General features: G+C 40.8%; 5 protein-coding genes across 7 annotated transcripts; 2 read left to right on the top strand and 3 right to left on the bottom strand.

Moving 5' to 3' along the window:
- Positions 1-47,054: 47,054 nt before the first annotated feature.
- Positions 47,055-54,249, bottom strand: LOC125880947 (5'(3')-deoxyribonucleotidase, mitochondrial-like). Its single transcript, XM_049563797.1, has 5 exons — positions 53,503-54,249; positions 51,117-51,217; positions 49,770-49,830; positions 49,520-49,634; positions 47,055-47,972 (listed from the first exon to the last, which is right to left on the bottom strand). The coding sequence occupies exons 1-5, from the start codon at positions 53,776-53,778 to the stop codon at positions 47,833-47,835; spliced, it is 693 nt and encodes a 230-aa protein (XP_049419754.1). The 5' UTR covers positions 53,779-54,249; the 3' UTR covers positions 47,055-47,832.
- A 1,929-nt stretch (positions 54,250-56,178) lies between these two features.
- cops3 (COP9 signalosome subunit 3) lies at positions 56,179-69,536 on the top strand. Its single transcript, XM_049563689.1, has 12 exons — positions 56,179-56,342; positions 57,323-57,452; positions 58,597-58,709; positions 59,315-59,364; positions 61,182-61,274; positions 61,519-61,698; positions 61,809-61,949; positions 63,820-63,993; positions 65,023-65,109; positions 65,493-65,606; positions 65,724-65,804; positions 69,161-69,536. The coding sequence occupies exons 1-12, from the start codon at positions 56,288-56,290 to the stop codon at positions 69,212-69,214; spliced, it is 1,272 nt and encodes a 423-aa protein (XP_049419646.1). The 5' UTR covers positions 56,179-56,287; the 3' UTR covers positions 69,215-69,536.
- Positions 69,537-70,343: 807 nt separating this feature from the next.
- usp22 (ubiquitin specific peptidase 22) lies at positions 70,344-143,519 on the top strand. Of its 2 annotated transcripts, XR_007448075.1 has the most exons (14): positions 70,344-70,801; positions 79,995-80,127; positions 85,241-85,354; positions 85,505-85,606; positions 88,289-88,455; positions 88,827-88,974; positions 89,324-89,426; positions 93,964-94,122; positions 94,457-94,583; positions 94,664-94,755; positions 95,362-95,424; positions 96,052-96,201; positions 96,319-96,426; positions 143,501-143,519. XR_007448075.1 is itself a non-coding variant. In XM_049562978.1 (13 exons), exons 1-13 carry the CDS (start codon positions 70,682-70,684, stop codon positions 96,359-96,361), a joined length of 1,521 nt encoding a protein of 506 aa, XP_049418935.1. In that variant the 5' UTR covers positions 70,344-70,681; the 3' UTR covers positions 96,362-98,166. The 2 variants fall into 2 exon arrangements, 1 of the variants encoding a protein (XP_049418935.1); XM_049562978.1 differs by lacking the exon at positions 143,501-143,519 and having other exon boundaries at positions 96,319-98,166.
- Positions 102,422-108,742, bottom strand: LOC125880468 (tumor necrosis factor receptor superfamily member 13B). Of its 2 annotated transcripts, none has more exons than XM_049562980.1 (6): positions 108,636-108,742; positions 106,360-106,494; positions 105,914-106,030; positions 104,664-104,984; positions 104,385-104,495; positions 102,422-103,483 (listed from the first exon to the last, which is right to left on the bottom strand). In XM_049562980.1, exons 2-6 carry the CDS (start codon positions 106,472-106,474, stop codon positions 103,221-103,223), a joined length of 927 nt encoding a protein of 308 aa, XP_049418937.1. In that variant the 5' UTR covers positions 106,475-106,494; positions 108,636-108,742; the 3' UTR covers positions 102,422-103,220. The 2 variants fall into 2 exon arrangements, with proteins under 2 accessions (XP_049418937.1, XP_049418938.1); XM_049562981.1 differs by having other exon boundaries at positions 108,632-108,735.
- LOC125880467 (somatostatin receptor type 2-like) lies at positions 121,249-136,169 on the bottom strand. The gene is made up of 4 exons (XM_049562979.1): positions 135,033-136,169; positions 131,099-131,979; positions 130,344-130,669; positions 121,249-127,590 (listed from the first exon to the last, which is right to left on the bottom strand). The coding sequence occupies exons 2-4, from the start codon at positions 131,484-131,486 to the stop codon at positions 127,159-127,161; spliced, it is 1,146 nt and encodes a 381-aa protein (XP_049418936.1). The 5' UTR covers positions 131,487-131,979; positions 135,033-136,169; the 3' UTR covers positions 121,249-127,158.
- Positions 143,520-144,179: the final 660 nt, after the last annotated feature.

Genomic DNA, 144,179 nt, shown 5'->3' with positions numbered 1-144,179 from the left:
TGCATCTAAATAGCAATGATACGTGCGACAGGGATTATGCGCCCTCCACCGTCCGCTTTAGACCATCTAAATAGGGCCCTTTACCTTTTCCCTTTCCTTTTCCTTAATCTAAGTAAGTAACATTACGTTAAGTTTGTAATGTCATTCGTGGGGTGCTAATTTGTAAGATTTTAAGGATGATGTTATTAATATTGTTAATTATTCTCTTCAGACAGGGGTCTTTCCCACTGCCTTTAAGACAGCCTGTGTCGGACCCCTTCTGAAGAGAAACAATTTGGATACAGCGGTACCTGATAATTATAGACCTGTTTCCAACCTGCCATTTTTAAGCAAAATTTTAGAAAAGATTGTTTTTAACCAGTTAAATGATTTTATGATTTCTAATAATATTGGTGACGTATTTCAGTCAGGTTTTAGAAAAAATCACAGCACAGAGACAGCACTGGTCAAAATTGTTAGTGACCTCAGGTCCAACATGGATAAAAGATTAATCTCTGTTTTAGTCCTGTTGGACCTGAGTGCAGCTTTTGACACAGTGGATCACACAATTCTTTTAAACAGACTCCAAAACTACATTGGCATCTCTGGTACTGTTTTTAACTGGTTTAAAACATATCTGAATGGTAGGAAATTTTATGTGAGCACTGGGGAACGCTCATCAAGAACCTATGAAATGGAATGTGGCGTTCCCCAGGGCTCAATTTTAGGTCCTACACTTTTTAGTCTTTATATGTTACCGTTAGGAGATGTCATCAGGAGACACAGCATTAACTTTCACAGCTATGCTGATGACACACAGCTTTACATGGCCGTGTCTCCTGATGACACAGGGCTAATTGATGCCCTTTTTAACTGCATTTTAGACGTCCAGTCCTGGATGGCAGACAACTTCTTGCTGCTCAACCAGGACAAAACTCAGGTCTTAGTCATCGGTACAGGTCCAGAGAGAGAGAAACTGGAGAACAAACTCCAGGCACTGTCTTTTAATCCCTGCAAACAAGTTAAAAATCTGGGTGTTACATTTGATTTTAATCTCAGTTTTGAATCACACATACGAGATGTTACTAAAAAGGCTTTTTATCATCTTAAGAACATCTCTAGAGTGCGCCAGTTTCTCTCTCAAGCTAATGCAGAGACTCTTATCCATGCTTTTATTACCTGCAGAATTGATTATTGTAATGCCCTCCTCTCTGGTCTTCCTAAAAAGAATATCTCACAGCTTCAGCTGCTGCAAAATTCTGCAGCACGCATGTTGACGAAGACCAGAAGGAGAGCTCCCATTACACCAATTTTAAAATCTCTGCATTGGCTACCTGTATCTTTTAGAATAGATTTTAAGGTTCTTTTATTAGTTTATAAATCTCTTAATGGTCTTGGTCCTTCTTATTTATCTGATTTGCTTTTACCATATGAGCCCAGTAGAGCCCTCAGGTCCTCAGGTAGTGGTCTTTTAATAGTTCCCAAAGTTAGAACCAAAACATACGGTGAGGCATCATTTCATTACTATGGCCCCCATCTGTGGAACAGTCTACCTGAGGACCTGAGAGCAGCACCTACTGTTCATATTTTTAAAAGCAAACTAAAGACCTACCTTTTTAGTCTGGCTTTTAGCTGATCTTTTGCTTTATTCTTCTAGCCTCTCTTTTAGTTTACTCTGTTAATCTTATGTATTTTACTCCATTTTAGTCTCTGAGCTACTATCCTATGTTTTAACACTTTTTGTTTGTTTTCTTTTATTGTTTGGTTTTAAAACAGTTTTATTTTAATCATTTTTTTAGCATTTTATGATTTTCCTATATCTTGTCATGGTTTTATCAGTTTAGCTTTAGCTCCTGTGTTTCCCCATTTTCGTTTAAGATAGCGTTTCCTCAGTCCTCTATGGCTTCCTGCTGAGTCCTGACTGGGTGTCCCTGTGTGTGTGAGAGAGTGTGTTTTTGTGTGTGTATGTGTGTGTGTGTGTGTGTGTGTGTGTGTGTGTGTGTGTGCGTGCGCGTGCACGGGGGGGGTGTCTGTGTTAAATGTGGGCTGGGACGGTGGGTGGGTGGGGTTTTGTATTTCATTTTGTATTTTATTTTGTACCCCCTGACCCTTTCCTGCTTGTGTTCTGTAATGTACAGCACTTTGTGATACATTTTATGTATGAAAAGTGCTCTATAAATAAAGTGATTGATTGATTGATTGATTGATTTACTTTAAACAGTTGTATGACAGTCCATTGCATGGTTGCTATACCCACGTTAACATAGAGATCCATGCCAGGGCTGGCTGAGCCAGAGAGCTCGAGAAGGGGCCTGAAATGGTTTCTGATGAAGGAGAATATTCATGTTCAGTTGACAGTTAATTTCCAGAGGTTTAAATTTCCGTTGCATAATGGATGTTTAATTGTGTAGGATGCTTAATTTTGTAGTGTTGTTGTGAAACTACTTATATTGACTGACTCATCACAAAGTCAGCCTGGTCCCCAGACTGTCAATTGATTTTCCTTGTAGAGATTTGAAACAAGTCTTTAAAGTACTTTTTCATTTTTATTATTCTTGTTAGTTTTCACATCCATCTGCTGTCTGCCATTACCCATCAGCTCTGTATAGAAATAGGAAAGGCTGCTCACAGATGTTCATCACAGCACATTATTTAGTCGCTTTTATATGTTTTAGTACAATTTATTTGTGTAATAAGTGGACACATTGTATACTTGAACTGATGATCTACCAGAGATTATTTTGATTGAATATTTGTTCACCCTGCTCCTCTGGACACAAAGCCGTATTGATGGGTTCAGGACACCTAATCATGGTCTGTTTTACACCTGGGATGGAAAGAGGTCAATACAATGGACTTACAGGATTAACAGCAGATAACTGACCAACATCCGCCCCAAATGGGTTTTTTTTCCTTTAAAGCAGTTGTCGTAATATAGAAAACAGTATTTCACACCTCTTTGTTAATGTGGTGTAAACAAGGACTTCTCTGTCGGATTAGCTTTGACCTAAATAGGACTTTGGGTCACCTGTTGCATACGTCTGAGGTCATTTGTTGGTTCCTACTATCTGGCTCAAGCATGATTTCAGCCATAGGCAATGACCAAAAAAAGGATCTGCTATGTCACTGACTTCAACACAGTTATGTAACTTTAAAGATGGTTTTGATAAGATGCACATGTGCTAGCAGAGTATGGCTCTCAGCTGCTCAGCTTTTCAAAAGTTCAGTCTAAAATGCACTGAGGCATTTGCAGGATTCATAATGTAGCAAAGTGCAAGATAAGGTTGGTAAAACCAGTAACTACAATAGTATTTTCACAAAAATAAATGTGCGTCTTATAAATTTTTGGGAGTACGCAGATCTGGATCATTAGTGGTAGCAATGCTGGCCACTATGAGCAAAGACAAGAGAACCATATCTGAGCAGTAAGTGATATTGCTTTTACACAGCAGCTCTACAAGCGCCATTCATCAACAGTAAAAACTGGCGACAGGTTATGATTAGTTTGTTTATTTAATGATTTATTTGACTCTGCCAAGAGTTGGCAAAGTTAGTTCGGCAGCTGGACGGGACTGGACTGTTGCCAAGCAAACACACAAAAAGCCTCTAGCTACTTTGTATCGCATAAGCTACATCTGTGTGTTTCCATTTATTTTGTGACCACTGAAATCAGTCTGTTGACAGTTGCTTTGGTGGCATACGTGTGATGCCAGTGAGGTAGCAGCTTCATCCATACATGTTTCATTTTGGAGTGCAAAGTTTGTTATGGCAACCCTTAATGTCGGCTGATTTACGATTAACATCGTCAACAGCTCAGAACACCTGTAAAGAGGAGTGGTACATGTACAGTTAAAAGTTCCAGTGCTGTTATGCAATATATCATCAGCACCTCTTGTCCAATCACAAAAGCTTGGTTGGAACAAACTGTTGTATAAACAAAATTATTATCCACAGATTAGATTGGAATAACGGAACGGGAAGTTTCTGAGTAGGCAATGACCAGGAGGCCGTAATTCTCTTAAGGACACACATAAAAGGTCAAATTTAACATGCTTCCAAATAAAGGCATACTTTTGTCCAGTGCTGCCAGTGGTGAGAAGTAATTAACTATGCAATTACTCAGATATTGTATTTAACCGCTTGTACTCCACCCCCATTTTGTAGTGAAAACGCCTAAAATGACATACCCAAATTAAAATGACTGTAGCTTCTGAACCGCTCTGACTACATGCATGCATGAGTCTTGCCAGAAAGAAAACTCCCTGAAGTTTCTTGTGAAAGTGTCAGAAACAGTCTAGGTGATATAGAGACAGTGTAATAGGTCTGTGAAGTGAGTAAAAAATTCAAGATTTTGCCTAAAATAAAATTTAAAAAAAAATGTATTTCAGGATGAATAACTGTCTGTGGCTTCATCTGAGCAGGTAAATGACCTTATGGCGCTGTAGGCACACTATCAGTCAATTTGTTTTAAATTTGAAGAAGACTGCTCAAAGTATGACCATTCTACAGTGTTTTCCATGAAAAGATCCAGGCAGAGCTCCAAAAAACAAGTCCGTCACTCGGCTTCAAAACAGTACTGTCAGTGACCAAACAACACTCAGCCAGCTTCAAACAATGTACCTTATTGAAATCAGGTGTGATTATGATAGCTGATGTTGCCAAAAATAGTGGTAGGAGTGATACTCTCACCTTTTATAAACCAGCTACATGCCTGCTATTATGTTCACCGAGTTTCATGCAGATCGGTCAAACTTCCTAGGAAGAGATCGATTTTAATTGTTTTTCAAAAAATTCAAAATGGCGGAAAATCTATGTATCCAGAAGTTATGGGTTCTGAGGCAAAGTTGTTCCTCATGAGTAGAGGCATCTCTGTGCAAACTGCATGTCTCTACGACATACGGGGCATGAGATATGCCCATTCAAAGTTTGCAATTTCAGTCGGTTACTATAGCGCCCCCCTTTGGCCAATTGATGTAATATTGCTTCATTCGCATCCTCCCATGACCCTCTACCAGTGTGCCAAATTTCACATGGATTGACTGAGTCAGTGAGGAGAAAAACATGGAACAGACACACACACAGACAGAGTTTTCGTCGTTATATAGTAATAAGATATTAATGCAATATTACAGTCTGAAAGGGACCATACTGCATATTTAGTTTGCTCTTCACTACATTTTGCGCATATACTTCTGTTCTTTTATTAATCTGAATTTTTAAATGCAGTACTTTTACTTATAATCGTGATGATACATAGCACTGTGGTGTTCCTACTTGAACTTAAGTACATAATTTGATTTCGTCTTCCACTTCTTTGCGTTGCACATTCAAGTGTTGTTCTTAAAACATGCCTTTCGATTAAAAATATATTTTAAAGTCAAGATGGTTTAAATAAAACTGAGATCTGCAGTGTAGTGTAATCGTTTGGCACATGGCTGGGATATTACAACACATGCAGCTTAATATAAACACAATGTAATAAAGCTCATTCTCTTACACTGAAATAAGATAAACACAACCACATGACTGTCCTGCTCTGTTTGACTAAGTGTGTGTGTTATGCAGTTAATCTTTAATGTTCCAGTGAAGTTGTCAATAACTAAATGATGGTTTGTGATTAATCAGTAACTCTTAGTTTGATAGTCCTCCCTCAGTAAATATCTGCAGGTGGATGGATTGACAGGATGTCCTACAAGCCATGTGCTAATGTTTACATCTGTACAGAAAGGCAGGTATCGACTATGAATTGTTGTTGTTTCACATTCTTGGTTAAAGAAAGGTATTTGTGTGGTATGTGCCATGAGTATGACTCAGATTGATAAGCTGTTAGCTACTATTGAATGCAGAAATTCAGCAACATGGAAAGTGTGAAAAATCTATAAATATTGTAGGTAGCTCTAACAGTTTACTGCAGGTGAAGTCTACACCTACACAGCATCAATGTGTGTTATGGTTCTCTTCCTCACCTCTCCCTCCATCTGTCACATCTTTGTTGTCCTTCAACCTCTCAGCTTTCAGGCACTTACCGCCTCTTCAGCATCCGCTTCTTGACTGTTGACAATGAGGAAGCGACACTTTGTGATGCCATTTAGTATGAAGGCAAACACTCCTTGAATTTGAGGACAAAAGACAAAATGGTATGAAACTCCTCTACTTGTACTCTACAGTCTACACCAGCCTGTTCTTATTCCCAGGGCTTTAAATATGGCAGCTTGGCCAGCGGCCTTCAGCATCTGATTCTGACTCACAAGGCACCATTTAGCCTGTGTATTACAGGTCCGGGACTTTCAGCTTACTCAAGTGTAAACCCATCCACAGCAATGACTTGGTATAGACCCTTGTACTGTTAGTGAACAGTATGACATTAGCTGGATGCAAAGCAGTGCTCAACAGACATTAGCTAGCCAGCGCTAGCTAGCAAGTTCTATTGGCTTGTTTTTGACAATGGAGGAAGATGATACGAGTGGTGCATTCAGAAATATTTATCCCAGTGCTGGAGTGCACTCAGAATAATCTAACAAACTGGTCTATTCAGAAATTTGTAACACTGTTGGAATGTACCATTGGGTTTTCCAGAGCACCGCGCTCTCAGAGTAGGTGAGCGCACTCTCAGCCTTCTGTCTCGCGAAACTTAGCAGCAAAGTGCTGAGCAATATGAATGTGTGATTAACTTAACTGTTCATTAATTCATATAGAAATATAACGCTCCGTTTCTTCGACCAACAGGGCTCTCATTAAATTAACGAACGCAACATGTCAGGTCACTCTCTCTCCAGCATCACAAGCGTTGATCGAATAAGTAAACACTGACCAGTGGGACCAGACTGGCCGACCCGTATGCTCTCACTCAGTGGATGGATGATTTGACAGAATTGCTGAGGAGGACGATAAACAAGGTGCAGACTTCCCTCTGTGTCACCGGTAATGAGGAAATACAGTGAGTGCCGGACAGAGCAGTGAGTGACAACAACCCCGCCTACATCAACGAGTACTGTTTGCAGTGGAAACGCTAAGCGGACCTAGGGTCTAGTTACCACGTCTGAAGGGTTACTTTTGGTTCCATAGGTACCAGGTACCAAAAGTGTTTGGTGGAAATGGGGCTTATGTGTCAGCCCTGTGATAGTCTGGCAACTTGTCCAGGGTGTACCCCACCTCTCACCCAATGTCAGCTGGGATAGGCTCCAGTTCATCCAGTTGGATGAATGACTGAATGTGTAAGGTAAAGGTCCAGAGCCCTCCCTCCTCCATGTCTCCATATGCGGCCCTGTACTATTCTGCAGGGGGGAGGGTGTCCTTTTTTTGTCCATTTATTATCATAGTCTATCCATTCATTTCTGACTGCTCACTGTATATTTGTTCTCCCAAATATGTCCAATATCTAGGTGTTAGCATATTGGCACCTTAAAAGTTGTTTTTGGAAAGCTAAAAGCTGCTGGCTTAAAGTTTCAGTTAACTAAGCTAAGTCCTGTTTTGAGCTGAAGAAGCAGTTTTTTGACATGGATTTTATGCTTTATATTTGTTTTATTGCATTAAGAGTTCATGTTCCATAGGCTGATGAATATACTGCTAACACGCTAATGCAAAAGCCACAGCTTACAAGTGCACCAAGTGTTCTTGCCAATGAACTCTTCACTTTTCCCAGAAATGCTTCACCAGCTGGGCCTTTGATTTGACCCATAATGCAGTCAGATCACAAGTCTGTTTATGTAATCTCTGAGCAACTACTGCTTATCATATGATCTTTTCACTGGTTCAAGGCACCAGATACCAGTAAAAAAAAAAAAAAAAAAAAATCCTGCCTGCTCGATATTAGAAGGTGGGTGCTGAAATACTGGAGTTGTGAGGGAAGCTTGTCGAAAAACATCTGAAATTCTTGCAAAGTAGGTTTTGTCATTTCAGAAAAGATAAAGAAGAAAGGGAAAAGGGTCTTAAGAAGATCGGCCTTGTGAAAAACACAGCTGTTACTATAATATTTTCACTACTAATGCTGAACATAAGAACACTGAATAAAGAAGAAGCAGCTTGCCGTCAGGGTTCTACCTATTATTATTCTACACCGTTGAGTGTGTGAGAGAAAAGGAGGAGAGTATGACGTGATAATAAGAACATATGCCAGTGTCTCACGCAATTCATGCAGTCACAGCACTATTTAATTAAACAACCCAGTTGCTCTGTGTCCCTGTGTGCCCCACAGTCTAGTCAACCCTGTCTCTTTTCTCGAGTGCAGAACTAACAAATATCACCAGCGAGGGCCTAATGGCTCTGCACGGAGGAGGAGATTCTGCGTCACTACAGATGAGGAGCTCTCCTTTGTGGTGACCTTTTGAAAGAGACGGAGCGCAGAGAAACGTAAGCACACCAGATTCTTGTCAGGTAAAGGACGTAATGCTGCTGTTCTGGGGAAATCAATACTTCAAGCCAGCATGGTGTTTTATTAGTTTCGTAAAAAAAAGTTTAAAATAGTTGGGCTTCTTATGCAACTCGCTACAGTGTTTTCTTTATGTTTCATTCAAGTGCTTATGAAATGTCTTGTTCGTCATGGCTGTGGTGTTGCTGATGCGGACGTGTTGTGAATATTCCTCTGAGTGTTCAAGCCTGAGTGGCGCAGCACCACCTCCACCTCTGATAGAAAACTGGCAAACAAAATCCCTCTCCTGTATTTGGAAAGCCTTTGAACAGGATGCACAGGCTAGGAAATGACACCAAAACAAAAATCATTATCTTTAAGGCTGTTGAATTAAGTTTCGTACAATAACTTTATAGTGAGTAAAATCGAATTAAACTCTGGACATTGGAAGTAGAAAAACTTTGAACATAGACAGGTGTTTGGGATCTTGGGTACTTCTGGCAAATTGTGCCATCCACAGGAAAATCATCCTGTATATTTAGGTTGGCAATGTTAGATAATATTCTTATCAGTCATATCAAGAAGACTAGACTATTAATATTAGAAATAGCAGATGTTCTGCCATAACTCTGTAGTGTTTGAACATGACCAATAAAATGAATGCTGAATCCAACATAAACTTCAATTTCTTGTGTGTTGATTATTGTTCGTCTTAAACAAGGTTGTCAAAAGTACTGATACTGTGATACCCAACGTTTTTTCCTAAACAACAGAATAGTTTCATTTTCAACTAACTTCCAAAATTACATAACGGTTCTAATACTCACAGTTTTAAACACTACGTGGTTCGATTTGGGGGAAAAAGATTTGGCATTCAATAAGTACTTTTGTCACTAACTTCATGTGACATACATCACATACGTCAATAGGATAGCATGCTACACATATTAGTATACTAGGCTACACTGTTATTAAAAGATGTCAACCTTGATTATAGGACAGCAATACTGGTCTCCTGGGTGAAAGTCCTGTGTCTTTGTGACATGCCCACCCTATAGGGGCTTCTTAGACATTTGTATAACGTTTTGCGGTTGCTAGAGGGCATGCCTTGCAATGTAAGTATGGGTCAAATGGGGAGGAAGGGGGTAAAGAGTACCTCAGGGATGACGTTTTTCTGTACACTGACACAAGAGTTAGCATCACGCCAGTTCCCTCATCAAAAATCCTATGGAATGTTTCAATTGGATTTTGGATTATTGCTGAAAATAAGTTCTGTGGAAAACATTTATAATACTTACATGTTTTGTTCAGCAAGATAATCTCCACAACTGAACACCACTTTCCTAATTATTAAAGCCTAAATGCAATCACCAGAAGTAAAAAGCTAACATTAGGCTATAAACAAGCTACACTACAGTGGCATACTTAACGTCACCACCATAACAAGACTGTTTAGCCGTATTTGGTGACGCTCAGTTACATTTAGCCACTTGTTAGCAATCGGCTTTTGAAAAGACACAAAGAAGCTTAAAATTTCACAAGTGGGGTGTTTACTGACTCATTTTATGTGGCAGAACAAAACATGAAAGTCTCTTGAGCTTGTGTTAACCACTGACCGTATTTCAGGCATCTAACCAAAAACCAGTTCAAAAAACCATTGGAAGCGTGAGTGCTAAAATGCTAAGTCATTTCTGCGTTTTAGGACTCATTCCTGGGGCACTCTGTGTTGTGCAGTAATGTTTCAGGGTCCCAGGTAAAAAAAAAAAAAAAAAGTTTGGTGACTATTGGTCTGTAGATCAAGAATAACCAGAATATGTCCTGTAATTTGGGTGAATTTGGATGACGTTTTACTTTGGAATGACACTCCTTAGACCTTAGGCTATTGTAGCTGTATATCATGTGTATTTGAGGAGCTGTCTGGGCATGAGATGATGCCGGCAAGAGCCCAGTGGAGTGTTTGGGTGTGTTAGTGTTTGGTCTTAGATAGCTTAAGTTCACAGAAGTTCTCATCGTCTATTGGCTCGTGATTAACATGACGAACAGCTGCCATGTGGTGGATGATTTTAATAACCACATCCTAGACTATGACGTCAGGATTCCTTGTTATCAAAGCTGTGCAAGTTAGCTCCCATTCATCATCTCTTCAAAAGCGTTTCCATGGAAGTATTCAGTGAGAAAAATGTATGCAAAGATGAGACGAGATTGGAACAAATCCATTATAAAAGCCGTGTACTTTCAAAGAATTTCTTTCACATTGGAAAGTAAGTGGAAAATGTGTGCGTCAGCTTTAAGACTGATCGATTAAGGATTGCAGTCCTACAGAGAGTTCTTACTGTGTTTTTTCTGTGCTGTTTAATAAGCCCTGTGCTGGATCTTTCTGGCTTGGTCTGGGTTATTTGTCCTTTGTATCTTTCATAAATCTGCATCAAAGCCACTGAGTGGGTGTCCTACAGAATGTAGGCACCAGCGTCCAATTACTGGCTGTGTCGTCCACACATTTGGACTGATGTGACAGTTAAAGGACTGGCTCTGTAGTGAGGGGACACAGCTTTGTCTTCAGACACATTCTACTGTAAATTTTCCTATTCATATTTCATATACTGTCTTTATGCTTTAGCACTGTATTTACTGTTGCGCCCCAAATAACCAACTCAAACTCCTTGCATGTGCAGACCTATTTGGTAATAACCCATCTCCGGTTCTAAGTCTGATCACTGAGCCACGGAAATTACCTTTAATATTTACACTCACACATTTAGTTTCAGTTTTAGTGAGAATCTGGATTTGTTTTGGATACAGTCTCTTACCAGAATCAAGAAAACCAGATTTTGTGTTTACATGACATCAGGTTATTACAGGAAGTTAACAATTACAAGATTACCAAGGTGCATGTTTTCATTCAGCTTTACTCATTGATTGGCAAGGCAGACCTGCGTGCCAGGGCTTCCACCATGTTGTGTTGTTATCAAAACAGACTGATGTCACCAGACTGAAAGACAAGAATGAATACAAACAATTCTTCCTTACTACTCTGGGTATACTTTACACAACATGCACATTTATTAGGAACAAATATTTATAGGTTGTCACACACAAAGGAAAAACAGCCTTGTATTATTACAGTAATATGAAGCTGTAATACCTGATGTAATTTACTTCAACACTGACCTTGCTATGTTACAGTAATTGCTGACATATCTGTAGATGAGTCATAAACTGCATTATTTGTGTGGATTACAATCCAAAGTGATGTCATCTGTGTACAATGGAAACACAGAGGTATACCATAGGTGCAATATTACAGCATCCCCAGCTGGGGTGGCTGGGCTCAGCCTTAGAGATCGGGTAAGGAGCTCGGACATCCGGAGTTAGCTCAGAGTAGAGCGCTGCTCCTTTGCATCGAAAGGGGTCAGTTAAGGTGGTTTGGGCATCTGATTAGGATGCCCCCTTGGTGCCTCCCATTGGAGGTGTTCCAGGCACGTCCAACTGGTAGGAGGCCCTGGGGTGGACCGAGAACACGTGTTGCTGGGGAGAGGGATGTCCCGGATTAACAGATGAAAATGGATGGATGGAGTATTACAACAGTGTATTCTATGTGATTACATGTAATTACATTACATTGTATTACAATTAATTATTTAAAGTCCTGTGCTTAGTTAAATATATCCATTTCCGTTATGTTGTTCAATAATTTTGGCTAGAACGCAGCATGTGAGGCTGGCTCTATAAAAAATAAAGTCCGTCCATAAATAAATGAGTGAGTGATGAGTGACGAAGTTACGGCATTGGTCAGAGTAAGTCATGGGGCTCTAGCTTCCCAGTGCAGAGCAGGGTGGCACAGGGTGGCGAAACCCGCGCAGAGCTAGTTTCGAGCAGCGCAACCCGAGGCGCGCTCAGTTTGGTAGTTTGGCAGATGGAGGTGCGCTGAGATGGGTGTGGCAGCGCAGCAGGGGGGAGGTGTTGACAGATGCAGCTTGGTGCAGTGACAGCTTCGTGCCAAAAGGCTTCGCCGAAGGTGCGCTAAAAGCTCACCAGCTGAAACCAGGTCTACTGTCAGCGCAGGCGGAGCACAGCCAGTGTAAGCCGAAGTTTGGCTGACCAGCGGACAGTGCGCACACATCACCAAAACCTCATAGGCAGGTTTCCAGAATATCAGGCACATTAACGATGCAATAAATACCCAAAAAAACACTATTCAATGCAACTATCTGCAATCAGCACATAAATGTATCTCTATATTGACTGTCCCGTCACATCTGATGTCAGATCAAAGGGGATTGGCACCATTTGGCACATTTGGCACGCGTAATGGAAACCCAACCTGATTTGATTAACACAGTTGCAAACTAATGAGTTCACATCCCTCTCAGCCAACCACAAACAACCACAGCATCAGATAGGGAGTATATATTCAGCATCTGTCATCTTAGAAAAGTCAAAAGAAAAGAAACAGAGTGAGACTGCGAGAGAGAAAGAGAGAGCGCGCACGCACGAGAGAAACGCAACATTGATTTACAGTTGTGGTGACCTCCTCCTAGGCTACCTTTGCATCATCAGCCCGTGGAGGTCTGCTCGCAGTTCCGTATATTCGGACACTGCGAGCTTGGACCTCCCGGACCAAAACATCAGTTTCCTTCTGCCATGGTGAATTGAGTAAATTATCATTACGCCTTCGCGCGGCGCATTTAAGGGCAAGGAGAGGGGCTCATTTGATTGGTGTGATATGTGTAAAACCCACTCTACGCCTTCTCTCCTCCCTCTTTCCGACTTGCGCAGGTAGGAGGGACGGAGGTGCCCGGTCTGTGAAACTAGAGCCCATTATGTTAATATTGGTGATTACCCATGGACGCTAACAGTCCTGTAGGCCGATAGTGTGTTCCTCATTTTCAATAACCAGGGTGGCATGATAGCATGGTGGAATTAGCAAGCTAGATTGCTAACTAGATGGCCGCTACATGAGTAAAATCTGACATCTTAATGCATCATTCACGCACTCTTGTAACAGCAAAGGGAAGCACATTGCTATCACCAGATGCATGACAACTTTGTTTGGCTCATTTTCTGTAACGTTAGTATAAAGGCAACACATTCCCACTTCAACCTCGTCACATATCGTTACAAAATTCAGCTCCATTACAACTCCCAGTTTTCACTGACAAAACAACTGTCTTATGCAAAACACATTTTCAAAAAAAAATACAACAAGCTAACGTCATTAGCACAAGCCTATATCATTTTACATTGTGTAAATTAGCCTAGCGACTAGCAGAGATTTCCTCCACCCATATGAAGCCAGGATAAGTCACACACAACACTTAAAATGCTAAATTGTGGGGGCTTCATCTTCACAATATATCTTTTCTTATATGTGAAATAAAGTAAATAAAAGTTTTGTTTCTACTGAGGGAAATGGTTTTCAGCTTACAAAAATGTCCAGGAGGTCTGCATCGTCACGATGTGTAGTTACATTTCTGGGGAGGGTGCACGTCAGGGTACACTGTCGGGTACGCCGCCAATTTGACGCAGAAGTATAAATCCTGCTTGTGACTAAGTACTGCCACTCCCCATTTCAAATTAGAACTTCAACAGCATATGAGGTTTTGATGTCATCTTCTTTTTGAATGAACAGAATTTTTATAAATATTCCATAAATTTAGTTACGAAAGAGGTTAGAATGAGATATGTATAGTTTATAAAATAAAGTTGATATTAACAGCAAATACAGTCACCTAAGTTAGAACAATACACTTTACTGTAAATTAAAAGAAACGCAACAAAAATTACACAGAAGTTAAGTTCAGAGGAATAGAAGTTGGCTACATAAAAAAGCAACCAATAACACATCAAATCTGAACTATAAACTACACTGAAAAAAATTACACACAAAGTGAATTGGAAGTGTGTGCAATTCTCTATTATGAACATTAAATGTGTATGATGGTTAATATTGTTTTCAGGCACATAAAGACTTGTTATGTTTGCAAAGCAGCGCATGTGAAATGACTATGGTGGTAGAGTGACAGCTGACTGACAGCAGATCGGCTCCTATAGTCACACCTGTCCTGTTCACAGTACCAGTTACATCTTTCAAATACAGAGCCATCACACATGGATCAACATGTTTCACACCATGCTGACAGTTTTAACACATGGAAATCAGCAGTATAAGCCAAGAGGTTTCACAGTTTGCTCGCTGGAGGCTCTGACAAGTTCTGCTGTAACTGGTTCTAATTAACAAGCTATTTGCTGTTACTGCTGTTAAAGTAGAATTTTAATCACCTCACACTGCTGCAGAGTGAGAATGTGCAGAAAGTTGTGGATCTCTTCTTTTGCTTTAATATGTGTTGCATTTCCAGTTCTCGGTATTATGTGTTCAGAGGGAAAATCATTTTCTCTGTAGTGCAGTACTAATAAATATGGTGCCGCTTATTACATCTTCTGTGATAAAAGCCATTTGTTAGGCCCCATTTTTCTTTTAATGCTTACCACTAAAATAAAATTGTGAATTTCAGAGTTAATGTTTTGTTTGAACCTTACTTAGTTTCATTGCCTCGGGGTTTGCTCTGACAGTCATTTGACTAGGAAAAAAGAGATCAGTATTACTGTGAGATTCACCTCAAATCCCCTTTTCTCTGACTTTGTCACATCTCCTCAAGACTGATGTCATTTCCACTGCTCCGGTTAACACACTCACACATAGGGACGGTATACTTTTCACAGTATATCCCTGTCACCTACTTGTCCATTCAGGACTGGATACTGACTACAGTAGCTCTGAAGACGTGCAGCGAAGTGTGTGCATTGCCTACAGCGTAGTAGTTATTGCATAAGAGTAAACAAAGGGGACGAGACACCGTAAGTGTGTCAAAGTGTTCCTGAGAAGTGTCTCCACTGTCAGAGTCTCCCTGACAGTGACAATGGAGGGTTGGGGAAGACACTGTATTTGTGTGTATGTGTATGTGTATGTTTATGTGCATCGTATTACTGGGGTCATTAATGACATCATACCAGCCCGGAGAAAAGAGAGTGAGCTGTATGTTGGACCACTTCACAGTATGATTCTGTGCCTGATATTTTTCTCTCAGTTTCAGTCATTTGAGTATTTGCACACTGCACATTTACTGGCACTTAGGCCCAATCCCAAAACGCCGCCTTGTCCACTACCCCTTAGCCCTTGGCCCTACCCCTAGCCCTTGCCCACTACCCCTTGGCCCTCAAAATGAAGCAACGAGGAGTAGGGGTAGAAATCTTTCCCTAGGAATTGGGACACCACTCACTACATCACCGCATCGGTTACGTTCACGCATACGTAACTATTTTAAACAGGAAGCTGCGAGCCATCTACATTTCCAAACAGGATCTACAATGGAGTCTCATTCATCCTATCGATCGCCGCATTCATCATGCTTCGTTTGATGAATGACAGACGACAAGGGACTTCTGCTAGCTAGCTAACCAGCTAACATTACGAGGCAGCATAGTTAAACTAGCTGGTGTGTTATTGTAATGTGAAAAGTCTGACAATTTTGCAGAACAGGACAGATGACTTACGCCAGATAGTGTGAGCTAGCTAGCTAGCTAACAAGCAACCTGACGACGGTAACATTAGCTATGTATGAACTTTTTTCCCCGTCTCTTGCTTGGTGGTAGACATGGCGATGTCTACCCCTCGCTAGCAAGTCAGCATCTGAAATCCCTTGCTCCGAAGGGCTAGTTTCATACCCACTACCCCTTGTTATGCCCCCTACCCCTACACGCAAAAAGGAATAGGGACACCACTACCCCTCGAGGGAACGTGCAAATGTAGGGGTAGGGCCAAGGGGTAGGGCTAAGGGGGGGTATTGGGACGGGCCCTTAATGACTTCTGTGGTACTTGTTCCTAGTCATGGCCCAGTGATGGGGTTGTCGGCAGCAGGAATCGGGGCCAGCTGATGTGACCCTATTCTGGGGCGTCATTCATACCAAGTCTTAGCTTAGTCAGGCAACTGGATGCGGCCCAGCTTATTTCATCTGGCATGCCAAGTTTGGGCCAATGCTGGGCCAGCTCATTTTTGATAACAGCCCAGTGATGGCAGTGTCAGCAGCCGGAATTGGGCCAGCTGATTTGGTCCGATTCCAGGGTGTCATTCATACCGACCCTTACCAAAAATAAGTATACTTGAAGTTCATTTTCTCAAGTATACTTAAGTAAACTTTAAGTGTACTTCCCAAGTATACTTTAAGTAGCAAGTGTTCTTATATCGATGTACTAGTAGTATACTCACACGTACTAGTAAGTATGCTGTTAGTATACTTACAAAGTATACTTGTATACTAAAAGTGTCCTAATTTGGCCCACTTTTAAGTATAGTCTACTTAAGTAAACTCTGAGTATACTTGAACTATATGTAAGTAAACGCTGAGTATACTTAAAAGTATGCTATGAGTAAACTTGTAGTGTACTACTCATACTTATAGTATACTAGTGTTGTACTTGAATTGTACTATTCGTATACTTAAAGTATACCATTTATAGACTGAAATTATTCTTTGCGTATACTTAAAGTACAGCACTCCTATACTTACATTATACTTGAAGTGCACTATTCATATACTCAAATTATACTTTGCATATACTTAAAAGTACATTGCACCTATGCTTACATTATACTACACTTATACTTCAAGGTATAGCACAGCTTCTCAAAGTATACTATTCTTATACTTAAATTATACTATTCCTATATAAACAGTACACTAACCTTATACTCACATTTTACTTTTCTTATAACCAAAGTATACTCCTCTTACTCAGCATACTACTCTTATGTTTACCACACACAAAGATACAGTAATTAATGAAAGTATACTTTGTAGAATACTGTAAATAAACATATTGTAACACTAGTCCACAAGTCTCATTATTTACCTTAAAGACACTCGAGTAAATGTAGAAAGACATTTCAGACCTTTTCATTATTCAAAACAATAAACTTTATTTTTCTGAACTAAACAACTGAACTTGGGACTTTTTTTCATCTGAACATATATGTACTTTCCCATATATCAAACACACTTTTGGACAAAAACAACAACTCTTGAGGAATAGTTAATGTTACATAGCTATACAAGTATATACCCACAAGCCAGCTGTAGTACACTACAAGAATACTTCATTTTAAGTGAAGGCAGGGCTTCTATACTTTCTATACAAGTATAGGCTAAATATACTTGCATGTAAGTAAAGGTATAGGCAACTTTTTCTGTGTACTTATCAGTATAAATTAAGTATACTTTTGTTTAGTATATCCCTGATAGTACATTCAAAGTAAACTGAAAGTATACTAACTTAAGTTTTAGTTTTTAGTTTACAGCCCAGTTAATTTCATCCGGCATGCAGAGTTAAGGCAGACTGTCAATGGTAATATCCTTCACTAACATTTTAGGCCTGAAATCTGTGATGATTTGAGATAATAGTGCGGAGGATGTCCCAGTCTTTTTCTAAGGCAAGGGAACAGTTCAGAGCATGTAGGAATCCCACTGGAGAGGATGGTGCTTTTTAGAAAGTTTTACATATGTTTCAGCCTCCAACCTCACCCCCATCCTCCAGTAATTTTTGTGTATTCCCTAACTGTTTTCATCTGTTCATGTTCATGATTTTAAAGCATTAGTGAAAAGTACATTGGTGATTAAAGGTCACAATCTCTATCTGCAAATCTCATCAAAGCACAAAATGCTCCCTCCCAGCATCCTCTCTCCTCTGTGACCTTCCCACAGTGTTCAGCTCCCTACAGCTGCACGACTCTCACACACACATACACACACACACGCACGCACACACACACACACACAAGCATTTTTTATTGTGCTGTATAACATATGGCAATAATGACTAACATTACCACTCACATCACATTAAAAACACACACACAGTATTTGTATTCGCAGCCACTATGTAAACTCATGTACAGAGATGAGAGTTAATGAGTCTCCTTTAACCCTCCCGGCTTATAAACCTCCCATTGCTGGAGACAGCGGTGTCTGTGGTATCATTTATTTCTGTTTTTTATTGAAAAAGTCAATCTGGGTGCAGACCAGACCTGGGAGCAAACCAATTACACAATCAGCTTTGGATGTTCTTTCACATTCTGCAGCAAGAACGCCTGGCATTTTTCTCTGTATGCTCTGCAGTAGGTGAGTGGGTGCAGACAGAGGTGACAACAAAAGCGAACATGACAGGTGTTATTGTAAAGACCGACGTCTTTTGTGAGAGTCAGGCTGGAACTGAAAGGATTGGTTTGCAGGTCCATAATCCAAAGAGAGACAGAGACTAAACAAATACAGTACTAAAGTAAAAGTGCTGTGAATTTATAATTACATTGACTGAAGTAGAAGTAAGAGTACTCATATAAATAACATCTTGAGTAAGAATAAAAAAATATGTTGCAAAAAAAACCCAAGTATTGAGTACTTTGATTAGATGCAGTTTATTAGCTTAATATTAGCTTCTAATAAAGTTTTGCGTTTGTTTGTTTGTTTCTGCAACTCAGCGACCAATGATCTTGATTTTTTGAAGCTTCAATCAAGTGCTGTAGTAGGCTACAAACAGCAAGAAAATCCACAGACTTTCACGCAGGAGACTGCTGTTTGTGTCCAGTGTGAAATCAAATGTTAGCCAAAGTATAATCAAAACAACGTAATTCTATAGCACAGTATGCTAGTATAGCATGCTACACTAAAAATGTATGTTACATGACATTACGTCCCATAGGTATCTTATTTAAAGCCAAACTATGATGTCTTTTTTTTTCTAAACCTAACCTTGACCTTTTGTTGCCTAAACCTGAGGAAGAAACCCTAAAGGTGCACTTAAACTTGTGCATCTGCTCTATGCAGAGCCTACACCGTAGCCTACGCACATGGCCTACACTGTTGTGTGCATTTATACTTGTGCTGTGGTCTGTGTCACTCTGCAGTTCAGTACACTTCCAAAACACTAGTTGGCAACGAAGGTTTCTGTGAAGTGCTGTAAAGTTTAGTTGATTCAAAACGCACCCAAAACACACATCAAACATGACTTAAAGGGGCAATAAGCGAAATTCATCATTTCTAGATTGAAGGAATTAAAAAATACAGATACAGTGTCAGAAAAGAGAAAAGAACAAAGAAACAGAGAGAAGTAGAAGGTGAGCAATGAGAAGTGAAAACATGCTGAGAAATGAGCGGAGTAATGTACAGTATACAGCAGTTGATAGTTAAGCGAGATTCCTTAAATGTCAGCAAGTTTAAAGGAAGAGGCTGCAGCAGAACTGGAACAAGAACATGCAAGAAGCGACAGAAGAGTGTAACTCAGGCTGATCTACGATGCCTCTTAAAATTTTCATCCCCTTTGGACATTCTCATGTTTTCCCTTTTTTTCTAACTCAAGATCAAACAGAAGATACTGAACAACACAAGGGACTCTTTCAAGTCAAAGAGACGTTCTGCTTCAAATTTCTGCTTCTAAAGTGAGTACAAATTAAAAAATATTGCATAAGTGTCCACTTTTCTTAAGACAATATTTAGTCGAGGTAACTTAGCAGCAGTTAAAGCTGTGAATTTCTGAGTAACAAGAACTTCAAAACTATCCATCCATCCATTTTCTAACCGCTTATCCTCTTGGGGGGGCTGGAGCCTATCTCAGCTGACATTGGGTGAGAGGCGGGGTCCACCCTGGACAGGTCACCAGACTATTGCAGCGCTGACACATAGAGACAGACAACCATTCACACTCACATTCACACCAATTTAGAGTCACCAATTAACCTATCCCCAATTTGCATGTCTTTGGACTGTGGGAGGAAGCCGGAGTACCAGGAGAAAACCCACACTGACACGGGGAGAACATGCAAACTCTGCACAGAAGGTCGTCAGTTCAAAGTTGTCTTAAATGTATCAGAATCATAAAATCAAATAAATAATTAGTAATTAGTAGTAAGTAGTAAGACAATAGAACAATGTTAAGTATGTTTGTGAGGCGGTTAAAGCAGACCCAGGGCATACAGTTGAATAGTATACTGGATAAAAAATGGGCCTGTGCCATTCAGAGCGTGATAAGTACCAGTGTCTTGAACCAAATTCGAGCAGCCACCTGGAGCCAGTGCAGGGTGAGGAGGAGCGGGGTAGTGTGGGAGAACTTTGGTAGGTTGAAGACCTGCTGGAGGGTGCGTATCTGATGATTCACCAGGTAGATACAGAGTGCTTGTGTTGCTCTGTTGCTCATCTGTATGTGTAAATAAGCAGCTCACAAGTTCACTTTATCAGCTTTTGATAATGTGTGTATGTTAACAGTGTATTGTGTTGCCCTAAAGGCCAGTGCCGACCCTGGACATAGGCAGTATAGGCGAATGCTAAGGGCATCGTCATATTACTACTATTATTTTGAAATATACATAAGGCCACAGCAACATAACTCCATAGCAAAGCCTACTAGATAATAAAGAGGCCTTTTTGTCTGGGTTCCTGCTGCCCTCCTCCCCAGCTTGTTACACTTTACCTGCTTTCTAGGGGAAATGGGCGAGCCGATGACCCGACATCACGTGTATCGCTATCATGTCAAAATGACAAAAGCTCTCTGGTGCCCGCTCAACTACCACTACACTACAGAGAGGAGTGTATGTGAAGAGAAAGAACATGAAAAAATCAAACAAAAACAAATGAATGTTGCAATCAGCATCTATCATTACCTCTAAGTAGCCAGTGGCTGCAACAAGGAGGATGCATTGATTTACATTGATAGGGGGGTGAATATTCCTTTGAGCTGCTACACCTACATTTTTATGGAACAGCCTCTGCAGTCAACTGTGCATCTATCTTAATTAGTTTCAGAGCAGGTGTGCCTTTGCAGTCATGCTAGGATTAATGAACATGCTTACTAGGCACAGGCACAGGCCCAGGGCTCAAAGTATCAGGGGTCCCTATAGCATTCACTTACAAAATGCCACTCAAATTCATATGTGCCGACCAGGCAGAGACTAAAAATGACCAAAAAGAGACACAAAATGATTACAAAGCGACATAAAACGACCAAGAGAAGACAAAAATTACCTAAGTAAGATGAAAAATGACCTTGAAGAGACCCAAATGACTACATAAAAAAGTAAGCATAATTTAGGATTAATAGTTATATTTACTCACCCTTTTCAAGGCAGTTGTTCCCTAGATTTGTTTTAGTAAGATCAGCTGTTACATTTTACAGTGTGTGGCCTGGTTTGGTCTGCTGATGGAGAAGCCATTAAAACACTGCTTATTAAATTACATAATCCTCCACAAGAGATGGAAAATACCCTCAGAAACAACACTTGAGAGAACTGCTGTCAGCAGAGCTGTGAGGTGATGTCAGACTGACTGACACTAGTTCTCTCAGCTCAGACATCCACTTGACTTGAGCTCCTGTTGACTTTGTTTTCTCAAGACAAGGTTTTTTCAGCAGCACGTACAGCAACACGACATGACACAACCGCATCACAGTGACATCAGAGCAATACGCATGCTTCCTCCAGTAGCTGGAGAGTTGTTTTTTATTGCGTCTGCTTGTGAAGCAGTGGACAATAGAGGACCTGTTCATAAGCCTGCTGGGCTGCCATCAAAAAACCACAAAATGATTCACTCTGATTTTATCAGATGGAAATTTACATGCATCTTTTTTTTTTTTCCTTTATTATGCTTCAGAATGAATTAAAGAGTACATTTGATTTAGTTCTGCTATGATGATGATGTTTCTCAAGATGTTTGATCACAGTTAATAGAGTTTATTAGAGACACTTTTTAAGTGCAATTACAGAAATATGGTATTTATATAATGTTGTCTATTGATCTGTTTTTTTGGTTGGTTGGTTGGTTGTTTGTTGGTGACTGTGATTTTCTTTCATGTTTTGCAGCTCACTCTTTCTCTAATTGTTCAATGCTACTTTTTAAAAAGCACTTTGTAATGCTTCATGCTCAAGTGCTGTTTATAAAGTTATACAAGAGCCAGTTACTGTATGTCATCCATATTCTGTCCTTCCTGTTTCTTCCTCAGTCTAGCAGGACCAAGGCCCCCATCACACAGAAAGCTTCTTGTAATATTTTAAAATGACAATGAAGGTTTTTGTGATGCTACACGCCTCTGCATTCTAGGCACCTGGCATTTTGGCCAGAGCACAGAACTTCAACCCATTGTGCAATCGGATGTGGTGGTCAGGCAATAAGTTAACAATGGAGGAGAAACTGATGGTAAAGGATGCTGGATACTCAGAGCTATACGGCCCAACAACAGACAGGCCTGAAAATGGCCATCACAGAGGAGAAGCTCCTGGACCAACTGGTGGTACTCCCCGTGATCCAACCTCTTTTTTAGGGTCTCATGTACCCACATAGATCTCTGTTTCCCTGTGCCCAACAAACTGTTGACAGCCTCTCAACCTCAACCAGAACTACAGCAAGTACCCTAGCTACTAATTGTGTAAGGACGAGATGGGATAGTTGCCTGGCAACAATAATAAGGCACAGCAAGCATTTTTTTTTTTTTTTCAATTTTTAAAAACAGGCAGTGCTGTGTGCATTCTGTGTGATCAGGGCCTGAGGCAGCAACAACTGGATTTTTTTGGTCACTTGTTGGCAGCTAACAGCCTGTAAATTCTAATAATATTAAGATATTATCAACTTTGTAAGGTTGCCACTGTGAAAATGTAAGCAAACAGTTGCATATTTACACACTAGGAAGATATGGAGCAACGTTAGCATTCATTATGAGTCATTTCTCAGGTCACCTGATACAGATACAGATACTGATACAGATACAGATACTAATACAGATACAGATACAGAAAGCTTTATTTATCCCCGAAGGGCAATTCAGTTTCTACAGTCCACCATCAAGACATACAACCATTCACACAACAATAATACATGGCAGGAGTAGCATGATATGGCATGGGTTCAAGTACTATTGATATAAGGCAGACAGCAGAATAAATAGTAATGATAAGAGAATAAAAAAATAAATAAAAATGGAGAATAAAATAATAACAGCCCAGAATAAAAAGTAATATGTGCTTATTAGAAACACATATTAATAAATTTAAAAAATGTAAAGAAAGTGCCAAGTTAAAAAATGACTAATAAATAACTGAATAAATAAATGGATAAATGAATTGCACACAACCTGAGGAATGTAAGTCCAATAATAGCTTTCCTAGTTCTGTTCCTGAGGGAGACACGTGGCTATTTAGCTGCTGAACGCTCCACAGGCTAGTTGCTGACTTTGTCTGGTTACCCTTTGGTGCTGGGCAGGTAGTGTACAATGGGTCTCATTCATTAAATTTGAGTAAATCTGTGAGTAAATTTGCACATAAAATACCTTGGTGCTAAAAACCTACTCCGATTCATGAACGCCGCGGAAAACTTGGATTCGATTGTAGGCACGTGCATATGTTCACGAATGACAATCAATTTTAAATTCACAGCGTGCTCCCGCTAGTCAGTAATTAGCATATGTTGAGTCCATTAATAGCCAGTGACCACCATATATGGAGGTGTTAATTACTTTGGACAGGTGCATCCTGTTGACCTGTGAACAAGGCGCAAACAAAGAAGGACAGAGAGAGAGAAAGAGAAACTTAGAATCTGAGATTGAAATTATTTTAGGTGAAGTGATGCATTTGTTTTGCTGACACGAGCAGGTGCCAGACATATGCTAGCACGTCGTTACTTTTTTGATACTCTACAACAGTGGTCCTCAAATGGTGTATGCCAATCCAGGTGTGCCATGGGATTTAAAGTCATGAATGAATTTTCGTTGACAGTATATTGTGTGCACCCATTTCCTAATAAAGAGGCAAACTCTAGCTAAAAAAATGTAATTTACTTTAATCTAATTTAAAAAAAAAAAAAAAAAAAAACCTTCATGGGGAACCTATTTGTCACCTTGCGTGTGTGGGAATTATAAGTGTGTGACACATCAAGCCCTGATTGGCAGCCAGTGTGAGGGATGATAACATTTAAAAGGAGAAAGCTGTGAGTGGGACAATGGATTGCTTTATTGTATGGAGCAACAAAGCACCAGTAAAGATGACCTACCACAGAAAGAAAAGAGAAAAAACTGTCAGTAGACAGTATCATGAAAGCTACATGTCTTATTTTTTTCTTATTTTCATTGTCTTATGTCATGTTAGAGTCAAGGGTAGAAAGAACACACATTATAAAAGAGAAAGAGAGACAATGTAACACAAAAATTATACTATACAACTATACCGTGGATGCATGGAAGACCATTATGGTGGCCAACTAATATTGCGCTCAATGATTATAGCTTCATGAGATATTGCTGGTGGAGGCACAAATCTCAAAGATAGCAAAACCCAAAACCATTTGCATGGCTATTTACTGCTCGTGATAAGATAAAAAAAATATGTATATGTAATTTGGGAAAATCCTTTAATAGTTGCTGTAACCCTAAAAAATCCAGTTATTGATAATAATTTTACTGCAGTGCTCCTCTGTAATAGCAAATATATATGAGACAATATGTCTAGGCTATGAAGTGCATACTGCGAGAGCTGTACCAACATAAGCAATAACAGGAATGCAAGTGGAATGTTTTGGTCAGGTATTTGATTGCATGCGTATGCGCACATGTCTCAACATTCACTGTGTAGGAGTAAATGGCCTGACGCGCCCAACCTCGGCGCATGAGCGTGGGTCGAGAGTGTGTGATTGACTGTAGCCCACAAGCCTCGTGGATTACCTAATGGCCTCTCATCCAGACAAACCTAAACACCCAGGATGACTGAAGAGGTCTGTGGATGGAGGGGCAGGCATGTGATAGAGTGAACATGTAGTGTTGCACAGTACAGTAGCAGTCAGCTCAGCACATGTATATTTATATATATATATATATATATATATATATATATATATAAACATTTATATAGACAGTGGAATGACATAAAGGAATATGACAAAAGCAGGATGATACACAGTATGATGATAACCTGCATTAGTCCTCTTCCTTCTGTATGTTTCTTATCCTCTGCAGACAGCAGTCAGGTGGGAGGGTTGGCAGCACTGAGGTGACTGAATTTACTGTTGCTCCCCCGGAAGTGTACTTAATTCAAACAAATATTAATTACCTCAGTGACCCACCTGATCACACCACAGTTTACATATATATATGTATTGTGTACCACTATTTTGTACCACTATTTAGATTTATTTTATTCTACATTTTATTGGGGTTTTTTTTGTTGTTGTTTTTTGCATTTTGCAGCACAATTGTTGCAGAGAGCCTCAAAGCTCAAAGCAAGAATTTTGCCAAGGACTTCACTATAACTGTTGTACATATAACAAATTAAGACTTGAAACTTGAAAACAGGTTATTTGCTAGTTCATTTCAAAATGTCCTTCATGGGAAAAATATTGCAAAACAGAAACATTTATATTAGCATTTCAGGCCTTCAGGGCCATGGTAAGAGGAAATAGGGTAAGCAGTGGCCTCTTGTGCCAAAGTCCCATGCTTTGTGATGCTAATAAGTCTATGCTACTTCCACCTTTTGGCATATAAGACAACTAATTCATAATTTTATCAGAGGTCCTTGTCAAGTAAACATAAATATCTAGGTTGTTTTAGGCATTTGAACAAACGACCAAGGCGGGTCTTTTCCCAGGCAGAGAATGACTGTTTAAATTGGTTTTGTAAAGAACATGCTAATGCTAACACTTCATGTCCACTTGATGCACTTACATTGTGCTCTGATCACAGACTGTATGATGGATGATGCATCTCCACTCCACTCCATGGCTGCTGCTAGTAACATTATCTAGACCAGTGCTGTGTCTCAAATCGCGTACTTCTGTACTTACACTTAATATTTGGAGTGCATAAGTACATTCACACTGGGAAGCATGGAAAAATGCGGTGCACTGTGAGTACCCGGATGGTGCACTCAAAACAGTCAAAAAGTTGAGTGTGTAACTTTGGACACCTCTCGCCATCAATGGTCGCCATCTTGGCTACGTAGCAGAAGGGGAGGGACCACTTTTCAAACTGGAAATAGCGGCCAAGGACTGTGTGACCGTGAACGTCGCTGCATTGTACAAATTCACATGTTTTTTGCACTAAGCACCACTATACTGTTGTCGGGTATTAATTTAGCAGTCTGTAATGATTTGGTACCGCGAATGATAATGCAAATGCTAATGCTTGTTTGCTAACTAGCTAATTTGCGGTCGTCATTTCCAGTGAGTGCACAACAGCCGTGTTTGGTTTGAGACAACACTACCCTGTCGAAATTTGCGCACTATGCCAATGAGTACATAGTGCACATAGTATACTACATAGAAGTGTACTAACGGAAGTATGTGATTTGAGACACACCACCAGAGTCTATGCAGTAGCGATATCCGCGGCAGGGGCATAAATGTAGACACAGGGACCTGTGAGGTGCAGGGGGCCTATAGAGAGAGTGGGCCCTCTGGCAAAGTGTTGGGCAGAGAATGGGCCGTTATGAGAGACTGTAACCTTTGAAAATGTGCGTGTTAAAGGGTTCTCATTAAATTAAAAATGGTGCCATTTGCTATATATACCCCTGAAAAAGGCAAACCCATCATCCGTCTCTCCATTATGTGCTTATTCTACATAAACTATTAATAAACTATTAAAATCATTACATTAAAATGATATGAAATTAAGAGTTAATAATAATATCATCAGGTTTATCTTGGAGTGGGGGTTAGGAATGCAGAGTTTCAAAGATGGGTATTTGCCAGTGATGGAGGGCCTAATAAAAGATGATAATTTTGGAACGTTTTTGTCTCTGTGTCACCTAAATATTATGTGCTGTGTTGTGTGTTTTGTGTGTCGATTCTGTTCTCTCTGGCGTGTCCCTCCAGGTGCTGCCCTCTCGCCCACCTGCAGCCGCAGGTAGTGATTGCATGCAGCTGAGTTCAATCACCCATCGTGATGCAGTGGATACAGGCCCAGCAGAGACATACACACGGGGCCAGTTTGTCAACTTTTACTCTGCTGTTTCACAAAAAAAAGTCCTTGTTTTAGAAACTTGAAGCAAAAAAAAACAACTAAAAATGTATCTACATTATTGTATATTTATTCCAGGCACTGTATCACACGTGACGTATTTCACACTGTTATTTTTAGATTACTCACATTGCATGATTGAGGCACAAATTAGGTCTCATCAGCAAACAAGACACGAGGGGTAAATAAAATAAACAACAGCCAGTGCCTCATGAGACATGATTTCACTGTCGTAACCGGCTCAACCAGGGCTGCAGCTTCAAAACAAACAAAACATCAGTCTGGGAGTTGATCAGGGTGGTTCAGACTGGATAACATTACAGTAGGGAACAGGTATTTTAAAATAGTATTTCTTCATAACCTACCCCAAAATTTAGCTTGTGATCCTTGCAAACACACGGTGTGTGTCGTGGCTTAAGGGCTCTCCTGAGGTTTCCTACAGCCTGCTGACGACACACAGCGTCAGTGTGCTTCTAAAAACAACAAAACACCAGGGGAATGGAGGGAATGCTATGTAAGAATTGACACACTGAATCTGAGGAGTGGCGCGCGCACACAACACACACACACACGCAAGCGCCTGTAACTGACAACTTGGCATCAATGTGCGGCATCACACTGTGAGCCTCCCTATGTGTAGCAGCCTCAATCTGTTGGGCAAAGACGTCAATGTGTGAAGTTTCCTGGCACTGAAAATAGAATCGAGGACGCTCATCTCTCACGCACACACACATAAACACATAAAATGTACATACGAAATATAGACAAATCCACAGGAGAGTGGGTGGGTGGGATAAAACGGGGCAGCACTAATAGCCATCAAAGCTTAAAAAAAGTGTGCCACCTACCACTACCAAAACTAAAATAAAAAGTGTGATATTCCCCAGTTTTAACGATCCCAGCGGATATTGGACCACTAGAGCAGCAGGCAGCACAACTCCGAAGACCCAACATTTAGACCAAGCTGTTATTTTGGACTCACACCAACCCTCCTGAGGTTTAAAATCCACAGGACATCACTGAAACCCACCCCTCTAAGCATTAACTTGGAAGAGACACTTTCACACCAATCATCCTAGATAGGTAATATTTTGAAGATATTTTTGGAATCCACTCCCTGTTTTTTTTTTTTAAATTAGTTCCTTTCCTAATTTTAGCACTTTTTTCCTCACTTCAGAGCGGGATGATTCAGGATTCGTGGTGGCAGCCCTTCCTCCCTCGCAGGCTTTCACTCACACATGAGAGGGAGTTTGTGAGTCAATCTGTGCAGTTCACTGGAAGCCCTTTCTCTTTCCCCCTCTCTTCCCAGGAAACACACATGCACGCCAAGCTACAAGTGTGTGCTTTGTTGTTTGCGTCATCCTCTATTTCCACGGCCCCTGCACTGATGGAGCCTGAGCGGCCTTTTTCTCAGAGCTTGCTGCATTATTTATTCCCTTGTTTGCGGCTGAAAACTTCACTGCTCATGTGAAATGAGTACATAATGGAAACAAACGAGTACAACTGATATTAAAAATTCAGCCTGTTGAGTCGCATAGTGTGAAACATATGAGATGAGTACCACAACTCCACAGCTCATTTATCAAATTATCCAGAAATGTGAAATATTTATAGCAACACACTGACTCACTCTTAGGAGTTTTAACTTGAATTAGATGTGAGGATCAAAAGGTAGTTCAAACAACTCCAAAAAATATTATTAACATGAGTCAAAAATGTCATATGCTAAACTTAATCACATTTAGCAAAAAGCTAAAGACAACATGACCACTTTTATAAGTCATGACAGACATGGTTTAATTTATATGTTTGAACTGGATGAATCAATGTTTTTTATAAACTATTTTAATATCAAGAAATCATATCAGAGTCATTCTGAAAGTGAAATTAGCCTGCCGTTATAATAGCTTTCAATAGTTCAGCACTCATTAACAGCAAACTAATTTTATTGTTTGTTTTTTTGTTCTGGTGCTCGATTGACTCAGTGTGAGCTAGCACCACATTTCAATGTGTTTGGTGGTGAAATTTTTATGTTATTAGATGAAAATGTCTTGCCTTTTATTTTCTGTTGCTAACAATTAGCTAACTAACCATGTTAACATGTGGAAACACAGTGCCCACTGCCCATCCAACTCCACTGGTTAGCTAAGGTTAGCCTTGGCTGCTCTGCACTGACCACCAGCTAGATCATGTGGGAAAACATGGTGGCTACTTTTCAGTCTCCCCCTATACAGCCCCTGTGGGTAAGCAGCTTTATTTGTGGTGAATATGCTTGTAAAACCCCTTTAACATTGTTAGCTATGTTAGCACATTTAACCCAGCTGATAATGCTAACGATGCTAACAGAGCTAACACTGAGTGTTAACAATGCAAAGGAGGTTTGTGGCTCAAAATTTTGCAGCTTAATTGCCAGGGTGACCTGGAGGGACACCACAGTGTGGGCACAATATTTCCATAGTCACACTGTTAGATTCAGACAGTACTACTAGTGGTAATCGTCAAATGATTGGTTCTGCTAGCTTAATCCCACCAGATACAGCTGGTACTTGGCCTCACTCTGAAGTCATCAAATTCCCCCACTTTGTCAGTGATTTCAGCGTCAGACACCTGACGCCAAAAGCCACCTTTCGGGGGCTGGGTGGCGTCAGTCAGAGGTGGGACCAAGTCATTGTTTTGCAAGTCACAAGTAAGTCTCAAGTCTTTGCCCTCAAGTCCCGAGTCAAGTCCCAAGTCAAGACACGCAAGTCCTGAGTCAAGTCCAAAGTCAAGACTGATCATGTAGGCTTTTAAAATCTGTATTTATTTATTAAAACAAGTGCAACTGAAATTGCAGAAAAAAATAGTGCTGACATTGCACTTCCTAATTGCACTATTAACCAGTCATTTTTAACATTTAACTCATATTCTGCAAGAATATTCTTCATTTAAACCACTCCTTTACAGAATAAACACATTTGAAAAAAAACAAGTGCAACTGCAATTATTTGTACAAAAGTGCTAACATTGTATTTCCATGGCATATTGCATTTTAACTAGTTCCACAGCAGTTTCTGTCCTGTCCTGTACTTATCTCATCTCATATTGTGTGTGTGTGTGTGTGTGTGTGTGTGTATGAGGGGTCAAACGTTTCACCCAATCACACTACAACGCGTCACTTGTGCCTACTTAGGACACATCAGATATAATCAAACCGCGTGAGCGCACACCTACATTTTACATAGGGTTACTATGGAGACACGGGTGTTACACACACGCCCGCTACATGACACGCAGGCGTTGTGTGCTCCACTCACACGACGCGCTCACGTCTTATCAGTACGCACGCACAGTGCACTACAAACGCTACACATACACTACACACGCATGCACGTCCGATTAGCAGAGTTAGCATAGCGATGCTACGTGTCACACGTCCGTAACATGACGCGTTGTTGCTTCAACAGTTGACACTTTCGACCCCTGTGATACATGACATGTCTACGCACGCACGTCAGATTAGCAGAGTTAGCATAGCGATGCTACGTGTCACACGTCCGTAACACGACGCGTTGTGATGTGATTACATGACATGCCTACGCACGCACGTCTAATAACCACATGTCTAGGCGTGTGCAGGCATTGCACGCGCATTGCATGTGTAACAAGTACACGGTGAATGCACGCACAGTGCACGCGAAGCAAGTACACCGTGATGGTTGCACACGCAATTTACACGTATCAAGTACGCAGTGAATGCAGTGTGTGTGTGTTCGCTGATACATTTGACCCCTCATGTGTGTGTGTGTGTGTGTGTGTGTGTGTGTGTGTGTGTGTGTATACATGTGAGAAACATAAATACATGAACCTAACAATGAACAGGGTTGTGCTTTTTATATGTCAGGGCCCTATGCTGGAGAGTGAGAACAACGAGTAGTATAACTTTGTTTTCCTGTCGGAAAAGTCCATCTGACAGCAAGCTAAAACGGTACACATATTCTTAATATAGTGTACATTTAAACTGACCTTGATTTTATTAGGTTTGTCTTTTTGTAGGAGGCTAAAATACGCGTTGCTGCTGACTGCCGTCTACTGTGCATGATACATTGACTAACGTTTTGTATAAGTACCTCATACAACCCTGCTTACTGTGTTTGCAATGTAACGTTAACAGTGAGTTTACAGCCTCATTGATTTAGCTAACTATACAGCAAAGAAAAGTTACTTAGCCAATAAACGTTAGCTTTCATTCAGAACCTACCGTTCTTTGTGCAACTTCAAATGTCGAACGAAGTTGGAAGTTGTTGTGTCTCCGTCTGTAATCTTCAACCCGTATGTTTTGCATACTGCAATTCGTTTTTTGTTGACCACCTCGTAGTTTTTATACCCAAACAAAACTATCTTTGGTATCGTTTTTTCTAACTGGCGCATTGTTTGAGACAGTTCCTCTTCATTGGTTGTCCTGCAATTTGATTGGATGGATGCTGTCCGATCAAAACAACGTGGATCTAATTTGATTGGATGTTGTGCCGACAGCACATACATGCACATATACACAATAAAAGATACAGTGTTCCTTAATAACATACTTTTTTGGGTTTTGGGGAAAGTAGCAAGTCTTGTCAAAAGGCTCAAGTCCAAGTGAAGTCACGAGTCATTGATGTTAAAGTCCATGTTGAGTTGCAAGTCTCTTTACATTTTGTCAAGTCCAGTCTAAAGTAATCAAATTCATGATTCGAGTCTGACTTGACTCCAAGTCATGTGACTTGAGTCCACACCTGTGGCGTCAGTATATAACATGTTTGGACGTAACCTTTGCATTGTAATATGCCAGACAGACAGTAGGGGTTTAATACACTGCTGAATGGCGACAGGTTGAAATGCCACTGGTAACAATGTAATATAAGAAGCTGGAAAGTCCCTAAAGAGCGAGTGAGAGGGTTGGTGGATGTGTCCCACAAACCCCAGACTTTCACCCAGGTAGCCCGCTGTTGCCCTGCCGAATGCCAAACCAAGATGTTTTTTTTCTAAATCTAACCACATGCTTTTGTTGCTTAAACCCAACCATGTGCCTTTGTTGACATCCCGGCATTGGTTGCATGTCCTCAAACATTAACAGCAGACTCAGAAGGATACCTAGCGCGTAGACGCGAAAGGCCACTGACAAAGTGGCAAAACATGACAACTTGAGATGAGAACATGTTAATACACACACTTATTTCCATTCCACCACCAAAACTGCAGTTTCAACAAATTCAAACACACTATTAAAAACCTAACTGTCATGTATGCACAGCGCTATAGTTTTTAATAGTTAACTGTTGCTGTCAAATGATTCAAAAGCTGCACTTATCAATATTTTTACAGTACAAATGAGTCTAATGAGTATGTGTACCATGAAAGGGGTCATCTGTAGTGATGAACTCAAAGGATTATCACCTGATTTTGCAGTTTCCACCTAGCTATACGAATGTTTTTTAGTGACATTGAGCCCATTTTTGTAGTTCTCAGGCCCGCACAGTTACGGCTTTCATCAATGTCTTGTCAATCAGCAGCAGGTAGGTGTTTTCTTTTTTTTTTTTAAAAAAAAAAAAAAAGCTCTGATAAACCCACTGTACTCTACCTGCCCAGCTGACAATAAACTCAGCCAAGTAAGCAATTCATGTCATAAATCACCTGTGACTGTACCAGTATTAGTCCATGAAATTCAGTTATGGCTTATGGTTATGGTACGCCACCCCAAGATTTTCAGTGGCCCCATCTGGCCACCGCTATGAAAAATTTCTGGGGGCACCACTGTGAGCATAGTGAATCGTATACCTGCTTAAGAGAGAAATATTTTAGCAGGAGTTGGTGCAGACCAACACAAAGGTCAAATAAGAGGGAATACTGGAATTAAATCAGGAAGACAAAAACACACACTTAAATTAATGATCATCTTGCTGGATGTGTAAATAAGTAACTGTTGCAAGCACGTTGACCGTAGTAACTTTAGCTGCAGCTGTATAAAGTAATCACAAAGACGTTGCAGCTTGTTCTCACCTTTTACAGTAACAGCTAACATTCTCCCATTTCCTGCTCATCATCACCACCAGGACTCTGAGCAGTTTGTTTTCCAGTCTTTAGCCTGTATGCTATTTTTAAACCTTAAAAGAGACCACTTGAGGTGGCCGATTTGTGACAGGATGTGTTTCATTTTATTTTAGGCAACACACAAAGGACACACTCAAACTGCAGCCCCTTTAATATTATTGGTACATTGCACTGGTTGCTGGTGAGCATGTGTTTGGTGATTATGTGTCAAATTTAATAATGCTAACAACATGTTGCCACACAGAGGACCCTCAGATACAAAATCTAATTAACAATAGGATGGGATGAAATGAAAACAGTGTGTGTGTGACGTGAGCGGCCTAATGTGAAAATTTTCCAGCTCAGTCCTGTGCCTGGAAATGAAGCAGCTCTATAAAGAGATGATGCCTCAACAGCTATATCAGTTCTCCGGTGAAGATGGATGGGAAAAATGATGTGGTGGTCTGGTCCGCCGCTGTGGAAATTTACCTGCTTTTACTTTCCATTTCCCCTCCACATACACACACGCCGCATGGAGGCAGGTATAAACAAACACACACGAGCTGTGTTGTTCTTCCCATACTGACCAAACATAGGAAATTAATCATGATCAGCCCCAGCTGATAGGCAGACAGCATGTTTTTCTTTGGTAATTGTCCATGTAAAACACAGTAGTCAGCTCAATCTCTTGCTCATATAATCTTTTTTCTCTGCACTCATTCATTCTTTTCCACGCTGCAGAAATCATGAAGTCCTGCTTGGAAGTGAATAACATTTCCAGGGACCTCCAGTAGAACACGACTTCTCTGCAAAAAATGATTATGTGATTTAAGTGCGTGACAGTGATTAGCGCTCCTTCCTTCAAAGAGAAAAACACTGGAATTAAGTGCTTAAGATGCCGTCCCGTGCGAAATTACCAGCTTGTTCCACTCTGAGATGAATGCAAATTTCATTGTCTTCCTCTGAAAAGAAAATGAAGTCCCATTCATTGTAAGCCTGACACGTGTTTATGGTTTCTCAACGGCAGCTTTGCATATTACGAACTCATTGCATCCCTTAAGAAACAGCACACAGTGAAAGGGACTGGCGGGAGAAATATATTGTTATGGACTTCAATTGATGGACGGCTCTCTCTTGCCTGACCCACTTTCCTTATGTGCCTCATTTATTTCTACTTCACTTAATGTACGCAAACATTTCCTAGAATACCTCAATATTTTATTGAAGCACCACTAACCAATGTTTATTTTTGTTGTTTTAATGAATAATGATGAATAGTTTGGCTCAAAATAAAATGTAATTATCATTGCTTATATCTAAGATAAATATAAGCAATGTGTGTATTTTTGCGGTGTGTCCCACATACTTCAATTTCTGTGGCTTTTCGGCCAATTGAGCATGTTGAATCGGCGGCGGAGCTTGTCGGTGAGAGAGATCACTCTGATTGGCTTTTCAGGTTTTATTTCCTCGCCCCTGTAGCAACTAAATCTGCCTGTAGTGAAACCGGGGCTAACTGGTGCTTCCTCCTCAGGCTCCACTTCACTCAGCTTCCCAACAGACCCGCTGTTTCTTCCCACTTTAACCTGAATAACAAACCGGGGCTAGCTGTGAGGCTAGCGGAGTGTTAGCCGCAGCATGACCGGAGGGAAGCACAGCCAGTTGCAACTGACACAGGGCGACGTGAGGTGACGTAAACGGCGCAACAGTTGGCTTTCGTCGTCGCTAGTTCTCTGATGTCGGTTTGGTGTGTCAGCACCTTAAGGGTGATAGTATGCCTGTATCATGTTTAAAGCTTGTTTCTGCTGTCCCCAAGTGGCCAAAAAATTAATTAAACAATTAAAGACAACCAATAATATTTCAGCTGTAGTGACTCGAACTAAAAGGGCTAAAACAACAACAAAAAAACAACAACAAAAAAAGGCAATGTTGGTTGGTTGGTCAGTGTAAAGAATACCACTGCCTCTGGGGGGCGCTAACCAAGGTTTTTAGAGTCTCAAGACTGAAATGTTCTAAAAAAATACATGGAAATCTCTTTCTAGATGCTTGCACAGGAGCCAACATACATCACTATCATGCTTGTTACAACAATTCATTATACTGCATGCTCAAGTGTTTCATTTGAGAACTGTAACAAAACATGTAGGCTGCAAAGAATAGGATTTTGGGGCATTCCAATACTCATGCAAAGCCTCTTAATGCTGCCCCAGCAAAATTCCATGACCCCTCTAGACTCTTAGAGAAAAGAAAAACTGAGTTGCCCTGTATATTTCTGCAGGCTAAACAAAAGTGGCATGGCTATAACCCACATTATGGAGACTGTAGACAATCAGCTGTCTTCCTGATGATAGTTTAAACATTCATCCCTCAGATCTTACCCTCTTCCTGTTTGGCAGTCACCCTGCAGCGCTGGCTTAACCTCAGTAAGTGCTTTTCAAACACTTGGCAGGTCCAGTTTTTAGCTGTTTTTTAGTTTTAGTTGTGCACATTTAAAATAGCACATTGAAAATAGTCAGTTGAAAATACAGTAAATTGAGAGACAGATATAACACTAACAACACCCGATCCGATAAAATAAGCTTAACAGGGTTACTGTTCCGTACTCCAGTGTAGGTGTGTGGGTGTTTTTTTCTGTAATTACTAACAGTGTTTGACTTCCAGCCATAACACCAGCTCAGCAAAACACAGCGTCCTGTTCCCTCAGACACACAGATGGATGGATAGATGGCTGATGGACGTACAGAGACAGACAGACAAATGACAATAAACCAAACCAACAGACTGACTCACTTTGCCACTGGCAAAAACATGCTAACTACTTACTCAGATATTATATACCAGCAGATACTTGAGAACATGAGAGGACCCATATGCACATGCACGCAGAGTAATGGGCTCTGTTCGAAATCACATACTGACATACTATTAATACTAAATGTGATGTACAATTGAGTGTGTGCATTCCAACTGCATAGTATGTGTATTTTATTTTTTGTATGCGAGATGGTTAGGGTTAGGGGAGCAGATGTTTACAAGATTAGCAAGAATTTCTGAGCAGGGGCTTAGCACCAATTTCTGTGCTTTATGCATAAGAAATCTCTGTGCCCCCACTTCCCAGCATAAATAATCAACCATTGAATATAATAATTCCAAATTATTACAAGTGACGTTAAAGACACACAGAGTCTGCGCTTGGAATGCCTGCCCACGTCACAAGCAAACATGGAGGTTAATGAGCTGAAATGGCTGCAGCTAGCAGCGCTAAAGGTTGCCACCTTAAATGTGGAATAATAAGGGACATCTTGCCAGTGGCCCTATGCCCAGGGGATACCAGTGAAGCAGAGGGTCTGGGGGTCCTCCCCGATGAGATTTTGAGTGTCAGACCCTTTATTTCCTGAATTGTGGTGAATTTCTGCCCACAAATTAGTTCTCTTCATACACCAGTTTCAAAGTCTCGGCTACCCTCACCATGAATTTCAAGGAAATAAAGAGTCATTGAGAGTAAAGCAAAGTTGCATTAATTATACTAAGGACTAAAATGTCAACTCTTACACATGGGTAAAATGTTTGGTCTGTCAAAATAAACTTTGTTATATTTGGAAGAACCAAGAACCCACTGATGAATGTAACATACTCAAGTACTGTACTTAAAGGGACAGTTCACCCCCAAATCAAAAATACATATTTTTGCCCTTCCCTGTAGTGCTACTTATACATCTAGATTGTTTTGGTGTGAGCTGCCAAGTGCTGGAGATATTGACCATAGAGATGTCTGCCTTCTCTCCAGTATAATGGAACTAGATGGCACTCAGCTTGTGGTGCTCAAATCGTGAAAAAAATACATTTGAAAAACTCAACAGCAATGTCTCTTTCCGTAACTTATGACTCGGTTACTCAAGATACGGTCGAGGGCCTCTAACGTAAGGAACAAAAACAACTCAGCAAACAGGAAACGCTCCACCTGACCCGTTCTCTCTATTTTATGTGCTTGACTGTACTTCCGTTTTTTTCCGGTCATGCATTTGTGCTGTTCTACTTCGTGGAATGTACTTTCTTTAGAAATAAGTCATTGGAACATGCACAAACAGACACATTGGTATATGTTCCACTGCACACAGCCATGGGAGCGTCCACGGAATATATTTGTCCCTAATTATTAACCTTCAGCATCAGCAGCATGTGGTTAACCGTCTAATCTAAACATTATGCTGACTTCAACCCCCTTCTGTCCTTGTGAGCACATCTTGTACAATATATCTCCACTGCACAAACAAAATGTACTGTAATAACTACTTTCTTGGTTCAATATGAGTACACCCCCATAAGACTCTGTTTTCATCTTAAAGAGAAATTCTTGCTAAGTCCCAGTTTTATTGCTCCAATGGGATTTCCTCCCAACTCTGACGCATTTGCTCAATAAAGACAAACCTCTGCACAATACAGTGCAGTCCACACAAGGCTGCACTCTTTATACCAAGGCGGTCAGATGTGGGATTAGAGCTACTCCTGATAAGCAGCTAGATTAGTTTGTTATTATTGTGCTCTTGATTAAATGGAACTTTGTATTTAGGTTTCAAGGATTAAGCTTGACACTCTGATCCAAAGTGACGTTAACAGAGTGGAGTATATAGCAGCTAAGGGGCTAGATATTTTTCTTCTTTAGGAGTTAGTGGAGAACAAAACAGAGCTAAAAGAGGTGTGAATATCTGATACTAAACCATCTACAAATGAGTGCTAATGTTGCTTCATGTCAGCTGGATGTGGAAAGCAGGGTTTAAACTTCTGCACCAAATCGACACTGTACCCTATGCTGTAGCCTGATGTGCACCTCCCTAGAGATGTAACAACACGATGCAGCAACGTAGACCTCCTGCCTATTTTTGTAAGCTGAAACGGTTTCCCTCAGTGGAAACAAAGCTTTTATTTACTTTTATTTCACAGATAAGAAACAATAAAGTGTGAGGACAATAAAGCCTCCGCAGAATAGCATTTTAAGTCTTGTGTGTGATTTATTCTGGCTTCATATGAGCAGAGGAAATCTCTGCTCGTGGCTAGGCTAATTTATACAATGTAAAATGTCAAAGCCTTGTGCTAATGATGTTAGCATGTTATATTTGTTCGGAAAATGTTTTTAATATAAGACAGTTGATTTGTCAGTGTTGTGAGCTGTAATGGAGCCAAATTGTTAAATGTTGCTGTTGTCCCCGGCTTCATATGGCTAGAGGAAAAGTCCGCTAGCCACTAGGCTAATTTGTACAATGTACAATGCCACAGACTTGTGCATGTTGTATTTGTGGGGAAAATGTGTCCAGCAAAAGACAAGTGCTTTGTCTGTGAATCCTGGGAGTTATAATGAAGCCAATTTGTCACTGTTAAGCCATGTTTAATGTGTGTTTTGAATCAACTAAAATTAACAGCATGTCACAGAAACGCTGACTAGTGTTTTGGAGGTGTAACTGCAGAGCGACACAGACACACCACCGCACAACTATAAATGCTCACAACGGCGTTGGACACTGCATAGCCTGCATAGAGCTGACACTCAAGTATAAATCCCGCTTAAATAGGCAACTGTTTGCTAAGGGACTGTTCTTTGCTTATGAGGGGGGAGATAGTGGCGTAAAAAGGCGTGCAAAAACAAAAAAAAAGTAATCAAATCAGATCTTAAAACAGTGATTCATTCATTCATTCATCTTCCAACCGCTTCAACCTCTTGAGGGTCGCGGGGGGGCTGGAGCCTATCCCAGCTGACATCGGGCGAGAGGCAGGGTACACCCTGGACAGGTCGCCAGACTATCGCAGGGCTGACACATAGAGGCAAACAACCATTCACGCTCACATTCACACCTATGGACAATTTAGAGTTATCAATTAACCTAGTCCCCAATCTGCATGTCTTTGGACTGTGGGAGGAAGCCGGAGTGCCCGGAGAGAACCCACGCTGACACGGGGAGAACATGCAAACTCCGCACAGAAGGGCTCCCACGCCCGGGATCGAACCGGCAACCCTCTTGCTGTGAGGCGAGAGTGCTAACCACCACACCACCGTGCCGCCCTAAAACAGTGATATTTCATAAAAATAACTTTTTTCTATGTCTCGTTTAAACTGTTAGGCTTTTTTCAAACTCTTGGATTTTGTCTTCAACAACTTTTAACCCTCAAACATTAAAGGGTACGTTTTCAAATCTAGCCTCAAGGAAAAATATTTGTAGCTTCAGGGAGGGTCAAAAGAAAAAAGGAAAAAAAATAAAAATTAAAACTTTTTAAAAGGTCACACCTCAGCCACCCCCTCCTGTAATGAGTAAAGAACAGTCCCTTACATGTTTCTTATATCAACTTCATAAGGTAATATGTCAAAGGTTTTTCTTTTTGATTTAACTTGTCTTTATTGAGTAAATGTTGATTGCACAATGTAATGAAGATAGGATAATGACATTAGCATTTATTTGTATTTCACAGCGCTTTAGAAATGCATGTTTTTAGTCATAGACATCCCAAAATCACAGATACCCAAAAGAATCTTCTTTTCAGTATCTGGTGGACCACTATTTGTCTCATGCAATGAGACACATCTCCCTCACATAGAGTTGCAATCAAACTGCCACCAATAAAATTCACCTGCGTGTAGCTCATGCCAGCCCATACCATAACCCCACTGTCACCATGGGGCATTCTGTTCACAGCACTGACATTAGCAAACCGCTCATACACAGGACGCCATACATGCCGTCTGCCATCTGGCCACTACGGTGTAAACCGGAATTCATCTGTGAAGATAACACTTCTCCAAAGTGCCAGACGCTGAACACACATATGAGCTTCCCTGATGGTTTGTTCATTTTTTGGTTGTGCAAATCAGTTTTTGCATCAGCTGTCGGGGTGGCTGGTCTTAGATGATCTTGCAGGTGAAGACGCTGGATGTGGAGATCCTGAGCTCAGGCCTGTACTGCGAAGCAAGATTTGGAGTTAGCAAGGTAACTTCAGGGTTAACTCCAAGTTTTCAGCAACTTGAAGCTGGTTCTTTTTTAATTGGGATCAATCACAGTGGTAACTTATGCTGAACAGCTAAACTGCTCCGGAGCAGGTGAAAAATCCTTTAAGAGCTGCCGTTATGATAAAGATCTTTAAGATTAGTCTGGTATCAGCAGTGTGATATGATGCTCTTAGACTCAGAGGCATCTCAAGAATAAAATGAAATCCTTGGAATTTAACAGTGTTGAATATCTGCACAAAATATGAGCCAAAAAAAAAAGAAAAGACGAAAAACTGTCAGTCAAGCAAAGACAACACAGGGCTACACTGCCAGGCAATGTTCTTGCAACCTGCAAGTAAGTGTCAAGGGGAGTCACTGAGGGGAATTTTTTTTTTTCCGACCACCGTTTTGCATCCAACAACACGACACATTGTTTTGCCTCCAGGTAAAATGACACATACAGGAGAAATATGGCCGTAGGTGGGTCTCACTGTCGAGCCAGAGAACAAACACAAATCATTGTTTTATACTCAGCTGGTGTTATGTGTGGAAGTGAGTTACCGGGTGTGTGGGTGATGACTGACAACGTTTTAATTTAAATACAAACACAAAGAGACACGTGAGCATACACACGCATTAGTATTTGATTTTAGCATTATGCTCATTGAGGCCACAGTTTGCATGAGGTCATGTATGAACATTTCTGTTACTTAAGTGTCACTTAAATCTACTGTCACACTTGGGAAATGTTCAAGGAGGAAGACAACAGGGAAATCTGACCCTGGCTGCTTCCCCCTGATGTTCATCCTATTTCAGTGATGTTTTGTTGCTTTGAAGGCCTATTGTATTGTTACTGACGGTGAAGTTACATATCAGGCAAGGTACATTTTTAGTGTGATGACGGCAGGGGAAACACACAATCATTTCGTAACAGCACAGATTTGTCACACTTTTCAGAGTATGAATGCTTTTACCTGTATTGTGCTAAAAAAAAAAAAACAGTCCAAGCAGGGGTTAACCCATTGTTTGTCTTTTGTGCTTTTAGGCTGTACCTTGTCAAAACGAAATGGGTCAGCAACACTCCCTGAAGACTCAGCTCAATTCCGCCCCCTTACACAAACACCTCCTCTGTGCTGACACTGTTCCTACGCTCACAGTGCACCTCATCTGAACCAGTTTCCTACCTCAGTATCAATATTTGCAGAGAGCAAATAGTGTCAATCTGATTGAAATCACAACCATGACAATGCAAGCAGATGTAAAGTTCTGGCATTTGAACACAATTCCCTGGCTCCCCTGATACAAAAATAATTGGAGGCCGATTTCACTGTTTTTAAAAGGCTGTGGTGCGCTTTTTTAAAAAAGCTTGCTAGTGGTATTTTGAGAAACAAGACAACCTCAGGCATCCATTGGTACTGACCATGTTGGCATAGCTTGTCTGAAAGGGGGCTAAATAACACTCCAAAGTTAGGCCACATTTTAGTAAGGGAACAACTGGCATGGCAATTTTCAAAGGTGGCCCGTGAACTCTCAACTCAAGATGAAAACGGATTCTACCGGTACCGATGAGTCTCCCCTAAACTTGAGAAGGCTTGTTCCCAGTAAATGTTTCATTCCTTACAATCAAAGTGCTCCTTCAAATTAAAGTTGTATATTTCTACTGTTTCATTTTTAAGGAAAACGACAACCAGTCTGTTTTAAGAACAATGAATGGCCTAACATAATGTTACGTGCCTGTGTTTTTTTTTCAACGTGTAGCTGGTCCTTATGATTCCTCATCAGCGAAGGTATAAATGAATGAAGGAGTAGTGCTGGTGCCAGTGGGTCAGAAGGCTGTGACAACTGCGTGTTTCTAAGGTGTAGGTAAATAAGTGAGAGTTTGGCTAAGTGCTGTGATATTTGTTGGCTGTATTTCATCTTTTCTTTATTTTGTGTGTTCCTGCTACAGGCGATCCGGTTGCCTTTTGGAGCTCGTTTTTCGTTGATGGTCCTTTTTCCCGTTTTCATTGTAAATAAACTTCCTTTAAACTTACCGAACACTCATATTGGTTGAGAGACATAGCACTAAGCGTTACAGAACATTCTTTGTTCCCACTGCTATCACTATTAATAACCAGCAGTGACCACTATTTGTCCATGATTTATCCCTGACAGTGTGTGATGCTGGATTGTGTGTGTTAAGTATTTGTTCTGTCTGTTTTAATTATGACTACTCTCTGTATCCCAAATTGCCCCCTGGGGACATTAAAGTTTTACCTTACTTTACCTTGCTTTACCTTATCTTACATAGAGGGAACAAACAATAATATTACCCTGTGAATACAACATTGAGGGCAGAACATGCTGCCCAGTGACTAACACTGACATTTTACAGCACTAGGTTTGAATGGAGCTTGCATGTTGACGTCCACAGACAGACTGGAAACTCTGTCAGACTGAGCTGTCATCAGAAGTTTGTTCTTCTGCTCAATAACTCAGCCAAACAGAAAGTAAAGTTTGGAAGCTGAGAACACTTGGCCAACAACTAAATTCTGGTCGACTGCCAAATAGATTTCACTACTATCTTGATCCAATTACGTTTCAAAAACATTAGCTTTGGCAAGCACAAACTAATGATAAAAAAAAATCAAAATGTTCAAGTTGTGACAGAAAAAAACCCTCTACAAAAACAAAGCTCTCAGAGCAGCTTTTTAATTTAAGAAAAGGGACCAATATGTAATTGAACTTCACTTTTAATATAGTGGTTACTATTGTCGCCTCCCCATCGTATGCCTCTACAAACCAGTCAAGTTACACTTAGAGTTCACATCCACATCTGTGAAAACATGGATGCTTCACAAACATTGTCCTCCCTGCAGCACAGAAGATCTATACAATCAGCACAGTTTCAATGTGGGCACCCAAGATTAGAGTCACCAATTCGGTATCTGACAAATGTTTTCCCTTCTGTTCCTGAGATATGACATTGAGTAATGTCCAGAAATTTTTTTTGAAGAACATTATGATGTCACAGTGAAGGTGACCTTTGACCCTCTAGGTATATACAGTAAAGTCATCACTTCATTGTTTCATCCTATTAGACATTTATGTGAAATTTTGTTACAGTTAGCACATAAATTGAGTTAAGGCCAAATACATGTTTTGTGAGGTCACAGCAACCTTGACCTTTGAGCACCAAAATCAGTTTAGGACGTTTGTGCCAAATTTGAAGAAATTTCCTCAAGGCGTTTGTGAGATATCGCATTCAGGAGAATAAGGCTGATGCGAGGTCACAGTGACCTTGACCTTTGATCACCAAAATCTAACCCGTCATCATGGTCACAGTGATTTTGGGCTTCAAAAAAGCAAAATCAAATCACTTCATTCTTGAGTCCAAGTGGATGTTTGTGATAAATTTAAAGAAATTCCCTCTAGGCTTTCTGTAGATGTTGCATTCATGAACTGTTGTTCGTCGTTGAAAACATAATTCCTGCGGCAACCCCCCCCCCGAAAGCATTACCCATTAGAATCCCTAGTTAAAGATCCTCACACAGATTTGAAAGTGTGTATTTATTTTTGTGTTGTAGTGGACTGTCAACCGGTTCCAGAAACCATTCAGAGCATCTCTTTGCTCTTTACTAATGCATGCTGGGATTACACTCTTGTTCATAGAACCATACAGTGGCTAATGTAAGAAATGTATGAATAATACTCTGGCAAGATTTTGCTCCAATTAACAAAACAACTCCAAAATTAAACCAGACAGATAGAGCTCAACTGAGCTGCACAACAGACTTCAGGTAAAGGTGTAGGTAAAGACGAAAGGAGACCTCAAAGGACCCAAGATTCGATGCTGTGTGATTATCTAACTTCTCCTGTTGACACACCTCTCTGGAGGGTGATTTCACACAATTGGCTACACCATCTGCTGCACACCTCTGACAAGTAGAGTCAAGGAGGTTATGTTGTGGTTTCAGGACAGTATTTTGGCGCTTTTACTACTACTGCAAAAATCATGAAAGCAAGACAAGCAGAGATGTCACATTAACTTATATTTTTAGAATTCTTTATTAAATCTATCATTTCTGCATTGTGTTTTAACATCTTTTCTCCCATAAATGCTGCAGCAAAAATGATTATCAGCACCACAAACATGAGACATTCATTGACAAAAAATGGCCAGCATACAACTGACACACATACAGTGTTTGTGTAACGGTTGACTGGTTGTTTTTTTGCTGTCAGGTAGCTTAGCAATCAGGTGAGTGATCACATGGAACCGATGAGTTCCTCCACAGGAGCTTCCAGCACTTTTAAGACACAGCTGACCTAGTTGACCAGTAAGTGGTGGTCGGAAGTATGGTAAGAAAGAAAGACTTTGAAAGTGCATCAAGTCACAAACAGGGTATAGGACGAGGGTTTTATTCCAAAGATACTGGATGGATGTAAAATACTGGGTTCCCTCCATGAACTTTGATTTCCTCCCACAGTCCAATGTGAAGTGAAAATTCTAAACTGCCCACAAACGTGACTATGTTTACTCTCTCATGATAACTTGCAGTGGGAGTTTCCTTGCCTTTTATCCGAGGCAAGCTTGGCAGGCTCCAATTCCCCAGCTGACCCTAACTTGGAATAAACATTCCTAAGTATCATAGTTTTCATGTCCAGCGAGGATTTCTTTTACAACTAAATTGGCCCATTACAGCGTTCTCTGGTTTAATTCTTAAGAATTTAATAGATACAGGCCAGGGTTGTCATTCTCGAGTATGTAGTGAAATTTATTGGGAATATAATTAGAGTTTGCCACAGATTATCAATACCAAAACACAAGGATTCATGGGTACATAGAGGCAGATGTTGACATTTGATAGTGTGCAGTTTCTCATGTGTCTATCTGGGTATGACAAAATGGACCGAGGGCAAACTGCAGTCTAGACTGATGCTCATATTCAGCTGCTTCTTCATGTGTTCGTAACTGATACGATCAGCAGACAGGAAATCACAAAGAGCACAAAGAGGCATCATGTTAAGTAAGACTTTGCCAGACCACCAGAATGTCAACCAAGGAGCGATAATAACTTTGACCAAAAGCTATTTGCGAATTCACGTGACATTTGACAATTTCAGCCTCAGTATTAAAACTAAGCATGATAATCAAACGCACCCATGACTGCCCCCCAAAAATGTGGACCATCGAAAGCACTTTGGTCATACTGTTATTCCTTTTGCTGTATGTGTTCTAAGCAAGGTGGACTAAAGCACAGCATTTAATGGACACAGACAGACAAATAAGCGTTTGAATTTCTACATCAGACGAGGCACAATAACACAGCACAAAGTACATACGTCATAACACATGTTCAGCATCCACCACTTTGTCCCCATAGAGCACATTAGCAGTAACAGGCAAACTTGTAACTCACCTGCTAGAAAGACAGTGGAAAGTGGATTCAAACAAACTTAAAGTTTGTCTTAAAGGGTAACTTCGGTATGTTTTAACCTGGACTCAATTTTCCCATGCTGTTGTGTCTTAGCGACTACAGGGAAGAACAATATTTGAAACTGGTCCAGGATTGAGCCACGAAACAGGCTGCAATGTAATCACTTAGGGCAATATGCACCCTAAAAGTATGCCCACTATAACTGCTTGTTTTGCCACTGACAGGCTCAGGTTGTTATTCTAAGTGTCTGACAACATTATGGAAAGGATCCCTACAGAGATAGACATTCTTTTTAAAGAGTAAGGCCCTTTTTGTTTAACCAGAAACAGCCCTGCGTTTGCTGTTGCCAAACCCACCAGACTCCATTTAAATAAACAGTAATTTTAGCGTGTATGATGCCAGGATATTTACACATCTAACTGGGTGGATTGAGTTTTTTTTTTTTAAGTAAACCAGAGTTGGTGATTGTTGGAACAATGAAAAGATGAGCTGAGACGTATTTTGTGAGTTTTATTATGTTTCCATTGACTTTGAATGAAGTGTCTTTTACTATGACAAAATCATTGTTTATTTAAATGGAGTCTGGTGATTTTGGAGAAAGCAATTTTAGGGCTCTTTCTGGTCAAAAAAAAAAAAAGATCTATGTCTGTAGGGATCCTTTCCATAACCCTATTAGATACTTTGTAATAGCAATCTGAGCCTGTCAGTGGAAAAACACTTTTATTCAACATATATTTACGTGTGAGTGCTGTGGCCTTGTTGCTCAATACAAAAATTGTTCTTCCCATTAGGACACAAAAACATGGGAAAATAGGGTCCAGGTTGAAAAATACCAGAGTTATCCTTTAACTGACCTTAAAACAGAACAATGCAGCTGACTGAGAGAAAGTTTTTTCCCCCAAAAATGTTCACTTGCTAAACACACCTCAGACAGAATAAGTTCTCAAAATGTGAAAATAGTGTATATATTCTTTTCAGTCCACTTGTATTTTAAAATCACAAATGACATGCTAAAATAAAAAATAAATAATTCTTAACACTACTTTCTCATTTTAGTGTATTTACAATGAGCAAACTGCAAGAGTTTTGCTTATTGTGCTCAAAATAGCTTTACTGGCTGTGTGAAAGTAGAGCATGTAAAACAAACAAACAACAACATATAATATAAATCATTTCTCTTTTTTGTGTGTTGGTTCATTCTAACATATAAAAATTAAACGTTAAATTCTAAAATAAACTCTTACACAAACCCCAATATGTCTTTTCTTCCTTTAATATTTCTAACATATCCAACACTAGTGATGGTTTTGGCAACATGCATATTTACAGTATGTGCGCAATTCAGTTTTTTTCTTATATCCGTGTATTAGTTAAGATGCATAGATCTTTGTGAAACAGAGGAACTGTGTATAAAAAAGCACCAATGTAACTACATCTGTTCTTTAAAACCATAAGAGACATCTCTGTACATGTATTTATATTTACATGACAGTGGTACTCCCAAAAAGTACATGTAAAATGATGACCAGATGTAACAATGTGTGTTCTTACAGTATGTTTATGTATTGCACATACTCGACAGTGCCTACGACTCACATAAACTATTTTTTGTACATCTAAGTGAGTGGTGGAGTGCCCTGCTGTATATAATAAGTTCAATCTGCCCTTTTACCTCAAGTTTTGTTGTCACAGTTTTTTCAGTGAAAGTTGGTGGAAAGGTAGTTCACTTCACACTCAGTCTCAGAGTGCCCCCTTGTGGTCAAACAAGTGAATGTCCTCTCCTGACAGAGTGCAACAAGTGTCTGCTTTGTGTAAGACAGCCAGCCTGTTTATATTATTCATTCCTCTGATTGTTCCCCTCTTAAAATTTTTCTGTACATCTTTTCAGAAATAAGTTCTGGTATTGCGAGACAGAGTTCCCTCTGAGTCTCGACCCCCACCGGTGCTGTGATGATGTTACCACAGAGACCCCCAAGTCCTCAACTAACCAGGAAGCCAGGTGGCTGTGGCTGGGGCTCATGTGCGAAGGGGTTCCTCACTGCCTTTTACTGTCCAGAATTGCCCTCCAGTTGTCCGACCAAGACAGGAGTCGTCTATGGGAGGGGCTGATGGAAAGATGCTTGTTGTGGCAGGCGGTGAACAGGACGTGCTCCCACGTCGGTTTGGGCTCCACGCCTGGTCAGGAGACATGTTAGATAGATACATTATATAAATGAAAACCACACATATTTCCTTGCAGAGCGTACAAACCACTGCTTTAACCAACCCCAGCAGATCCTGGCTAACAGTCCTTTCACTGTGGCAGCTGTCTTACAAGGTGTAAATGAAGCAGTGAAGAAGATGTATGCAAATCATTTTAACACCCACATGACAAACAGGATTATGCAATCCTCTTCCTTTCAGATTTTTCTCCTTCCTTCTACCGTCTTATTAATCTTGCTCTTCAACTCTTTGCTGAATGCTGTTCAGTTTAATGCTATTTTTAGAAACATATTTACATTTGGTTATGTCACCGCCTTTTGCCAGTCAGTGATCGTTATAAACAGCATAGCCTTCAGTTCTCAAAACTCAGTCAACAAATTCACCTCAGCTGCACTTCTTCACATCAGAGAACTTACAATAATGTATTTCCCCCTACGCTGGAACAGCAATTAAGCAATAGTAGTTTAGCAACCGTCATTAGGCAAGACAGGTACGTCAAGCTTTGGTGTTATCCACATGCTGAAGCAATGTTCATGGGTCTGTAGTAAGACTGCTACTCTACATTTAAAGCATTTAGAGGTTCATGTCATTTTGTTTTTTTGCCCCTACAAAAGCAAAAACACATGGAAAAAAGTGTAAGGAGTGGATTTGTCTAGTGTAAGGTAAGGTGCAATTGCCTGTCCTGTTAACTAGCTAGCCACAGTAGTAACCAAGTTTAACTCCCATGGGCCAATGAACACATGGGATTACACACTGCATTTACAAAGCGCCCTGTTCGTGACAGCAAGGTTCAAGTTCAAGGTTCCTTTATTGTCATTGTACAGTAAGGCATACAATACAACGAAATTTCTAGTGCACTCAGTTAAAGCACATCCACTGTGTAGCCTACAGGTATAAGACAATTAAATTTAATGCTTTTTAAGACCCGTTCAAGACACCTTTTAACCAAATTTAGGACAGATTTTTGGACAAATCACATTTTAGCATTGCAGGTTAGCATTGCAGACAGTATGTGGTCTTGTTCAAAGGTAAGTGTAATGTAGGAATATGATTATTAGAGTGAATTAAGTCATTTTGGCATGCATTTCAACACCTTTTACAGGATTCTAGTTTTAAAACAAGTCAGCTGGAAACTGTCTTAAAAGACATTTTCAGCCAATTTGTGGAGCTAACGTTAGCTTAGTTAGCCAGCCAGCTACATCTGATCAACTCCTCCAGCGACCGTTCTCATTTCAGCCGACAAAAGTCATCCACTAGAAATAAGAAACCTGCTTTTGTCTGCCTGTGCCACACATTATCATTAGAGACTGCGTATGTCACGTACCAGAGGGGTGGAGCTTAGCAGGCAGCGATGGATCTGGGAGCTGCATTGTCATCAATTTCAAATGCAATATAAACAGGAGTGACAATACATAATGATCTCTTCTTATATAATTCTTTGACTAAATTAAATTATCTTTGTTGTTATGATGAGATAAACACTGCGTGTGCACACACGCAAACACACGTACAATCCTCACCTAGAATGTCAGGCTTGTCATCGATGAGGATGTCCCCGGTGATTACTGTCTTGTCTCTAGTCAGGATGACTCGCTCCAGAAAGTCACTGCCTAAATGTTTCTCTGCCCAGGCATACTGGACAAACACACATGCACACACACACCCACACACACACACACACAGGGGAAATGAGATCTAATTAGAAAAAGAAAACAAATAAGTGTTTCCAAAGAGAACAGAATAGATGTTGTTGATGAGCAGAGGGCTTACCTTCTCATACGGGCAGTGTTTATAATGTTTTATTGGACTGGTGCAAATAAAGACATCTGTGCTGCGGAAAGAAAAAGGACACAACAAGACAAGAGTGGAAAAATTAAAAACATCAACAATACTGATTTTCCAGCTGCTTACATAACAGACACGCCGACTCTGTGTAACCAAAAGCAATAGCTATTTTTGGATGAGGCGGTGGACATTCTCTGGAAGGAAAACAAAGAGGTCAGAAATACAGTACGAGATCGCACCATGTGACACATACCGCTGATAAGAAAACAGGTTTATTCAGACACTGCTGGTTATAGAAACCCATTTATTTCCACCATTAGAGCAAATGTAAACAAACAGTTTCATAAATATGACGGCTATTTTTAGATGTTATTCCACTGTATCATGTGGCTCTGAGAATGCTACCGGAAATGGCAAACGCAGCCTGTTATCAATACAGATGCTTTCATTAGAGCACACAGAGTGCACCAACAGCACAGCAGCCAGTGCCTCAATATGACTCCATAGCAGTATTTGACATAGCAACACAATAATCAGTGATAATTATCAATCCATAAATGCTTCTGCTTGGGGCCTGCATGCTCTCCCTGTGTCAGTGTGGGTTTCCTCTGGGTATGGATTCAGGAAGAAAAATACTACATATATGGCAGTACTGGATCTAACTGATAAAATCAATGATGCAATTGATAAAGGTGACTACGGTATTGGCATTTTTTTGGACTTATCTAAAGCATTTGATACCATCAAGATTGACTTCCTAATCAACAAATTGCAACACTATGGTATTAGAGGCCTAGCGCTAGACTGGTTTCATAGTTATCTGTCTAAAGACACCAATATGTTTATGTAAATGACCATAAATCATCATACCAATCCATCAATCATGGGGTTCCCCAGGGTTCCATTTTAGGGCCGCTTCTCTTCATCTTGTATATGACTTTGTTAATTCCTCATGTGTACTACATAAAGTATTATTTGAAACTAAAACACTGTTACTGTCTATTGTGTGTCTATTATATGTCTGTTTCTTTGTTGTTGTATCCTAAGGATATCTGGCCAATATCCTGTCTGTTATTTGTGGGCCCCCAGGCCCCCTATTATAAGCTTTAAATAGCTTCCTTGGGGTGACCCTTTCACACATCAAAATACTGTTGCCATGACATCATGGCAACACTGGTGAGCTGTCTTACTTTAAAGCAGTGTTTCTCCCTCACTCATTTTCTGAGATGATCTACTGCTCAGAAACTTGCCTGTATGACATTTTACTCTTACATCAGCAGCAGCCCAATCAGATTATATATCAGATGAGTGAACTGAATGTTCAAGACCTACTTATCCATCTTGGCCATCTCCTTGACCGCCTCCACTCCTCCTGGCAGTGGCTCCAGTTCTATGAAGAAGTCCTTGGACTCCCAGATACTGATGGCTTTTTCCTGGAGCAAAATAAACACACACCCAGCATCATATCAGTGACTGATAAGGTGTATGTATGTATGTATCCATGTAACATGTGCTCTAAAGACTGAATGTTCATAAGTTGACTTTTTCAGTGTCAGATAGACACCCGGTTGCCAAAAGGAATAGAGAAGCTGATATCTGAATGAGACTGTACTGTGCAGCTTTTTTGAATGTGTCAATAATGACAAAGCAGGAAGTGAGAAAAACATCTTTGTGGTATATTTCCTCTTTTGTGCTCATGTTCAACACAGACCTCATAACCTTGGCCTAGTGTACAATTTTGTGGCATAATTTATTTGTGTGATATAACACAGATTAGACATATTCTACAAAGCTTTTCAGATCAGGGTGAGTGGGCAGTTTGGTTCACTGAACTTAAACCAATACAGAAAAACATTTGTGGGGAAAAACATGTAATGGTTCAGTATGGAGGTAGTTTTTTTTACAGTGTGGGATAAGAGGCTCTGCATTTTGTCATTTCAGATACTGGCTACGTTTCAGGCTAGCTGAGATTGAACAGGTCAGCACAATGCAAATGCATACATGCACCACTCTGAGGGTGCATACAGGCACTGCCAGTGATGTAGTACAGTCAAGGCTGTTGCTGGGGGTCTGCCCCCATTTCCTGTTAAAATATTTATTATATGCAAGTACAGCTGTGCAGTATAATTTACAAATATGCAATAAATGAATGCCACTGCTGTCGACATACATTACACATGCAGTGCAACATAAAAGACTGACAATTTAAACATTAATATTACATTCTAGTTTTCCACTTTTTAAAACATTTGAATGCAACAGAATTGAAAGACACTTCAGTGTTTGACACTGATTGTACACACAGCAGTTGAGCAACGGCTGGGTGCAGCAACACTATGTGGCCAAACCACACAAAGAGCTGCAGTACACTTCAATAGTAATAATACTGCTAATATGTTAAGTTTATTTGTGACTATGATTACATTTGCTAATGCTTATTTGAAGGCAGTGCATGGTTGCCTGTAACAGCATAGCTTTTTTTTTTTTTTTTTTTTTTTTTAATTAGAATTTTTCATCAATATGTTTGAGTGCACTGGTTCCCAGCCTAGGGGTCCTGACCCAGCCTAGGGGTCACAAGACTTTTCTCTGCATTTATTTCTGTGAAGAAGATGAAATGAAATCATTGTTATGCACTCAATCACACATTTGATTATCATTACATCCTTGTGACTAGAGAAACATGTTAAAATCATTTTTTGCTGATGCGTTTAAAGAAGTCTTTTAAACTGTATGCCCTGTTTTCTTTTCATTTTTTGTGTCATTTTTTTGTTTGTTTGATTTTTGTGCTTTCTTGTATTTTAGGTAGAGACTACAGTTGAAAAATAGCCTTTTGGCTAATTTTGGCATTTTTATACCATGTTTATTTATTAATTTGCACTGTCCCTTCTTAAATAAACGAAACTGAAACTACATTATACAAGTTTTGATTATTATTCAAATAAAATAATTAAATATTAATTATAAAGATACCTGACAGAGGAAACTCATCTCTCGTGCAATATTCACAGGAAATAATCTGCTCAAAATTCATATAAATTGCTCCTTTTACACAAACTTCCTGCAGGTTTTGTGTTCAATATTTGGGCTACCTGTACAGTTGTTCTGCACTGTGATCATTATGCATTAAATAATATATGAAATATCCATTAAATGTCACTTTGTCAGATGTCATCAGTTAACTTAATGATTAAAAAGGGGCCCTTAAGGAAAAAGGGTGGAAACCAGTGGGGTATACACAGGTATAGAGGGAATTCCATCATGTTTTCCTGTCTGTTTACAGTGTACCCACCCATCAGCCAATTGGAATATATAGGAGAGTACACCCACTTCCTGCTTGGTATCCTACCCATCTACCTAGTAGTACACCCACCTCATTACCTACCACTACACCACTCTGATCATTGCTTTGCTTTAATGAACCACTAGCAAAAGAAGACTAACGAGCACTGTTCTATATAGCCCATTAAAGAATGTTTCTGTGTGAGTGACCAGCAATATATCATGTTGGTTAATGTCAAGCTACAACTGCAGACTCCACAGAGGGAGAGCTGCATCTACAACACAGTCTGTCAATGGCAAATATTGTTAATTAAATTATGTTCAAATATAACTATTTTACCAGGGACCCTTGGGACCCAGCTCCAGGGCATCTGGCTCTGTGTAGGACTCCAAATGTGACTACAAGTAACTATATTCCGCATGAATGCATGCCACTTACACAGAGGTCACTCCTCAGCTGCCCGTACTGCGCTGACACCCAAAACCCTCTCCTGTCTTCTAGGGTGATGTGGGGTTCCTCCGGGTACCGGGCTCGATACTTCTTCAAGAACCCCCCTTCGAAGTCCGCCAGAACTCCGTCCATGTCGACCAGAACCCGCAGTCTCTTACCCGAGGCAGAGGAGGAAGACATGTTTCCGCAAATCCTCTTAACCGGTTCACGGAGCATAGTTTTCCCTCTTCCTAGTAGGCGTGCGGTGCCGTACAGTAACAACATTGTTGACCCTTGACTGAGCGGCTGCAGCTGCGGTACTGTAACTAGAGTTAACCCTCTCCAAACGGCGGCTGGAGACACTGCACAAAGTCCGCATGGAAGTCGGAAAGTTTTCTTAATACTGCGGCGGTTAAACCGTGCACTTTGTATTGTGGTGTTATTTATCTTTGAGTGAAGTTTTGTGTCACAGCCAGACAGCTGCTAGCGGTCGGTGGCTAACTTTAGCTGACAGGCTAGCCGCACAGCAGCAGGCAGGTCAAATGTGACATGCCTTTGGTCACAGTGTAATGGGAGCTGTTTGCATCGTTTGTCAGTGTGTATTAACTTCCCGGCAGCGACCCAGAGCCTTTCTCAAACCCACAGCATCTGTAACATCTGGCTGTTGGTGCCTCCTGAGCAACACCGACTAGTACACACCTGGTACTGCGGCACCAAGGAGAGAAAAGCTGAGCAGGGAGAACACACTGTACTACGAGCCTGCTCACTGCAAAGATATGTGACAACAACACGATGGCTCACTCCGCCACTGATTTGTGTGTGAGCCTTGTTATAGGCACAAACTGCAGTTATACAGTTATACAGTTTTGCAAATCAATTTTTTCTCATCTTCAATAATTTGTAAACCAGTTTGGAAAAAACGTGTATGTTAATGTGTTACCACCATTATTTTTATTATGATTATGATTATTTATTTATCTATTTTTTTTCATGGGTGGAGTTTATTTTTGCCTAAATGTGACAAGTCATAACCAATCCTTTATTTTGTATTTGTATTATTTGAGTTGTGGTATTCTTTTTTCTTTTGCTCATTTTCAGTGATTGTAAATCGGTTTTATACATTTTGCATTTGCCACCAATCACAATTACAGTGCACTTCAGTAAGCTTCATTACACCAACACTATTGGAAGCTAGACATATGGTGGTATGGCAATGAAACAAAAAAAATATTACTATAGGCCCTATATTAAAGGTCCAGTGTGTAGGATTTAGGAAGATATATTGGCTAGGGGTGGGAGGAAAATTGATACAGCATAGTATCACACTATTTTTTGTGGCAATATCGTATTGTTACATGGACACCAAGTACCAATTTTTTTTATTATAGAAATTATTAATATTACAAATACAAATTAAACAATTGGTAGTCTACTAAAATACTATGATCAGTTGCTTTTCAGTTTACTAGATACATTTTGCTGTAAAAAATGGTTTAAGTGAGATAAACAGACTAACTAACTGTATTTTATTTGATAAAACAAGACTTGACAAAGTCTTCCTTTGGGGACATAATTCCTAGCATCTTTGTATTTTTATTCTACGTGTTTATTGTATGTGTTGTGTTCACATGTTGTTGTGCTGGGCTGCTCAAACCAATTGCCCCTAATGGGATTAATAAAGTTGTCTGAGTCTGAGTCTGATCATTTACAGTTGAAAAAAGGTAATAAATATATTTTATTGCCAGACTCAACATATTGCAACATGTTAAAAATTGTGTTAATATTGTATCATGACTTATGTATCATGATAATATTGTATTGTGGGGCCTCTGGTGATTCCTATCCCTAATATTGGCAGAAATTGAATATAACATGTTTTCTTTAATGTGTAATCACTTGAAAATAAGAATTTTCTTACCTTTGAATGAGCTGTTTGTATCTAGACAGGGAGCGGGTCCTTCTCTACAGAGATCACCATGTTGCACCACCATGTTTATACAGTAGCCCACAATGGACAAACCAAACACTGGCTCTCAAACGTGGCTCTCATTCACGTTTTCGTGTCAGCCACTACCGTTAACAGCACCTCTGCAACAACTGCTTTATTCAATGTTTTTTAAGTGTTGAAATTGCCGAGTCAATTTGTTTTTGCGAGGAGGAGACCTCTGTGGATAATGTTGGTAAAAACCTCCTGAACATTTGGATCCAAAATATGATGAGCACACATTAAGATACCAGTGTGACGTTCCAAGCAGCGTAGAAGAAACACTGATATGTAGTATGAAACTGCTTTATTCAGTGTTTTTACCCATTTTAATACTGTACTGAACACTTAATGTGTTTGGTGTCCAGTCTGTAGTCAGTGGATTCTGTAAAGTCAGTTACACAGGAGCTCTTACATTTTATACCATCTTCGTTGAAAACCCGGCAAATTCTACGTCATTTCCTGTATTTATTTTTACTTAAAGGAAAAACTAGCACTGCAGTCGGAAATATACAACTGTAGTCCCTTTAAGATATATGACAAGGACAATAAGTTGTCAGTTCTAAATAATAAATATATTTATCAAAAATAGAGAATACAATAATACTTTGAGCAAATCGTGTGTCTGGCCCTTTAAGAATCCAGTGGTCGGTTTGCAAATCTCGTTGCAGTCTGTTCTGTTTTTATGATATCGCGATAGCTTCACCTCAGTGGCGGCTGTGTGGCCCCCTGTCTTAGTCCGGACGGAGTTGTTTCTGACGTTTGAATGAAAAACAGTGCAAATTACCTCCACTTTGGACCCAGGAAATAATGGCTTCAGCCTTGGAGCAGTTTGTGAACAATGTGCGGCAGCTCTCCGCTCAAGGTAGGCTTGCTAAACTCATTCGAGTGGGAAGTATTAGCTAGTTAGCTAGCATATGCTATCCAATGCCTTGCCGATAGCTAGGCAGCCAAACTGGTCAGAGCCCTCTTTTTGCTTTATCATGTAAACACACCGCAAAAATGACTTTATGGGGCTGCGAGAGTTCTGTAAAGTATCACCAGAAGATGCGTTAGCACACGGGGACGTCTAGGATAATCGCGAACTAGGTGGTATATCAAAGAAAATGTCAAAATCCTACTTTTTGTTTTTGATCTAGAAAATAATTTCTGAGGGCTGCCCACCGGTAGTCCCGCCCTGGCCCCACATGATTGGCTGAAGAACGGAATTAACGAATGTTATTGGTTTAAAGTCAACTGTCAATCGCACTTGCATTACCTCTGTTGCAAGGCCTTGACAGGACACTTGACCGGCCGATTTATATTGAGACACTCAGCCACAGCTCGATGATCGTGTATCATTTTGTAAGTCAGTTTGTTTTCTGCATTTGTAAAGAATAGCCTCTGGGCATCCGTAGACAAGAAAATTGCAATTTTATCACTAATTCGACCACTGAAACGATGGAGAAAATGCCTCAGCATACTTGGAGGAAAGTATTGCTCTCCTGTCCTTTGTATTTTTATATTAGTTTAACCTCGTCATTTACATTTCCTGTGATAAGAGGGATGTTATAATACCATGTCTAGTTTTCAGTTCAGTTAAGTCTTTGGGCATGTGTCCACAGCATGTAATAAAAATGTGTAAGTTGAAAATCACTGACATTTAATTCCAGTAGAACAACCTAATTCATTTATAAAACAGCAGGCCAGCCTAAAAGCAGCCTCATTTAAAACTAATCTACATCTAGCATTGCAATGTAATTCGTTTAAGATATGAGATCTGTGTCCTTCCGAAGATCTAAAGGGTATGCAATAAGGTCTAAAGTGGTTTGATTTCCCTCTATTTTCCTGCCCCTTCAACTCCAGGCCAGATGACTCAGCTGTGCGAGTTGATCAACAAGAGTGGGGAGCTGCTGGCCAAAAATCTGTCCCACCTGGACACGGTGCTGGGGGCTCTGGACATCCAGGAGCACTCCCTAGGCGTGCTGGCTGTGCTGTAAGTATCCTGCTCTGTTCCTGTTCTTTCAAGGGTTGCCACCGGCAGTGTAGATGGCACCAGTCAGGACCCCTTCCTTCGTGTCTAGTGACGCCTGCTGCTGTTTTTTTTTAATCTAATTAATTAATTAACTCATTTATTTATTGGTCTTGTTTGCCTTTGAGGTCAGTTCTGTCCAGTCTTGTGCTCTTCTACACTACCGTCTTCATGATGCTCCTTGTTTTCGCTTAATGTATCTCTAATTTGGGTCTGGAGTTTCTGTTATCGTTGTGTCTGTTGAAGGTCACATTGAACTTTTAGTGATTATTAGGGTAGAGGTGGTGAAACCTTGGAAAAAGATAGAGAATGGTGAACACAATTTTGTTGCCAGTCTTTAGCTTAAAATGTGACTTGCCAAGTTGGTTGAAACAAAATAAATAATCCAGGATTGGCACCTTGAATAAAAGGTGCCATTCCCTTTCTTCTCAGTGGTATTGTGTTTGTAAAGGCTGCCTGTTGCATGTAGCATTGCAAATCTAATGCAGCCACAAAGCAGGTCAAATCTACCTGTTGCAACTAATAATGTAGGCCTGAACTAACATCGTAACAAAGAAAATGATTCTTTATTTTTAGTAAATCATGCATCATGAGTTCACTTCTGTATCACAAACCTCAAAAACTCAAGTAAACACGTTTCTATAGATACCATTTGAGCCTTAGCATATAGAGATGACCTAACAATTTAAGCCATCCAATGTATGAACTCATTAAAAAGTAAGTCATCGTAAATAATCATTTATGACCCACTAGAAGTGTGTGGCCGTGCATTTCTTTATAGAGACCCTCCCTTCTGCCTGTATTTCCTTCCTTTATTCTTATTTTGCTGTGTTTGGGATGTTCATTGCCACAGCATGCAGGTGAGGGTGGAGCTGTGTAAAGAAATACAGACAGATGCCAGACTGTACGCAGCACACATCTAAGAAGAAGCTACAAAAATTAATGGACATGGTGCCCAAAAAAATGAAACAAAACAAAAAACGTTGCAAATGAAAATAAATCTAAGGTTGGCGTTTGATTTTGCTGGCAATACTGTTTACCATCAGTAACAATTAACTTAAATTAAAACTTAAAGGTCTTTTGCTCACATCTATCTCTTTCCTTCCAGATTTGTGAAGTTCTCCATGCCAAACATCCCTGACTTTGAGACGCTCTTTTCCCAAGTCCAGCTCTTCATCAGTACCTGCAATGGGGAGCACATTAGATATGCAACAGACACTTGTAAGTCCAGACTAACTAAACCTGTCGCTCGTAGATGTTTGGGAAGCATGTTTGTGCCCTGCTGGTGTTTTTTTATGTTGGACAGGTTTTCAGTAGAACACAAACAGATTTCTAAACTGATAAGTGTTTCTTTGCGTATTGTGTTGAGAGCCTGTAGTCTGCTAAAATGTGTTACACGTTATCTGAATTATGCCCACTCTTTCTCATGCAGGTACGTTACTATATAAAGATTTACCAAGCTGTATATCAGATACTGGCTTTTTCCTGTGTCTGCTGATGAGCTCTCAAGTGTTTTTTTTTAGTAGCAATCAAAAATAATACATGCTGCATTGTTGCTATGGTGTGGCATCTATTATGTAGATTGCAACGGGCAGGTATGTTGCTGTAGCTGTGGTAGTGCTCAGCATTTGGCACAATTAAACCTTTGAGTTTGAGGGGAAACATTGTATGAATGTATGTGTTTGCCCAGGTCTATGTTTGCGATGCATAAACTGCAGTGAAGTGTGTCCTGTGTACCCACGTGAGCAGCACTTTACACTTAACTAACCACTAAAAGAGTAAATCAATAATTTAACACCTTCCTTCCCGTCTGCTTCCTCTCACAGTTGCTGGTCTCTGCCACCAGTTGACAAACGCCCTTGTAGAGCGGAAACAGGTAAGACTGTGGATTCTGACTTCAGGGGAAGTGAAATGCTGAGCTAGTTATCATAACAGAGCTTTTATTCAGAAGCAAAAAATGTTTTCACTCCCAATAAATCAACAGTCATTGCTGATGTTGGTTAATGAAGGGGAATAGATTTTTTAAATGACTAATTTAGTGCATAAAATGTAAAAAGCTAAAGCTGGATTAAATATGACAGAAAGAAAAGCTGCATTTTTTTTTTTACAGTTCTTTTGTAAGAGTCATCAGTAAAATGTCTCCATATCCTCGCTGGGAAACAGTATTTTCCTCAGTGATTACATTACAGATTATGCAATTTAAAATGCTGTTCTGGTTACACAAAACTATTTCCATTTATGACTCACACAGCACTAGTGTGCAGTGATGTGGTTGCTAATGAAGACGACAAAGTTTAAATATCATTTCAGAATACAAATGGGATTTATGTATTTATTTTAGAGTGGTGTCTTATTTCTCAGGGTGCCTTTATACCTATTTGGTTCAGTTAAATCAAACTTGGATCCATTTGCCAGATTTCTATGGCTCATTTTGGCCCGTGTAAAAGCTGTCAATAGAGCCCTGGTGCGGACCAAACAACTGAACCGAGATTGTTCATTTGTGGTCTGAAAGCAAACGAACCAACCACATGAAATCTTATGATAACAGATACGTGTTTTTAACTTGATTTTAAAAGACAAACTACCTAAAAAAAATCCGTCTGCTGATCGAGAAATCTGTTCACAAAGCTTTCTTACACTTTACTTGCATAAGGCCATGTATACAACCTATTTATGCAAACCATTTGGTTACCATGGTAACACATATGCACGTCAGCACAGGTTATTTCCCTGATTATCAGGTCAAAAGCTGCTAATACTGCTGTGCTTGTGTCTGACTCAGTATGCTTTGTCTGTTAATTAAATTCAATCAATACGGTCTCTACCTGTAAGTCATAATGCACAACATGCAGTCAGATAATACCAATATCGTTCGTATTCAGTTATTTTCTTCAAGAGCTCTTTGTGACACTTAAAAAACATAAATATACACACCATTAAAGTGCAGCATAAACGCCTGTCAGTCACAGGAATTTGATTTCCTCGTGTGGGTCCTGATCATGCAGGATGACAGTCATCGAACCAACGAGTCACCTGCTTCCATTAAAGACTTCCTGCGCAGTCAAACATAGGGTGCATAGTGTGTGTATTCACTGATGTAAACAGACTACCAGCTCCAAAAGTTGTAGGGCCTCGGACTTAAATCCCAATTCTGAACAGCACTAGACAAAGCCTTGCATATCACTCTTGTCTGTGTAGTCCAGTAGAGACAACGGAAAAACACCAACATCATCCCACCTGAACAAGAGTGTTAATGTTGTTTGTTTTGTAATGTTTTTGAGCTTTGTATGATGTCCTTGTTACTGTGATGCGTCCTTGTCAACATGCCTGTTATGTGTGTGATGTTTTAAAGGACACCATGCAGTGTAGCTTGTGAGTGTCTGAAGCTATCTGTAATGCCACATACACAAAGCTGCAAAAGCAGTGTCCCCTGGGCCATAGTGGAATTAGTACATTTTAACGTTATTTTCCCCCACTGTCCGAAAAGACATGGCCCACATGAGTCATCCCACTGCTCCTACGCCGCTGATTCTCCACATCCAGGAGTAGCATGTTTTCCTTTTCTGTCTCAATCTAAATATTTTAATGCATTTTAAAGCGTGGTACAGGCCTGGACCGTTTTCAGTGTGTTTGGAAGTCTCAGAGAAGCTGCAGCTGAATAACTAACTGCATGTTTTTTTCTCCCTCTGACAGCCATTGAGGGGTGTTGTCGTCCTAAAACAGGCAATAGACAAAATGCAGATGAACACAAACCAACTTACCTCAGTTCATGCAGACCTGTGTCAGGTGAGTCACTGTATGGCTTCATGATATAACTTGCATGTGTAATTTTGCCACAAAATGTGATCTATTCAGCAGTTATCTTGGTTGTTTTCCATCTCCTCCTTCTATAAGTGCATACTTGTTGAACATGCCATTTAAAGGGTTGTGTTAAATAATTCAAACACAAGCTTAGTCCCAGCACAGTTCCTTCCCTTGTGACTGTCCAGTGTAATGGTCTAAGTTATCCTTGCTACCTGTCTCCTCGCAGCTGTGCTTGTTAGCAAAGTGCTTCAAGCCCGCCCTGCCCTTCTTGGAGTTGGACATGATGGACATCTGTAAGGAGAACGGAGCTTACGACGCAAAGCACTTTTTATGTTACTACTACTATGGTGGCATGATCTACACGGGCCTCAAAAACTTTGAAAGAGCACTGTATTTTTATGAACAGGTACTCTCACACTTCTTAAATACTCTGACATGCATGCGTTGAATAACATAGCAAAATGGTTTCTGCGTTATATTTGTGGTGATCATATGTGCGTCATTTTCTCTTGTCAGGCAATAACCACTCCAGCCATGGCAGTGAGCCACATCATGTTGGAAGCCTATAAGAAATACATCCTGGTGTCACTCATTCTCCACGGCAAAGTGCAGCCGCTGCCCAAATACACCTCACAAATAGTAGGGAGGTTCATCAAGGTAAGGACAAATAGCAAAAATAGTGCAAACACTGCTGCTGGAGTGTATTTGCAACTTATGAATATTTGCCCTTAAAAGCTGAACTAAGGGTTGTGCAAACTCACTCAGGAAGGCAGCTAACACTAACTTAAGTGTTACCTTGGTTCATAGCTGGAATCAAATAATGTAGACACGGAGGCTCTGTGTTCTGAACCAGCGTGAAGCAAGGCAGCAAGACTCTATATGATTTTGCTGCACATTACCGCTTCACTCTTTTCGTTATTTACCTTCCACAAATTCCACACCATTTAGTCCCATGGCTTCGCTTACTTTTCTCCGAGCCCTCACTGCTTTTGTGTTGTCTCTGTCGAGTTGTAAAGCTCCAGGTGCCCACAGGGGGTGACAATAAGTTTGTCCTCCATTTGTGGTTCTTAGTTTCTTCAGGAGAATATCAACCTGATCTGAGCACTGAAAGGTTTTTGTGACACGGTGTCAGGCCTTGACTATGCATGTAATCATGCTGTGCAAAACATTTGAACACACCTTTAGGGTTTTGCTGTCTTGGTTAATGATTACATTGGCAAGCATTTAGGTAACCGGATTTTAAGCTGATGCAAGCCAGCTCATTATAATTTTGTTAGAATAGCCAGATAAAACTAGTCAAGAAATGTACACTAGCTAAAACTATTGCAGTCTAATATAACAAGTTTTTACTGTTTTTGTCAAAACTATTTTAGACAGTTGTTTTATGGTCATTGTGGAGAATGTAGTTTGTGCTGCTGTTGAATTGTTTTGCATCATTCAAGAGTTAAACAATAAATCTCACTCAAACCAATATCGTGATGTAAGAGAAAGCATTTTTCAAATCCCAAAAGTTGTGGTTAAAAATTACAACAGCAACAACTGAGTTGGAAACAAGTGACACCGTGAATCTTAATGTGCACACACACATGCTGCCCACACACCACGAGACATATGCAGTGAGAGTAGATGAAGAAAACAACTTGTAAATGCCACACCACGTGTAAGTTTTGATGCTTGCAGTACTAGTACCATGTGACAATGGCCAAGGCCGGTTAAAATGCAATCCACATGGTTACATATTACATTGTTACTGTAGCAAGTGTGTGGTCAAGTGAGACAGAAAGTTGGCATTGGCGATTAAAGCAGAGAGTCCATGTTCTTACTGCCACAGTCTGTAAGCTAAAGCAGGAACAGTTAACAACATGTTAACAATGTGGAGAACGGTAGAGCCATAGCCAGTTTGCAAGTCAGTTTGTGTGATTTGTTTCTGTTACTGAGTGGATATCAGTAATATTAATATGTATCTTTCATATATTAATGTTCAGATCAGGCCTGTTGTTTTGTAGTGCTTTATGTTTCTTTTCTCAGATTTTATTTAAGTCATATATTAGATGTTGACAAGGCTTGAAGTTAAACATTTGTAATATTCTGTTGCTGTGATTGAAGGTTTTTGTCATTCAAAAGCTGATGAGGTATTAATTCATGCATCACTTTATCTCATTTTCTACATGAAAGACCAGTTTATATGTTGGCTGTATACAATGTTGTGTTTGTCTTACTAGAGCTGCATGTGCCTTTGAAATTATAGACCCTCAAGCACCCAAAAGGTTTTGCCATCATGCAAAGCCCTTTGCTGTTTATCTAGGTTTCATGTGAGGAGTCAAATAGGTTACCGTTACCTTCATTTGTATTATCAAGTAACCTGTTGATTATGATATAATCAATCTTTATTATTATTACAAAGTCCAAAGTGCTTAGTGAACTGGCAGTAAATACCTAGACTGAGTGAATGGTGAATGAATGTGCCATTGACTAACTGGTGTTCTCTTTATCCCTCCTCTTCCTTTTCTCTTACTGCTGCCTCTAGCCCCTGAGCAACGCATACCACGAGTTAGCTCAGGTTTACACCACCAACAACCCGGCCGAGTTGCGCGGCCTGGTCAACAAACACAGCGAGACTTTCACACGAGACAACAACACAGGCCTGGTCAAACAGTGCCTCTCCTCCCTCTACAAGAAGAACATCCAGAGGCTAACAAAGGTGGGTGTGCCCGCATGTTTGTGTGTCTTTGTATTTCTGTATTAATTCAAGACAGATGTTTTCACAAGAAAATATGTGTGAAATCCGTCCAGCCCTCGTCGCTTAATGTGGTGGTTAAAGCTGTAGTGTACATGTAGCATGTAGCTGTTAAGTTCAGCTTATTTGACCAGGTGAGATCAATACCTTTTTTTTTTTTTTTTTTTTTTAAGGACGCAGTTAAATGAGAAATTAATTTTCCCAGTTTTAATCAAGTATCACTGTGTGTTTATTGCAAATGCAAAACCTTTCTTTCCTTTTCTTAAACAATGAGTCGGAGGTCTAATTTGTTCATCTCTCCCTCATCCTCCTCCTGATCCAACAGTGAAGGAGGTGTGTGTGGAGCCAGCAGTCTGCTCCACTGTCGCTCTGTGTTGCACTAAACTCTAAGCCCACACACTTTTTAGTGATTGCCAAATGCCAAGGATTTGATTTAAGTCCCTGCTGTAACTGTACTAAAATATCCCGTTTCACTGGGAAATGCGTCACAGTACAGAAGCTGCAGACGCTCTCAACTTTGATCTGAGACATCTTGGAATGTCTCTCAGTCCTGCTCTGCTACAACTGTGCTGCTGCACCTCATTAGCATTGACAGTGATCCAAATGACAGGAAACATCCAAAAAAACATGGGTGATTGAAGGCAGACACACACATCTGACAGCCAGCTGCTTGTTTGGAGAGAGAAAAACTGATATGAATCAAGAGCTTGTTGTCTTCAGCTACAGCTGGGTAACATCACTTACCCAGCTGTAAGTGGGTAAAATGTGAAATATCTTAATGTTTTGGTAAATTTGTTTTTTTTCCTGCGGCTTTAACGCTTTGCTGCAGTTAGCTGATGCAATATTTTGCTTTTAATTGAGCAGTTTAAACTTCATTGAACCAAATTCAACGATCCAACACTCAGCTAAAGAAAAGTAACTGTGCATGAGTTCATTAGATCCTTCAGTCTGTTATTTTTTAAAACCACCTTCTGTTTCATGTGCCCCCTGCAGACCTTTCTGACGCTGTCCTTGCAAGACATGGCGAGTCGAGTGCAGCTGTCAGGCCCCCAGGAAGCAGAGAAATACGTCTTACACATGGTAAGTTGGTCCAGAGAGTATAAAAGATGGCAAAGTCAGTCCAACATGTCATCTGTACACCTACTTAAAATCAAAATGAATGTTTTAATCACTGCATATTAGGTCTGCTATTTAATGGGAGGGGGGTGGGTATTATGAAATATTATGATGATGAATATATATTTTGTACAATATGCTGTCAGTATTTTATCAGCTTTACAAAGCACTTCTTACCTTGGTCATTTAACACTTGTAAACTTGGCTAATTAAGCAGGTTTTTCTTTTATAGACTTAGAAGTACAAGTTTTGCATCTGACCTTCTATGAAGCAGCAGTTTACCACTGATCTGTAATAGACGTTTTCTGTTTAATTTTCATCATGCTCCTCTTTATGCTTCTGTGCAGATTGAAGATGGTGAGATCTACGCTAGCATTAACCAAAAGGATGGCATGGTCTGCTTCCACGACAACCCCGAAAAATACAACAACCCAGCAATGCTCCACAAAATTGACCAAGAGGTGAAGACGTCCAATTCTGTTTACGGCGTCGTCCTGTCATGATGTTATGTATGAACCCTGACAGTATGTTTGGTGGTAACTACTTTTAAAGTGAAGTTGTCGTTTCTCTCCTTTCAGATGTTGAAATGTATAGAGCTGGATGAGAAACTAAAGTCTATGGATCAAGAAATCACAGTAAACCCACAATTTGTGCAGAAGGTAACAGCATCAAATATATAAATATATATTTTTTGTTATTTGGACATTGTTTTTTGCATGTGTGGATGCATTTTGCTTTGTGGAATCTTAACAAATATGTCCTTGTGAGTGTCATAGTGTGTACCTTGTGCCTTAAGGCTGGATTTATATATTTTTACGAGTGCATTGCCTGTTTAAAGTTGCCTGGAACAGGCCGACTGCTTGTCCTCTGGTATTGCTGCTTTCAGTTTTCTCGAGAGCCGCTCATCCAAACAGCTTCACACTCCTCACTGAATTTTCTTGGTTCCTGAGGAAATACACCTGCCGTGACATCACTGCATCCCCTCGCAATAGTAGAGTAGTAGGATTAGATACCAAACTGGGTAGTTGTAAGGGTACAGATTGAGGCCTAGTCCACATGGACCCATGTACTTCTGAAATCGTGTATTATTCTATGCAGTCTGGCTGTTAGGCCACACGCAACTGAACTTTTGGGCCCCCAAAAAATGGAGTCAGGGGTTAAGTTTTTGGAAGACTCAGTATTTTATTACCTGTCTCCATTGTTTGACGTCAGAGCAACGGTAAATAGCTAGTGAAATGGCAGACCAAACAAACATGCTGGTGCTAACTTTATTTGTGAGCGTGCTATCTGATCTCTTTGGATGGTATATCCAGCTGCTCGACCTAACGACCAACGAAGGAGGCTGCTCCTGTTGCTAGCTACCCCAACTACTAGGGGTGTAATGATACATAGATCCACATCGATACATCGATTCATTGATTAACGATCCGATTATATTGATGCAAAATGAAAACATCGATCCATATCGTCATCTTAAAGATACACATTTATTTTGAAATTCACATAGAACATCTGTGTCACCATTTCTGGGCAAGCGCGCCTCCGCTCAACAACAAACAGAGCTCAGAAATAAAATTGTCAAATCATATTCTAGTTGTTTTTGTGAGTTGATGTAAATGATTGTGTTAGGTGGGCATATGATATCGCGTCATATCAATCACAGGCTCCTGAATCGAATCGAAACAAAATTGTATCGTGACAGACTTTGTGATATCGGCAAACATCGTATCGTCATCCAAACAAATCGATATAATATTGCATAGCGATGAAGCTGGTGATTTACACCCCTACCAACGACACTACCACGAAAGCAGCGACGGGCCCGCCAACGGAGGTCCGACCAGGCCGGATCCAGAACCTCCGTTGGCAGGCCCGTCGCTGCTTTCGTGGTAGTGTAGTTGGTCGTTCAGGCGCCTCTGCTGTTGAATTAAGTCGTGCTATTTTTGTGGATCGGGTTGTTTTTATTTACCGCACTTCCCTATTCCAGTGAAGGCTATTCAAGAGAAGGCTGAGACATGGGGGGATTGCACATGCGCAGTGTAACTTGAGCTGCGATGCTGGAGGGTGACAGCAGGGGCGCTAGATAAAAAGCGCAGGATCCGCTCCTGCAATCAAGGAGTGCGCTTGGTGCAGTCTGCTTGGACTTTTGGATGGCGGCTGCCTGAAGTTGTCCGAATTGCATCTCTGTCATTCTCACCCACAACACAGGCCACCAGTGACAGTCCAGTAATAAGCTGTGAAAATGACATGCATGCACATCCCCTTTATTCCGCGGTCTCACGCCATCTACTGAGCCTTTGAGGAAGTGCAGACCAGATTTTACTGCGCATGTGCAATCCCCCCATGTTTGACCCTGTGTCTCAGCCTTCTCTTGAATAGCCTTGATTCCGGTATTGACTCTGACTTCTGATTGGTTAAAAATGGCCTTTCTGTTAGAAGTTACATCACATGCCACCTACTGTTTTGGCATGTGTATTACATCACTTGGTAGCGGGTTTTGCGGTTTCGTGTGGACATCTTATATATTACACCATATCTTATTTATCACACCACTCGTGTGGACGAATTTTTTTGGAAACCGGAGCCCGAAAAACTTCAGTTTCAGAAGTACACGGGTCCGTGTGGACTAGGCCTGAATTACTGCGGGACTACGAGTATGTATTAACGTTGAATCCATTGGTGGCAAGTGGCAGTACCTAAGAGCGCATCAGTGTGAGAATGCTGGGTTTAGACAGGAAGTGGAAGTGCAGGCTACAGTGCTCAGCTGAGCCCCCGGGTTAAACTTCAGACAAGAGGTGGAAGCACCCACGGCTGGGAAATGCTTCCCAGCAAGCCTAACACTACAGCGCTTTAGCTATTTCATTTAAATCATAGCCTCATATCACTGCTAGACTAGCTGGCACACACACACACACACACACACAAGCAAGCAGACAGATATAAAAGATACGCTCTTTATGTCATTAGAAAGGAGCAGAGGAGCAGAATTTTAGTTTCCTAAGCCACCCCTGCAGCTTGTTCAGAAATTCAATTTTTGTTGTTAAAGAAAAGGCACTGTTGGGTACCTGTACCTAATTGCAGTTAGCAGTATCGCTTCAAATGTAAACAGTACCCAACTCTGTACATTATACGCATCATTTGGGTGTGAAAGCTCACACCAACATTTTATGGCCTCAATGAAGTCAAAACATTTAACCCGAAAGTTACATTGCTGCAGCTGTAAATGTTTGAGTTTGCTACAGTCTAACATCTCCGACCTTTCTTCTATTCTTGAATTTACTGTAGTGAGTGACTTGGAGCGAGCTGTACCCAGCATGTCCTGCGGCGGTGTAACAGTTAATAGGGGTCTCTTAATACACTGCACGGTGTGTACTTCTGGTGGTAGATACACACTTCTAATAAACGTGTCCCCTAGATCTTAAGAGCTCGCATTCAACACTGCACTCCCTCGGGTCCTCAGCAGTGCACCGACAAGTGTGAAGTCGAATGGATGAACGGTTGTCGAAAGTGGAAGGACTCAGATACAGAGACAATTTCATTTTAGTTGGATTCATGGTGCAAAGATGCTTTATATGTGAGGGAGTTGAATTAAAGATTGTAGTACAACAGTAGCTAGAGTTGTTGGAAGTACAGGAAAAAGAGATAGTTGTACAAGACATGCCCTTTTTTGTATTTAGGTGTTAGAGACGCATTGGCACTACATATATATCATCAAAAACAGAAAGAAGTTGATGGATATGTCTTCAGGGCTTTGTTCCAAGAAGCAGGTTTATTGAGAGGATCAATTCTCTGAGCGCCATATAACATTCCCTCAAATCTGGAACATGGACAAGTGTAAAAAGATCAGTTATGGGTTTTCTCAGCCAAGAATTCAGTCGTAACCCTCCTGCTTCCTTAAAGAGGCCCAAGATGTAACAGAACTGATAGCCGTATTATGGAAACGCAGCAGGAACCGGTTTCTCCAGTTGTCAGGTCAGGTAACATTCTCAACATGTGACATGTGTTTACTTTCCAGAGTATGGGATCGCAGGAGGACGATGTTGGTAGCAAAACATCAAGTTATTCCTGAGGGGCCTTGGACAGGGAGAGAACGCTGCCACCACCCAACACGTTCTTCCCCAGGATGAGTTGGATTTTTTTAAAAGAGGAAAACAAACAAACATTCTATTGCATAAGGACATTGGTCAAGGAAAATCTAATTGTGTGGAATGATGATAAATTTGGTTATTCTTTCTTCACAGTGTCTTAAGGATAACAAATGATCCTTACAGAAAAGGAAAAAAGATTACAATTTTGTCAGTGTTTTATTTATCAATGTTCAGGTTGGAGCGCCACTGCTACATTAACAGAAACCACAATAATAAAAACTGGACTTATTTGTTCCAAACATATGTGTGAATAATCTCACTGTTTGTATTGGTTCTGCTGCATGATGGCCGTAACAAGAGGGCATTACATGAGGTAAAAACATCTATGGCTGACGAGGAATAAATCCGATATATTCTACATTTGTAAAGACTGCAATGATCATTTCCCTCTCACTCCTTTTCGGTTAGAATGTAGCTGTCATCAATAGCAAATCTGTACACATGGACATGCCCTTGACCAAACTCGGCACAATGGAGGAGTCGTTCACAATCTGGTGCACTGTTTTGTTTTGTTTTTGTTTTTTCCTTTTTCTTTTTTTCTTTTTTTAGGTTGGATCCACTAGAGGTCGCTAGAGCACTGTATAGAAAACCGTTTGGACAGCTTGTTATTATTACAAGAGGTGAAGTCAACAGATGAAACCAAACTGTCATGTCATTTGGGAGCTTGAGCTTTGCGATTGTGGATCTGTTAATAATAAATTGTTTAAGAATATAGTGCTGGGTTTCATGGCTTTGTGAAAAGATTATTATCCCTTTGCTTCTACGTGTGCTGTGAGGGTGAATTTACAATTTCCATCCACTATTGATTGTCACATTGTAACGTTCTTGATTGATACGGTGAAGCTGATTTATGTTTCAGCCAATGAGCGCCCTTATTCAGGCGGATGTGGTGTACCGGAAAAAAGCGCCAATCACGACGCAGCATCCACTCCATAGGGGCGGGACTTAACCGCTAAAAGAAAGTTGGCACACGCCAATCACACGCATCACTCGGCTCTGATTGGTCAGCGGGTATGAATGAGGTGGGTCTTAACGACACACCGTGTAAGCCACTGTTGAAATTCCAGTGCTAACCAACTTTAGCCAGCTTGCTAACATGTAATTCAGCGAATTTGAAGAACTACACTTACAATGCAATACTAGACTTATAGGCATAAATAATATCTCATTTCCAACAGAGTAATACCGGAAAAATCGTCTTAATGTTTGCTACTGCGCGTGTCTCCGCTACTGCAACCAGAACATGTCCAGTTAGCCCGAGCGCAGCAATCGCTGGATAACGAACCTGGCAAGCTAACCAGCCAGCCCGTCTCTACTGGGTCTGCGTTGAGGGATTTGAACAGGTTTCGTCGCCCAGAGGACAGTGAAAGCCGGATGCTGTGACTACCATGAGTCCCGCAGGCTGCCCCCATGTCAACGGCTTCAAAGTGGACAACTGGAAGCAGAACCTGAGGGTTATTTATCAGTGTTTCGTGTGGAGCGGTTCAGCTGAGACCAGAAAACGAAAGGTAACAAGTGACAGAGGAAGACGAGTGCTTGGAAGGGACCCTAACGTACGCCAGACTGTGTGTGTGCGCGTGTGTGTGTTTGTGTGTGTGTGAGCTGGCGTCGCATGCGTGGACAGTTCCCCGCCCTTCCAAAACAACACAAACATCCGACACACAGACACCCTGAATGCCAAAGTGCTGTTGACGCTCACTCAAATACTACCCACGCTTTAATTCTAGTTCCCCCTTTGTGTGGGGCTTGAACTCGCCTAAATGCCAGCCTCAACACCTGGCAGACTCCGAAGCAAACTGTCACCCAGTTATCCCCCGCCAACGTTAGCTTACTTCAAAGCTAGGGACCGCATAATAGATTAGAAAGCTGATGTGCTTGTGTTTGCATTGGCACTGCGCCTGCAGTGGCTCCACTTCCTTCCACCAGCAGACCGCAGGCCAGCATTACACGGTGGTATTTCCTCGCTTAGGAGGAATGAATTGATTAAAAATCAACTAACCGTCCTCTCTACTTGTCATCCAGGAAACTCAAAATGACACAGATGCATTATTACTATCTTTGCACTGCACGACAGCATCAATAAGGGACTGTACTGTACTTATCAGAGGGAAAGGGGTGGCAGGGTTGTGACTTTTTTTTTTTTTTTTTCAAATCTACACCCTCCCCAAAGCTGCAGATATTTTCCCTCAATTCTCCTTGAGTGACTGGGGAAAATTGCATGACCTTCCCTCCACCATATGTAACCATATTTTTTAATATTCACATCAAATGTAGGTAGTACTGGGGACAATGCAATGAGCAAACAGCCCAGGAGTGAGCTATCCACAGAAAACAAACAGCTAATTTCTTAAGCACAACGCAAATGATGTGTTGTAGAATGTTTGAAATTTGAAACTTTGATGATAATTTATGTTTTTACAGTTTCTAGCTAGGATAAATAGTGTGATTTTGGCAATTTTTGATGAAAACATGCCTTTCAAAGCCACCAATGTAAAATAAATACAAAATACAACCATTTAAAAAGGTAATTTGCTGATTTTCAACCAGCTTTCTATCAAAACAATGTGGGTAACCATCTAACCAGTGTGTAGATAACACATTTCTCTTGCAAACGAAGAGGCCATTAACCGTCAGATGACGGGGATTGGTAAAGAACGGGCCGACTTACATCGCGGAAGGACTGACTAGCCGCGGCTTCCCTCCCACGTCATTGGTTACGTCACACGCTGAGCTACATGTTTTGATATTTGCTCACACCCCCCATTGCCCCAAAAAAGGCGCATTCTGTATAAACAAAATTAGGCAGGCGGCATTTTACCGCACTCCCCGATTTTGTTTCTATACTGCCAATGCTGAAAAAAGACTGATTGGGCTTTCCTGCAAATTTGCACAATTCCTGTCTAAAAAGGGCTATAGAGTATAGAAGTGGAATACGAGAAAGACCGGCCTCTCTACGTCTCTCTCAAACTCACACTGAAATCTGAAAACGAAAATAGCCGGTGATCAAACATATGTCAAGATTATGGTACTGCATTCACTATTCCTCGCCTACAGTGTTTTTAGAAATATATTTTAGTGTCGTGTCTAGCTGTAATAGCAAGAGTTTGTCAACAGGAAGTGGGCACAACACAAGATCGTTGCTTGTTAGCCAGCCATCATTGTTTCAAACGGACATGTTCGCATTACGTCACCCACCAGCGGGCACGTTTATTGCACTGGTGCATTCTGGTAGTTGTAGGTTTTCTGCCTTTCAAGCAAAAGCATACTTTTTCGCTTGTGGTGTATCACCATTTTCTTTAAAGTATTTGCATCTTTCTACAGCATAGACATCCTCATCTTTCCAGCAGCAAAGTGCTTCTTTAAAGTTGTCTGTTCCTCCCCTAAGGAAAAAATGATTTAACATGCCTCCCTCGTTTTGCATCACCCCCCTGCCCTCTTATAAATAATGAACTGTCCCTAAGGTTGACTGTTAAAGCCATCGCCAGTCAGCCTCTCTTTCACTTTCTCTTTCTCTTTCAGATATGCGCAATATTAGCATGTTGTGCTCGTATCTGCAGTGTGTGCCTACATACATTGTGCACTCCGATGTGCTCTGGGACAACCCCGTGTCCCCTGTCATCTGTAACGGGATCAGTGGGAGCTGGTAGTCCAGGAGGCATGTTTACTGAAATAAATGGTGAAATATTTGCAGGGTCTCCTCCTGCCATAATTGCCTGGATCTCTGTCCCTGCTCCCACCCTAACCTGAAGAGCAGACAAGGCTGGCAGAAAGGCTCACATCCCTCCTGCGCATTGCCTCCCTGTGGCACAACATTTTTATTGGTCGCGGCTCAGTTTTCCACTCAGATGCGCTCATGCCTCTCTCAGGAAACCAATACGCCAGGCAGTTAAATTCTGAATCCCATTTACTATTTTTTCAATGGGAGACTTACTCTGAATCAGAATGGCTCTAAAGATCGTGATTAGAGATCTTTACAGGGTTTGGGGAAGACAATGATGGATTTATTAGTCATGTTCTGTTTCCAGTCAAACCTTAGCTCCAACATATGCTTCAGTTTGTTTTTGTTTGTATGGAAGAAAATCTCAGGAGCCATAAGCTTATCACACGTCATTAGCCTCTGAGGAAATGCAGCAGGTTTACCCAGATATTCCAGTCTAGCTGCTGCTTCCACTATCCATTCCCTCTGGTTAGCTGTATCAGGGCAACAGAGGATGAAGACAAACATTGCGTATCCCCCACAATCCTAAGAAGAAACAATTGTTTTTATGTAAGTTTCAACAGCCCCCACCCATACCATCATTCACTCTCCACTCCATGCTGACCATTGATGCTGATCAACACTCAGTCTGCATCACACTGACCTTCAGACGCAGATTGAATTCTAAGCATTCGTTCACCTTGCCAATTCAAAGGCTCCGCTCTTTGGTTGGCTGCCGTGTGAATCACAGAGGTGTCTAATCACATCTGCATGACGGCTGCATTGGATTTTTTTTTCCTCAAGACATTGCGATGGAGAACGACTGGAGCCTTGCGTTCTAATTTCTCCATGCTGTAACGATAAATTAGGCCACGTATAAATTCGTGATCTTCATGTTTCATTTACAAATAATCACACTTCATCAGACAGGAAGAGCTGTGTGTGTGTGCACCAAGCCACCATATGAGTCAGCCCCACTCAAACTCTGAGCTTAGTGCCAGAATCAGTGCTACTTTTCTACTGAGTCCTGTTAAGGCTGTCGTCTGTTAGCCTGCACCATTGCTGCTGCCTCTGGTCAGTTCAGCGACACAAAATGGAATCATTGTGAAAGAGGTCCAGGGGGTCGTAAACTCGAAGCTGGCAGCAAAAAGACAGAAAGTCAATGAGATATTTTATATTAGCTCAGGGTCAGTGTACTCCTGGCACTACCAGCTGACTTCAGTTACATTATTAAAGGAGCAGTGTGTAAGATTTAGCGGGATTTAGTGGCATCTATTTGTGAGGTTTGTGTATTGCAACCAGCTGAAATTACACCTGGTTAGAATTTCTTCAGTATTCATTGTTCAGGAGGTTTTTACCAGGAGCTGAATTATCGTCAGAGGTCTCTTCCTCTCCTCAACAAATGGACCCAGTGATTTGACCCGGTAAAAACACTGAATGAAATAGTTTCATGTTAAAATAATCAGTGTTTTCCTGACACTGCTCATCGCAGAGGGGCTGCTAACTATGGTGGCTGAGGCGAAAATGCGAATGGCCCTATCTAGAGCCAGTTTTTGGTTTGTTTGTTCTGTGCTACTGTAGAAACACGGCAGTGCAGTAAGGTAGACTCTGGACAATTATCCGCTCCTCACGTAGATATAAACGGCTCATTCTAAGGTAACGAAAACACGCGGATTCTTATTTTCAGATTATTATACATTTTAAAACCATACTTATTATATTACATTCAAATTCTGCCGGTATACCCCCCTAAATCCTACATTCTGGACCATTTAAGATAAGGACCTATATTCATAAATTTTCTTTTATGATGACTCTGTTTTTTACGTCTGGAATCTCCCATCTACAACGGACTTGAGACGCGCCCCCGTTTGAGGACTTGGCTCAGGTTCCGGAGTTACTCCTTTAGGAGTATGATCCCATTTGATGCGGCGGTGGGAACCTCTTGGAACCGCATGCCTTTGCTGACGTTGACCCCAGCAGGATTCGAATCCTGGACTGTCGGCATGGAAGACGAGCGCTCAAACCACTACACTACTTCAAATATAACTTCTATTTCGAATTGTGACTTTTTTCCTTAACTTATGACTTGTATTTTTTTTGTCAGAACTACAGTATTTGATGTATTGCGTTTGTTTTGGAGGGAATAGTCCTGTAATTCACCTTTCTGGACACCTCCTCTTGATGCAGGCCTCTCCCTTCAGTGAATGAGACAGATGTTGCATTTGGCTGACAGTGCGATAATGTCCGCACTTACACTTCTAACCAGGATCTTTCCAGCCCATTACCCTCTACTGCTCTTCTCGCATAACATCCTGTCGGCAGATGGCTCGTCACTGACATGGCAGCGCTCGCAGAAATATGACATGGACAGAGCTCCGGGTGTTCTCTGGGCGTTAGGACAACCACAAGGCCTCACTGTGCATGTGGCCTCTTAGTACACGGACGGTGTGCTGAAGCAGAGTTACTGTATGTCCATAAGGACTCCACATGTGTACTCAGACTCCTGCTGGAATGACAGCAGAGGATGTGGAGACGTGTTGACAGACGGGTAGACACAAATTCCTACATGAATACAATGTTCTCAGGGACCAGAAAAATACACATGCGCGCGGTAACACTGACAGTTGGAAGAATGAGTGAGGAGAGATTGTTGCATATTGATGCCTTTTCATAATTCATGTGCTGTCTAAGCACTTATGCATGGATGGGGTGTGTGAGTGTGTGACTGGAATGAGAATCAGTGTTTTTTTTTTTTTTTTTGGTTTTCTTCTTTTTCCATTTTGCATGTATGTCCATGTTAAGGCTGGCATGCCAAGCGTACGCTAAAATCATCAGCCACAGAGGTTGGTCTTCTGTTCGTTAACATGTAGGCTAAAGATCTGACCTGAATATTATTTGAATCTGGTTAAACGAATTGTTGGATGCTTTGTAAGATACGCATGTCTGCTTTTTTGCTGAGTAATATAAGAAGATTGATATAATTTATGTCTGTCAATAAAATATAACGCTAGAGCTAGGGGACGATTACCTTAGGGAGCGATCACACCGAGATGAAACGCTAGAAACGCGATGCCAGTAAAACCATTGTTTTCCTATGAAACAGCGCGTCTGACCGTCGTTCAAGCATCTTTGTAGACAGCCGTTTTTCTGGCGTCTTTTTAGACGCACATAGACGCTGAAAAGTTAAAATATTTTCAACTTTTTTGAGCGTCAGACGCCAGTAGCTAGCACGCATTGAATAAGCACTTCCAGCGTTTCAAGTGTCTTTGAAGCGTCCACGTCTCTAGCATCTCATTTCTGTGTGATCACCCCCTTAGCTTAGCACAAAGTCAAGACTGGAAACAAAGGGAACAGCTAGCCTGACTTGTAGTTTTTATTTTTTAGTTGGGTATTGATTAAACAAACAAGATGTAACTTGCTAATTCGTGAGCTCGAGAGGTACTGGTAGGCAGATTTTGTTGCTCATTATTTTTTTCAAACTAGTTTCACTTAGTTCTGCCCTACTGTGCTATGATTAGCTGGTACTTGTCACATCGACGTGTCAAGGTCATCTAGTTCCATTATATTGGAGAGAAGGCAGACAGATATCTCTACGGCCGATATCTCCAACTCTCAGCAACTCACAACAAAACAATCTACGCTGATAAATAGCACTAATGGTAAAAGGAAAAATATGTGTTTTTTGATTTTGTGGGTGAACTGTACCTTAAAATGCCAAATAATTACTTATTCCAACTTCTCAGTTCTGGAGATATGCTGCTTGTCTGTCACGTATCATTTAATGTCTTTGGGTTTTGGATTGTTGGTCACACGTAAGTCATTTTAAAGTGTCACCTTGAGCTCTTGGAAATTATGAAGTGCATTTTTCACTATTATCTGACATTTTTAGACAAAAGATTGTAGCAATGATGAATCAGATGCTACTGTAGCACTGTCATTCCACAATGAAACCAGGGTATTAAATGCATAATCTCATGCAACATTAGCTTACAATACACAAAATGTGTTGGCACAGGCGCTAGGCAATGTAGCACAACAGCAGCCACTGAAATGCTTCGCTCAGTTCCTTTTTTAATATGTTTTCGATGCTTGTTGTGCTTTGTGGCGTGTATTCCACTGAGATTTTGATGTCAGCCATTCTCCAAAGTTTTTTTTATTACTGTTGGCACCAGCCAGTAACTAACTAACTTAACTATTCCACTCTGCACGTTAATGTTCTTTGAAGGTGACTGTGAAGTGAAATATTTTAGCTTGCAGAACACATAATGCATAGAATTTGACATTGAAATCAACCTTTGCAATCATTACTCAATTTCAAATATCTTCCCTGAGATTTTCTCTCCTGGTCTTTGTCTCTCGTCTTTGCCCCCATGCCTTCCTCCATCTCCTTTCTTCTCCCTCCTGTCTTTTCTTATTTTCCCTCTCGTCTTTCCAGGCACTTCTCATTTCTTCTCACCTCCTCATATTCATGCCGGCTCATTGGCATGCCAGCTTCTCATCTGCATGCTTTTGAACACCTCGCTATCTACCCTCCATCCACAGCCATGCCACCCCCCTCATCTTTCCGACGTGACTATCAAACAGAATATATAGGAATGTATAAATTATTAAGCATTAATATCATATATTGCAATTTAGGTTTACACGTTAATTACACAAATCTTACATGATCGTGGTTACAGCAGCATAAAGAATCAAGACAAAACACATTGTGTGGTGTTTATTTGGCTTATGTTTTTTGCTCAATGTTTTTGTACAGCCACGCATACTCCTCTCTCTCACACATACAACACATAGAAAAAAAATGTCCTTGTTAGACTAGTTTGCAGTCACCAATTGTAATTCTGCACAAGGCAGCAGAGGTTGAAGGAAAGCTGTGTAGGATGTTGATCTGCTTGATAGAAAAATTATTATTTCAATAACTGTTGAAGCCAAAAACGAGGTTCCCACGTTAGGGTAGGCCCTATAGATTACATTTCATTACTTTGTAATTTAGGGGACATCTGCCATTTTGAAATGTCAAAAACAAAATGTTTCCACTGTGAAGGATTTTTGATCATAAAGAAATGTCTGATTCTGTGTCTCATAAATGTTTAATTTGAGCATTGACAGGTCGTTGATCTGAGAAGCATCAGCACCCTTCGCACTTAGCATGTTTTATATTGAGAGGCTCCCGCCTGTCTGGATGATAAGATGTCGACCTTGTTGTTGCTCCCGGCTAACACACACACTTTGTCTAGCTGTTGTCTGGTGATATGATGATGATACAAGGATCTAAGTGATGTGGAACAGACACTTTAAAAGGCTGAAATGATTGTTCTGTACTTTAGGTTTTTGGTGTGTCTCTGTCCCTGCTTGGGCTGGGTATCATTTAAAGAATTTGATACCGGTACTCTTGAAGCAATACCCAGGGTTCCCCACATTTTCATTTATTTGTGGCATCAAAACATCTGCTGCAACAAATATATTTTCTAAGTTTGGAGCTGGACTATTCATAGGATGGAGTAGCAGAACATCAGACGCATTGAAAGTAAAACCTAACCATCCATTCTACTGGGTTTACACTGGGTCTAAAGCCCAGTTTAGACCAAAGATTCAAGACGAGACAAAACCGTTTCAGAACGTTGTAGAGAAAAGTTCCAGCGGTGTAAACTGGCCATCTGAGCTCAACTCAAGCCGGCTGATGGTGTCACCTGCAACTCCACTGGTCAGATCGTAGGTGGATGGTTTTAGAACGTGAGGTTGGCCACCTCTTACTACAGCCAGTCAACTTGCAGTGAAGTCCTCTGGTCAAGTCAAAATGGCCGCAGATGGCATGTTCACTTGCTGTGGCAGGTGCTCCGTCCCTGCCAAGCCCTCTGTTTCCATCCTTACGGTGTGCCGGTGTCAGACAGTGGGTCACTGCTGCTGCTTGCTGTGTTCCCTTATGCACCCCCACCCAGACACATTCTCATTGAGCGCGTTTACATGCACACTAATAAACCGATCATTATCTGATTTATGGAGTTACCTGATTATTCAAGTGGTCATGTAAACAGCATAATCCGATAGGCTTTATCAGATAAAAGCCATTATCTGATTATGAGAAATCAGATAAACACACCTAGCTTTTTCCCCAACAGTCAGATTATTCGGTGCATGTATACCTTTTAATCTGGTTTCTTTTGGGTTTTGCTATTTTATACTCCCACTCCACTACATTTTAGAGGGAAATATTGTACTTTCTACTCCACTACGTTAATCTGACAGCTTTTGTTTCCTTTCAGATAAAGATTTTACATAAAATAATGTTTTTATATTCTCAGTGTTTAAATTGTCACTTTTATTTTATCTTACTTATATGTTATGCACTTTGTGTGACAAGTTTATATACAATACACTTGTATATTGCACTTTGCAGTACTTTTACTCTGAATCTACCCAAAGTATGTAAAATTGGCTCCAGCCAATTGGCTCCCCCCCACCCCCATGCCTAAAGAATCAAATGCAGGTACTGCTTTACTGGAGAGGTTTTGATGCTACTTGGTACTGGGTTATTTCAGTCTTCACCTTGAAGGTATTGAGTACTGATACCCAGCTCTATTCTGTGGATGCGGCAGGCTTCTTTGATATCAGATTTGTCTTATAATTAAACTTATGTATTCAAGTAAAACCAACAACAAACAACAGAGGCTTTTATCCATCAGAATGAAGATTTCTGCATCATCCAACACAACTTCGTCGTCGTCATGTTATATCTTTGATATATTTAACTTTCAATAAGAATTTTAAATTGTATGCCTTGAATGTCTATTTTTGTGCTGTGGTATTGTAAATGGTATCCAATATTGATATTTTTCAAGGTATTGTCATAGAAATACTAGTATCTTGACATTAATATAATGCATTAGAATACCATCTCTATTGATGCAAGAACTGTGATAATAATTTCCTCTGTCTCTGTGTTTATGCTTTCTTCCCTCTGTTTCCTTTCCTTTAATCTCTTCCTCCCTCTCTTCCAGGCCAAGTCATGTATCTGCCACATGTGCGGCGCCCACCTCAACAGACTCCACTCCTGCCTCTACTGCGTCTTCTTCGCCTGCTTTGCCAAAAAACACATCCATGAGCATGCCAAGAGCAAAAGGCATAACCTAGGTATGGCACACACACACACACACACACACACACACTCTCACACACTTCACTCTCACTCTCATACACAAAGGCATTCACAGTGTCCACAGGTGCAGTCGGAGCAGGTGTGTTTTGAGTGCTCTGTTATGCACATGGCGTAACACCAGGCATCCAGACCTGCAATTAGCCCCCTTTGCTTAAATGAGTTGGTCCCTGCCTCCTAAACAAACACACACCCACACACAATGCCGTCAGTAATGCTTCTTCTCTCAAAACAAAGGCTGCTAAAAGGGCTAATTATACAGCTGAGTGGCTAATGAAGAAGCAGCCTGGTGGGATTGCATAAAGCACAGATGGTTCATAGCATGTGTATATTTCTGTGTCTGTATTTAAGCTTTAAGTTAGTCATATATTGGACTACTTCAGCGGCCTGGCTGTGACACAGTTGTGGTTTTTGTGATGTTTTTAATCGAGCAAAATAATCGAGAGCAACAGAAAGAGCTATTACGCAACGTGGTGCAACATAATTGCAACCCAGTCGAAAAGGCTCGGCCTCATGGGGGATTTGAACGTCACCTGTGTATTTGGCCTCATGTAGCCCATTAGAGTGAATACATGCATTAGTGAACTTACTAATGAATAAGGGCTGAGGTCTGTCTTGGCAGCTTATTAAAATTAAGCACATTCACGCAGAATAAGAACTCGTTCACTGGGTACACCTCCCTGTTTTTGCTTCCTCCAGATCCCTTCAAAACATTCAGTGGTGTGTGTGATTATGGGGTAGAGCTCTGAAAGAGATTTGCCTCCGCCTTGTTTTGACAGGATTATTATTCCAGGTCAGAGAAGGTAACATAAAACATTGCACATCAGTGATTTTGGTGATAATCCGCGCTGGGTTTGTTGAAATATTCTTCCTTTAAAAAAGGACAGAGGACGGCTTTTATTTTAGATGCTACAGCCACACTGTTTCTCACCACAGCCCGCATGGAGGTCGCTTTGTTGGCGAGCGTTCCGCCATGAGAAAGTTGTATTTCAATTCACTGAATAAAATATTTGCATCAAACAGACCCAATCTGGACGGCTCCCGATTTGTACAAAGTGGTGGGTGTTTGCGGAACACCAAGAACAGTTGGCTGTTTTCCCCCATCCACGCTACTCCCACAGGGACACACGGCCTGTAATAATCAAAACATTGCACACAAATCACTGAATTACTGCGAGAGAAGATTGCCACGTTTTACCTGATCCCACCCAGTTAAACGCGGCTGAACGTGTGCAGTTTTAGGCAGAATGTGAAGCCGTCTGGATGAGGCATTCACCTGTAAACTGCTGTCTGTTGTACTTTGTGCACAGAATGGGTAATCCTGATATACAGATGGGTGACAAGTGAAGTGATAACACAAGCGTCTCAGTCAGGTTTTTGTCTGCCTCTAGCCTCCAGAGCAGCTTTGATGCTCCTTGACATAGATTCTCCAAGTCTCTGCAACTCTACAGGAGCAAAGAGATTCACTCATTCTGTGTTTTGATGACAGAGTGTGCCATTTTTAAAATGTAGCTCCACAGTCTCCCACATGTGTCGAGAGGGCCATTGCACAGTATTCATATTCTACTCCTCATCAAACCATTCAGTGTGGAATCATCTGCATTTGTTATTTTGCTTCTTTTGAATTTAATTTGTCATCCCTCTGTATGTCATGATTTTGTTAATGTTAAAGCAATCACACTGATGTCATGATCAGATTAGCTTTGAGAAACTGAGAAGAGCTTGTTTTATTTGTTTTTAATTTGCTTAGAATCACTAATTTGAACATGGTAATTTCATGTCATCATAATATGATTCCACCCTAAGTCAGTGTTGATTTATCACTGAGCTCTATTCTGTCAGTCAGTGTTACTGGTGAAGTGCACTGCTTCCATTTGTGATTTGTTCCAAAATCTTTTATCACATTATATGTATTTTTATATCATGGTAATGGTTTGTATCCCGGTACAATAATTGTTCTGTAAATGCAATTAAGAAAAAGTTTAAAATAAAAATGCCATACTTAAGAGTCCTACATAGGTCTGATTTTCCAAGACCCGCTTCTAAACTGGAACCGTGATGCACTATACCGTACCCTCCCTGCCACCTGGACATAAACCACTTAGTTTTCTAACCCAACCCGATCCATTGACACAAAGATCCATGGCCCGAACCGAAACAGCAAATCTTATAATAACCATGCTTTGTTCAAATAATGCAGTTAGGCAGCATGATTGAAGTGATCATTTTGGGTTATTTCATACATGTAAAACTGAGATATTTTAAAACGAAGGTAATTCAGGAAATAAAGTTTAACCTCCTGAGACCCTGTGTCCTCATATGACCTCATATTTGTTTGAAGACATTAGGACTTTTCGTCTCATTTGGGGACATTGGGTCTTTATTGTCATCTCGTAGGAGGACAGTGGGACTTAATTATTGCTGACAATGTTGAGGTTTTTATACTTATCGGGTCCTACTGATTGCAAATAGCTAGGAGAAATTAAAAATGCATGCCAAACAAAAGGTCGGCTCTCAGGAGGTTAAAGGGTTTTCTTTTATTATTATTGTTTGTTTGTTTATTCTGATAGTGCTGAACAGCACTGCTTGTTGAAGGCAGTAATATAATGCTGTAATGCTGTCCCACTGTTCTGTATAGAAGGTATGATCTTAGAATGGGGGGACAGAGTTGTCTTGCCTATGAGCCGCTGCTGGAGGTAGTAAAAGCACCGAAATGGGACCATGGGCAGGTAAGGTGTGACGTTTTGTCGACGCGTTATATGTTCAAACCACCGTGGGAGATTTAAAAAACAGCTGATAGCAGTTAGCAGCTAACTCAGAGGAGAAGAACAGTGGCCGAAAATGTCGGCAGATTGGGAAAACAGTTAGATTCAGGAGACGTGAATGCCATTGTTGTTGTTTATAAAACACTGCCGATGCATATGTTATATGCCATCACGAAAATGAGTCATACACTGGAGCGGAATTGGTTCAGTGTAAAGATGCAAAGGAAGCATAAAGAAGGGGCTAAGTAGTTGACCTATAGCCCGATTCCTGTGTAGGAAGGGATTGAGTCGGTTGTCAGAGAATTAAAATGTTAAATACTGAAATAAATTATTATTATTTTCATTTTATTTTAATATTATTATCATCCACTCACCCATGAGTTGACCTGCATTTTTTTTTTCCCACCCATAACTGGACCCAGAAGTAGAATTAAAACAAAATGTCACCCACCGGGTACCTGCCGGGTTCCCCAACTGGATGAAGGAGTGCACTTCATCATAATTGATTTCATAAAAAAACATTCCAATCCTGTGTTTGACAGTTAGCCAGGTCAGGGTTTCTAGTACCGGTGTAATGCCGTCTGTTTTCCTGGTACCAGTTAAAAGTCTTGCTGCAGCATTCTGCTCCAGCTGCAGGACTTAAAGACTTACATTGACAAATTCCCAGAGATACTCATTCCAAAGGTTAACACAGTGTTTTCATGCTGTAGGTGGCAGCCATGTGCACTGCCATAAAGCAACTTGCTAAGAATTGTAGCACTGGGCAAGGTGAAAATGCACGTTTACAGTTCACAGCCTTGGAATATAGACATTCTTCTTGAGGTCTGAGCTGCAGAGAGATGTAGTGTGCCAACACTTGTGCAGACATTTTTACAACCTTTTATTGTTTACAAGAACACTGAATGGCTCAGCGTTCAGAAGATACTGCAAACAGCATATAATCTTCAACACAAGACATCATCCTGTTAAGATAAATGCTGCGATACCAGCTCTACACCCAGTAGCACTCTTTTTTCATCCTCCACATAATAGAATTAGGCTGTTTGAGCTGCAAGTGAAGTACGTTACACTGCGGTAATTGGAGGAGAACGCTGCCGCAGCAAAGACACTCGGGGTGTCCATGACAAAAGGCTGGGTTTGGCAGATGTTGAGAATCTGCCGATTTTTGTTTTCACGAAGCCTCCTTTGCTCGGCGTTATCGCTCGGCTCAGGAAGACCCCCTCTGGTGCGTATGTGTCCCACGGTGTGTAATTGTGAGTTTAATTAGGTTAGCTGCTGAATCGAAAGCTGCAAAAATAGAGTGAGAAACAGTCTCATACGGAGGGAGAGAAAAGATTTATATAAAAACAGAAAAAAGGGACAGATCTCAGCAGACTGGTGAGGAGGTAATTAAGTCGTCTTTAACAAACCCTGTGGAATTAGCCTCCATTAAACCCCGGCCCCTCCTCCTCCTCCTCCTCCTTCCTGCTTCTCCTCCTCCTTTCTTTCTTGCCGTTCCATCTCTTTCATCTAACCGTTTTATGCGTTTTCCACTCACAGCTATTTGGTGAATGCTGTCTGCAGCCTTGTATTGGGCTCATCTGTCTCTATCCTATTCTCTTTGCCTTCCTCTTGTTCCCATGGTTACCTGATGACCCTTTTGATATTTAGAATTGTGAAATGATTTCATCTAATTGCACTTAAACTGTCTGTCTTACTGTTTTTCCATCCTCTCCCATCAGTTCAGTGAAGTTCTGTACTTTGGTATACTTCCTTCCCTCCCTTCCTCCATCCTGCTTCTTTTTTTTTTTTTTTTTTTTTTTAACCTCCATACCTGCAGAGCATGACAGCCAGGAGAAGCCTAAAGGCGTGTTGTCATGGCAACAGCAAACAGGTAGCTGCAGGGTATGGAGCAGGTGAGGAGAGAAGGGAGTTTTGGTCTGCCATTGAGCATTTAAGCGTTTAAGCGAGTGTGAAGCGGGGAAAGATCGCACAATTAGATAGGCGCCTCCCTCCTTCCTCCTCCTCACCTTTTGACTCCTCATCGCTCTCTCCGTCTCGCGGGGTGTCTCTCCACCATTCCTGGATGGTGTTAACAGATAGCTGATATGTCAGCAGATAAGCCCCGGCTACCTGGCATCGCAGCGCCATGGCAACGTGGCCCGAATAGACAAAAAGCCTGAGAGAGGAGGCAGTTAGCAGTTCACACAGCTTGGAGCGACGCAAAGACCTTTTTCACCCTCTGACAAACATAAACTGAGTGTCTCTCTGCGTTTGACTAAAACAGCTTCCTCATACATTATTTGTTCTCCTTCTCTCTCTCTCTTACTCCCGCCTGGCCTTTCAGCTATTGACCTGCTGTATGGAGGAATTTACTGTTTTATGTGCCAAGACTACATTTATGACAAAGACATGGAACAGATTGCCAAAGAGGAACAGAGGAAAGCCTGGAAAATGCAAGGTATGAAAGCACATAGCCGCACCACACAATGTTGCATACACACCATGCCAAAGTTGCGTGATGTCTCCCTTGAGCGTTACAGCTCTCGGTCCAAGGGTTGCAGCGAAGGATGCAATGCTTTGAATGTGTGTATGTGTGTGTTTGTTCCAGGCATAGGGGAGAAATACTCAACGTGGGAGCCCACGAAGAGGGAGCTGGAGCTGCTTCGCCACAACCCCAAGAGGAGGAGAATCACCTCCAACTGTACTATTGGTTAGTACCTCTAAGTCTCTAATGCACACAGACACACACACACACACACACACACACACACACACACACACACACACCAGTGTTGAGGAGGATGGCTGTGTAGCTACAAAGAGCCTGATGTCAATCTGGGCCAATCGGGACACAGTGCGGATCTCTAGAGGGAGGAAAAAATGTAAATGCAGAAAGAGGAAGCAGTGTTACCACCAGCATCAGTGATAAATATGCAAAGTTTACATCTTCACACTTACAGTAAAAGGGGACTTTTAAAATGTGTCATCCAAAACCCATATGCTAAAAACAGACTGTTTACCATTCGAGAGGCGAATAGCCTTAGGAAATGTATTCTTTTAAACTGTTCTGATTAAAAACAAAGCTGGCTCCTCTCAGTGGATATTTGCTTTAGGATTCCAAACAAATTGTCATCTCTTAATAGCTATCTTTAAGATTTTCCCATTTAAGGTTTGCAGAGATTATAGTGGGAAGAAATTTCAACTCTTACTCGATTCTCAGTAGGGCCGTCGCAGGGGAATGCGAAGCCCTGCACATTGAGATGTGTGCATATGATTCGTGGCCGCACACACAGAGCTATTCTAGTTCTACTGCACGCCTGATCTGGGTTCATTACATTTTTAACAAGTAAAATAATACAGCATCACCATGCACATAATGTCAGCTATGACTTTTTGCAGGCTTGGTTCTATGAGGGTGCAAAAGCATGCCTGATCCCAGCCCCAGTTTAATATTTTATTTTGAGGGTGGTAAGCACAACTTACTTCCTTTCTGTTTAGACTCAGCCGACATATGTGAAAGCATGGGGTGCATATTCTATCATCTATCGCTTATATCATATTTAATGTACACTTTATATTGTTTACAATACATTTTCAGTGTGTTTTCTTGCCAGATTCACTTGTGGCTCACTAAAAAATAGACCAGACGCTGAAACTATTGCTGCAGATCTCGAGACGGCCAGGGCGCTCGGTGCCGTGCGGCGTCCAGTGTAAAAAGCCCAATCCATCAACATAAGCACCAAAAGCAAGCGGGCAGCGCTCTTCGGAAAGTTGGCACACTTCACGGCACTTCTGCGTCCAGTGTGAACGCAGCGTTAGGAGCGTCTCCATGCTTTCAAACAGCCGTGCCAGTCACAGTTAAAGCTCTGCAAACAGAAAGCTCAGAGCGTCACAGCGTGAACACACACAAATCTGCACCCAAAGACTGCACCCAAAGACACACAGATGAAATAATTGCACTATGTGTGTATAAAACATGAAACACTACTTTTTCTAAACAGAAAGTTGGGTAAGATGCTATGATCAGCCCTATGATCCAGGTGTCTCCTTCATAGAAAAGCACAATATGGAGTTCTAATCGACCAGGCTGATGTGTGCAGAGGTCCATATGGTTACACTGCAGCAACCTGGTCTTGTTTTCAGGCAATTTAATGAAGGTAAACAGCGAACGACCGTGCGTAACGGTACTGCGCTCTGCCTGCAGATTTATAACGTATCAGTCCTGCTGCCTTCAGATGCTGCAGGGATTTCAGGAAGTGCAGGAGAAGCTTTTCATACAGTATGAAGCAGCTCTGACACCCAGGGAATTTATTTTTGAAGCATGTTTGGTCAAGAACGGTCATAAAAACTCTCTCTCTAGCCAGGTGTGAGGCTCTAGAGCACTCAACGTAGGGGCCATGGGCCAAATCTGGCCCCTTGATGGGGTGCAGGGTGGCCCGCCGACCATTTGAAAATAGTCAGTATAATGAAAAATGGACAGGTGACTTGGGCTTTATTTTGCAGGGTGTACCCCGCCTCTCGCCCAGTGTCAGCTGGGATAGGCTCCAGCCCCCACGAGCCTGCACCAGGATAAGCGGTTATGGAATATAAATGAATAAATGAATGGAAAGAATGTTGAAATTTAATTCAGATTAATTCATAAAGAAAATAGGCATTAGTCACAGCCCTACTTCAAACTAAAGGTAAGGTAATATTCAACTCTGACATCCTATACGATGACCTACATGTGTCCCTGACGGCTATCAATCAGGCAGATATTAGAAAGCAAAGCAGCAGCGTGTATCTGAAGCAGCAGGGAATATCAGAATGAAGCAGTGTTGGGGTTTGGCTGCATGTGGGAGTGAGGAGAGCTGGCATACGTTTAACACCTTGTAGCAGCCTGCAGCGACGTGCTCTAGCACCATTAACATCCCTGGCACTGTCTTAGGTGAGGGAAATTACAGGCCTGGCTGCTCATCTGTGAGAGCACTACCTCCATCCTTCCCCTCCTCTGCTCCTCTGCTGTCTGTCCTCTTTCCTTTTTCCTCCTCTCCTTCCATCATCTCTCCTGTTTATCTCCCCCTCCCTCTCCTCTCGTCTGTGTCTGTGTGTGGTTTGGTCTGCTGTAATCTGACAAGGGTTTCCCTGCGTGCAGTCCAACGTTGCCTCAGGGACATCACAGTATTACTGTGAAGTGTGTGTGTGTGTGTGTTTCTTAGTTGTCTGCCGTTAACAGCACTGCAGCTCAGATGCCCCACTGCAGCAGCCAGGAAAAATTATCTCTCTCTCTCTTCAGCTCTTTCTCTCTGTCCTCCCTTTTTATTTATTCCTCCCTCACCTCTCCACCCATCCTTTCTCTTTGTCTCTTCTTTGTTGCCTGATTATTTTTTTCTTCTCTCCTCTTAACCCTCAGGCCTGCGAGGTTTGATAAACCTGGGCAACACGTGCTTCATGAACTGCATCGTTCAAGCGCTGACACACACGCCGCTGTTGCGTGACTTCTTCCTGTCTGACAGACACAAATGCGAGATGCAGAGCAACTCCTGTTTGGTGTGTGAGATGTCGCAACTCTTCCAGGAGGTAACTGTCACCTCTTTTTTTTTTTTGTTGAATTTGTTCAAATGTGTAAAAGAAGAGGGATAAGGGGCCCTGACACACCCAAGCGAAGGTTTGCCATCGGTTGGTGACATGGTGTTGACACATGGCTGCTTTTCGATTGATTCAACACGTTGAATCTGCGTTGGAGGTGGTGGGACCCGTCACTGAGTGAATTCCCTCTGACTGGCAGTTCAGCTCAGCACATGATGAGATATGAAGTGATGAAAGCACATGAACGACCTAGATTATCTTCATCTTTGCCATTAGGTCTCTAATGTTGGTTTGGTGTGTCTGTGCTTAAGAGGCTGAGAAGGCCGTGTTTTCTCTCTCACGTACACACCTTCCTCCACCAGTTCTACTCAGGCCATCGGTCGCCACACATCCCCTTCCGTCTCCTTCACCTGGTGTGGACCCACGCTCGTCACCTGGCCGGCTACGAGCAGCAGGACGCCCACGAGTTCCTCATTGCGGCGCTAGATGTCCTGCACAGACACTGCAAAGGTCAGACACACTTAATCACTCGAGGAGACCAACAGAACACCAAAAAATGAGAGAGACAGATGTGAAGTAGGCGGGGGAGAAAGCAGGAAGAATGACAGAGAGCTGAGTGTCGGTGCGACAGGAGGAGAGCTGGGTGGATGAGGGGAGTTGAGAGGATGAAGAGGAAAGAGATATGCACTGACTGACAGAGAGATGGAGAGCCACAGTGCTGATCTCTCTTGGATCTCTGCATCTCTCTGTGCAGTTTAGAAGCAGAGCGGGTGGCTGTGAAGTTACACAGCATTGCTTTTAGTGACTGTGTGTGTGTGTGTGTGTGTGTGTGTGTGTGTGTGTGTTTTCATCCACACAGACGACAACGGGAAGAAAGCCAACAACCCCAACCACTGTAACTGCATCATCGACCAAATCTTCACAGGGGGCCTGCAGTCTGACGTCACCTGTCAAGTCTGCCAGTAAGTGCGCTCGTGTATGAGGTTCTTCCAAAGAAAAACACAACACCAGAAATCTTTCAGACCTCACTAGAGACTGAATAAAGAGATAAAGCTCAATAGAACAAACCCACGGCCTTGAACAGTACAATACGGCATTGTCTTACAGCACAGGTGCATTATGTCTCACTGTGCCTGGCTTGTTCTGTCTTGATCAAACAGTCTCTCATAAACGTCACACTGCACTTGTCTCTCACCATCCTGGATTAGAACTCTCTAATTCCCTGCCCTGAGGTGACCCTCCTGCCTCCCCTCTCCTCCATCATTCACACAGCGCATCATCAATCACACACACTGAGCTGCCACACTGCAGCAACAGTAAAACCCTTGTTATAGCATACAGTGTGTAAAGTTGATCTCTACTTCCACCTGGTGGTCAAAGACAGTGCTTGATCTTTACTTTACAGTAGCTGACACTGCAGTGGAAGTGTAGTGTGTGTTTACAGTGTCATTATATAATTACTAGCATGATATTATCATAACAACAACAAGCTGCCGGTGTGTTTCTTTTTCTAGATTCAGACAAACGTATTAAGCAGACACCTTTTAGGAGACCCCTCCTACGTGTTGGGTTTGCTTGGACACATGAAAACACAGTGTGCCCTGAAACCAGCTAAAAGAAGCTAGTGTTTGGTGTGAGTTTGGTAAAGCAGGTTAAAAAAAAAATGAGTAGGCTTATTGTGCGAACCTCAGCACATGCTGCAGAAAGTGTACAGGTTAAAGTCTCTGGGCAGAATTTGTCCTTGTAAACTGAGGCTCCACATTATGTGCATTGATGTTCTGCGTGCATCTGTGTGCACCAGACTGTGACTGCAGTATGAATACACAAACTGTTACAGCCCTAGAAGCACAGTGCTTTGGCTTAGGGTCTAAAATGGATTAAAAAAAAGTAGGAACCAATTGAATAATTATTAAAAGAATTTTTAAGCATACTGTGAAATAATTGTGTGTTATTACAGCTGAGGACCACAACAGGCACATGGGAAGCTTAAAGCAAAGGCAGTGATCCACAAATTTGGATTCTGATGCTTTGTGTTTGGTTATATCAGAGGAAAGTTCTGTCCTAGACCAGGTTTCTAAAGGAAATCCTGCTGCCATAAGGCCTTTGCTGCTTTATGAGTTATACACTTTGTATTCTCTTTCAAACTGAAATTGAAAGCTCATCGTTTGCTTTGACCAAGGAGAAACAGGACATATTGTACAATTCACAGATCAGTTTATAACACACTTGATCTAGGTCATATGGTCAGTATTTACAGGCTGAATCCAACTGAAGTTCCCCATTTTTACCCATGAAACTAAATAACTTTCTATCCTTTGTGGCAACACTGGAGCGAGTTGAGAATCTCTCGTGCTTCTCTTCATTACTGTCCCTGCCCACACAGCTCACATTTCTGTCATCGTGTTACAGCAAAGGTGCTAATGATGAAGGTCCTAAGTGTCAACTGTCCTCTCACTTTGCATTCAGGAAGCCTGCTGTTTTCTAAATGTGAAAGTACTAAATTGCAGACACTTTTGACAACTTTAATATTTTATTTTCGTTCATGTTGGGGCCAGTGCCATCCTTGTGAGGAGTTGGAGCTATTAAATAGAGCATTTGTCTCTCACTTTATATTCTGAAACAAACTAATAGGCGTAGGATTGGGATCCAGTTCCCACAGTAAATAAAGACACAGAGAAATTCTCCAGATCGTGAGTCTAAACACCTGTTTATTGTCTACATGTAAAAGTAATAACACAAATTGACATTTAATGTATAAAGAGTTTTTCAAAACTAGCTACAAAATCTATCACAGCTACATAATCATCAATGAAAAGCATTTCAAGAAAATAAAAACTGAAAGTAAACACCAGCAGGCGAGAAAGCATCAGTAAAATGCCCCTGAAAATACAGTAAAATGATCTTTAGATGAGAATTAAAACACTTAACAGAGTTTGCTGATCTGACCCCTAGGGGGCGACTGTTCCAACAAAAGCTCAGTTAACATGAGCTCAGTGTCAGAACCCACTGGCCATCAGTTTGACGACGATTTAGCCCCTGCGGGCAACAGCCAATATTTCAGCGTCCTCTTCTGTGTGCAGGTCATTGTTTATAGTCCCGGCTGAGATGTGAGAGTGGATTTGGAGTTGAGTGATGACTAATCTCTATAAATCTAATAAAAAGCTAAATCATCAGTCATCATTTCATATTGCATGTCAGCCAATGTGTTCCGACTCTTTTGCTCTCTACATGAACCATTTACAGGCAGGCAACCAGTGCTTGCTCAGACCAGTCCCTTGAGGATTTCATGGGCTGTTTTTGTGATTGTTGAAATGAAATACCTGATTTCACAGCAGCTTTTCTAAAAATAAAAAAGTGATGTATGCTGCAATGTTTAAAGGAGCTCTGATCCAGGACGGTGAGAGACAAATTGGAAGAAAATTTGTTGTGATCCTGCCTTGGATTTGGAGTGTAGTATTGTGAGCATTCCGCGTTTACCATAAAATTAGAATCTATTTGTGATGGTACAGTAGGAGGTTTCGGGGGTGGGGGGCAGCAAGAGCTGATCGCCACCAATCAGCCGTCAATGCCTTTTGACGTATAGGCACTTAAGGACTGTCCTCGTAAGAGGCTCTCCTCCTACTCTCTGTGTGTGAATAGCACGAGCTAACATAGCACAGTGTGATCTCATCACTACTCATCTTAATTTGGCACTTGGGAAGAAGCCTCGCAGCAGAAGTCAACATCTGACTCTGAGCCATTTTCACATCAACAGCAATACGGCTCAACTGTTGTTAATCCTGTTAATAGCCATAGGGTAACGTTAGCTGTGTGATGCTAACGGTTAACCCTGTCACTGTGTGTCTGTGTCTCCAGTCACAAACACACGGCAAATGAGCAAATCAATAAGCTGCACGCAGCTCTACAATTAAAGATTTTACCCTTTTTTAAATAGTAATTTGAGGTAAAGTTTTAGTGGTTGGACAAAATTGCAAAGTCATGCAGAATTCACAGGGGCTCAATTTGCGTAAATTGTTAAGAGTACAACATCCTCAAAGTAGTGTCAAACGTGATTGATCAATACTTTCTGACTACAAATGGAAACCTGAACATTTCCATTGCAACTTCTTGTCCCCTTGCCTACAGATTCTGCATTCACACACACATATCTGTTTATAGAGATTAGCATGAGATTTGAGCAGGGCAGAACCAGAACCCTTTGTTCTAATGACTTTTAGGTTTAGTAGACTGGTAAATTATGTTCCCCTTTAAAAGTAATTGAAAGGATTTTGAATTTAATCCTTTATTGTACAGCAAGCCAGCGTAGTAAAGCTGGCACGGTGGTAATATGGGAACGCTGCAGAGTTTTTGTCAGAAACCAGGCAGCAGAATTCTGAATTAATTGTAACTGTGCCACAGCTTCTTGGCTTAACAAGCATACAGTGGATTACATTTTGTGAGTAGACAAACCAATGGATGATTTGTTAAGCTGTTAGAAAGACAAGAATGGGGGTGGCCTGTTATTGTTTCTTGATTAAACTTTTTTTGTGTGCAGTAAAGTACATTTGCAAGACTTAGTAGTTAAATTGGGCTTTGGGTGGCTTGGGGAAAACATCCCAGGTTGACTTTCTCAACATTCACAAATATGGAGGTAGCAGAGTCACAAAATAATCAGACATTAACAAAATATAAGAGAAATATTTACCAGTAAACAAACAACCAGAGAGAGGAAAAAAAGGAGTTTCAAATGGTCTTTAAGGCTGATTATAGATTTTAAATCAGGATCAGGGTGGTGGCTCAGTGAATCACCCTGTCACAAGCAATAAGGCTGTTGGTTTGAATCCACCGGCAGGATGAGGCCTTGCTGTTAGGACTCTGCATGTTCTCCTTGCACCTGTGTGGCTTTCATCTGGATGCTGCGGTTTCCTCCCACAGTCGAGGACATGCAGGATGTTTCTGTATTAGCCCCCATGACAGACTGGCAGCCTGCCCGGCGTGCACCCCGCCTCTTGCCCAGTGTGAGCTGGAACAGGCTCCAACCTCCCGCAACCCTGCACAACATAAGCGGTTTAGAGAAATGATTGATGTTAACAAAGGGAGTTCTTTATAAAACATGGTCACCACCCAAATTTTCTCAGGTCACGAATGCTATCAGCAGGTATCATTAGTTTTATATCCTTAACTGCCAGTGCTAAGCTGCGGCGCGCATCTCTGAATGGTGTTCAGTGTAATTATCTTCATAGCCCAGATGAACGAGCTTAGCTGCCAACATTAGGAGTGCAAGGGTCTGAGCCGCGGTGCCAAGCAGTTGATGCCTCCCGGATGTCTCCCTCTTTTGTCTCCTCTCACTTCTATGTCTGTCTGAATAAAGGAAAGGTGCAATGTCTTAATGTGCCACCTGTGAAGTGGGTAACAGGCTGGATGAATCAACGCACAAGCAGCCACCTTGAATCTACATGCAGCATTTTTATTTTCTCAAACAGACGTGCCATCTTGTGTGTGTCTCGTTTTTCCTCCTAGTGGTGTCTCGACGACCATAGATCCATTCTGGGACATCAGCCTGGACCTGCCGGGCTCCTCCACCCCGTTCTGGCCCCTCAGCCCCGGAGGAGACGGATCAGCACTTAACGGAGAGAGTCACACCACTGGAGCCACGACACTCACAGACTGTCTGCGCAGGTAGCTCACATTATACCAAGATTTGTCACATAATCTTTAAAACAGTGTTTTTCCCCTCTGAAATAGTCCCAAAATAAAAGTGCAGCACACTGACAAACTCAGAGACAAACAATCTAAAACCAATCCCCAGAATAATCACGCCAGAGCCCTTTAGAGAGCAACACACACACTCAGCTCCCTGAAAACTAATTCCTGTTCTTCCCAAATTCACTGGAGCAGAGACTGCAGGGAGCAGCAGCAGCAGCAGCATCAATAACACCACACACACACACACACACACACACACACACACACACAACCGCACAGGCGCTAAATCCCATCCCCTCCCGTCTAGGTTCACCAGGCCGGAGCACCTCGGCAGCAGCGCTAAGATCAAGTGCAGCGGTTGCCATAGTTACCAGGAGTCCACCAAGCAGCTGACCATGAAGAAGCTGCCCATCGTGGCCTGTTTTCACCTCAAAGTAAGAGTTTGGTTTGACTGCTAATTTCTGGGATATTGGTTATCAGAGGAGTGTCCTAATACTCCTGTCTTTGTGTGCAGAGGTTTGAGCATTCGGCCAAACTGCGGCGGAAGATCACAACTTACGTCTCCTTCCCGTTGGAGCTTGACATGACGCCCTTCATGGCCTCCAGGTGAGCACAAACTCTAAATGAAGACAGGAATCAATCAGGTTAAGACAGTAAAGAAAGGAGGACCAAGTAAGTTGTAAGTAAGTCTCAGCAAACACATTTCAGCTAAAGACTGCATGTGAAGAGGGACGAGGTGTTTCTGTGTCCTCCCACTGTACGAAAATGAAGCCAAGATATTTGAATCTGAAGTTCTAAGAAGTGACTTCTATGATAGCTAAACAAATTTGTGGACATTTTTGTTTGAGTAATATCAAGATTTTGGTACCACAGTAAAGAATGATGATTGTAGCAATGTGTCTGTGTCTGTATTTTATGATTTGACTGACTTATGCTTCCGGCCTATGACCTAATTTCCACAAACGCATTTAAATCTCTTCAGAGTGCTTTGTCTGCTCATATCCAAATAATCTATTTGTTGACATCCACACTGAACACATGTATGTACACAGTGGTACACCAATACCAGTACAGGAATTAAAAGGAAAATGGAGGAGCACATAACAGAACATCCCACCGCAGTAAATGCTTGCTGTGTTTTGTTTGATTTGCAGAGCAAACAGACTCTTACAAGAGCAGCTGAGACTAAGTTTGTTGTTCTGTGTTTTTCAGTAAAGAAAGCAGGATGAATGGGCAGTACCAGCAGACCGTGGACCCCTTCAACAATGACAACAAGTAAGGCAAACATCTGTTATCAACTAGTCTGAACCCAAGTTCCAAATACTTTAATGGGAATATCACCTGACTCACTATGTGTGTTTACATGGAGCCTGATATTCTAGATCAGAAGAGACTGGCCTGCTCTGGACCAGTCGATGGAATCAGGTTGAGAGAGGTGGTTTAAACCTTTGATAATCCAGTGATTAAGTGGAAAATATTAGCGCCTAATAACCATGTCAGCACTTTATCTGATTGTTTCTTTCCGATGAGTTAATGTATCCTCTCTGCATTTTTGCCCCATGTTGAGGTAACATTAGGTGATAAAGTGCTGCAACAGCTGCTTCAGTTGACAGTTGTGTTGAAAGCTATTGAGGTTATCTGAGTGACCCTCCTGACACCAGACCTGACAGAATGCATAGTGGGTCTTGTGCAGCACGTTTTCATTAACCTGTCTCCTTCGGTCGTCCTTTCTGCCTCCTCCTCTCCTCCATAGATCCCACTTACGCATTCAGCGCACTGCTCCCTGTCCAGTTTTCACTGTTTCACCACCTCCATGATGTTAATCTTTACTGTCTGTATTTTAAAATGGAGTTTTGAGCTTTATTTTTTCAAGATTTCCTCCTGTTTCCCTGTCTGCACCAGGTATAGTCTATTTGCAGTGGTGAACCACCAGGGGACGCTAGAGAGCGGGCATTACACCACCTTCATCCGCCAGCACAAGGACCAGTGGTTCAAATGTGACGACGCTATCATCACTAAGGCCAGCATCAAGGATGTCCTGGACAGTGAAGGGTGAGCACGTCATGCTGCCTCATGCTGTCACTGTTTTACTTCTAGCTGTTTGACTGTGACTGCTCCTTTTATTAGTGATGCTGCAGTGTGACCTCATGGTACTTTTATCCTCCCCAGGTACCTTTTGTTTTATCATAAACAGTTCCTGGAGTACGAGTAGCTCCATTTAGCGCAGCCTGCAGGAGGAGACGAGGGATGACGCAAGGATTAGTTGCATGGGAAAAGGTAACAGAGTGACAAACGAGGCATGGAAGCAGAAACACAAGCCTACCTGAATCACTCTAAATCGCAACTTACTACTTACTCTAACATGGATCCACCCTGACTACATACTAATCTAGCTCCACTGTGCAACATTCAAGAAAGAACTGATAGTGCAAATGTGCAAGAACCAAACAAAATGCAAGAGGTTTGGAAGGGAGGAGGTTTGTACGGGCCCTGAAGGAATAATGCATAAACAGTTTTTCACTTGAATTCATGGGGATGAAGAAGAAAGCAGCTGCTGTAAGAAAGAAATGACTGCAGAACTAGTCTGTAATTGATTTCAGACAACAGAGGTTTAGTGTCGCATCCTTACTTTCCTCTCCTTTTCAGACACAGACAGAAAGGCAGAAGGTTACTTTAAACCTTACTTTAGGTTTACTTGATCACAAATGCTGTTCCTCACCATGTTTCATGCTCCCACAGCTGCAGTTAGTGACACCTGAAGGTGCAAACGAGCAGAGTCGTGGCCTTCCTCAGGCATCGGAGGCTCCACTTTAGCGAAAACCGGCAACTTCCTGGACACAAGCACACTTGTCTGACACACCCACACTCCTCCAAATGACCAAATATTTCAAGGATGGAAGTTGTCTTATTATGCATTTTTGTTCATAATGCAAAAAGTAAAAAAAAAAAAAATCACCGGACTAATGGTATTATGTACATTGTATAGAGAGACAGTTAATTAATTACTCATGTAGTCGTCAGTCAGATACTTTTAGGATACACTGTCTTTAACGAGGAGTTAAAGTTTTCTGCCTCTCTTGCTGCTTCCAACAGTCACGGGGGAAATAAATTACACAGTGAATATTATATTTTTATACATACTGTAATTAAATCGTTTGTTTACGGTTTTTGCATTCTCCTTAAACTCTCACATTGTTTGTCTGTGTTGCATTGTGCCGTCAATCATGTTTTTTTTTTTGTACACACAAAAGCAAAAATAGTGCTGATAACGTTTATGAACCTGCTGCTACGGCAGCTTCATTTACTTTCTTTTATTCTTTCTGTTTAATTTGACCGCAATTTGTCAAATTTTTTGCCGTTTCAGAGGCCTATCCTCCATGTTCAAGATACGTTGTCGTGATGCTGTTTCAGGTAAATGGCAAAAAAAAAAAAGAAAAGAAAAGAAACAAAGGAGTATGTATAATGGGTCAGAAGCTCGATCCTGCAGTGTTAACCGTCGGCCGCATGTTGCTCTAATTCGGTGTGTTTGTGTGTGTGTGTGCGTGTGTGTGTGTGCACGTGTATGTGCCCAAGAAAGGGGATGAAAAAAAAAAGCTCAGCGTAGGTGTGTTTGTATAAACTGTGTTATTTGCGCGTTAAGAGAAAAAAAAAAAGTGTGTGTGTGTGTGTGTGTTCCCGTTTGTATGCACGTGTGTTGTGCGCGTGCGTATGTACCGTATGTTCGTGTACTGAATCAGTACTTGCATTCAGCATGCCGTTTGAGCTGGGTATCGCAGTTTGATAGGAGTTTTTTTCCACATGTTGATGATGTATGTAAAAGTATATATGTACAGTTTGTATGTAAGAGACAAAAATGGTGAAACCTCAAAGTCAATTTGTTCTTCTATATCGCTGGATCCGGCCACGGGGTCGTAATCAGAAGAAACTTTTGTCTTGACCCGGTCAGTCATTCCTCGCACACACATGTAACTGCTGCAAGAACTGGACACAGTGATGGAACGACACTCAAATAAAGAAAATCTATATCTGTAAACACTTTTGTGCCTCTTATTTATTGAATTGAATTTAATGAAGTGTTTAAGTGAATGTACGTAATATGATACTGCTGATTGAAGGATGATAACAGACTAGAGACACACTTTAAAAATGTATGATAATTTGAACAGGTTCTCTCCCGAGGTTTCCAATATCAAGCTTTTATTGTTACTTATTGTGGCAAAGCCATACAAGGAGATTGTGAATCATGACACTAAACTATCACACCACAAATATACACAACTCTGTATACACAATTTACATACATATTGAGCCAGCAGTTGCACATACAAATACATTTCTAAATTTGAAGCCCCATTAGTCTGTAAATTCAGCCGCAAGCCCATATCTCCGACAGACCATTATCCCAAAAAAGAATGTCCACTGCTTTGAAGTCAAGTTTCTCTGAAAATACACCCTCCCAGCAGTTAGTTTCCCAGCAGAGCCTGAGCCACTGATGCCAATTGTTTTTCACTGACTTGACCCTGCTTTTCCAGCGACTTCTGTGTCACCAAACGTAGGTGTTTTAAGCCAAAACATTATCTTATCTTCAACATGACTAAGCGGTGTTTGTCCCAAAACCTAATCACACTTTTAGTGCAGCATTATAGACAAATGCTAATGTATCTGTGGTTTGCAGACATTTAAGGTGAACTTAAAAATTCTGGTGATTGGGTTGTGTAATTGCAGGGAGTATGTATTTTCTGAAAAGCGTGATTTCAGAGCAATGGGTGTTTCAGGGTTTCCACGGTCATGGAAAACCTGGAAAAGTCATGGAATTTTACAATCTTGTTTTGCATGCCTGGAAAAGTCATGGAGTTAGTAAAAGTCATCGAAAGTATAGGAAAAGTCCTGGAATATTGTTGTGTATAATGAAATTAATTGTCACTGTAATATTAACATAAAAGCAAATGTATATTCTGTAAAACTAGCTGTTGACATAAGGTAGTACTAAGGTGTCGATTAGGGCTGCAGGATATATTGTTTCAGCATCAACACTGCGATGTGCAAGAGTCATGTCGCAGGATGTGCAATGTCTAGTAAGGCAAATTAACTTAAACAACCTAAAGGGAAAACTTGCACCGCTCTCATTTTGCATGACTAATACCGGCCAAGCCTTCCCCTTTAAGAGTGTGCGTATATGTGATGTAGTGTGGCAGCATTTCTTAAGAAAAGTGAGACTCTGCAGCATGAATGTGTGTTAAAAAGTACCATAACTTAGTGAAGCACGGGCTTTTCATAAATGGAAATTTTATTGTTGGCCCTTTAAAGTCATGAAATTTGAAATTTGTTTTGAAATTTGTCCATGAAAATATGTGAACCCTGTTCATTTTTATCATAATGAGCTGTCGCAGAAATGGGCTCTTGTCCAACGGGATAGATTTTGGACTAACGGGGCTTCATCTGAACAGTGGGCAGTATCCAACAGGAGAGGCCACAGCACTTATGAGCTCAGAGCTCATCACTGTTGTCACTTTACCCTTATATACTGTTGAGACTGTCCTCCCCCAAAGATAGTTTGCTTGTACAAGCAGCTTAGTACGACCCATGCTAAAGTTTACTGTTAGGTGGCAACCTAAGGTGGCCGTAGCACTTATAACAAGAGTAAATGAAGAAAAAAGGTAAAATACTATAAAGAGCGACAAAGTATTTGTAGGGAGGTAATCAGGGTACAGTGCTCTTTGTGTTTCATGTGAAACAAAAAGTCAACAGTGAGTTATTTTAACTTGCATATTATGTACAAAACTTACGTATGTAAGCCTATGACCCAACTTAAAATATGTAAGAAACATACATATTTTATCCCAAACCATGATCTTTTCCTAAAACTATCAAAGTAGTTTTGGTGTCTCAACCTAACCAAACTGCGACACTTTCACAACATCAACCACATGTTTAAAATTGCAACAGGTCATATACACTCACCAGCCACTTTATTAGGATCACCTTGTTGGAACCCCTTTTGCCTTTGGATCTGCCTTAATTCTTCGTCGCATAGATTCAACAACGTGTTGGAAACATTCCTCAGAGACACAACACAGTTGCTGCAGATATTTAGGCTGCACATCCATGATGTGAATCACCCATTTCACCACATCCCAAAGGTGCTCTATTGGATTGAGATCTGGTGACTGTGGAGGCCATTGGAGTACAGTGAACTCATTGTCATGTTCAAGAAACCAGTTTGAGATTATTAGAGCTTTGTGACATGGTGCGTTATCCTGCTGGAAGTAGCCATCAGAAGATGGGTACACTGTGGTCATAAAGGGATGGACACGGTCAGCAACAATACTCTGGTAGGCTGTGGTGTTTAAACCATGGTCAGTTGGTACTAAGGGGCCCAAAGCGTGCCAAGAAAATATGCCCCACACCATTACACCACCAGCAGCAGCCTGAACCGTTGATACAAGGCAGGATGGATCCATGCTTTCATGTTGTTTACTCCAAATTCGGACCCTACCATCTGAATGTCGCAGCAGAAATCAAGACTCATCAGACCAGGGAACGTTTTTCCGATCCACTAATGTCTGATTTTGGTGAGCCTGTGTGCATTGTAGCCTCAGTTTCCTTATCTGACAGGAGTGGCACCTGGTGTGGTCCTGTGCTGTTGTAGCCCATCTTATTCAAGGTTCGACATGTTGTCTGTTCAGAGATGGTCTTCTGCAGACCTTGGTTGTAACAAGTGGTTATTTGAGTTACTGTTGCCTTTCTATCGTCTTGAACCAGTCTGGCCATTCTCCTCTGACCTCTAGTATCAACAAGGCATTTTCACCCAGAGAACTGCTGCTCACTGGATATTTGCTCTTTTTCGACCATCCTCTGTAAACCCTAGAGATGGTTGTGCGTGAAAATCCCAGTAGATCAGCAGTTCTGAAACACTCAGACCAGCCCATCTGGCACCAACAACCATGCCACATCCAAAGTCACTTAAATCACCCTTCTTCTCCATTCTGATGCTCAGGTTAAACTTTAGCAGGTTGTCTTGACCATGTCTACATGCCTAAATGCATTGAGTTGCTACACATGATTAACTGATAAGCAATTTGGGTTGATGAGCAGTTAAACAGGTGTACCTAATAAAGTGGCTGGTGAGTGAATGTTGTTTTGGGAGTTATTGGTAAACGACTTGTTGTTTAGGTACGATGTGTTGATGTCCCACCACTGGAAGGGGCAGTAATTTAGGGAAAGCTCTGGTTTGGTTGTATCGGTTGGAGGACTTGTTTTACAGCTGTTTACACCTCTGTATACATGCAGTATACTGTGGGCTATATGACTTCTCATTATTCACTATTTTCCTGTTTACATTCAGTTTTTACATTTGCAATACTGTTTATACAAATTGGTGTTCCTTTATTTTTTGTTAATATTTCAGCCATGTATATATACTTACACTGTTTTATGTCTTAGATTCAGATTTTGCTTTTACTTGTGTGATTTTCTTTTTATAGGTATTTAATGAGCACTGTTGGGGGGGTGCCTGAGGCCTAATATTTTCATTGCCAACAGCTGCTTCTCTGTTATTGCTGCAAACCTAATGAGGATGAAGAACATAAGGGTATCAGTAGAACTTGAATGCTTTTCACATCGACAACTACAAACTAACTGTGCATCACTGTAGTTAGCAGATTGAAAGTTCTTTACCACTGATACTTACGCTGGACTCTCACTACTAATAATTTTACATGTGGTGTGTTTCACTGGTTTTGGTGAAAAAAGCAATAAACATGTCTGGACCGCAGGAGTCATGTACTTAGACACACAAGTAGTGTCTCCCTGTGACTGTAGGTTTCTGAAAAGATGTCGGTAACACTTCACTTAAAGGTATCTACATAAGAGTGACATGACACTGTCATAACTATGACATGACACTGTCATGAACTTGTCATAAACATTATATACATGTCATCAACATTTATGACTGCTGTCATTAAGTGTCATTCAGTTTTTGTAATGACAAGTTAACATTGTTTGGGTTGTCTTGATTATGACAACTTGACATTAATCAAAGTGACATTACCAGAAGTTGTCTTTGTCATGACAAGTTGACATTGAATATGTTTGGGATGTCCTTATAATGAACACTTGACATTGACCTAAAGACATCTTCTGGTAATGTCATCCTGGTTAATGTCAAGTTGTCATAATCAAGACAACCCAAACAATGTCAACTTGTCATTACAAAAACAGAATGACACTTAATGACAGCAGTCATAAACGTTTATGACATGTACATAATGTTCATGACAAGTTCATGTCATAGTTATGACAGTGTCATGCCACTCCTATGTAGATACCTTCAAGTAAAGTGTGACCAAGATGTCTTCTGGAAATGTGATGTGACATGCCAAGATAACAGTTAGCAATCAGATGCTGTTGGGTCATCATTGATCTTGTGCGGGTGACTGTAACTGGTAGGTTTCCTCCATTGGCACTAGTCAGTCCTTGTCATGGCCGTTTGACTTGTGGAATCAGAGGCAGTCAGTTAGAGAGAACTGTCCAGCCCAGCGGAGCAGGGATTTCACCCATTTCTCTGTATTGTTCACCTCCGTCTTGTCTTTGTTCTTCCACAATGACAGGATTATTAGCTGAAAAGCAAAACCTAACAGTGCCAGCAGAAACTTTCCACAATTTGCATATGACAAGATCATTTCAGAGATTCAGTGTCATGTAAATAGTTAGCTACTTTGTTTTGTCCCTTGATGTTTCTATTTGTTTCAGAAGTCATGAGGCAACATGAAGCAAAGCATTAGTCAGTCTTTTCTTTGCTGTCAAATTGGTGTGTTAGGGCCTTAACATTGGTGCTCGCTAAGCCCAAAAATACCTGGTAAGAAGCTCCTGGTCACACTTGGTCCCTCCAATTAGGGAAAGGACATGATCTCAATAGGTTAACTTGATTAATTTTCAGTGATACTCTTTACATATGCTTTTTACTGCCTTGTGACAGTATCCATGTATGACTGAAAATTCAATACACTGACAATCTTCTCCTATGGTCTGGGGACATTCCACTTGTCCTATGAGACAACTGATGAACCTCATCCCAATGCAGGCTCCTCCTGCATCTCCATTCCTGAGGTGTATATGTTCTCCTCAGTCCAGACAGGTCCTCCATTCTGGAACTGGGCTTTATGAATTGCAGGTTGCTGGTAGAATATGTAAGGTGCTCTTGGTGGCCTGTCGTTGCCCTGGCCTAGTGCTTTCAGATCGGGGAAACAGTGGACACAGATGCAGGTTTCTGTAGGGCTGGAGTCATATGATGGCTCGCGGTCAGTGGTGCGGTATGAATTTGTTATAAAATCTGTGGAAGGACAGAGAAAGATATATGGAACAGATGCCATGATATATGATATGAGTTTTTGAAATACAAGATAACAATAATGAAAAAAGATATGATGGGTGATATAGGGTTAGCTGCAGAGAATATTTTTGAGTGTTTTATGGATGCTAGTCTATAGGTTAATCTTGCTACTCTATCCACCCTGAGGGATAGACCTGGCTTCTGACCTATAGTTAGCGGTGCTGCTCATTCAGCAGTTACCACTAGTAACGTTGTCTAGACCCAACAGCATTGCTGTAGGAACATTTTGCCCACCCTCTTGTCACCCTCTGGTTGCCTTGGTGAGTAAGCACTTCAGTTTTGAACCGCAGCCCCCCTTTTGCATTGTTAACTATGTTATCAATGTTTGCTCTGTTGGCACTGTTAGCAGTGTAAGCATGGCTGGTGTTGCTAACATAGTTAATAATGCTAAAGGGATTTTGCAGCGTGAAAATGAAGCCACTTACTCACCAGAGACACCTGAGGGGAGACTGTAGGGAAACCACCATGTTTCTGCAGCAACGCCGTCCTGCCACCTAGACAGCATTACCAGCGGTAATCTCCAAATGAGTGGCACCACCAGCTAGCTGCCACCAGAGCCAGATGGTGCACAGCGCAGAGCAGCCAAGGCTAACATTAGCTAACCAGTGGAAACCGAAGGGTGGGTAGATTGGCTGTGGCTCAGGAAGCAGAGTAGGTTGTCCCTTTATCAGAAGATCTGAGGTTTGATCCCTAGCTCCTCCACTGAGTAACTGAGTAGCAAGTGGCACCTTGTATGGTAGCCTCAGCCACCAGTGTGTGAATGTGTGTGTGAATGGATAAATGTGACTTGTAGTGTGGTCAGAAGACTAGAAAGGCGCTACACAAGTGTAGGTCCATTTACCATTTCCAGTGAGCACACTGTCAACCCTGTGATAGTCTGGTGAGCTGTCCAGGGTGTACCTCGCCTCTCGCCCAATGTCAGCTGGGATAGGCTCCAGCCCCTTCCCGACTCCTAACAGGATAAGCGGTTACGGGAAATGATGAGTGAACCCTATGCATGTTAACGCCTCTAACCAGCATTCTATAAGCAAAGCCAACACAAAACAAAATAAAAATCCACACATTCACATCATGAAATATTAAAATTTCACCACCCTAAATGGATAGCACTTTCACTAACCTGTAGAGCTCTGCCCAGGTCGGCCAACTTCCTGACCCATCTGGACCACACTCTCCTGGTTGTGGTTAGCCTCTCTGGGTCCTGGGTTGGAGGTTTTGGCCTTGGTTTTTCTCACTAAGACTACCAAGGCTAAAGACAAGCTAGAGAACAGCAGCACCATGCACAGGCCCAGCAGAGAATAGAGCAGAATAGTCGAGTCTTCCAAGGTTGTTGGCACTAAGGTCCCTCTGGAATTCGGCATGTATGACATAACCTCGACCGAGAGCTTTTTGGTGGTCACTGGAACTTGTGGTGCTTGGGGGATAGATGGTAAGAATATCTCTGAAAAACAAAACAGCACATATTTTCGGGACATTGTATGTGTTTATTGGGCGGCCAATAGTACAGAGATGACAGCAAGAGGGGAGAAGGAAATGAGTACCATGCAACAAAGGTCCCTGGCCAAATGAAATCTGGTAATGCCATGGCTATTGGTTTGTAGGCCTCCAGGGCGCTAGGGCTGGGTATCATTTAAAAAATTATGATACCAGTACCACTACCCTTTAAGTCATACAAATTTTCCTGCAGTTTATGCATTTATTTTAAATAGAGAGTACAGGTGTGTACTTTTGCCATACTTTTGAACATTCTGGTGGCACCTCAGCACGCTCAACTGCCATCAGCCTCATCAAATACACTGTGCTTGACTTCACCAACACCACAGACTGTACGGGTTGTAGCTGTTGCTGTAATGGGTCAATCGCACATTGCATTTTATTAAAGAATGCTTGGTGTGGTGATTGGCTACAAGCAGAACCACATATATTTTCTTGATCTGGGTACAAAGGGGATGAATGCAGGTATGGTTTGACTGGAAACATTTTAATACTACTTGATACTGGGTTATTTCAGTTGATATCTTAAAGGTACCAAACAGTGATACCAAGCCCTATGGGCAAAACCCCAAACTACCCATGTTCTCCACCAAAGTACAACAGAAGCCTTAGTATCTGCACAGAAGTAAGCATCCTTTACCCACGCAGACCAAATACCATTCAGTCCAATTATACAAAAGTGGTGGACTTCTAACTGTAGCTATTGTATTTAGGTACGCTTGCAACTGGTGTACCTTTTAAACATTTCTAGTTCATCATCTAGTGCCTTGAAAACTTTGTCTGTTGAGGTATAACTCAACATGTATGCTTCCAGAAAACAGAGTTAGTCACTAAATTATTAAAGCCCTTATCCAGGCCAGTGGGGTCAGTACTCACTCTGGCAGTGCTGGGAACATTCTGCTGGAGGTCCACCGCAAACCTCATCACACTTTACACATTTCTTTAGCAGCCCATCATAGTAGTGGCCAGGCCGTGCTTTACAATGTGCAGATTCTAACATCAGAAAAGGAAAAGGACATACAGTAAACTGAATTCAATTCTGTCCTGTCCATGTACCATTACATTTACTGTCCCTCAAAAACTGGTTGCATCCATATCTTGTTTATTTAATACATTGATAGGAAGGGCAATAAGTATTCCATGCTAGATTTGACACTGAATTCTTTTTGTCGCCCTTAAATGTTGCCAACTATTAAAACTATTGTGCCCACATTTAAGACAAATAAAGGTAATACGTTCAGTGCATAATGTTCAGTGAACTTTGATTTTCACAGACTGCAACAACTATGGATTTATACGTATTTGTGCGAGTGTGTACTCACCACAGTAACTGGTGCATTTGGGATCGACACGTTCATCTTTGCATATCGTTTGACAGCCTATACATCTTCTGAGCAAGTTATCCCAGAACTGACCTTCACGGCAGCTTCCACCCATCAGCTCTGATGACACTCACACTGACAAACACAAGTCACAACAGAGAGATACATATAAACAGAGAGAACATAACAATGGCATGCGAATAACTATAAATATGTAAAAGATAATCTAGTCAATGCATGTGTAGCATGTAGCTATGTCGTTGATACACTGACCTACACCAGTTAAGAAAACAGGCAGGAAGATACAGTTTACCCAAATTTATGTCCACTACATAGACCAGTTTACAAGCCAGGAATTACAGTGCTGTATAGTTAGTAGGCAGTGATATCTGACTTGGTGTTTCAGGGTCTTACTTTGTGGTTGTTGTAGTAGAATAAATATAGCTTATGAAGCTTGCTTGCAGTTGGTTAGCCTAGCCTGAATAGAGGCTGAGGGCACATGGGGGCTGAAGGAGGGCTGAAAGGTGAAGAGGAAGGCTTCACCTTTGTGAAGCCTTGGTGACAACTATTAAATAGGTGACATTACAATGTGTAGATGTAGTTCAAGTGTCTATAAGTACTGTGTGTCACTATTCTCTTTATAGGCCCTGCTGTAATGTACTTCACCATAATGTAATGTATTACACTAGTATATTGTTATGTACTGTACTATACTAGTATACTGTACTATTCTACACTATACTGTACTGTACTATATTTAATGATTTGTTCATGTAACAGGGATCATAGAGATAAACAGTTCCACAGAGATAAGCAATGCTATACCATACTGGCTACACTAAATCATACTATACAGCACTGACTAATACTGTACTAGTACAGTATATTGCACCACATTACACCATACTGTACCTCAGTATACAGCATTATACTGTTCTGTATGATACTATACCTTACTATACAAGTACAAGTATACTGCACCATATTATACTATGAAACACTGTACTGTACTATACTATAATATACCATATTATACTATACAAGTATATTGCACTATACTATACTATAAAATACTATACTGTACTGTACTATACCATATTATACTATGCAAGTATACTGCACTATTCTTCACATTAAAACACTATACTGCACTATACTATAATATACCATATTATACTATACAAGTATAGTGCACTATACTGTAAAACACTATACTGCACTAGACTATACCATATTATACTATGCAAGTATACTGCACTATTCTTCACATTAAAACACTATACTGCACTATACTATAATATACCATATTATACTATACAAGTATAGTGCACTATACTGTAAAACACTATACTGCACTAGACTATACCATATTATACTATGCAAGTATACTGCATTATACTGTAAAACACTATACTATACTATACCATATTATACTATGCAAGTATACTGCACTATACTCTACTATAAAACACTATACTGCACTATGCTTTACCATATTATACTATGCCAGTATACTGCACTATACTCTACTATAAAACACTACTGCACTATGCTTTACCACTATGCAAATATACTATACTATACTATAAAACACTATACTGTACTATTCTATACCGTCTTATACTACACACTTATACTGCACTATACTATACTGTATTATACTATACAAGTATACTGCACTAAACTTTACTTTACCTTACTATACTAAACTGCACTATACGGTATTACACTATACTATACTATACTACACCATACTAGTATATAATACTGTGTGAAACTAAATATATTTTACTATTGTATACTATTCATGCAAGCCACATGTCTGTATAGCATGTTTGCTAAATACTGGACTTTTGTTTAATCCCACAGGAGGAACTTCTTAGAAAATATATTATGCCAATATGATCTGGAAATCATTTGATTAAGTTCAGTAGTTTTTGATACAAAAATATTAGCTTATCTATATTAGATGTAAGAAGCAAGTGTGAGGTGTACTAATGCAGGATAGTTGTAGGAAAAATACATTTAAGTCTGCACTTGCACACATGAAACACGATTATTTTGATGTATACTGAAAGAGTTAAAGAAAGGCTTCTGTACTACGAAAGATATTTTCTGCCTTTGCTTCAAAGGCAAAGCAGACCTGCTTCCTTTTGGTGGTTCTGTTTTTTAGAGCGAACCCTGCAAAACATGTACAAAGTCCAGTCAATCAAAGATAAATGGCCATCAGCAACATGCCAGCCCTGCTGTTAAAATTACCTGCAACACTTACTTACATCTGTTGAGAAATTAGGTCTTTGTTCGCAAACACAGCCCTCTTCGCTCCACTGAGCACTGAGTCAGCGGACTGCGACAGACACCCATGTTTAAACCTCCTCCACCCTCAACTGCAGTGTTCTACAGTATATTTGGCACATCCTGATAACCAGCACTTACTCACACCCCCTTTTAAATTTCACGTAGTTAGAAGTGTACTTATCATAAACATATAATATATGTTTGCCAATATCAAAACAAAAAAGCTTATTTCCATACAAATCAATGTCATTATTTAGAGTTATCTGTCCTCTTTGTCATGTACTTATCTGTTTTTGTGCTTCCTTATTGAGTTTTGTTGCCGCTTTTTCACTATTTATCTTTGTTTCCATTTTATAAGCTTCTCATATTTGGTCTCACAAGTTGTGCATGTGTGTTAATGTAAGTGAAGACTGCAGCAAAGTTAAGAAGTTTCTAGTAACCAGTGAGTTCACTGTGAGCCGCAGAGTTGCCAACTCCAAACTTCAACTCATGTTTTCATCATGCTATTAAGAAAGTGTGATGACACTGGCTGAAGTTGAGGATTCGATTCCCACCTGGACCCCAAATTGTGACCACAAATACTGAAAACACAGCATTCACTTTGGTAATGTGACCTATTGTAGGTTGAAAAATAGAGCGGGTTAGGGTTAGGGTTAGGGCACTCACCTGGCGAGATGAAGAAGCGGTGGGAGAATCCTTGGTTTGAAGATGAGAGTGAGATAGGCCTGTATTTCAGTATGGAAGCTCATTTGGGTAAGAACTCACTGCCCGATCAGGGACTTCCCCCTGTGTGTGAGGAGAATCCCCCCCGCCCGAACACACACACACACACACACACACACACACACACACACACACACACACACACATAACCTTAAGGTTAGACCAGTATACATTGCCTATAAAAAGCAACCACTCCCCGTTGGCTTGTGTGTTTCTCTAACATTGAATCACAGCAGATGTACAGAAATTAGGACATTTTAACAGTGATTAACAGAAACTATACTATACTAAAAATGGACCTAAATAACTACATACATAAAAAATGCAAAATCATTGATTCAGTTGTACAGTTCAGACAAGTTTCATGGGCACTGTAAGCTAAAAAGCAATTTAAGTCCTGCCACAAATTTGGACTTAAACTTGGTGTTGCCAGAGCATTGACGTACGTAGTTGAGTGTCGTGTAAAATACTGCTAAATAAATAAATAAATCACATCAGTTTAACATTGTTGTATTGAAGCCATTACTGTGTAGCCATAGCTTTATCTTTGGGATTGTTGTATTGGTGGAATGTATGACAAATCTTTTCCCAATGTCCTGTAAATATCAATAGAATAAGAATACAAAGACCGGCAATAGGGGCAATTTTCTTACAGAGTGCTCAGAGTTTCCGAACACTACCAGGCTTCATGTTATGACTAATGGATTTCTGGTGATGTGCAGTGTTTGTCACGGATCAAACGGTCCAAAAAGCTCAATAACTTTCGGATAAGGCCATAGAACCTTCCATGCCTGGTAGCCCACAGGTCATTTAAATATATCTTGCCAAAACTGTGACTGGTGAAGTATCCATCTAAATACTTAAATCTAAATACCCCCCAGGAAACCTTTATCATAGAATTTTAGCAGGTATTTGCAGGAAAACCACAGGTGTAATTCATATCTCCAACAATGACTGCATGCCTGTTAGTTTTGCCAGTTCCAAGGTCTTGCTATTGTACATGCTGGGACCTTTAATGGAGCTCAGACATTGATAATTGCTCACACGTTCCTGCTATGACAAGTGAAAATGTCCACTGTGAAAAAGTCCTATTGACTGAGAAGCTTTTCCCATAGAGGTGTTTTTGGATTAAAACCATGGTCACCACTTGTTTACACACAGTTGGTCTCATTCATCTCATCGTGCCCATTCTAAATGTGTGTTGTATTAAGGGCTGTTCCAATCAGTTCAAAGCTTTACAATGGTGACATTTGAATTCTATATCAACAACATTTGAATGCAATACAGCATTTTTTTTTATAGCATGTCTATTTGTTCTCTTTAAACCTGGTATTTTGGCACAGTTGCAGATAAAGATTGGGCCTACACTAATGTTATTAGTATTTTACTATTCATAGAATTAGATTCCACCGGTGGCTGCGTAGGATTGTTTGTGATCTGTGTGGGCCAAACACTTCTAATAACTCCAGAGAGCTGTTAAGTCCAAAAGTCAAAATTTATTGAAAAAATGATAGATGTAATAATTTCAAAAATTCATTCATTCTTGGCTTCTGAAATCTTCTGCTTCAGTCCATATGTGTTGGCGTTCAGCAGAGATGGGACCAAGTAATTGTTTTGCAAGTCAGAAGCAAGTCCCAAGTCAAGACAAGCCAGTCCCAAGTCAGGTAGCAAGTGAAGACCCACAAGTCCCAAGTCAAGTCCCAAGTTCTAAATTTTGAGTTTCAGTCATAATGCATTCCTCATCAAATGTAATGCCATTTTAACAACAGTGTGTCGATTTTTATGGTGATGACATCATAAAATATGACTGATTAGTCTTTAAAAAGGCATGTTGGCAGAGCCCTAACTGACAGCTAACATACACAGATTGACCACAGTGACTCAGGGTTGACAAGTAATAATGTGCTGCAGAGTGTGTCAAACAGTTTTATTGGGAAGATGTGACTAAACTCTCTGTCTCGGCATCAGTGTGAAACTGTTGGGCAATTCCACGCCATGTGTTTTACTCTCCACTGATCACAGGACCAGATTTCAGTGTTTCATCTCTGCTTCATTTCTCACATAAATCAGGATCTTTCTGGCCATATGCAGCTTAATTTTAAACTGAGAGTAAATACGCTGAATTATTTTTAAATGGTGCGCTAACACCTGTGGATATAAAAGATGTGAACCAAGGTTTCATTTTGGTCCAATTATAGGTCCAGAAAAGTTTATTGATTTTAGCTTTTTAAGCCCTGCATGGCTTTATATTATTTCCAGATTAATGCAGACTGCTCTTTATGGCTTTCAAACAAGGTGGTAGATGCATATAACTATTCAAGAAGTCTTAAAAGGTGTCTAATACCTACTGCAAATATTAAAGATGTATTTCTATAACTAAATCAAAGTGTGTAAAGTAAAGAGATAGGGGAATTTAAAGTTCAGTTAAAAAGAAGATTATGGTAGGTCACAGCACAGGATGAGGTCAAGAACAAATAGTACCTGAACTGAAAGGAAAAAAAAAAAAAACAGTTTCAAACAATGCACTGACTGTCACTCTGAGATTTTCAGGGAGGCTTTGATGTGCAGCTGTTCGACGACACCGGAAACTCTGGGGTGAGAAGTTTTAAAAGGTGTTAGTTTTGTTTTTGAAGATTCGAGTTTGGTTCTGCTTTGTGACATTTAAAACATTTAGCAGCACGATGGGAATCTACTGCACACTGAAAACAACAGGTGCAGTTTATTTTTAAAGAGATAAATGGTCACAGAGTTATGGATACTAATGATAGACCATACCCTAAACTAAATTGTTAACTGCATACATAGAGTTGGTTAAAGCTAACAAAATGTAGCTGTAGGTATGCTGCAAGTGTGGTGCATATGAGTTATCAACAATACCCCCATTACACATACCCCTACAAAGTATATTAAAAGTACTCCCCCCTCTTTGACTGTTACAGTCAACCAGTACAAGTAATGCACTGACAAGGGCATGATCCATCACTGGTTTCTCGCCTAAAACTACACAGAGATACAGCTCTCGAGAACTGATTCTGGGTCTCTGCAGTTGACCAGTCCAATAACGGGGTTTCTGATTGGCCAAGGAAGTTGTAAAGTCTCAGAACAGGCTTTGACTGGAGGGAGAGCTAACCACGCCCACTTAGGAGACAGGAAGAGTAACCGTTTTCTTAACACTGGATAAGCCTACGGTGGGGTATCTCGCTTCATCCAATATCTCTGCCCTGACCTCGTCACCTACCGACATTTGGTCATGGACTTTCCACATCCAGATACGATGTGCAAGGTACCCCGGGTTGGGTTGGTTGTTGACATTCTGGGACACATTGTCAAGTTCTCTCTTTCAAAATACACTTCCGTTTTCACAGGAAATTTACCGTTTACATACAGTCTTTTTCAAAATAAACATGCTATGTCGGTACAACACCGCAAATTGATGTTTTTCTTCTTTCAACAGCTAATGCACGTGGTTAGGTTAAGGCAACAAAAACACATGGTTGGGTTTAGGAAAAAAGACCAAGCAGCAAGCTACAAGAACGGAAGTTCTCGTCTCGCTGCATTTGTCCCTGACGCCTGCAGCTGCCGTTAAACTATAATGGTGACTGGCAGTGGTGTAGTGGAGGGTATACTCAGGTGTACGGGGTATATCCACTTCTTTTTCTATCCAGTTACAGTATACCGACCTATCAGCTAAAATGCCATTGTAATACTATATAGGAGAGTATGCCTACTTCCTCATCAATAACCTACCTATATACCTAGCAGTACACCCACCTCACCAACTACCACTACACCACTGGCGACCGGCCATGTATCATTCCGACATTAAAGGATGGCTTTTTTTTGTCGGTGTCTGACGCCACTAGTCATTGCCCAAGCGCCAGATTTCGACAACTTCGGAGTGAGACCGGGTTGCCTCCAACAAACTTAAAGTAAAACAGGCCCTCCAGGATGTTAAAACAAATTCAACAAATCCCCATGAATTCTACATGACCTTGCAATTTTGTCCAATCAATATGACAAGTACGTTAGCTTGTGCTAACCAGACAGAGAGCGCAGTAGGAGAGAGGCTCAGTCCTCGGTGATTAGCTGCTATGTGGGAAATACTTAATGCTTATACTAGTATGCTCCAAAATTATGACAGCATCACAACTTTTTTTCTTTTTCCAATTTTCACTTGCCCCCAGCAATTTCATTGGGAAAAAAAACCTTCTAACATTACAGCATGCAGATTTCACGCTGCAACAATCCCAAAAACAGTCCACAGAATCCTGTAGAGACTGGTAAAACATGAAACCTACCCTGAACATGAACCTAGCCCTTGAAATTGAATGACATTAACAAAGAAATTTGCAGGACATACCTGAGGAAGTATACTGTAAATAAGTGAGACTTCCAGTACGGGCACATCTGTATGTAAATCATCTGAATGCAACTTTGCGTCAGATAACAAATCAAGAAGAAAAAAAGAAGTTGAATTTGAGGAAGCACAGATAAAATTATGACTTGACTCATGTTGAGTCACAGTGAAACCAAAAGCTTCTTCTCATTTAACATTTACCCTAACCTGTGCTGATATACTGTAGGTTAGCTTATCTGAACCTTTAAAGATTAAATAAATAATGGACTATTGGAGAAACAAATGTAGAAAGGCAAAGACAGATAGAAATACATAAGCATATAAGTAACATTTATTCACATTGTGAATCAAGTAATGTTTTGTTAATAGATTTACAATAAAATTAAGCTTAGGTTACACAACTAATTTGTGAGGTATTATCAGTTATGATTATTGTTTCTTTTTGCTAAAGTAAAAAGAACAATACAGTGTATTTTCATCCTTTAAATACACTCATGACTATAATTGTCATCATTACAGCATGTTAGTTAAATGCGAATGAGTGGGCAACATGGCAGTAGTAAAAGTTTCCAAAAAATTATACTAAACATACTATGAACATCTAAATATACGTACATATATAGGTCACACTGGAAAAATACCTGGTGGACAGTCTATTTATTTCCTGGAAAGTTAAAAAATGTGACTTCATCACCAGGCCCACGGCGTACCATGGATAGCAACCAACACGCATGTGGAAAAAGTTGGTGGCGTACAATAACAGACACATATATACAACATGTCACACCATACATATTTGAATATGTGCATTACTGCTCACGTTTTCAGAAATCTAGACCGAGGAACTCAATGATCAGAAAGCAAATCGCTGAGAGGAAGGATCGTTCTGATTACTGGATCACACCTCTAACCAAATAACCATCTTCAGAAACCTGAACACCCAGAATAGACTCAGTGCAGATGGGTAGTCAAATTCAGAAAGGGAAAAAAGGAAGCCAGAGCACATGAGTGAAAAACAGAACAACAAAGAATGGGCAAATCATGACTAAATCAGTCATTTGGCAACATATGCAAAATATTAAGTGAGTTAGAAACGTTCATTTTCAAAGGTTTTGTTTTACTGAAACATTGGTGAGCAATATTCATACTTTCTTTTTCGTCAGATGGTTAATTTATGAGGAATACTGATTCATTTTTGTTGGTTTGGAAAGGATTTTGGAAACTCAAAAGGTCAGAGAGCTCTCAAGCAGAGATGTAGACTTGAGTCACATGAGTTGGACTCGAGTCAGACTCAACTCGCAAGTTTGATGACTTTAGACTTGACCTGGTAAAATTAAAATCACTTTTAACTCGACTCAGATTTTAACAACAGTGACTCGTGTCTTCATTTGGACTTGAGCGTATTGCCTTAAAAATACTTCATACCTTAGCCCAAGCCCAAAGATAAAAAGTAGGCTTTATTATTCAAAGGTGTTCCACAAATCAATTCATTTACTGAATCAAACTAACGGTAACTCTATAAATTCCCTGTATGACTGACATTGTTAGCCAGGTAATGCTTAGCTAATGTTAACTTTTAGTAACTTTTTAACAAACTAGTTGTTAACACATAAATAAAACTTTTAAAAAAGCAGCCATGATTGTTGTTAACTCAATATATTATCAATCTGTTGTTGAAATTGCATTACATTTGGTGAAGAGTGTATTATGACTTATTTGGGACTTGGAACTCAAAGTTCAGGACTTGTGACTTGACCTTGGACTTGTTTGTCTCGAATTGGGACTTGACTCAGGACTTGAGATTTACTTGTGACTTGCAAAACAATGACTTGGTCCCACCTCTGCTCTCAACCCATAAAGGAGCGTGTGACCCTTGTTAGAAACATAGGCTTATTTTATGCCAGCTACAAAAATATTTTGGGTTCAATTTTCTTTTCTGGCATCACTTTATAACCTGAACATAATTAGGCTATAAGTATTGCTGCCATGTACTTCATATGCAAAAGCACATTCATTCCACAATGCCAGAATCAGACCAGTAGATGGAGACAGCCTGCAACATTTGAAAAAACTGCAGGCTCAACAGCAATTTCCAACCCAATCTCAAGATTGACAGAAGCTTACATGCACCATTTTCACTCCTGAATACTCTTTTTATCTCATGAAAATCACTAATAATCCTACAATTTATGCAGGGAGGTAGAGCTGAGCCAGGAATAAAAATGTTCTAACTTCGGTGAGAGGACAAAGTATGAAAGATAAAGGTGCTGGGACAAGTAAAGGATTCGGAGGGGATGAAAGAGCCTTACTGTGCGATATATAGAGTATTGACAAGTGTATGAACATGTTTGATCTAGGAAAGAGAGCCCACACGTTGTGCGCTGCTCCCCTGAAATTTCTACAAAACCACAAGGGTATCTTTGTTAGATCAAACAGACCATGTTCCACTCCCACATTAGCTCTCTACGGTACTGACAGAATTTTTGTTTTCACTTCACCCGTGTTGAGAAAAACTTGGTTCATTATGAGCTGAAAACCCAAACAGACATCGTACTTTGTTTCATCTGTGCAGGTTGTGTGGAATGGAAAGACGTGATGTAGTGGGTCTGGTTTTGGTGCTCTCGTGTAGATTCAGCTGCTGTCGTGTGAACCAGCTGGTCATGAGGCATGTATTTGTTCCTTTCCATGCATTCATCCGTCATTCTATCGGGGTGTGTAGAAATTCTGTTCTATGGTTGAAGCAAATCAGCAGCAAACCTTTTTGGTTCAATCTCATAGCTGTCATATCATGGTTTTTGTCTGCAAAAGGCTGTTTTCAGAAACAAAAGCAACTGTGCACTACTTGCCAAGCACCGAACAGCAGGCAGACAAAGCGGGTGAACATAGTGAAGCATTTATCAACTAAAGAGTCAGGGATTGGGCGGCACAGTGGTGCAGTGGTTGGTATTGTTGCTTCAGAGCAAGGAGGTTCCTGGATCAAACCCAGGTTGAACTCCTCTGTATGGAGCTTGCATGTTCTTCCCATGTCAGCATGGGTTTTCTCTGGGTGCTCTGGCTTTCTACCACAGTCCAAAGACATCCACAGTCCAAAAGACATGCAGGCTAGGTGAATTGGTGACTCTAAATTGCCGGTAGGCGTGAATGTAAGCGTGAATGGTAGTCTGTCTCTATGTGTCAGTCCTGTTATAGTCTGGTGACCTGTCCAGGGTGTACCACCCAATGTCAGCTAGGATAGGCTCCAGTCCCCTGGGACCCCCAACAGGATAAGCAGTTACACAAATTGAATGAATGAATGAGAGTCAGATATTTCCCTCAGGAGCTGGTGGAGACCAAAATCAGAGCCTAAAGAGGTGTGAACACTGGACTTATTAAACCAGGTAGCCAGGACATGACTCTAAATGAAGGCTGATGTTTCTTTGTATCTGCTGAATGTGTAGAGAGGCAACTGTTGGCTAACATGTCAGCCATATCAAACTTAAAGGAGATAATGAGTCAGTGATGTGTTTACAGCTCGTTTCCACAACTGCAGGTTTAATGGTGAGAATGGCATCTATTATGTAAAAAATGGACGCCTACATGGCTAAAATTATTAATAGTGGGAGTAGAACGTGAGCTTGAACAGATTGAATTCTCTGCGAGGATCAAGTGCAGCATGACGAATATCCATTGTAGTCATGATGAGCTTTGTAACACCGGCCTTGCTGGTGTTATGGTTTTTTTAGCTTGTGCCTTGCGTGTGGGAAGACCTTTCAGAGCAAACTGGAAAAATGTAATGGTCAAGCTGAAACCTTGACTCAGAAACCTAATCTTTGCTTGAACAGGTTTCTGTCTGACCTTTGAAATTAGCCTAAGTAACTTCAGAGTTTGATTTCCCTCATGTTTAGTACACTTCATATGAGCTGTGGTACATGAAGTTTTTCATACACTGATTCTAGTTTGGTCTACTTGGCTTAAGTTTGTCTTCCCGAGTGTCTGTATTATGTAACAGAACTTTTCAAAAGATTTTCCGAAAGTAGTTTGACAAGTCATTTTTCTGTCTGGTTATTGAAAAGGTCAAACACAGAGGCTTGATCACAGTACCAAGGCTTTGGCACAGTGCTGACCCGCTATAATAAATCTGTAGTTGTCCACATGGCCGTGTTTGCTGCCTTTTTTCCATTTAGACTTGATTCTCCCAAAACTTGTATTTAGCTGGCTCAAGGTGGATGTGGATTCACTTCTACTTTTTGCATTTAATCCTCATTTCCATCCTCTCACCTGACACCACCACCGTCACCACCACATTAAAACACCCCCAAGCACGACATTCATTATTGAATGCATTACTTGTTTTTACAGTGGAACTGAATCCTCAGCAGTGCAGATTGGCACAGTGTTCATAGTCGTGAGTCATATGGAGGCGACTCAGGCGGGAGGGAGAACGAGAGGTGATATGAGGTATTCACAAGTAGCCTTGCTTGTGTGGAAGGTACTGAATTGAGCCTGTCTCAATAAATCCACATTAGACCAAGTGAAACATGCATTTCATACGATTTTGTCACCTCATAAGATGATTTAGGTTTTTAGCTACAACTTCACACAATTTTCTTTACCGCTGCTTTGTAAGCGTTAAGGACATTTTGCTATTTTTCAACTATTTGGTATTTTTCCCATATTCATTTTGACCATTCTGATTACTGGGTTATAATAACTTAACAAGCTTAACTTAACATAAAAAGAAGCCACACAAGCCTCTGAAAGACTTCCAAATTAAATCAAATTTTATGTAAATCGTTTCAAATGTCTCTGAGTGTGACAGAAAATAAACATAGAAAGTAGCCTCCTGGATTAGCTATTAAAGCTTTAGCTGCTGTCTCCATGTGAGGCTGTGGGTTTATGGCAAGCCCTTTTAACATTTAATCAGTTGCAGGACTAGCAGTTGTAGATATCAGTTGTTTTTTGACTTGTTAGGATTCCAAGCCAACATATCTGTATGCAATTGTGACCAGAAGTAATTCTATTTAAAGAACTGATTTCTCATTGGGCCAAATATTGATTCTTGATTTCTTAAAAGTGGAAATGTTCTTTGTAAAGATCTGTAACTTAATTACAACTAATCAACTTTTTTCCATTGACTTTTATTCAAACTGAATTACAGATCTCTGTAATTTCAGTTCTGAAATCAGATTTGACCTGTTACATTTTCAGGTTGATATATCCATAATGTAATTTTGACTTTGCATTTCTGCTGAATGATATCTATAATTCAGTTCTCACTAATGAAAATGTTCATTGTTGATTTACTAGTGGCAATGTTCACTGTAGATATCTATTGTTCTTACATTGTGGCTATCATAAACTGAATTGTAGATTTCTACAATTCGATTCTGACTAGCCAAAATTACATTATTGGTGTGTCAACGTGGAGTTGTAACTAATAAGAATGTAATTTCAGATATCTAAAATACAGTTGTAACCAGTGGAAATAATATTCATACTACTAACAGTTATATTCAAAATATCTGAAATTCCTTTTATAACTACTTAGAATTGAATTCTAGTTATGAAAGTGAAATTTCTAAAAGTCAAAAATGTCATTGTACCTTTAGTGACTTACATACATATTGTGCTAATTTTGGTTACATATCCAAAGTTGCCCAATGGCATTTTGGTACATTAATGATTTGACACCTACATATTCAATAGAGTTTGATGATATGTCGGACATATCAGAGATGCAGTTGCTGGCTGATATCATTACATTTCCACGAGTCACAGTGTAGGCCGAATCATTATTCTTACTTGTTAAATGGGAATTACTGGTAACTAAGGATATCTATGTATCAGTTTTGACTGGCTAAAACAGAATTTTTACAGGTAAAAAACATATTTGTTACATGTCAAAATTGTTTTACAGATCTCTTAAATTAACACTTCCACTAGTGAAAGCAGTGAAAGCAGTTCTGTGAGAAGTAGTGGTTTGAGTAAAATGCTAATGTTAGAATGCTAACACGCCCACATGTTGATATGATAATGTTAAGCAGTTTATGTCTAACATGGACGCTATTTTAGCTTAGCATATTAGCATGCTAACATATGCTTAGTAGCACTAAACACAAAGTTCAGCTAAGGCTGATGTAAGGCATGAAAATTATGGGATTATTGCATTTTATCCTGTGGGAACCATGGCACTATCTTGAAAAATTTCAAGGCAAATCATCTATCGACAGTCACTCTGGACCAAAGTGGTTGACCAACTGAACAACATTGCCATTTCTAGAGCTACACTGCTAGCACCGCTGACAAAACATTTGTTTGGTAAGCTCAAGTTTTTTAGACTATGTTATATAATGTTTAAACAGCAGTCATGTTACTATGTTTCAGTGTGAAGCAGTTCTTAACTACAGTAGGCTTAATATTGGAATGCAGTCATTAAAATGCTGCCAAAACAATGTTACTTAGATGTCTAAAACATTTAAACTTAAATTTAGCCTGCTTTAACCTTGACATCCAGTTTTTTATTTTCAGGTCACTAACTGGATGCTTACAACAGGGGTGTCCAAAATTATTGGAATGGGGGCCAGATTATATAATGTGAAAATACCTCAGGGCCAGCTGCTTTTCACATCAAATTGGTTACTAAAACTAACAAACAAACACTCAAACAAATGAGACAGATCATCTTTCAGTGAAAATGTATTCAACTTTCCACCGCTCCCCCACCGCTGTCAACTTTACACATCGTTTCTGTGGCCGTATCTCCTAACAGGAAATGACTGCTGTTGTGTAATCGCTCTGTTTGCTTGTTTACCATCTGTTTGAGAATACACATTAGGTCCACTTCTGTAGCTCCTATTTGATGAATGTCTAGAAACTGGGTGATAGTCCAACCATTTTGAGGAGAAGGAAAACTGCAAAGCAATCTTGCTTGATAAATCAATATCATGTATATAGTATATTTTTAAAGTCAAGCGGAGAGCTGTTTAAAGTTGGTCAGCAGGCCACGATTGGCCTCAGGCCAGACTTTGGACATATGTGTCTTATAAGGTGACTTAACAACAGTTCTTGAGTGCAGTGAAAGTGGTTATGAAACATTTCCTAATGGCTATACCTTTTATGGTATAGAATGGGACAATCATGACTGAATAGGACTCCTTGAGCTAAGACCTAATTTCTCTTTTGCAAACTCTTGTTGAGCTTTGTTGTGACTGAATGAGTGTTGATATTTAAGTGTTAAGAGAGTTCACATCCCCTTGAGAAACGCTGGTATTCACTGAATCCCACACTAGGCACTATGTGTATACAACAGTGTATTCTGTATGATGTGTTCAGAGATCTAGGGAAAACTTGGAGTTCCTCCATGGATTGCATTCCTGGGAGAAATACACAGTGAAGAGCCCTTCCAAGTTGCATTTCCTGGAAATTTCTAAGATATACAACAGTCATCATACATAGTGTATTTAGCTAAGTGAGTCCACGCCAACACTAACCACATCCACTGACACACAAATACACAGGTTTGACCATGGGAGCAGAAACTGGTCTGCATTTTAATTGCAGAGACGAGGACACTGTGGCCTGTCCATTACAATCAATGATCACATTATATTCTATGCAACAATAAAGAGTCACAAATAAATATCTGCTTCCCACATTATATCACACAAACATAAGCTATGTAAGCTGGGGAGAGAGTACTAAAATGATATACAATAGGTCTGTGTTATGTTTTGGTTACCAACATGTTTGTACAGTACAAAGGCCTTTGGTTGCTTGGCTTTTGGGAGAAACAGGTTACAATGTTGTTTTGCTGTACATTGATGTCATCACATGAGTTTATATTTAGTTCCAAGGCACATAGATAAAAGTAACTGCACATAAAAGTATCCATGGCTGTACACTGTCAGAAACAAGCATGTAAGTTATGACCAGCCTGGCTAAAACGTGGCTCAATCAAGATTCTCATCTGTAGTGTTGAAACCTACATACAATTTTATTTCTTTGACCAAAAGATCAACTCGTATTTGCTGCTGATCATAACTTAAAAAGCTACAAAGTGGCACCTGCTGTTGCTAAAGCTGAACCCAAACTCAAGCACATCTCTGTACCTTTTTTTCTGATCGTGTTCCTAGCAAAAAAAGGTGGCCACCCAGTAAGTGAGTAACACTGGTTTTGGTTAATGAGGAGACACATAAAATGGGATACGCAATCTTCCCCATGCAAGAACAAGCAGAGGATACCACAAATACATAGAGTTAATATTGAACGGTGCATCCTCAGGAGTACACGTTCTAGCCCTTCGCAAATGAACTTGTGTTTCCAAAAAAAGAAACTTGAGCGCAGAAGGCAGAGGTTTCCCATTCCCCTGCTTCTTCCTCTCATCTGTACACTATACAGTGGCAGGAACCAGACAGAAATACGGACAAATGCCCTTTTTACATTAGGCGCTTAATTGTGCCTGGTGAACAAAGAGCCATGTCGACTCAAATTACTTTTCCAGAATATGACCTAATTTTCAGAGAGATAATTAGGTCTGGATTTCACAAAATGACAACCGCCACCATCTCATTTCCTCAGCTGTCCTTTTAGCGCTACATTTACACTGGTTTTGGCACAAACCTTGTTATCAACATCTAATAAACATCAGAATGGTCCATTAAGTACATTAAGTCCATTAAGTATGTCCAAATAGCCAGCAGCAACAACAGGCATAGTGTGTTTCCTTCAGTATGGTTCAGTTCATTTCAGCTCAGTTGAGTTTGGGTTGGTGTTGGCTCATATTATTCTGCACCAGCTGTGCATGCAAAAGAAAGAGAGAGAGAGAAGGATAGAAGGACAGAGCAAAAGTAATTAACTGTGGATGATGAGATAATAGTTTTTGCACTTCAGGCTTGAAGGCGCTAAATACCTTAACAGCAATGGGTGAGATTGTCAAATGAGTTTCTTGCTGTGATACACATTTGGCAGAATATTGGCAGATATACAAAAAGATACAACATGTTTCATTCACAGGTTTCTTTACATGTAATAATCGAGTTGCAATCCAAACATGTTTCTGGTACTGGGTATCATTCACATTCAGCCTTTGGTCTTGGCATGTTATGTTTCACACAGTTACACAAACACAGTCTAGGTCAGTATGCAGAATTGGTCACCCTCATCACCTTCTGCATTACTCAGACAACTTACGTCTGTGTGACACACTGAGAGCAACATGGCTAGAGAGTGTAATTTCTTGTATTCTTATACATCATATGAAACTGTACCTACATGCATGCCTTCAAATGTCTATGACTGTGAGTATTTTGACCTGTGAGTGAAGATGGGACTGACCCTGCTGCAAATACTACAACTAGCAGTGACAGCAGCGAGAAAGAATACCATGCCAAATTATTTTCTGCCGTAACCTCCCAGGACAAGCCTTGTCTGGCCCTTCATCTCTTTGATTGCACTGATTGATGGCTTATGACTTGACTGATACACTGGGATGAAGTGAATCTGACACCGCAGCATGTGGTGGATGACCTTATTGCTATAGAGGCTTGCCGTTATTTGACAAATCTCCTGGCAACCAGGTGTGGCTCAATCATGGAGGCACGTTGGAAAAGCCACTGTGCACAAACAGGTTGATAGCTGAAACGGAAATAGATATCTGCTATGGATGTGGGCTCATTCAGTCAGTATTAATGGAGTGATAAGGTTTAGGTCACTGTGACAAGGTCTTTTGTTGTAGCGTTGTACTTAGGAAACGGTAGCTTAGTGGAGTTAATCTCTATAAACAGATATATGCATATATGCAGAATCTGTAGGCAATGGGACAAGATTTTCTTATCAAAAGCGTTCGTGGTTTGTGATTGTACTCAGAGTAGTACTGATCTATCACGTTTAATCCGCAGGTAAAGAGTTGGCTGAAATGTAATCATGTATATGCAGATTTCTGTGTTTAGAGACTAGCTGAAATGAGTGGCGCATGGAAGAGTTTTGTCCCGGATATTTCCTTGCTACACTGGATCCTCCAAAATATCACCTGTTGCCCCCCAGAAGATTTATCATCATCAGTTGATAGCCAGTGCCTTCCAAGATTAAGTGGTGTCAGCCCAGCTTAGCAAACAGCTATTGGTTTAGCCAGCTAATTTACTAGCAAGCCAATTTATAAAAGCTAATGATCCTGACAAATGGTGTAAGTTTAATTTCAAGGTTGCTAAACATATATATTCATTGGAGCTATTTCAATGTAAATAAATGAACAGACGTTCCAATTTACTAACTAACTAACTTGTCTAAAGCCATGCTAGTGGATGTGTGGCTGTACTTGAGCTCAATGCTAACATCGGCATGCTAACATGCTGGTATTTAACAGGTATGATGTTTGGTTCCATGCCATTTTACGACGATTCATAATTCTGCTGACCCAGTAGTCTGAAAAACTGTCCCAATAGACTGAAAGGCCCAAAAAGAAGTACATGGCTAACTGTTATGCAAAATGATGTCATCGGACCTTCCTACTTATGCGAAGGCATGACCTGCCTTACTCTGCCTGTGATTGGCTTACCCTGATATTCTACTACTAACCTTAACCAAATCTCATTCGTCATGCCTAGTCATGCCATGCCTAACCTAACCAACCCAACCAATGAATGCAACATACTAGCCAGTCAGAGAATAGAATAGTCAGAAAAGGGTGGGTAATGTCTTCACAATTGTTAGAAGGTCCTTTTCATTCTGCATAATGAGTGTGTAAACTACTTTCAGAGAAACAACCCTTTAGAGCAATGCGCATTTGTTTTTGGGATAACAGACTATTGGACAAATGGCCTTATGGTCCGATGGGACATTTTTGGACTACTGGGGCTTCTGAGTCATGAGCTGTCAGAATTATGGGCATTCCCCTACTGGCTTGTTTAGCTGTTAGCATGCTAACAGTTCCTAAAAAACTACACAAAGTACAGCTGAGGCTAATCGGAATGTAATTAGTTTTGCAGGTATTTGGTCTTAAATTAAAAATTGGACCTTATGATAATGCAAGATGTAATGTTAAGAGATCACCAAATTTATTACAATTGAATGACCATGAATATCTGTACCAAATTTCATGACAATCCATCCAATGGTTGTTGAGATATTTCAATATGAACCACAATGGTGAACTGACAGACTGGTATTGTCACTCACTGAACTACACCATTAACATGGCTTAAAAAAAACAAAAGAAGAAAAAAAAACAAGAAACAGGGTAAACTCTATGACATTCTACTGATTGACTGATTGATTATTCCATTAATCAATCTGGCATCCTGTCAGTCTTCTGTCTCTCAGGATTCTGCTAATTATAAATAGCGCAGGAATGTACTGCAGATGTATGCACATTTATCTATAGCTGCCGCCTGCTAATCGTTTCCATCCAGTGTAATGAAGGCCACGAGATGCAAGATACACTGATTCAAGGTCACTTGACAGGTTAAAACTACATTATTTGTGGCATTTGGTATACAATATGTGAGCGTACAATTCATATTTTAACAGTAAGTGGCCTTGGTGGCAATGTAATGACTAAGTTCACACTAAATCCATGTTTATAATTAGCATTAAAGTGGGCATATAACATGTTCAGAGGTTCTGATGAAAGGTACAATCCAGTTGCATCCTGGGAAATGTAGGATCCATAGTTTTTAGAGCTTGACCCATACCACCTGTTGCCTCAATTTTTACCATCCTTTTAAAAATCTTTAAACTGTATATTTGATATATTGATACATATGAGTAAAGTTATAACTTAACAAATACAATCAGACTTTCTGAGCCATTGTTGCACAAGAGCTGGTAACATCTAAAGTGGCTGTGAAAAGGCTTATAACAACAATTTATAGAGTTTTTATATAGGTGTTTAAAGTTATGTCTCTATTTTTCTATCTCTCTTCATCACTCACCTCACAAACACACACACTGCTCTCTTCCTGTCAGCTGTATCCATCCACCCTACGAAAATCTGTCAAGTTTTGCCTTCATGTGTTCCATCTCCTTCTCTCTGTGTCTCCTTATATCCTGCCTTTTTCTCCCTGTTAGACTACATGACACATTTTTCTGCCTTCTGTGAAACTGAGGCATTCTTGCAAGCACACACTGGCTGAACCAAATGTGAAGCCGAGGGCAGTGACCACATTTCAGCATGAACTCAGTAGGAAATCTTACATTGTCAAAACACAGCACTTTACAAGTAGAAATGGGCTCTTTACAATGGCACCACTGGCACAGGGAGAAATATTAAGACCAGGCAAAGTCATATAGAGTGAAGCATAAAGTACATATGATGGATTCACAAACATAGCTTCAGAGCTGTCCATGACAAATTACAAGAACACAGAACTTTACAGCAGGGAATGCCTTTGAAATTCATGTGGGTTAGGACACAGAGTCATCATCCATGTCAGGAACTTTTCCCCAGAGGTTGACAGAAAGCCATTTTGTATATACAAAGTCAAGCTGTTTTATAAATGGCAAGGTCAGAGTGGCCACCAAGATGTTTTTCCATCCTTCTACTTAATCAATAATCCAGAATGTCCGATTCGAGAGTTTACAGATCAATGCTGTTCCTCCCGCAAGGTGCCAGCAAGAGAGAGGAAGGAGCATCCTCCGGTTTTCGGTAAATAAGATGTCATCTTGAGGGGGCCTTGCCATTTTGTCGCCCTGATAATCAAAAGACCAGACTAATCAGCTGGTATGAATAAAACATAACCATGAAGCTCTTCACCTTTGACTTGTGGTTTCAGAGTTTTGTATTTCAAAGTCTATAGTATTACAGTGTTGGCTGATCTCCACTGAAACATTTGGCTGACTTCTTCAGCAGTATTTCCACACTCAAATCAATGCAGACCCTTTATAGCTCTCAAAACACTCCGTCAAGGTGAGCTGGAGGGTGCTCTATCCCCTTAGATCTCTCTTTACCATGGGTGAATTACCCCCAGTATTTCTCCAGTGGGTCCACAGCAGTCCATTCTCAGATCCTGCACTTCTGTTTTTCAATTTTGGTTCAGTCTGCATGACTTTTTACAACTCAAGGAACCTCAGTGCTGGCAATCTTACACAGCACTCTTATTTATGTTTGATTTCAACATCACTTGTTTCTGCTGTGCTGAAAATCACTTCAGGCGAGATACATTTTTGCTCCGCCTCAGGGCAAACCAGCCCAAGTTGCCTCGTTAACCCAAATATCAAGAGTTTTGAGCTGAAGTCAGTGTACTTTCCCTGACCTCTGCAAACCCTTACGAAATTGTTTGTTTTTCACTTAGACTTTGTTCATGTGTCGATGTCCATGAGCAACAGCTATTACATCATCCTCCTGCCCCCGCATCTTTGAACAAGGGTCAGTGGCAGTGTACTGGCAGCTCATCAGTCTGGAAGCGCCACTGCTGAGTCTCTTAGGCCTCCCTGGATGTGACTGCAGCTCAGATGCTGGTCTGCAGTTCACCATTGAGCAGGGCAGCATTGTGAGTCTCCAAGTTGGCGTTGATGATCATAGCATCGTTAACCATCCTGCTCCTGTCTGCCCTGCTGTCACTGCGCTCTATTTCGTCCAGGCCCGCCACCTTTTTTAGGCACAGGACGTTCTGAAAGCTCTTCTTGAAGTTGTCCGACAGGAAGGCGTAAAGGATGGGGTTAGCGCAGCTGTTGGCGTAGCCGAGCACCACTACAAAGTCGAAGGTGCTCTTCACAGCAGAGGTGGGGTTGATAGAGCTGGTGACGGAGGTGACGTTGAATATGTAGAAAGGCAGCCAACAAAGGACGAACACCGCCACCACGATGGACACCATCCGCGTCACCTTGCGCTCAGAGCGCTTGCGCTTGGTGGAACCCACTCGCATGCCGGACGACTTTACCTGGCAAAGGAATGGACTGTCAGTGACAAAAGCACAATGTTCACACTATGCCACAAAGAAATATCTTAAAGTAAAGGTTTGACATTTTGGGCTTCATCTTGGCTTAGCATAAAGACAGAACGCAGCCTGGCTCTTTCCAAAGTTAAAATCTGTTCCCAAAACACCAACTTGTGTTTTTATCTAAGTTTATGTGCTGGACTATTTCTTGTCTGGGGGAAGTGACTTTAACAAACAAGACATAACATGTAAATTAGTGAGATCTACGGATGCTGATCTTTATGCCAAGCTGAGCCAACTGGCTGCTAACTTTTGCTTCAAATTTAATCTACAGTGGCATTCTCATCCTTCGCATGTGTACTTGTCAAAATGTCTAGCTCTTCTTTTAAAAGCCGAGGAAACAGATTATAAAATTGTCTCTCTTAAGATTTTCAAAGCTTGAATGTTTGAATGCTAGCAAGCTCCTGCCCTGTAGGAGCAAGCCAAATGGCTCTTAAAGGGAACCCATTTTAGTCACTCAGGCATTCATAAAGTTTGCAAAAGGAACAACTATTGAAAAGAAATCTCACCAGATGGTAGACGTGCTTTTAGTGACTAACTTGACGGCAAAATATTGTCAGGTTTGTAATGTTTGAAGAACATACTAAAGTCCATACAAACCATCCAGGAGGGTGTAGATGGTGTGGTGCAATTAGTCTTGCCATCTGTGGCCATAAACTAAACCTTCAATAGCATTGATTAAAACAATGGTCTAATTTATATTGCTTCTGGCAGCCACACTCTGTCAGAGTAAATCATTTTTTCTTTTAAACCCACCTGGCAAACTTTTTCCACCTCTGTTTGAGACAATTTCCAACCACCTGCTGTATTTTTTAAATTATTCCCATTAGAAATTAAATGAATGCCTGTGAAAGTACGAATTAGCTAGCCTGGGCTAGCTAGCTTGCGTTCGCAACGACTCTGGTGTTCTGTTGTTATTGTAAGTTATTATTAATCTAATCATCTTTAATCATGATTTAGTTTTTTATTTATTTGATTTTACAGGGAAGATGCAATTTAACATAGTTCCAGCACTGAGCATTAAAGTGATTTGCTGTTGAGAGAGTTTATAGGTGATGCTAATTTTTTACTCTTGTCCTCAGTTGGGCTTTTACATCTGCTATCTAATTTTAAATATATAGCTTTCAGTGTTCAAAAAAAAAAACACAATACAAGGGAGACCAGGGATGGTTGTAACAGCACCATTTTCACCAAGAAGGGATAACCTATGAGTCATAGTAGATTATTTTATTGCATGACCACTTCCTTCCTAACCTTACATGTGACATTTCATAGTTGCGTTAAGAAGTCTGCAGATTTTACAGCCAACACACTGATGTTCAGGTGTGAAAGACAGTAAGGTCTGTCTCCAAATAATACTCGGTCTGCCATGTGACACTGAGCAAACACTGCTAGAAATTACAAAACCTCAGAGGAAGAGGATCAGCACAGCTGCCCTGTGTGGGCTATCACAGCAATCAAAAAGTCTTAAATGCAAGCGAAGAGATGTCTTGGCTGGTTACTTAACTGAGACAGCTCACTTGTATTTTGGACCCACTCCACGTGAGGTACTAAGCATGTGACAGGTACAGCTAAGCAACTCAGACCTTAGCAGGACTTGATTATTATTGGATGTATGAGTTTTTTACGTGCAATTGTTGTTGTTTTTAATTCAATTCTTATTGTTACAATGTACCCCAGTAGTGGGGCAGGTCAACACATTCTCACTCTGACCTTGTCACATATTGACTTTTTGGTCATGGACTTTCCACGTCCACATACAACGTGCAAGGTACCCTGGGTGTGTTGGTTGTTGATGTTCTGGGACACCTTTTTTCATTGGTTTCTGACACCGCAAGTCACTGCCCAAGCGCCAGATTTCGACGACTTCGGAGTGAGACCGGGCTTGGCAGGTTATTACAATGGACCTCCTTGTATTGGACATCAATTACTGAGTTATGTGATGCAGAAGTTGGCAACGTTGCTGTTTGTGGTGAAACAATTAGGGTACTTTGTGTCAAAATTTGAGAATTCTAATGCAAAAATTCAGCAAGTTATAGGTGCTGAGACAAAAAGTGTTAAACCCATTCCCAGTCTCCCATACTATGAAGACGGAAATACAATAAAATACACATCATTCAATACCCATACCATAATACACTAATACACATACACTATAAAGCAATACACCTTGGTAATCGACATTACAATTAGCTGAAAATTGGCAGCCTACAGTTCTGATTTGATTTTAGCCAGCACTTAGCCTTTACTGTAAATTATTTTATATTTGTAATTAATTTAATTTCAGTTGGTAATGTGTTTTGGAGTTGACAGCCCTTTATGGAGAAAGCTGACTGACCAATTTCAGCTCTACAATGTGGTATTTTACAGTCGTCTTTCACCATGCACCTAGCTATTATATTAGCTGAAGCACAAATAACTTGATGTATCATGCACATGCACTGTCCTTGGCTTCTTTCATGAGATAGTTTACTGTGCTGTGGCAAAAGCCATTGTTCATTTCAGGATTGTCAAGGGATTTTGTCTGAATCTATAAAATACCTCCACAGTCTTGGTGACGGTTGGATGCCTGTTCAACATTCTAGTCCTGTAGCCAGTGATGAAAATATCTTGTCACTGAACTTTGAGCACAGTGGAAAAGCAGAAACAGAAAATGACTGCATTATAATTTTCCACATGGGGAGGCAGGCTCTCACCTTGACTATAATGAGCAGGTAGCACAGACATATGACTGCCAGTGGCAGGAAGAATCCTATGAAGAAGGTGTAGATTATGAAGGCTGTGTAGTAGACATCCTGGGGCTCCGGCCACATGATCCCACACACTGGCACCTTATCAAGGCCGCTGAAGATCATAGTAGGCAAGATGACTAACAGGGACACACCCCATACTGTCAGGTTAATTAGCTTGGCCACACGGGGCTTGCGCCATTTTGTGGATTTGATAGGGTGGACCACAGCCAGGTATCGATCGATGCTCATCACCATCAGACAGAAGATGCTGGTGAACTGATTAAGAGAGTCTGGGAGGGCGTAGAGGGGAAACAGTGGAGAAAGAAAAGTAAAATGAGGATATGTATCAAGTAACGGCATCAGTAATTGTTAATGCTTGCTCTTTTTTTATTAAAGCAGGAGGTGTATAAAGTGAGATAAAGGCTGTTAGTAAGATAGCCAGGATGGCAAGCACTGTTTGAACTGCAGCTGCAGTCTAAAGTCTCCTTTAAGACATCCAAGTGTCTGAGGTTTTGAACAAACACTCTAATATGCAACTGAAGTCTTCACATTTAAAAGAGTACAGATGTTAATCTTGGTTTAAATTGTTACCACAGCAGCAGTGATAACAGGATAATTTTCTCTCTTGAGAAAGTGTTTTTTTTTCTGCCTGGTAAAATGGCAACAACTTTCTCAAGTGGATCATCAGCCTTCTATTACACCATTAGCTCTACACCTACCAACAGTCATGATCACCCTGCACAGCACCTCCCCAAAGGGCCAGTGCACCAGCGCCAGCTGCAGGGCGATGAACGGCAGGCTCATCATGCACAGGACGTCTGCCACCGCCAGGTTCAGGATGTAGATGTTCGTCACTGTTTTCATTTTGGCGTAGCGCAGGATGACATATATAACCAGGGCGTTGCCGCACAGCCCCACGGTGCATACTATGAAATAGATGAAGGTGATGACCATGGAGCTGGTCTTGTCCTGGTGAGGCTCATTGGTTTCGGTGATGTTCAGGTCCAGGTCGGACTCATTCCCCTGGATGTAGCTGTCATACAGGAGGGGCTCAGGGATGGAGATGTTGGGGGGAGTCGGGAGAAACGGCCACTGATCCAAGGCCATGATGACTGAGAGGGCTTTAGGCAGTGGTGTAGTGGTAGTTGATGAGGTAGGTGTACTACGCTCCTATATATTCCTTTTTGGCTGATAGGAGGGTATATTGTAATTGACCAGGAAAAGAAGTGGGTGTACCCCGTATACCTGCGTATACCCTCCACTACACCACTGGGTTTAGGGTATCTAAGGGCTCAGAGTGTCTAAAGATGGCAAGGGGTAAGAGGTAAAGGTCTGATTATGAGTTTGGAGTAAGTAGATATTATTGGGTCTGAGGTTAGGCTTTTATAAGCTTAAAAGCATTGGTTTTATGGTGCAAGGTTGTGGAAATAAGGGTAAAGGAACTTGAGGTGGTAAGTTCTAAGATTAACTTGGGAATTAAAGACTTCAGGGTCTAGGGATTTGGGGCTCTGGGGATCGGGATGACGGGGGATTTTCAATAACGAGGAACCACAAGTGTCACATCCCAGCTGTAGAGAAACAGTAAAAGAGCAAGATAGATCTATGGAGAAAGAGACAACAGAGTGAAAGAACAGTAAGTTTGGTTAAAACTGAGAATACTTTTCTTTGACAAGTAGTAATAGTCCCTCAACATCCATGGCAACAGTTGCAAGGTTATTTTACATAACTGCTTACACGTCTTCAATCGGAGATACATGTCAAATATTCTCTCTAAAGAATACTCCAGACATGTTTTTTTGCATGTTTAGTTCTCATTATCCTCAACACGACTTATTCCCCTAGCGGCAAGCGTTTGGCAGACAGAGACATGAGGGAAGATGCCAAGATACAAAGTCCTAATTTGACATGATCAGCTTTTGAAAAATTAATTTTGCCATTTTCTCACATAGTAAAAAAAGACAGAAAATCTGGGGTGGGTGAAAGGCAAAATACTGGAGCTACATCACTCCCTACACAACTCAACCCAAACACACACAACTTCTGTGTCATGGCCCTGATTTGAACACTTTGTGGTTTAAAATTACACGAAAATGTAGAGGCGTTAGTGACGACAAAACTCATCACGACTTCTACTTTAGAGACATTTTGTGTCAATGTCAAAAATACAGCTGGATCTCATCTGCTCATATGCTCTCTTCTCACTTTCTAACACAGACTGGACTGTAATTCTTCCCAGTGGTACAGTGACTAAGTCATCCAGATCAGGTGTGTGCATATGTGAGCGTGTGCCTCCCCCCATGTATGCATACATGCAAAAAGGTACGCCTGAGCGAGAGCATGACAAAGTTACTGTGCTGCAGAAGACAAATGTTTATTCAATTGATCTCGGGGACAAACAGCTCCGGCACTGCAGCAGGATCACTCATTCTGCCCCTGCAGTGACAGCATCAGGGACATTTGTCCAGTTCTTGCTCTCAGAATTTATCTGAATTACATGCGACTGGCACATGTGAGCCCACTTTGGACAGTCCACTTTTTGCAAATGAGGGATATTGTTGAGTAATTGTTGGGTACACTTACTTGTTTACCACAGAAAATCAGGGAACAGCATACTGGTGTCTGTGTGTGATTAATGTGTGCGCATGTAAAGGTTAAACGACAGAGGATTATGGTCATTTATATTAATCCACAGTGTTTTCCTTTTATTATTTTTTAAAATGTTAAAAAAAACTATCCACAAATGCCCGTCAGTAATTACCAGAGCCAGTCTTTAATCTTTGTGTTTTATCTGCCCATCTGTCAAAAAACATCAAAGACTACAACAATCATTCAATTATCTTAATTATCACTAATTAGCTTTGTCAAACAATTTCAGCACAGTTAAAAATAGGAAAATCCAGCCATTGCTACTTCTCCAGTCATTGCCTTCTCAAACAGTGGAGGCTGGTCCATTTTTCACATGGCTGCACACATTAACCATCACTCTGTAATGGGAATATTTGACTCAGACAGCTGCAAGGGTGGCGATGACCTGCTCACCAACCTAAAGCATATTAGTACAATTCATTGCAGAATTTCAAAGGCCAAGATGACCTACAAGCTCTCTGACTTTTGAAGTTTTTGTGAGATTACATGTGACTCACTGCTTTCTCACAATTTAAAGGGATTTTACTGAAACCAAAGAGGGCTACATCTCACAATTATTTCCATTATCAGTTCATCTGCCCATTATTTTATGATTAATCAATGGATCAACTTGTCAATAAAATGTCAGAAAAATAGTGAAATGGGAAATGTCCAGTATAATTTCCCAGAGCCCAAAGTGACATCTTTAATTAGGATATGTTCTTTTTTGCAACCAACAGTCCAAATGTCCAAAGCTACTCAGTTTATTATCATTTATGACAAAGACAAGCATCAATTTCAAGCAAATGTTTGGCTTTTTTGCTCAAACAATTATAAAAAATGATTTTTCTATTATCAAAATAGTTGTTAGTTTTCTGTTGATCAATGAATCAACTAATCTTTGCAGCTCTAGACCCCAATAAAGTCCAATTTTAAGGTTATTATCATCAAGTTTTCCCTGGTGGTTCATTTGGTGACACCTAGTGAGCGCAGGAATGGCGGACCCCGCCACTAACACTACAAAACCACTAGTGTGGATGTAATTAGATTGAATGATTATTACTAAAAATATTACTGGCCATAATTATTATTAAAAGGGGTCCGATTTCATTAAAAAAAATGATTTTAAGTGTAAAATTCTAAAGACTCTCTATTGGTTGTTACAAACATATCATTGGAGCTCCACACATACAGTGTGAGAGTGAGTGAATGGGAGAGCTACATGGAAAGTGCACAGAAAAGCACCAATAATACATCCACTGATGAAAGGGTTTATAGTGTTATTTGTTGGCAGGGGGCAGGCTAATTACTGTGTAAGTGTCAAGCATGATAATTATATTAATAAAAGTTCTGGAGACCATTAAGATTCTTGCATAGGCAAAGTCTAATAGGCTCACATGGACCTCACAGAAAAGCATAAATCACAGGTGTCAGGAGCTGCATTTCAGCTCAGCACTGCTGACTGTGTGAATGGATGAGGTGCTGCCAGGGAAGCAGCAGAAGCTTGGCTTGATGCAGCCTCACACCAACCTGCAGGCTGTGTGTGATGAATGTCCAGCTCAACAGGAGACTTTCTTTCATTTACATTGAAGTGGAAACCCTTCTCCAGCAGTGAGCATGTTGCTTTATCTTTCTTCTCAAGGACACTTTGACATAAAATGACAAACCTTTGACCTTTTGACTGAAAGACAAACTCTCCCTGCACCTGTTCCAATTATTTTGGCTGTGCTGGGATGAAGAAGCATCTACCCCCTCTTATACCATCAGGCAGGACTAGATTCCACAGTGCGCATGAAGCACATGTTGACTTTATTTGGATTCGTTCATTATTTAATGCATTAAGGTGCCAAAAACGCAGTGAACTCTGCACCATGATTTGTGCGTCACGCAAAAAACGTGACTTTAAACAGACAAAACAGAGCTATGGAAGGACTGTAATAAAGTGCGCAAAAGCAAAGTCCACACAGACATGCAAATTAAATGAGCGCAATAAAAAACGAGCAAAAAAAATTCAAAAGCATCACTTACTTTTAAATTGAAAATTGAAAACTTCATATTCATATCAAGTCCATCGTGGCAAGGTGTCCTTCAGCAGATACTATATGGAGTCCAACGGCTCCGAAGCGGCGCTGACCTGCTGGAAAGCTGCATCCCGCCAGCCTCTCCATCCACCTGCTCCCAGAGTTATTACGCACGGCGCTGGCGTTCAAGCGCCCACGCGCCACTTTCGCCAGAGCTGCTGGTAATACCACGTCTCTCAGGTCATTTTATCTCCGAGGAATATCCCGCGTTTGTAAACCAAAACTTCGCAGATTGCGTGTTTGGAAAAAAAAGCTGTGCGCTCACAGTGCGCTGCGTCCAACGAGAAAGTGTTGGCACTGAATCCCTCCGCGGTGAGTTAGTGAGAGCGGCAGGACGCACGACTGCACCGGAGAGAGACAGAGAGAGAGCAACAGTCTGAGCAGATGACAGATAAATAGAAACGTTGAGCGCGTCACCCCGTGTGCGTCGGTGTCCCACGGCTTTCTAATTTGGAATCATGCATAGCTGGCTCATGTTCTGGTGTCTTTTGTCATTAACACATCTATGTCGCTGCAAACTGTGCAGAGTCATACAGCAGACTGTTTCAAATGTGTTAAGATAAACCAAGAATTTTCACAGCAGCTCTGTATCAGTGACAAACGTTGTTTTCGTGGCAATTTTAGATGCGTCTATCAAAAAGAAAACTACTGTATGCGTGCAGAGTAAATGCAGAGAAATAAAAGCCAAAGCTGCTCCACAGAATGATGCCCAATGTCGCCTCTTCAATCAGCATCCACTGAAATGATTTCAAGTGTTATCCCGGCCCACATGCAGATCACAGTCAATGGTGCACATTCTTGTCAGCCGACAGTGATGGCACTCGGATCTGAAGGATGAAGCCAATCATCCAACAGCCCTCTTCTCTTCTTATAAAGGAGGAAGCAAGTGCAGATGGCGGGTATCTACCACGACCTCTCCATGAGAAAATGTTCTACCACTTCTGTCAACATAGCAACACAGAAGTGCTGCTATTATTACGACCAGCTGTTATCAAAGATTAATAGTTCTATTTATGTCCAAAAAAGATAGAAAGGGTTGAAGCTGCTCGGAGGGGGATGCACCAGAAAAGAAGGGTTTTTGATATCCTGTTATGAAATCCTCTTCCATGTAAATCAGTGCGCATTCAGGAGCGTTCGGGTGTGTGTGTTTGCTGTGTTGTGATGAGGTCAGCAAGTCCTCTGGGTGAGTTCAGTGTTGTGTGTCACTGAGGGCCACAACTGACCTGCAAGTTCATTTTTTAATGATCAGCAGAGCCAAAGTGGTTAAAGAAGCAATCTGAACATTATTCAAGGGTTGTACTGCTTATGTGCCTTGGCTGCCAACTTTTCAGTTCAGTTTGGAGTGAGATAGTAATGGGCTATTACTTAAGATTTTACATGGTCATAGTCAGGGTCGGTCATAACAGGATAACTTTTAAAATTTCAGCAAACCTTTAAAAAGAAAGATGTTATGAGAGTTTAAACATGATGTCTTTTTTGTGTTACAGTTTAATTTTCTAAAAAAGAAGAAAAACAAAGCACAGTAAATTGCCATGGTCACAGTCAGGGTCACAGTCACAGTGATGGCAGGATTTTTTTTTATAACAAATCCAATATGAGGAATTGTAGATGTTATAATGCAATTTGAGCTATCTTGCCTTTAATTGTCTCAAAAATTGTAGGCTACAGTCATGAATGGATTACTGAAAGGCCCTTCTCGGTACAGGCACAGGGGCCTGAAGTGTAAGGGGGCACCCTGGCCTTCACTTGCAAAATGCCACTTAAATTAATACGTACTGATCCGTAAGGTACAAAAAATGACCACAAAGAGTCATGAAAAGACACAAAAAGGTGCAGAGGAACTGCAAAGAGACACAAAAGAGCCACAGGGAGACACAAAATGACTACAAAGCAACACAAAAGAGCCAAAAAAATGATTTCAGTAAGGCACAAAATAAGAAACTTGTCTTATGTGTTTTCAAGGGGACAGTTTGGTGGATTTTGAGGCACTGTCAATAATGTTGAAAAATGTGCTCAACATGTGTGCTAAGCACTGAAATAATTCCCCCCCATCCTAATAAAAATGCCTGTGGTGCATGCATAACTGCATACATGTGTACGAACCAAGCGGCAATCTCCGAGGCTGAAAAATGAAGCCAATGCGGAAGTACCAAAAACTGCAGTTCATCAAACAGCTGCTTGAGGCTGGCTCCAAAACAGAGTGAAACACCTTAGACCCCCATGTTAAAATGCCCAACGTTAAAGCAGAAATAAACATGTTTATAACCACGCAGGAACAAAATGGCTTTGGACTTTATAGCTAATTTCAACATTCATGACAACTGTACAAGGGTTGTTTTTTTATAACTTACCCGTTTACAATTTTATAAGGCCCAAAGTTAAACATATTTAAGGGTGGGACCACTTCAGTCACAGGCTGTCTGCCAATAGTGTCATCAGCTTCTCCGTCAGATCCACCCATTGCTTCTCCACAGCACTAGCCTCTCATCTAATGTGTTCACCTGGAGCACAAATAAAAGAATTTGTGCGAGTGAATTACGAGTGAAGTCAATGTAAAGACACGATTAGATGCAAATTCCCATCAGGCATGCCGATGGACAGGATGCGAGTGATGCAAATTACGTGAATTACGCAGTGCAAATGACCTGAGTAGCATGATTTCGCTTCAAAGGCGTATTTGCAAGAGTTAAAGATCTGAACTTTAGCAACCAATTTGGGCCATGACAGCGAATTAGCATTAAGATCCTCTGGGGACCTATGACACCGAGGACATACTGGCGGAAGTTCATTCATCCGAGGAATGGAGAAGAAGCTGAACTTGTCAGTCTGTGGCTACCCCAAGCTCTATGACACCCTGTCCTACTTTTATAGAAACAGGAATAAAAAAAGGAGGTCAGACTGACAGACTGAAAGATGGTGGTTGGAGGAAGCCCCCTGAGAAAGTTTGCATCCTTTGGGCACTCACATGCACATGTTTCTACGCCTGGATGACGGGAGTTATTCACATGTACGAGGTGAGTCATCAACACAAAATATTCTAGCGTTCAAAGGTGTGTGTAACGCAACTCGCATCGTATTTGGTGTATACACAACATAAATATGGTCCCTTCCAGCTCCAAAAAAACAAGATGGCAACAACTGAAATGCCAGATTCAAGGTTTCAGAACAGCAGACCACAGACCAGTGGTTGAGGTCACTAAAGCTACGTCCATTATTTACGAAGTCACTGGCGAGAATGTGTGGGACTCTTATGGGTTCCAGTTTGGAGGTTTGAAAATAAGGTCACCCTAGTCTCTCCATAGCTTTAGTGGCCAATGGCTTTAGTGGGCACTTCTATAGCCTTGTGATTAGGAGGAAGCCTTTTCAGATCATGGTTGGGATTCAAATGGAAAAAATCACCACATCCCCCTCAGTAAAACAGACAGGGGAATTCATATCTGGATTTATAGAAACACCAACAACACGATCATTTTCATCATTGATCTCATACATTAGTAGAGTTTATTTCATATTTTAAAACTCATTTTGCAACTGCTTCACAGCTCTCAAATGAAGTTAATTAGGCGTTTCACTATATCTGTTGTCAGCAAGGCTGTACTCATTCAATAAAATGTCCCTTTATAAAATTGATTTTACTGCTGAATACCACCGCCCACAAAGTATCCTGCTGAAAGAAACTGATTGAAATGTAGTACAATGTACTTCTAAATAGCCGATTCATAGTATGATGAGTCTTAAGCTCTCTCTTTGGTTTCTGCTCAACACAAACAGGCACATAGCCTTGTACGTCGTCAGTCAACACCTCTCCACTTGGCCTTCAACTCTGACATATGTCTTAGTCAATATGAAGCCTAGTTTAAAGGGTAAAAGTCCATTTAAGATAAGGCTTAAGGATCAGAAACTTTCTTACAGTCTTCCCTTTATTACTCCTCAAGGACAAAGTAGAGTCCAGCTGTCTAATCCACACAGCTACAAACAACATGGATTGAACTTTTCTTCACATTTAGGTGCTTATGTCTATGACTGTGAACTGTGAGGTCTGTCAAGTCATTTAAACAGATGCAGGACAGACTAAAAGAGGATTACAGCTGCTGATGTTGGGCTACTGACGTGTTGTTTTTGCTGTGCAGACAAGGTGTTACTGGAAAGAGTGAAGCAGCCACAGAAAAGTGTCAAGCCATATATGCTTCTTATTTTTCTCTCCGCAGCCCAATGCCTCTTGACTGTTTTCCTGTCATGACCTATTCTTTTGCCTTCTTATCAGCCAGCTTCACATACAATTCATGGCTCCTGGCACGCTGAGCACACAAACACATCTCCAAAGTGTGACTGATTCAATGCTGCTGCAAAACCCAGACCCTTGATGCTGCGCTTGTCGGGGAAACTCTTTCGGGGAGAAAGTAAGCATTCGCTGTGACATGATTTGTGCGCTGTTTATCACCTTGACTGCTGGTGACAGCGCAGTACTGTGGCACATACACACAAGTGATGTGGACGCTCATAGCGCTGAGAGCAAGAGCGAAGGTGCTGCACATCAAATGGATCACGCAGCATAGACGAATGACCTCCCCAAGGTCAGAGGACCTTGAGCTTTCTTCTTGATCATTCTTTAAGCTGATTCTTGGTCCTTACAATCTACTCTGACAACACAAAACCACAAAAGAAGAAGAAGAGAGGTTTTATGCGCCTTGGCTTGGAGGAAAAAAGAGGCTGCTTTCAAGGGGTGTCAGTACTAGAAAAACCCACATCCTGCCAGCCATATTTTGCCTCACATAATGTACACAAGGTCAAGACAGGCCGGGCCCATGGAGAGGTTATGAAAGAAGGGGCCCCAAGGTACAGACATGTAAAAGACACAGTTATGTCATTTGCAGTCATCCCTTTGAAGCCACTTTGCATTTCTTTGTAGTTGCTTTATGTCTCTTTATTGCCATTTTAACATCTCCTTGTAGTTGTTTGCATCTTGTTGTGTTTTTATGTTTCTTTGTTGAACATTTTGTGTCTTGGTAGTCATTTTGTGCCTCTAAAGACAGAACTCTTAGGTGGTCCTGTTAGTTTTACTAGTGCACCTGAACTTCTGAGGCAAGGCTGTTTGACTCCTGTCCGAAGTTTCCCCCAAGAGCGGATCCAAACTGACACTCCTTTTCACAGAAAATATCTTAAATACTCTACAACACTGAACAAAATATTAAAGGAAACCTGAAATACATGTACTATTTTATTGACACAGATCTAATCTGATGTTCTGATTTAAATTGTTTTCATAATTGTGCTGTATTATACTGAAATGTTACTGCAGCCTCAGTATGTGCAGCTGTAAATAAAAATACCCTTAGGCCCGTTAAAGGCCCAGTAATCCATCTGAGGTGTTTCTTAATCGGATTTCTTGTCACATTATGTGATTGCCTAGGGGAATAAAACTTGAACACAACCTGGACTTACAGACCCCTCATATTAGTGTTGACCACATAAGTCATAAGTCGATAGATAACTGAGTGGGCAAAGGAAGTTTAACTCTTACTTGTTGAACCAGAAATGTTTTTCAGTTTCAATTTTGTTTCAACCCCCTCCTTGGTAAGCTTTAGAGTGCCACAGAGGTCCATTTTGGGACCAACATTGTTCTCATTTAATATGCCCCTTCTTTTCCTCATCATTCACTCGCATTATTCCATTCCACCTTTTTGCAGATGATACACTGACATATATAACACTTAAATCTGACGAACCTCCCCTCCTTAAAGAAGTATTTCACTATTGGAAAGCTTGTCTTTTTATAAGACTAGGTTGTCTATGCAGTAGAGAGATACATTTAAAACAGAAAACAGAGGAAAGGGCTGTGGCATTTGCTTTTGATCAAGAGGTGCCTACAACTACCAGAATGCACTGTGCTGCACTGGACCAATAAAGGCCCCTGCTAGTAGCTGACCTAACATGAGCTTGTGCTTTTTTTTCTTTTTTCAGGAAACAATATGGCAGCTGGCTGCTAACAAATGATCTCAAATTACTGTTAGAGCACTGCTTAATTTTACCATTTGATGGCAATATTTTCAGCCTTCGCTTTTTACAATACGGGAAACAGTATGACGCCCACTCCCTGTTCACAAATTCTTGTATTACAGCAAAACAGTGCACTAAAATCTGTTTCTGAAGAAATCTAAGGTGAGAAATAAGCAATGCAGGAACAGAATCTTGGTTTATATTTGATTAGCACTGCCTAGGTTTACAATTTGATTGGAGTTTTGTCTCTCTCAATCCACTTCTGTACTCTGTGTGAGCAGACTAAAATGTGGAAGTACAATCTGTAGTTGGAGCAACAGCACTGAAGCCAGCAAAAATTGCTGAGAAATAAGCAGGGAGATCTGGGTGCTGGGGAAATGGTGGGAAGTTTACCATAGTTCATTTATAGACACACATATACCACATTATTATGATACAAAGCTGGTTGAAAAATCAGTATGCCTTTAAGAAACAGTTTGAGTATGCTTTGGTCTGAAAATATTCCTCAGCTAAAGCTTCAGACAAAGCCAAAATTGTTATTATTGAGCTCACACATCTGTTCCTATACAATTCCAGTCTTTACATCTCACTGTTCAAATATGTTCAGTGTTCAGTCAGAAAACCTTGATGACTTGAAGACCATCAAATCTACCATCTCAGGAACATTCCTGCCAGTTATACCAGTTATACAAGCTCACATTTACTCATGATTGGACTGCTGTAATGGCCTTTTAACAGAATTCAGAATGCAACTGTAGACTCTAAATTGTAACTGTGTGACTCTTAACCAAATCTAAAGGAAAAAGAACATTTACGCTCCTTTAAAGGTCCTTAGAATTGATTTAAAGATCATACTTATTGCCTTTATAGTGCTTAATGGCTTGCCCTTGATCTCACTGTTAATCAACTCTCTTCTAATCAACCTGCACTCAGTCTAGGATCCTTAGGCAGGAATCTGTAATCCCATAAGTAGATTTATTTAACGTAAGGGGGCAGAGGTTTTTTTGGGGGTTTTAGGCACCCCATTTGTAGAATGACGTGCAAGCATGGGAACTGGAAGGTGGGTGCTTTTTTTTGTTTGTTTTTTGCTTTGGCCACCGTAGTAAGCACCCCCTCCATGATGAGCAGCATCTGAAAAACGCCATTGTTTTAAACATGTTACTGCTTCATTCAGTGTTTTTACCGGTTAAATTGTTTGTTTTGGAGAGTAAGATAACCGTAGATATCTGTAGATAATTCGACTCCCAGTAAAAACCCTCTGAACGTGGACCAATTGTTTTGAAAAGGAAGAGACCTCTGTGGATAATTCCGATGCAGGTAAAAACCTCCTGAATAATGAACACTGAAGGAATTCTAATAGTGACAAGTTTCAGCTGGTTGCAATCCTCACTGCTAGATGCCACTAAATCATCCTAAATTCTACACACTGTGCCTTTAAAATTTGAAGAGCACATGACAAGGTGCCTGTCATAAAATATATGAAAAAAAAATTAAAGATTTTTAATGTGCCACTTAAATTAATTCCTCCGATCCTCCATCACGTCAAGTCAAAGTGCAAGAGTGTCAGCTAAACTTGTGAAGAAATTTGGTGTAGCAGGAGCTAAGAAATGGCATAGCCAGGCTAAACAGGCTGAGAAAGACCAGATAATTGCCAGCACAGTTTTGGAGCTACATTTTAGATCCATAAAAATCCTTGGATGCAAGGGACTTCCTCTGCTGGGGTGTAGCCGTCGGGCTGGAGTATTATAGCAGTTAATGACTGAGCAGCCGACAAGCAGTGCATGATATACTCAGGGCATTTGAGTGGCTTTAGTGAGGAGACAACTGGATGTCTGACACCATTCAAAATGAAATATTAGAAATTTTGGCAGGTGCAGTCCAGAGAGAAATTGTCTGTGTGGCGAGGAAAGGCCCACGGCAGATGGAAACACTGATCTAAGTATGTCTCCTGTAAGCACATGCACATATACCATCATGTGCTTACATTTATTATGTGCAGCGCCCCTCAGCAAAAATGTGTTTCCATGCACATGCCTGCCAGATTAACTCTTCAGTATCTTTTAAATTGCTCAGGAATACACACTTTTATTTAATGTGATTCTTATAATTTAAACTTGCCACTCTGTGTTAATTTAATCAGCAAAAACACTGAAAAAAATGCCTGTTTTGACCATAATAGCAAGTTTTTAAGAAAATAAGAAGTAACCTTTCAATCTGAGATCTATGACAAAATGTATTTAGATTTTTAGTAAAAATCCAGTCTTTTAGACTTTCATTGGATTTTTTTGGTACTGTTTCTCAGACAGTACTCGTCTCTCTAGCATGGTGTGTTGTTGTGTCTCAAAAAGTATGGTCTGATAATGTTGTTTTTCAGCCTGTGGCGGGTGATGGAAAGTAACTCTGCTGTCTTATTTTCAGTGGGGAGTTTATTGACCCAGAACAGAGAAGAGCCTTGATCAAGATCAGCAACCACAGGGACCACCGAGAGACGGGGCAGTCAATCACTTGCAGGCAGAGAAGTGCAGCAGTCGCACCAGAGCGTAGGGTATGACCATTTGGAAGCAGGAGCCTCCTTTCACTGTTTTACGATAATAATACAGTAAAAAAAAAAAACAAATCTACAATAAATTCAGTTAAGCAAATGGACAAAACATTCAAAGGGATATATACAATAGAGTGTTATCTGTATAAAAATTATTATCTTGTATGTCTGTAAATCAGCCTGGTCTCACTGCCAGGGTGTCAAAACACGCTGCGTGGACAGTGGCCCTCGGTTCCAGATAGGAACACACAATGCACCGCTTAGCATCTGCATGAGCTTGTTTACACTTGGTATCAACATGCGTTTTGGTCATCCAAACACAACTGGGCAGCCAAGACACATTGCCATTCACACCTGTGTCTATTATGAGTCTCCAGGTGACCACTTGTTTTCAGATTCCATTAGTGCCTATGTTACTTACGCTAGAAGGTCAAAGAGTCCTGTACACAATTATCATGCCCACACTCTCGCTAGCTGCTTGCTATCATGCTCGCTAGTCACGTTAGAGGTTTTGATGATATAGCTGGAGTTGTCATTGTCTACAGAATTCAGCCA

This window comes from Epinephelus fuscoguttatus, linkage group LG20, assembly GCF_011397635.1.
Source record: "Epinephelus fuscoguttatus linkage group LG20, E.fuscoguttatus.final_Chr_v1".
Classification (NCBI taxonomy): Eukaryota; Metazoa; Chordata; class Actinopteri; order Perciformes; family Serranidae; genus Epinephelus; species Epinephelus fuscoguttatus.
Note: the sequence above shows the minus strand (reverse complement) of the source record. Positions and strands in the feature narration are given on the sequence as shown.

What these genes read in the sequence shown, in the direction of transcription:
- usp22 (XM_049562978.1), top strand. Translation starts at nt 70,682, where the DNA reads ATGAGTCCCGCAGGCTGCCCCCATGTCAACGGCTTCAAAGTGGACAAC. An exon ending in GAGCAAAAGGCATAACCTAG is followed by an intron (nt 80,128 to 85,240) that starts GTATGGCACACA and finishes CTGGCCTTTCAG; the next exon opens with CTATTGACCTGCTGTATGGA. An exon ending in CCCTTCAACAATGACAACAA is followed by an intron (nt 95,425 to 96,051) that starts GTAAGGCAAACA and finishes TGTCTGCACCAG; the next exon opens with GTATAGTCTATTTGCAGTGG.
- cops3 (XM_049563689.1), top strand. Translation starts at nt 56,288, where the DNA reads ATGGCTTCAGCCTTGGAGCAGTTTGTGAACAATGTGCGGCAGCTCTCC. An exon ending in TTCATGCAGACCTGTGTCAG is followed by an intron (nt 61,275 to 61,518) that starts GTGAGTCACTGT and finishes GTCTCCTCGCAG; the next exon opens with CTGTGCTTGTTAGCAAAGTG. An exon ending in TCCACAAAATTGACCAAGAG is followed by an intron (nt 65,607 to 65,723) that starts GTGAAGACGTCC and finishes CTCTCCTTTCAG; the next exon opens with ATGTTGAAATGTATAGAGCT.
- LOC125880468 (XM_049562980.1), bottom strand. Translation starts at nt 106,474, where the DNA reads ATGGGTGGAAGCTGCCGTGAAGGTCAGTTCTGGGATAACTTGCTCAGA. An exon ending in ACCTGGGCAGAGCTCTACAG is followed by an intron (nt 104,496 to 104,663) that starts GTTAGTGAAAGT and finishes TTATCCTGTTAG; the next exon opens with GAGTCGGGAAGGGGCTGGAG. An exon ending in CAGTGTGCTCACTGGAAATG is followed by an intron (nt 103,484 to 104,384) that starts GTAAATGGACCT and finishes GTCCTTCCACAG; the next exon opens with ATTTTATAACAAATTCATAC.
- LOC125880467 (XM_049562979.1), bottom strand. Translation starts at nt 131,486, where the DNA reads ATGGCCTTGGATCAGTGGCCGTTTCTCCCGACTCCCCCCAACATCTCC. An exon ending in CAGGGTGATCATGACTGTTG is followed by an intron (nt 130,670 to 131,098) that starts GTAGGTGTAGAG and finishes ACGCCCTCCCAG; the next exon opens with ACTCTCTTAATCAGTTCACC. An exon ending in ACCTGCTCATTATAGTCAAG is followed by an intron (nt 127,591 to 130,343) that starts GTGAGAGCCTGC and finishes TTCCTTTGCCAG; the next exon opens with GTAAAGTCGTCCGGCATGCG.
- LOC125880947 (XM_049563797.1), bottom strand. Translation starts at nt 53,778, where the DNA reads ATGTTGTTACTGTACGGCACCGCACGCCTACTAGGAAGAGGGAAAACT. An exon ending in GAGATGGCCAAGATGGATAA is followed by an intron (nt 49,831 to 51,116) that starts GTAGGTCTTGAA and finishes TTCTTTCCGCAG; the next exon opens with CACAGATGTCTTTATTTGCA. An exon ending in AACACTGCCCGTATGAGAAG is followed by an intron (nt 49,635 to 49,769) that starts GTAAGCCCTCTG and finishes GTGTTTGTCCAG; the next exon opens with TATGCCTGGGCAGAGAAACA.